The sequence below is a fragment of the Amblyomma americanum genome, chromosome 8 (assembly GCF_052857255.1).
Source record: "Amblyomma americanum isolate KBUSLIRL-KWMA chromosome 8, ASM5285725v1, whole genome shotgun sequence".
NCBI classification, from domain to species: domain Eukaryota; kingdom Metazoa; phylum Arthropoda; class Arachnida; order Ixodida; family Ixodidae; genus Amblyomma; species Amblyomma americanum.
In genome coordinates this window covers 2,995,389-3,138,159 of record NC_135504.1, presented here as the reverse complement: position 1 = coordinate 3,138,159, position 142,771 = coordinate 2,995,389, and the positions used below count along the sequence as shown (strand labels likewise).

General features: G+C 45.6%; 5 protein-coding genes and 1 long non-coding RNA gene across 12 annotated transcripts in view; 3 read left to right on the top strand and 3 right to left on the bottom strand.

Annotated features, from left to right (window-relative positions):
* Positions 1-16,341, top strand: part of LOC144100802 (uncharacterized) — a 222,720-nt gene extending 206,379 nt beyond the window's left edge. For 2 of the 4 annotated variants that reach the window (XM_077633663.1, XM_077633665.1), the window contains exons 3-4: positions 10,075-10,309; positions 15,766-16,341. In XM_077633663.1, the coding sequence (XP_077489789.1) occupies positions 10,075-10,309; positions 15,766-15,931 (401 nt within the window). In that variant the 3' untranslated portion in view covers positions 15,932-16,341. Of the gene's footprint in view, positions 1-10,074; positions 10,352-15,765 lie in introns of all 4 variants that reach the window. The other 2 variants (XM_077633662.1, XM_077633664.1) reach the window with 1 other exon arrangement.
* An 11,692-nt stretch (positions 16,342-28,033) lies between these two features.
* Tmep (Transmembrane endosomal protein) lies at positions 28,034-64,593 on the top strand. 4 transcript variants are annotated; one of them, XR_013307852.1, is made up of 12 exons: positions 28,034-28,258; positions 30,146-30,214; positions 32,727-32,950; positions 33,595-33,757; positions 34,880-34,970; positions 39,749-39,824; positions 40,349-40,440; positions 45,930-46,099; positions 48,311-48,561; positions 53,820-54,127; positions 63,704-63,867; positions 64,368-64,593. XR_013307852.1 is itself a non-coding variant. In XM_077633661.1 (10 exons), the coding sequence occupies exons 2-10, from the start codon at positions 32,735-32,737 to the stop codon at positions 60,412-60,414; spliced, it is 1,404 nt and encodes a 467-aa protein (XP_077489787.1). In that variant the 5' UTR covers positions 28,035-28,258; positions 32,727-32,734; the 3' UTR covers positions 60,415-62,819. The 4 variants fall into 4 exon arrangements, 1 of the variants encoding a protein (XP_077489787.1); XR_013307851.1 differs by lacking the exon at positions 30,146-30,214 and having other exon boundaries at positions 64,368-64,590; XR_013307853.1 differs by lacking the exons at positions 28,034-28,258; positions 30,146-30,214 and adding an exon at positions 28,578-28,764.
* A 2,704-nt stretch (positions 64,594-67,297) lies between these two features.
* On the bottom strand, positions 67,298-87,554 carry Rint1 (RAD50 interactor 1). The gene is made up of 14 exons (XM_077633660.1): positions 87,317-87,554; positions 86,940-87,184; positions 85,010-85,183; positions 84,123-84,257; positions 83,175-83,310; positions 81,882-81,995; positions 81,027-81,249; positions 80,176-80,313; positions 79,702-79,901; positions 78,353-78,434; positions 77,168-77,393; positions 75,706-75,886; positions 75,031-75,149; positions 67,298-74,186 (listed from the first exon to the last, which is right to left on the bottom strand). The coding sequence occupies exons 1-14, from the start codon at positions 87,434-87,436 to the stop codon at positions 73,994-73,996; spliced, it is 2,286 nt and encodes a 761-aa protein (XP_077489786.1). The 5' UTR covers positions 87,437-87,554; the 3' UTR covers positions 67,298-73,993.
* Positions 87,555-87,753: 199 nt separating this feature from the next.
* On the top strand, positions 87,754-123,312 carry GTPBP1 (GTP-binding protein 1). Its single transcript, XM_077633658.1, has 12 exons — positions 87,754-87,888; positions 88,517-88,783; positions 93,852-93,960; positions 97,247-97,427; positions 99,053-99,305; positions 102,059-102,154; positions 103,457-103,695; positions 107,742-107,886; positions 110,765-110,947; positions 111,714-111,852; positions 114,238-114,567; positions 119,456-123,312. The coding sequence occupies exons 2-12, from the start codon at positions 88,664-88,666 to the stop codon at positions 119,572-119,574; spliced, it is 1,914 nt and encodes a 637-aa protein (XP_077489784.1). The 5' UTR covers positions 87,754-87,888; positions 88,517-88,663; the 3' UTR covers positions 119,575-123,312.
* Positions 123,313-123,436: 124 nt separating this feature from the next.
* LOC144100798 (uncharacterized) lies at positions 123,437-128,708 on the bottom strand. Its single transcript, XM_077633659.1, has 2 exons — positions 127,528-128,708; positions 123,437-124,051 (listed from the first exon to the last, which is right to left on the bottom strand). The coding sequence occupies exons 1-2, from the start codon at positions 128,537-128,539 to the stop codon at positions 123,855-123,857; spliced, it is 1,209 nt and encodes a 402-aa protein (XP_077489785.1). The 5' UTR covers positions 128,540-128,708; the 3' UTR covers positions 123,437-123,854.
* Positions 128,709-135,119: 6,411 nt separating this feature from the next.
* LOC144099974 (uncharacterized) lies at positions 135,120-137,961 on the bottom strand. Its single transcript, XR_013307477.1, has 3 exons — positions 137,908-137,961; positions 136,176-136,244; positions 135,120-135,360 (listed from the first exon to the last, which is right to left on the bottom strand). It is a non-coding gene; the product is annotated as an uncharacterized LOC144099974 (long non-coding RNA).
* Positions 137,962-142,771: the final 4,810 nt, after the last annotated feature.

Sequence of the window (142,771 nt, the reverse complement as noted above, 5' to 3'; positions counted from 1 at the left end):
TGCGTCGCTTTTATTTAATTTGTGCAGCGACTGCTCTGGCCTTTGTTTCGCGAGAGTTTGGAACGCCTTTCGGCTAGGGAGAACATTACTTATCTTTCACCTCTTCTGCCTTTAACGCGCTTATCTCAGTAGCGCCCCTACGATGTGCATAGTCCAAAGTCAATTTGAGGGCCGCTGACGGAATGGGATATCAGCTTCGAGACAAAGAATGCGTGGTAGAGGCAAGCGGCCCATGACAAGAAATTTGTATTTTTTTAACTTTCTTCTTCTTTGTCCTTCATTATTGTGTTCTTCACTTGCCTTTCTTTTTCCTTTGTTTATTTCTTTCCGTTCTTTTTACTTCTTTTTCTTCTTTTGTTACTTGGTGTTGTTTCTTTTTATACATCTTTATGAAACTTACAACAGCGCGTATTAGCCACGACCGGTCGTAGCGATAAATAATTCTTCCATGAAAAAACTGGCACTGGTCTTCGTTTTCGGCCAAAGAGTACTCAGGAAATGAATTGTGCAAATAGAGTTGGCCATAAATCCACTCCTGTTGGGAGCACGCTTGATCCTGGCCGGTGCGGTCGTATTTCGGTGGAGGCGAATCGCCGCGCCTGAGTAACTGAGATTTCGTTTGACGTCGAATAATCCCATTCCTGAGTCTTTTAAATACAATTGATGAATTAATTTAAGCATAACATGAATTCAACTGTACTAGCGTTTTGTGTCCCTGCCACTGCCGGAAGCGCCCTCGTGGCCGCAGCTACGCCGTCACAAAAGCGGCGTGTCGCATGGGAACAAAGAGTTGGGCAGAAAACGCCATTGCCCGCACCTCCGCACAAACACACGAGTCAGACAGTCAGAACTTTGATTGGCCCCGACGCTACGAGCGAACCAACACCCTCTCAATGCTAAGGCCTCTCCACCGGCCGCGTGACGTCACGCCAAGGGACCGTGCAGGCCCCGCGCTCCGCGATTTCAGCGCGCCGCGCCCGTCTGCACTATTCGGGTACTGCCGTACGTAGCTGCCTTATAAGTGATTCCTTCATTTTCATTTTTGTCGTTGCTGCAGAAAAGAAATTCGCTAGTTTGTGCGCGCCTTAGGCTATCATTTTATCTGCTTTATATATTTTTTTTATTGCAGAACACCTTATTGTCAAGAAAGTTCGAGCTGCTAATACAGTTTTTTATAATAAACAATTTAGCATACGGCCGCCAATTTCGCATTATTGGTCATTATAATAAAAAATTGATTAGTTAATTTCAATTAATCATCTAATTATTAGGTTCTATCACGTACATGATGTCTGCCGTGCGGTAAAATCCATCCGCACAGACCGCACATGCGTATATCTAGTTGTTAAAGTAGAAGTTCGTGAACATTGAAAAAAAAAACACCGTCTACTGCGCATTGTGTTAGTTTTATTCTGTATTGTGTTTTGCTTAAAGCTTTCACACACAGCAATAATGACACTCACAATAATGTTGCGCTGTTGAGTATTTGTACAGCTAATCTGACCCTTACAATAAAAAACGACGAGACACCAGCAATGAAGTGTGCGCAAAGCATTTTTATTGCTTGGGAATAAAACTTACTTCTTCTTAAGCGTTGCTGCTTTCCGGGCTGCGGCCTTCTGCTGCGCATTGTCTTGTATGGCATCATTTCTTAGTTTGCAAAAGTTGTTTAGAACAACGTTGGTTGCAACGCGTACTACCAAGCGCAGGAGAGTTTGTGCAGTGTGGCCATTTTCACATGTCTCAATGTCGTGTTCGTCCAGGAGGGAAATCGTCTGTGAAATCACGACACCACGTTGATTTCTACAGGAGAGAAAATCTTCCGCGGTTGCTCCAAAAGACAACTTCTCTGCAACTAGTTTAGTCATCAGTACCATGTGAACTGTGCATGGCTGGGGAAACTTCAGCCCTCCTCTCGACAGGTTAGCTATCATGGCAGTATTTTCCGCTTCGATCTCTCGATTTTCAATCACCAATGTGCTGAAGCAAGCAGAACATGAAAGCTTCTTTAAAGCAGCATGAGCAGCGTATCCTGCAATGTAGACAATAGCATCCATGTCAGAGTGGGCGTGTGTAATATCGTCGTCGCTGACAGCCACAGAAAAGTTGCATGGGACAAGATCCTCACTTACGTCTTCAAACTCTGTTTCCTCGCGTGGAAATGTCAAAAGTTTTTGAAGACGAAGCTTCTTCTCACATTCGTAGAGCTGACGCACGGAAATGTGGTACTGTGATCCTGCCAGCTGGCGGTAACGGCCGAACCGGTCTTCTAGCGCATCCGTCTGAAATTTGCCCAGCAGTACGTACTTGAAGTGAAGTTCTTCTAAGCAGTAGCGCGAGAGTTCTACCAGAGAATAGCATGTCAGTCGCAAAGCACTGTGAGTCTCTTTCGTCAGCGAGCCACTGGTGATGTTTATTCTTGCCCAAGCGTCCAACCAGTCCACAACGCCGCTCAGGAAAGCTAACTGTGTGTCATCAACAGACCTTACAGGGTCTTGCATGCTGTCCCTTAGCCTCTGGCCTTTGCAAGGGGTCTTAACATTGACTATTTGCCACCATGTGAGGATAACGTCAATGAAAAGAGCAGTCGACTCAGCTTGAGGAATCTTGAACGCGGAACCATGTGTCCTGAGGGCATTTGAAACAAACTGATTAATGACGTCGAGAGCGAGCTTTACATTTTGCCGCTCCATTGAGGTTGGATTCACGGCTTTTGCGTTCAGTCTGTAAGCAGCCTTCACAAGCGACGTCTTCTCTGAAGAATAAAGCTGCCGCACAGCTGCGAAAGAAGCAGCTTTCATACGAGGAGGCCCTTCGGGCATTGCTCCACTCAAGTCCATTTCAGGGAAATAGAGGCATGTTCCAGGGTTTTTCTGGTTAATCCAATTGTTCCTAATGCACTTCAAGAGATGCACAGGATCGACCACGTAGAAAAGAGGGCGAGCGTTATCGGCTGGATGGGGATAGACAATGCTCACCTGAGGACTTGTAGCAAATAACGACATCATCTTGCGGTTCAGAGCATTGTTGTCCGTTATCACAGCGATAATTTTGAGCCCCATTTTCTCAACATTAATGATTATGTTCTTAGCATGCTCGTGCAAAATTTCTGCGCTCAGTTTGCTCACAGGTAATATGTGAATGACGTCCTTGTTTGCAGAAAGGAGTGATTGTACCATGAACACATGGGCTGTTGTTGCTGGTTCCGTTGAATGAACCGACGATCCTACTATTGTGCCCCCTTTGTAGTCGAAGTATGGTTTTATGTGGATCTCATCGATCATCAGGGTCACTGTCTTCTCGTGGTCTTTCATTGATTTGACTCGTTCTCGGATGTAGGAGAGACAGTGCGGTTGATTTTGCTCCACAAGAGGGTCAGCTTTGTAATTTGAGCAAACACGGCGCAGTGTGGAAGGATGGGGCAGAATGATTCTTGATGCAGCTCTTGTGAAGTGATATGCGTGAGGAGAAATTGAATTCAAAATACTGGCGAATACCAGCAGCTCTGCGCTATACACATGCTGTTTCGCGAGGAGAAGCTCTATCTGCTCAACCAGAAATTTCAGCAAAGAAGACTGTTCTTTCGTCGTATCACTGTCCTCAATGAGGTCTGCAAGCAGTGAACCGACAAACTGCAATACTTTAGTATGTTTCGACTCTTTCGTCACCTCAGGTATATTATGCAAGCCTATCTCGAGTTCTTCTAGCAGCAAGGACAGGCTGGAGGTGTCGCATACTTGAGCTGGCAGAATCCTGCCTGAAGGAAGCGACAGAAGCTTCACTCCATTCAAGAAAACAGAAAGTGACAGATCAGGGAGAACTACCAAGGCGCATTTCACATTAGGTGAAGGATCATTCTCGATGAGAAGGAACCTAACGCACTGCTCATCGACAGAAACGGTCCAGAATTTCGTGTTGCAGATTCCAGGCAACTTAGATTTGAACTCCTCGTAAGATGAAACTTTGTTTCTTTTCTGTTCAAGCTCATTAGACTGAAGTGACTTCCTCATAGCCTCCTGCAAAGCAGCGTTTTCCCTTCTTGCTTTTTTCGTCTCTGGCGATTCACTCCGTCCAGGCGTTGAGGACAAGTATTTTGGGCAGTTTGGAAAAACAGAAGGCGCAGCATCAATCTTCAACTGTAGCCTGTCACGCTTTACCTCTATTATTTTCCCTGTCAGTTCATCTTGGTGTGACAACGTCGTAATGAAGTCGCCTGCGTGGAAGTGCAGTTCACACACCTGCACGAGAAAATGAAGCAAGGCCATTCGCCATGACTCTCCATTGCCTAAAACACTAAGTAAAAAGAGTCTGAATAGTGAACAGCTTTTACATATTTACACAGCTTTTACACAAGCCTTATGCACATCCACAGAACTAAATGCTTCCTGGACAATTCATACATAAGTGTAAGAAGTGATATCATTGCCTACAAAGACAGCATGCCTTTCCGGGAGCGACAGCTCACAACTAAGATAATTACCAGCGCCTATTAAGCAATATTTCAGAGTCTTACCCTCGAATGCTCTGTAGGTGTGAAATCCTTCCGTGGAATGGCTCGCAACCAGGCTTTTCTTCGTACTTCGTCTCTTGGGAAGCAATAAACACGTACTTTGGGACCATTCTGGTAGTTCCCGCGGCACCCGGGAACACAGCACCGGCCCATGTTTCACGAAGTTGCACTCGCTACACGGCAGGCAATCAGTTTCCCATTCGTGCGCTAGCACAGGTACGCACGCCACACAAGAAACGGCCACACGAAACAGACACAGCCGTGCGAGGAGCGAACGGAAATGCACCCAACGCCAGGCTGAAAGACTCAAGCAGCAGCTAGACGCTCACTGCAAGACTGCGTTCGTGTCTGTGCTTGCCCGGGCAAGCGCGAGCACATCGAGGGAGACAACCGAGCGGAGCGGAGCCGCGCTTGGTGAGCAGCCTGACCGGACACTTGGCGTGACGTAGCGCGTGTGGAAAGGAGGGCCTGGAGAGGCCTGAAGAAAGTATTTAGAGGGTGTTGAGCGAACCCGCGTCAACAAAAGTTCCCCGTATTTTCGCGCTTGGCAGGGAAAGGCCTTCTGTGCTTTGCGGGGGCAACGGCGGAAGGCAACAGCCCCCATTGTTTGCGCGGTCGCAGCATTCGCTCGGGGCGGTGTCCCTACACCGAGATGGGGAAGTAGGGAAGAGTGGGCGAGCGCTGTTAGATGGGGAGAAGGGTTGCCGCAGTTTTGTTCTTCAGCCCGTAATGTTTCCTCGCTGCAGGAGGGTGACCGAGTCGCTCTCCCTTTTCCTGCCGGGAACGTCATCCCTGTTCTTTCCCTCGAAGCTGGTGGAGAGAGTGGTCGGACTAGCAAAAGGGTGCCCTCGTGGCCGCAGTTTCCCTGTTCTGGTGATTTTTTGGCGTTGCGAGAGAGAGAGGACTTTATTGCATCTTTCCCTCTCCATCAAGCGTCGCCCCTGTTCTTCCCCTCGAAGCTGACGAGGAGGGGAGAGAAGACAGGGAGTGAAGTAGTTAGGCTAGAAACAACGGTGCACTCGTTGCCACAGTTTTTTTTTTCTTGTGCATAATGTATTTCGGGGTTTCAGGAGTGGAGGGACACACCCCCTTCCCTCACATCTCTTTCCGCTGAACATCATCCCTCCGCTTCTCCTTTCTGCTGCCTCATGTCTCGAAATGCTGCCCTGGTTGTTTACTCGTTCGGTCCTGTTTGCCCTGCGCCAGCGGGCTTAGCTCGCCGAACTCCGAAACTTCGTGTTTCCTCTGATAATTTTCGGCTTCCCTTCATTACGCTTGATGCCTCACGAGATGGCTACGTCGGTGCCAGCAACGAGTGATTTTAGTCTGAACTACTGCCTCAGATTCCCTACCGCAGAATGCGTTGCTCTTACGTTTCCAAAATTACGGTCTCATCACCTGATCTCAACCGTCATTTTGCTGAATTTTTTTCTCAACTTTGAGATAAGCTGTTGGACTGCTTGGTTGATATTGTCACGCAAAGGAAAGACGATGACAAGAGGACGACATGACAGGTAGTGATTGGTTTAATGACGGAGGGCGTGGGGTCTGCTGCCCGCACCACTGCTCGTTTCTTATTCTTCTTCCAGTTCGTGACAGCGTGCTTGATTGTGATCGATTTAAATAAATAAATAAATAAATAAATAAATACAATTTATTTATTACAGAATGTACAAGCCCATTTCGAACCAGATTAACTGCGCTAATGATCAATCATGCCAAAGAGGTTGTGTAGCTTACAAACTTAGCCAGAGGCCTGCCGAGCACTTGTACAAGTCAGACACCCACTGGAGTCAATGGAAATGTTTTCCAGTTAATATAACTCGCTCGTATATGGCATTAACAAGGCGGATAATTGACGAAAAGTGGCAAGCGGATAGCATACACCAGAGCAGCATATTTTATGCAGATTCAGTGGGCGCTAGTACCTTCCTTGCTTCCATTAATATCTGACAGCTTCGGGGCATAACACAGCTTGGGTGCTTTGTGATCTAACGACTGCAATCACGAAGCTTTCAGTTCATCTGAATTCGGTCACTGGTTACATGGTAGGCCGGATAGCCGCAGAAGCTGGGGACACGACAGACAATGCCACCCCGAGCAGTCACAGACCGCACCGTCTAGGGACGTTGCAACTGCTCTGCGAATTCGTAATTGGATGACGTCAGCTGTACCTTCCGCAACAGAGTGCGGCCCAACTGCGTAAATCCTAAATCTCGAGCCTGCCCAAGCAAGCGGGCATTCGCAAGAGTGCCGTTTCCTACAAACGCTGCAGTGCTGAATGTGGCGAGATGCGCCGTAACGAGCGGTAAGGTAGTTCGTGGTACCTGCTGCAGCATCTGGTGCGGGAAGTCACAACGTGCTGTTGCTGTAACGAGGGAGCCGTGCTGAACTTGGGAAAGCAGTTGCTTAGCGAGAGGTTGATCGTATAATTATACGCTTCAGAGGCTATCTGTCGGGGAAATTTAGCGGTCTGAGGAGCAGTGAAACAGCTGCCCTGCCTTTGCTTCCGGCAGTGCTGTTTGAAGGGAGTCTAAAGTGAGTGTCGTCGACGAAACCCCGCAGATCCCCATTAACTCTTTCAGCGAACCCCCGGAGCTCTTTGCTATTGATGAAACGCCAGAGGAAGAGGAAACACGATGACGCTGGTGGTTCAAGCGGGGCATTACCCGATATATCGTTAATGCCTGTTCTTTTTTTAACGCGATAGTGTTATGGAGCCCATGTCGCAGAAAAGCCGGCTTTGTCGTCGGCGTCGGCGTCGTTGACCGTGAGCAAAAAATCCGCGCATAAATTGGAGGGGACACTCAAACTCCGCCTCAATGGTACGACGCGATCGCGTAATGGGGTAGTTTCTATATATGCAGAAGGTCATTCTCTACTTTATATTCATAGAATGAGGCCGCCGCGGGGGCTCAGTGCTTTTGCCGCTCGGCTGCTGGCCCGAAAGACGTGGGTTTGATCCCGGCCGCGGTTGTCGAATTTCGATGCAGGCGAAATTCTAGAGGCCCGTGTACTGTGCGATGTCAGTGCACGTTAAAGAATCCCAGGTGGTCGAAATTTCCGGAGCCATTCACTACGGCGTCCCTCAGCCTGAGTCGCTTTGGGACATTAAACCCTCATAAACCATAAACATTCATAGATTGCTTGGAGTCCTCATATCCTTCCTGGCGCAGTGGTGCAGCGGTTAAGCGGTTAAGCGCCACTGCCCTGCGACGGCAGGGGCTCCCAGCGGTGGGCCTTGTGCGCCCCAGGTTGATCTTCCCAATTGACCAATCATTAACTTCACCTTCCACGGTGGGCAGGTTGTGATGACGACGCATTGTCACGTCACTTAGATGGCCCACCTGCCTCCCAGGTTGTTCTCTGGGGACCACTTGCCTGTGATTTTTCGCTCACAACGCCGACGCCGACACCGGATTTTCTGGTGAGCGGGGCCTTAACCCTGTCGCGTTTAAAATCCAAAGAGAAGCAATCTACGTAGGTGGGCAACCTAGGTCCCATGATCTTGTGGCATCATCATAACTTGCCCACCAGATTATGAGAAACTGCCCACCGTGGCAGGTGGCTGTTATTTTAATGACTGGTTGCGAGAGTTTGCTCGGGAAGAGCAACCTGAGTCTCCTCCACAGGTGATTGTGTTCCAAACAGCCACTTGTCGGGGCAGCGGCGCATCGCTGAACCGCTGCACCACTGCGCCAGGAGTGCTATGGCCACTCCCGGCGATCTATGAATGTAAAGTAGAGAATGGCCAACTCCGCATATATAGGCATTAATTCATTAAGCTATCGCGCCATACCCTTAAGGCGGTGCTTAAGTGTCCCCTCCAATCCTTTTCACTGTCTTTAAAATGTTTTCTCCTTTTCTTGCTTTGTTTTGTATGTTTTGTGTATTTGTCATTATACTTTGTTCATGTTGTGTACGTCTCCTGCTTGAGCCGTACTAAGCAGCGCAATGATATAAAAATATGCAAAAATAAAAACGCGTGAAATGGTGCCATGAAGACGTAAGTGTAAAATCTCGCGCGCCATTGGTCGGTTCCCTTGTGTGTTTTTTTCGGTAAAAGGTAAACGGACAGGGAGGAGGAGAGAAAGAGGAGGCCCAGCTGTGCTCTCGCCCACATGATCATTTACTGTTTGCCGTTAGCGATAACACAACCTTTGCTGCAACTTTTTTACAGCGATATCTGTTGGGCACCCATCCCTGGCATTCTCGTCGCCGTCGGCGTAACCGGTGGGTGCGTTACCATGGCTACCATTCATGGTTGCCAACGCGACCCGGGTTTGGTTATCATCCGGCATGACACCACATAGGATGTGTTAAGGCATTTATTAATGCTGTGCGTCTGTTGTTGTCTTGTCGTTTGTCACCTTATGTCGCGGCCAACCTGGGTCGCACAGGTGGCTGAGCGAAACAGCCGCCTGCCATAGCTAAATGCCCACACAGCTATCGCTAAATCTCGTGTTACATAGTCGTAACCGTCCTGCGAATTTTTGTAGCGAGAGCTACACTACGCTAGCACTTCGAGCCTTCAGCGTGGCACCCCTTGAGCTCTGTGGCACCAACAGTGTAGTGGCACTTCTTGAGCTCCGTGGCGGCGCCATGGCCGGTCACATGGTTGGTCACGTGGTGCGGAGCAGCAGCTGCTGCCGGCGGCCGAAACCGAGTTGGGGGAGTGGATAGGGGAGAGAGTGAATCCACTTCCAGGAACGAAGATGAAGAAGGAATGCCCAGCGAAACGGAGCGGCGAAAGACTGACTTTGCAAATCGACTGAGCGAGTTCCACTCGACCAGATGTAGCTATCGTGTCACTCCAGGTTTAACCAGAGCTAAACGTTGTATTTTAATGCCGTGCTATTTTTCTATTTTACTTCATATAACTGCAACTGAGCGCCACACAGCCGGGCTAAGCCAATGGGTTCTGCGGATTCCGGTAACTATTCTATAATAAGCACCTATTTAACCTTGCTGATCACTGGCGACACTGTCTCGTAACCTATTACGTCGTCTCCCTCTATAACACGGGGAAGTACAAAGAGCGCAATGGAGAAAGGCCTTTGAGAATAACATCAGCCAAAACGCGTGCCAAATGCACATAACATGACCTGATAACACGGATCTTCAGGTCTAAAGGCACAGCGATAACTGCAATACAATCGCTGTTTCTTCACTTGTGATTTCGCCTCATGAGACAAGCTGGCTTTAGCTGTGTTGCGATTTGAAAAGACGACTTGGCGACTATATCGCAATTTTTCATGCCTCACGTGGCCCATGCTGGCCTTTGACGTTAAAGCCAATGCTCGGCTGCTGAAACAAAAACAGGGAAGAGAAGGAATTCAATTATAAATAATTTAACGATCGGAGGCGAATACCATGTCCATGTACGCTAACGGCTTAAGCTTCGTTGCAGAGAAGAAAACATGCAACTAAATAGTGGTCTCTATATTCCTTTAAAAGGAAGTGCATGATACGTAAGATCGCGTTTAAATTCTCTTTAAGCAGAGCTGGAAGGTAGTGACTTGTCACGACGTTCTGACCCTCCGCTCTTTCCCTTTCCGTCGCAGAGTACGACGACGAGGACGAGTACGAGGAGGAGGAGGACGAGGAGAGCCTGACGTGCAACGTGTGCGACCGGTCGTTCGCGTCTGGCCGCCGCCTGTCGCGGCACCAGCAGCGCAAGCGCCACTTCGGCTGCCCCGTGTGCGACGCCCTGTTCCCGTCCCTGCTGGCGCTCGAGCAGCACCGCGAGTCGCTCGACCACTGGTCCGACGACGAGGAGCGCCACCTGCAGCGCCCCAGGTGTGAAACAACACTGTCGTTGCGAACGACGGAAACCAGAAGGTGCTGTCATCAATGTTTGTCTTTCAGGTTTTAAGGGTAGTGCATCTGCAGCGGCAAAAGAAGCCATGTTCGTTGGGATGAAGTGCCTTCAAAAAATAAGGGCGAACCCTGTCTCCTACTTGCGCGTTGCGCTTGACTTCAGTGAGAAGATGACGTCAGTCAGGCCATACAAATGAAATTAACGTCTGCAAGCGCCGTCTGGCACCCTTGAAGGCAATAAATTTCACGCAACTGTCGAGGCAGTAAAAAAACAAGGCTAAAACAGATACAAACAAGTGAAGGGAGCGAGTTTGTGGGAAACAACAAGCACTGCCTTACAGCAGCTCCATCTATCATCACCCTTCTCAACCAACGAACCCACTTGCGTATGCATGCGCGTTCCACCAACTCCGCTCTTCATGTCTCGAAAAAAAAAAAACGAAAAGCAAGCTAAACCTTTTCCGAACTGTTTTCCTCTTCGTGCAAGAGAAAATATTTGCTGGCCTTATCCGCCTTGACTAGTGGTTGCGTGTTTTCGCGGTAGTCAGGGATAGGGACAGTCAGTTGTAAGCGTTAGAGTGCTTGCGGTGATTGATGACAATCTGCAGTTGGGTGAATCGAGCGGCCAGCGCCTCTTTTCTTCAACTAGATTCATTCATTCTTCGTTTCCTCTCTCATTCTTCGCTTGCTCTTCTGCATACTTTGAGGCCCTCCGTGACGCGCTTATGCACCCCACGCGGTCGCGGAAAATTCCCAGCGCACACTGGACGTGGACGAGCGGAGCAAGATAGGGCCTCAATAATCACTGCACTTTTTGTTTCTGTTCTTTGTTTCTTTTTATGCTGTTGTTTTCAGACACGGAACAAAAAAACTGAACAAGCCAATGGTATCCTTGGAATAAACTCGTTCAGTGCGGGGCACCTGAAGGAAGGTAACTAGCAAGATAGGGCAGATAGGGAATACTCAGAAGCGAGAAATCACGCTGACATGGAACGAGAGCACGTGAAGGCAACGGGGCTTTGTCTTGATGCAGGCATGCAGTTGTGTGGCCGCTGTTGCGATGATTGACGGCGATAATGACGACAATATATCCTGGGAAGAGAGCTGGTGACAACCGAAAACAGCAGAGATAAACCGTATCGTGCACACTACGGCCTATATCAGGCGGAGCTCATTCTTCGCCAAGCGGTTCTCTCAACCCAAACACCAGCTGGGAAGACGCAGTCGCAAAATTAGCGACAGCCGTGCTTTTCTTTTTTTTTGTTGTTGTCAGTAAGCCAAGCAGAAAGAAACTTCCGCACGAATGGTGTATGGTTGTATACGCTGCCGTCCTTTCGTCAGATCGAAATTTGCGAGCCGGAGCCTTTCCCTAGAGTACCGCAGTGAGAGTTAGCAAACTTCGTCCTAGTGCCGGTGTCAACTAGGTCATGTTTTTTCTTCTTTCCTGGTGCACGCCTGCCCGTCGCTAGTTAGACTTGGTCGTACAAGAGCCAAAAGACCTGAGGGCACGCAACTGTGCCGGCTCTCCTGCACGCGAAAAAGTAATCCTGCACTTCGATGGATTTTTTTCTACGCAGAGACAAAAAAAATTGCGTCCCAGGTTCTAGTTGCTGATTCGACTCGTTCGCTTAAAATTCTATAACTTTTACTGTCTACTGTCACTGTCTCTGGTAGGAAGATTAACTCAACGTCCCATCTTAGAGGCTGTGGCTCGGCGGAATAATTTAGCAGATATTCTCTTTTGGTTTTTATTATTGTTTTTGTTGCTGTTGCAGTGGAGGTTCAAAGTGTGGCTCGCGACCTGCCCGTGCGTATGGCAAGCCCTGTTTTCATCGCGTTGAAATGGTGTTTACAACGCTTCTATAAATAAATAATTTTGTGTCAGGGCGCTTAGTTTCAATACAGACACAAGCTACTTAAGAGGACACATGTACTTTGCTTTCATTGTAAACTGTGAGCGATGCAATTGTCGTGTTTTTAGCGAATCGTGAAGGACTCACGAAAACTTGATCCCAAGATTAATACAAGCCTAATGTAGACGTAATTCCACAAAAATAAAATTCTCTCAGATCGGCACGTTGTTTTTATATGCAACTAGAAGCATACTAAATGCGGCGGCAACTCCGCGTGTTTGGTTTCTCGTCCCGAAGGGAATGTGTCGTCGTTTCTGTAAACGTCTGCTTTCGCTGATCATGGCTAAATCATTCAGTAGGTGGCGCAGTAGAAGCATTCTAATGGTACTCTTCCTGACATGCCACCCGAGCTTCGGTTCTTTTTCTCTGATTTGTGCCGAGCCCCTCTCGTCACTATGAAATGTCTGGATAGATGCCAGAGCTTTTGACGGATTTAAAAAACTCTATTTGGGTTTTAGTTAGTGGCTGATCGAGGCTTTGAATTTAAGAAGTGTTCCAATACTTCCGAAAATACCTTATTTGAAGAACATCAGATACTACTTTGTTTTATTTATGTTTACTTATGATTTCCTGCTAATGTCGGTGCTGTGAAATGAGCACTAACGCGTTCGGACTAATCTGTGAGCCGTATTTTGTTTCCGATTTTTTTTTCATGGCTATAAATGACGGATTGTCCTCGTACATGAAGACAAATCGCTCTAGTGCACTCTTCCAGTGGAGGGGATATTTTCCTAGCTTTTGTTCGCAACCCTGACGTGGTGTGTCAAACGTGTTTTCGCGGCTTTGTTAACCTGTCACACCCAGGCCCACTCACTCCAACAAAATCTAGCTTTTTTGTTCTACGGCTGCATATTTTGTTGGTACCTCTTGGCTTTACCTTCTCCTAAGCGGTCAGTTCTGCGGCACAAACAGCGGCAAACAAAACTGCTTCATAAAGTCGGCTACTCGGGTCTGCAGAAGTGTTGCTTCTTCTCTATAACACTCTTAGTGAGGCAGAGCACGCTTTACAAGGTTCAGCAGTTCGATGTTGCGTTTGCGGGTTGAGCGCGTTTATTAATGCATGAATGCATTTAACGATGGATTGATTTAAAAAATTCCTCCTTTAGTGGTTTTTGGTATCCGTGGCTTTCTAGAAAAACACAACGACCGTAGACCTACGTTCGTTTCCAATACAGAGCACCTATCTCTTTTTAGGCGTGCACGTCATATATGACCACGTAAGCTTGGAAGAAGATGAATAAAAGGACGATGTAGTAACTGAATATGCACAAGAGGATCGCCTCTGTACAATACATCGCCTTCGGTGGGACTGCTGTAAAAATAAAAGTAGAGGAAAGGCCCACTGTCACACCAAGCGCAAACTGCGCACTCTGCAGTTTCCCTCGGCCTAATGCAACGTCCAATGCTGTCCTCATGAACAGAGTTTATAGACAAGCCACCGCAAAAAATAAAAAGAGAGCTTCCGCTCCATTCTGTTGCTCAGAACGCACGTAACTTTCATGCGCCTTGGGAACCTAAAACAACCCTGCGGCTTTTTCCAGAACTTAATTCTTGACGTTTGATTGGCTACCAAAGCCCGTCGGCTTGAAGTTAAACCTTTCGCTACGTTCTCTGATGTGACATGTGTTTTTGTACGAAAGTGCATTTTCTTTAGGCCCACCCTGAGGGAAAAACGTATTTCCTCCAAAATGTTCTGGGGAGTTGCCGCGGCATCTGGTCAAGTCACATAAAAGAGGGAAAAATGCAATTACCGGACCGTCCACGACGGTTGTTCAACGCACGCCTCCTCTAGTTTTAACTTTTCCCTTCGATACACGAAACTCATTGGGCGAGTCTGAAGCCTGAATCCCCAAAGAATCTTCGGATGAGGGCCGCAAGTCGTTCGCGAGCCACTGGAAAGACAAATACTCTCTGAGGCACTGTATCCCTTCAACCTCTGCTCGAGATAACGGACAAGTTGTCGAATTGAAACCATTCTGTTTGTGCACTGCAAAAGCAGAGGGAGGAGAGGAAGGCTCTGCCCCGGCCATGTCGTTGCTGTTCTCTCGTTCTTCTATTTTTACTCTAGAAAAAGAATAATGCATCTATATTCAATCTTTTTTTCTCTGAGTACCTTCTCTACTTCTGCAATGCGCTGATTATACTACGTTATCGTGCCCCATCAAGGAACACCGCCAACATTATCATGCACATCGTTTCCTTTTTATCTAATGATACGATGGACGACTCCATTGTAGTACTCATATATCAGGGATGGATAAATAAACAGACGGGTGGATGAGTCGCGGTGCAGATCTTAACAGAAACAAAGGCAGTACCACTAAAATTCATTTTTGTGCTGCATCATTGCCACAGTGTCTCAGTTATGGAATCTACCTGTTTCCAAAAACAATATGTAAGCAGTCATCTACTTCGTGTATTTTAGAGCGTGACGGAACTGTCCACAAGACAAGGAAACTAGTAACGCGTGAGAGCGATGTTCCGCATTTCGGTCTTCCTGCCTTGTGGACCGCCGCATTGCGCCCTTATAAACGAATCATTCCCGACTCACTCAGCTTTTACAATTCTGAAGTCCTTCTGTACCCTGCAGTAGGCTACAAGGGGCTGATGTCTGTCCGCCACTTTACTTGCATGGCGTATTCTTGCTTGGTTTATTGATAAACAGAAACTCGATGTACGCTGATAGCGTTCTTTTATATATATATCCACTTCATGGCCTTTCTGAAATCTGATCGAATGCAAGTAATTGCCCACTTCTCTTGGGGAAAATTTATCTTCCGTCTCATATATTCATCGTACGTGCACAATTTCATGCTTCCACGAAAGGCTAAATGTTGAAAAGAAAATGATAGAGAACGATCTGACTTCCTAGAAGACAGCAAACAGTGGTCAGGCTTCCAGTGAGAGGGCTGGTGACGCGGATTGCGCCGCATACAGCGAACGTGCGTGTCCGATAAGATGCTTATATATCAGACTTCGTTTCGTAACCATATATGTATTTCCTAGAGCCGCCTCTCCCCGTTCTCCAGCGCAAGTATTTTGTTATTCTTCTTTATGATATTCACAGCAGCATCTTGAACAACAGATCACACTCACTTCTTAATTTTTATATGCTTGCTTCTTTCTCTTTTTTTTCAGTATACTCTCAACATCAACTTGGTTTTGTACAGGAATGGTGCAGCTAAATACCGCAAATAGTAGTTATTCAAAAAAATACGAACAGTAATGCCATCAACGGGCATTTCGACGGGTTAGTTTTGATGTGGACATAGACCTGTTTAGAAAATAAAATGTGGATATAGTTTATTTCGTCCTTGAACCGTTTGAGGACGGAAGGAAAAATAAAAAGTGTCGTTGCTGTAAAAGAAACAATCCTTAAGAGCTTCTGACTGGTCGTTATGGAATTGTCCTAGTGATAGCGAGGACACGTCGAAATTGGCGTCCTTTACCAACCTAATGTTTTGCAACTGTGACGTAAGTACGATGACCCTGTCTCAATACCTCCCGCTGGCCACTTCCCAGGGCCTCCACAAAGCGGCAGCACCGCGGCGGGCGGGCCTGCGACGATGACTTCGATGACGAGGACCTGGACGACGAGGAGGACGAGTCCTCGGAGGAAGAGACCGAGTCCGACTCGGATGGCCTCGAGCCGGGCCCAAAGTCGCAAGAGCTCGAGCGGCTCTTGTGACTGCTGCGGCAGGGCGCCGCGCCCGTCGCCACCAGGGGCGGGGACGGCGCCAGGCGGCGCTGCTGCGGCCATGACGTCACCCGCTACTGAGACTCATGGACAAACAGACGATGGAGAGGGGGAGCCAGGCAGCATCCCTAACCGGATGCCGACCGCCCACGGCTTCCTCAGCCTCTGCGGTGGCAGGAAGAGACGCAGATTCGTGTTAACACGGATCCTCCATTTCGAATGCGAACGGCAAATTTGACAGGTCGATTCGTCAGAGTTGTATGCTGCTCGCGTGTTTTGTTTTAGAGCAGCCAGTAGGGAGCTAGGTTTTGTAGAACTTAGTTCAAAATTTGGCTAGACACAGTTTGGTAAGAAGTGAACTTTGATAACAAATAGAAAAAATAAAACACACTCATCGTCAACCGGTGAAAGGGAGATATATTGACTTTGCAGCGCCCTGTGCGGGTGCCTTGTTCTTAGTAAACCAAGTACGCGGTTTTCCACGCGCATGGAAACAAAACTCCTGATGAGCGTTCTGTGTTTCTGCAGGTGAGGGTTGAGATTTATGACGGGAGTTCATTACCTAGGCTGTCTCACTTAATGGTCTCCTTCTCATGACCGACAACCTGTTTCCTTTAGTCTTGCGTGTTTGCTTTGACCGTGAGTGGTTTCGCCGAGCAGCATTCTGAATAGACTGGTCGAATTTACCTGTAACCTGCCGCTCGGTCATGAACAGTACAGCCTGGAGTGCCTATTGCAAACCGAGATGCCGACTTTGTTGATATCTACATGATATGACATAGTCTGCTGGAGGCGTTGTTCCTGCTGCGGAATGACGCCTGTTCCAGCAGCTCACGTGGCTGCATTCAAGAGAGCAGTTTTTTTTTCCTCACTCGAGGTCTGTCACGAGCGTTTTCAGGAAAAACTGATTATGCGCTTATTACCTGCACTTGAGGTAACCTTGCTCGTAAGTCTCCTTCCGAACCATTGCCGTTAGAGAGGATGCAAGTTTCATGAATTTTTCTGTGGCTTCGACAACACCGAACTCCTACACACTATTGCCACATTGAACGTCATGTCAGGAATAAAGCGCTACCCGCAGGCACCGCAGTGCTATCGGTGATATTACGACAAAAGGAAGGGCACCTGCGTGACGCTGTGGCACTACAATAAAAAAAAAGCGAGCAATCTTTTATAGGAATCCTAATGTTTATGGTTCGCCAAAATTACTGTGAAATGTTTACCAGCTAGGTCACTTTATGTAATCGACATCACTGAAACGCTTGGTTTAGGATCTCAGGGAAAGAAAGCCTTTTTGTAACACTACCACTAAGGTAGGAGCCACTAGCGGTGGTGGAAGTCGTTCTACCAAAGAGAAAGCTTAGCTCAATTTTTTATGACAGAATTGCGACACTATAGTCTCCATCGTCCGATGCCCGCCTCGAGCGACTGACACTAGATGCAGCAAAAGTTATGCACCGGAATAGGCGCACAGTTTGCGGACAAACGATCGACTCTCATGGTTACCGCGTAGGCTGGCCTCCTTTGAACTGCGCGACATTCTAGTCGGTAAAGCTGCGTGTTCTGCTCGGTCTAGTAGTGAAGAGAACGCTTTAGGTGGACGTCATAAATGATTACTCTCTAACTATGACTGAAGAAATTTTTGATGTTTCCAGGCTGTTTAATTTTCTGAATGAACGGACCCAATAGCACTCTTTCAAGTTCGACGAAGTAAAACATTGCATTCTCCAGTGCTGTCAAAACGTTCTGTGTAATACTGCAAGCGATTGTGCGTTGTCTGACTGAAAGAAACATAACCGTTTTATTGAGGGCAGCTGCAGCCAAGGGTGATGACAATTAATGCTACCGGAGGAAAGCCTTCGTCCCAATCCGATGCATAATTTTTGTATAAAGTAACTCGACGAGCAGCACTAATAACGAAGCTGTTCATTGGAGAGGCATCGTTTGTTTAAACCTATGGCTGACGAGGCGGCTTGAGCAGCCGTAGTGGCTGCGTATGGTGCGCAAAGGATACACCCGCTTTGTGAATGTTCTACGGTGTCTTACTCTAGAAAGGGAGAACGTGTAAATATTACTGTACGGCCAGGAACTCCATTTCAAACGTGATTTACTGCTTTACTAGAGTAGTATGCGCTACATGTCCAAAAAGCTCGATATTTCGCGTCAGATAATGTCTGCAGTGACTCCCACTGTTGGAAATCTCAATTCGAAAAAAGGGGTGCTTTTGGAGTCTCTCAACACCGGAGCCAAAGTGTAGCAGAGGGGGCGGTACTTGTGCACTTAAGGTACTCCGTACACTGAGGGTTACTTTTTTTTTTCGGAAGAGAATCAGTTTGGAGTACCTCATGACAGCGCAGTTGCTTTTTATTCCGTACCGAACGGGACTTGCTGTTACTCTTGCAGGAGACGCAGGAGACAGACCGGATTGCTTTCCTTCCTTGGTAGCGGACCACATTTTACTCCTAAGGATTCCACACAAAAAGGGTGTATTTTGGCCCCATCACTGCAACAGGAGTCATTCTGCCGTATTATCCTATCAGTAATGCCATCCGTGAGGTACGTATTTTTTATCCGTGACAACATCGCGTGGTAGCTGCGCTATAGCGAAGGAATGTCCCCTCGCGGCCTTACTAACCCGAACGCTGCACAAAAGATCAATAGCTGTTGGCGTTGGCAGCTAAAAACACCTGTTGTGCCAAACATTGAAAAATGCACGTTACCCATTTACCATTTACCAAGTTATCTGGGCTCCAGGTGTCAGTACAGCTGAATGCTCTGGAATCAAACTGCCGATGCCGAATAAAGAAATGGTGGCACGATGGTCTGTGAGTAGTGGTGGAATTGTACAAGTGACGCTGAGTGCGTCAAGTTGGTGGTGCAGTTTAATCATAGGCCGATGCCTTTTCAACGTTTTGATCTGCACACACTAAGCATGAGCTAGCCTGTATAGGAGTGAAGAGGCGCACTCCCTCTCAAGGGCAGGGTATGCTGCCGAAGCCCTGAAGTAGATTTCCACAACTAGAAATACGGAATACTTACAGTTGGCATCGGAAGCATATTCCCTCTTAAAAACATGCACACTTCTAGCAGTTACGAAGATTAAACAGAAGTGGGAATATGCCTCCGTAGCCAAGAGCAAGCATTCGGCATATTTAGTGATCAAAAACTGTTCCTGAACTTGGGCAGCATATGCTGCCCCTTGCTTCTTTTCTACTCCCACAGCGCAGGCGCTTCGGTGACGCGCTTTCCCGATCGTCGAATTCCCTTGTTTCCTCTTGCGCACTTTCTTCCGTCGGTGCTAAATCCGCACTTCCGCATTCTTTTCTCAGGGGTAATTTTTGTGCCGTCGTCGAAATGAGGACCCCGTTTTAGACGCACGGAAAAAATAATGAGCACAGCCCGTTATTCCCAGCATTGAGTTTTTCAACGGGCTTCTTTGTCCGTGTGTATCGTATAATAAATAACATCTATGCGGGCGCAGGTACACAAAGGAAGTACTGGAAGCGCGCTTTCTTAATTCTTGTCAATTGTTTTGAAACTATCAGCATAAATAATTATCAAACAGATATAATTAACATCGACGTACTGCACTGTTAGCTTAGAAGAGATGGCATGGTCCTCTGAGCCAAGTGCTTCCACTTTGTGTTGCGATGTGATTTGAAGGGGATCACTTGAGGCTTAGCCAAATCAGATTGAACTGCTGTAATATGGTTCACATCTACGCAAAAGAAGGCTGAAAGAAATATATGAACTTAGCTAAGCGAAGGGTTCTTCTATTTGAACCGTCATTTTTATTGCAGACTAAGCGACCGTCGCGAGAAGAAAAATGTATTGGTCTTATTTTGGCCGAAACGAACGCAATGTCCTTCAATTCGTGCCAGTCTCTACATGCCTGTCTGACGCGAAGTTGTATGCATAAATGCGGAGAATTCCCGAAATTAATTTCCCGAGTAATGCAATGCGCCTTGGGGCGTAGCAGTGCACCGTACTAGCGAGAATGACTTTGGGCAAGGGCCTTCCCAATGCCTGCGTCCAACGACTATGCCCAGTTCCAAAGTTCGAAGGCCCTTTAAAATACTCTTGGAGCGTTTGGAGTGCCCCGCACCAAGTTTGAGGCCATCGCGTTCGGGATAACGACGGTTGGGATGATAAGTGTACTTCGTTTTGACGATGAACGAAGGTGACCCTGTTCTTAGACGTCTTGAAATTTTGCGGGCCTCGATGCAACGGCGTCTGAACTCGCTCAGGGTGCGGTGCTGTATGATCCAGTGAAATAACGGCGATTCTGTTGTACGAAAATACTTATGATGTTGTGTTATTGTGCTAGATGATTGCATAGGCAGCATGTTAATACGACGTTTCCTAATGATTTCGAGAATTTTTAGCAAGCAAGAAGTCTCATACAGTCGACGGAATATGCGCCCGGTGTTAACATCATTGTTAACTTTTGATTCAGGCAACTAGGCTTCCGAGCTCTGCTTAAACGGTGTTGCGCCGATTCCCGAACCCCGTTTTGAACCACGTTTTAAACCTCGCGTTCGGTCGGCTATGACAGCCTGAATTAAAGCGAGCTGTGGTCTCAGGCTTATTATTTCGTGCATGAGAAAATAAAGAGGCAACTTAAAATGTTTTTATATCTCCATTTTGATTATATCCGAAGCCTAGGCGTAACATTTCTCTTGTCTGTGCATTTTTTCCTTACAAAAATAATTTCATAGGTCTTGGAAACAGTGTGCTGTTCTCTTGCATTGTCTCTGAAAGGACGCTTTTTGACACACAGATAAAAAGAAATGTCAACGCGGGTATAGGTTAGTTACAGGTATAATACACATGCCAATTATTTATTGTTCGTGACCTGCATTTCTGCGGGTGGTTTTGTTCGGACAAGGTTAACATGCAGGCTTGCGTACTTGGACAGCCGTTATCGCAAGCTACAAAAGAAGAACCTTTCGCTACGTATTTCACCGAAACTCGGACCTTTTTGTTCTAACGAAACAGAAAAAACTTACAGTTCGCGTTTTAACTGAAAGGTCCAGTACTTCGTTGCGTTCAATTTTCACTTTGAAAACAAAATTCAGCGCACACCGGGACGAACGAAAGAGGAAGAGAAGGCACCACAAGGCGCTGTATGGCAACCCTTCCTTCGTCCGTGTTCGCTGAATTTTGTTTTCAAGGTGAACTTCATCCGATTAGCCCAACTAACTCGCCATTCTTCTGCATTCAATTTTTGACTGTGCACATAGACATAAAAACAATTTCATTGCTGTACTGGGCCTAACGTAACTGCTGGTGTTGTACTAAACGCGAAGATGCAAAAAAGAATATTGCCTGAAATGCTGAATATTTAATAATTTACAAGCTAGCGGGCGTTGCATTCCCAGTCGAAAAGCACAACAGAAAATTTTTCCATGTCACAAAATACTCTTTGTAGTGTTTTTTACCATTAACTTGTAGTAACAACGGAAATTTTTGTAACAACAACAAAATTTCTGCAGTATTGAGTTGTTTTTTTGTGATACGACAGAAGTTCGGAGAAATACTACAGAAAATACTTGAGTAATTCCGAGGAATACTACAGTGCTACAGAAAAATTTTTTGTTACGACAAGACGACGAGACATCCTGTCGTTAGTTCGGCGTGATTCTGTCGTTATTTTCGACTGGGCTTGGCTAAAGTTTTTGCTTAATCTTCCACCCGAAGACAGCAAATCACATCTTCGTCCCCTGTAAATGAATGCATGTCACTCTTGGTGCGAAAGCTCTTCAGCGACTGGCAAAAATGCGCAGTACAAGATACGTGTTTCCATTTATTGCTGACCAGGAAATTTCTCAGAGCTATTGTGCCCTATTACACGATGATCGCCAGACTTTATATTTAAAATAAAATTCACTATGAAACGCAATCTATGCGTGATTATAGCGCTAAGGAGCAAGCAACGCTTCCAGAAAACCGCGCAGAGTTGACTCCAAAATTACGCCAAACCCGGTGTAAATTAAATCTCAAGCCTGAACATTCGACATGAAGCGCTGGACTACCGCCGAAGTTCACATTAATACCTGTTACTTTCACTTTTCTCCCGTAATTGCGGACAAAAATGACTAAACGTGTTGCGTGCTCTTCTCAGTAGTTTCAAACCATTCGAACGGTGTGCAACGTTGTTTGAGATCATTTTCGACGATCCTTATTTTGATGCCCATCCTGGCGATAGCGCCACCATATCTGACACGCAGGTGCATTTACGGCTCAATGTTCGTCGCGGAGAGCAACCTTTGTTGATACGTGAGTTCTGCTGCGACGACGCCTGCGACAGTAAGCACAGAATTAATAAAAACGTAAACAATAAACATAAGTCTTTCTCAGCTTGCTAACATGTGCATGTACATTATCCGTATTCGGTGATACCAATACGCTGAGAAACGCTTATGCCTGTTAACTACTACTACGGTTTTGGGTGTGAGTGGAGTTTTCGCAAATCGCTGTATGCTACATGTGTTGAACGAATAAAAGTCGTCAGCATGCACTCGCCTAATCGTAAATTCGTAAATGATTGTTGTGTATGAGTCTGCACGCACACGAGGTGTACCGCACAGGGCACCCCCGTTCACTTGTCCTGGTATCGGGAAGTGCGACGCATGGGGTGCACAGAGGTGAGACTTTTACGTCGCCTATGCTTTGTTATGTACGAGCGCTTAAAAACGAATGTTGGAAGAAAGTTGTTATTGTGAACAAGATATGTACGGTGATGTTCAATAAAATTCGTCAAACTCGCTTCCTTCTCTTTATTCTCCTCCGAGTGAACGTTACTTTCAATCCGCTGGAACCCACTTACACGGAAGTTTAAAATGGTTGACGTATAGAGGAGCACGGGCATCGAATGGAAAAAAAAAACTCTTCGCTTCATTTAAATACGATGGAAGCGCACTTGTGGCAGCCTACTTTGACGCGAGTACCTTCTCAGCAACCAACGAAGGTAATCCACCACAAACTTATTCCACCCGGAACGGTGGCTCATTAGTTACGGCGCTCGGCTGGTGACTCGAAAGACGCGGGTTCGATCCCGGCTGTCGGTCGAATTTCGATGGAGGCGAAATTCTAGAGACCCGTGTACTGTGCGATGTCAGTGCACGTTAAAGAACCCCAGGTGGTCGAAATTTCCAGAGCCCTTCACTAAAGCGTTCCTTATAGCCTGAGTCGCTTCGGGACGTTAAACCCCAATAGACCAAACCAAACCAACAAACTTATTCCCATCTTGACTAAAGGAAGGCTGGCAGCTAACTGCGGTAAAAAAAGCTGCCAATTACAAAAACTAAGCGAATATATCCTAGCTTGAACAGTCCCGACGTGGACAGGTTGTTGCGTCATTTGAGAGAATTGACGGAACAAAAAAAAAGCGTTTTCGTTTATATTGTTGGCACTCCTTGCTTCTTCACTAACTCTATCCAGAGATACAATGAACATTCAGTGAATGTTCTAACATTCGGCAGCTGTGAGCTGTTTCTTTAAAGATCGTACACCACAGAATGTTACTGGAGAATGCGGCAGTGCGCCTAAATGCAAGTGTCGCGCTACAATGAAAGAGCGCTCAAGAAAATAAGAAATAGCTACAGTGTTCTTCACTACAGCGAGAACTTTCCAAAAACGGGACTTTGGCGAATATTTTACCTTGTCACTAAATTAATTGTTATACCGGGTGTTCCAGGGAAGACTTAAGTATTTTTCAATAATAATAATAATAATTGGTTATGGGGGAATGAAATGGCGCAGTACCTGTCTCATATATATCGTTGGACACCTGAACCGCGCCGTAAGGGAAGGGATAAACGAGGGGGTGAAAGAAGAAAGAGGTGCCGTAATGGAGGGCTCCGGAATAATTTCGACCACTTGAGGATCTTTAACGTGCACTGACATCGCACAGCACACGGGCGCCTTAGCGTTTTGCCTCCATAAAAACGCAGCCGCCGCGGTCGGGTTCGAAACCGGGAACTCCGGATCAGTAGCCGAACGCTCTAACCACTGAGACAGCGCGGCGGGTAAGTAATTTTCAAAAATAGGCTTTTTGGGGTAAAAATATGGCGGTTGCGGTATAATATTACCAGTCTTGGCGGACATCGGAAATCCGATGAATTGTCTTAGGTAGTAAGCTGGTTAACTAATTTCTGATAATTAACTTGTCAACTATCACAACTAGGAAATTCACTGCAATTAGAGATTTGTAGCCAGTTGTTGGTAACAGCCATATCAGTTGTTAAAATTTTGAAAGCGCGATTATCCTCGGCCCTGTGGCTCGTCAAAATTTGGCGACATCGTGCCAAAATGCATGCGCTTTCGAAAATCAAGCACACAAGGCAACTTTTCCACTGCACATATGTAGTCAAAAAAGCCAAATTTTGTCGCATTTTCTAAATGTTTAACGCATCATTTAAAAAAAGAAAGCGCGCAATTAAAATTAGATGTCTATTGTCCTTTAACTAACAGGCTGGTTAACTAATATTTACTAGTTAATAATATTTATTAATAGACACATTAATTTTTACATTTTTCGAGAATGCCATTCTTGTCGCTTGTGCAGCGCAAGAAATTTCGGGCCCGCGAGCCGGTGAAACGGGCTAGCCACGCCCAGGGTGCCTCGATGCCAGCGCCCCAGCCACACAGCGGCGCGCCTGTCGCGTGCTCCATCTGGAAAGAGCACGTGACACCCACGCGCTGGTAAGCAGCGCTCTCTCCGGCCGCGCGGTTTCACCCACCTTTCACCGGCGACGAGAACGGCATTTTCGAACATTTGAAAGCTCATATGGCTATTACCAATTACGGTGGCCTACATGCCTCACAAAAATAAGGAGCCTAAGTGCAACGGCTAAAAAGTTAACTATTGAATATCAGTTAACCACCGCTGGCAACGCTATGGCGAAGAGAACGCTCTTCTAACTCGGGAAGCCTATTTTTAAAAACTGCAGGGCGCTCGGTTACTGATCCGGAGTTCCCGGGTTCGAACCCGACCGCGGCGGCTGCGTTTTTATGGAGGTAAAACGCTAAGGAGCCCGTGTGCTGTGCGATATCAGTGCACGTTAAAAGATCCCCAGGTGGTCGAAATTATTCCGGAGCCCTCCACTACGGCGCCTTTTTTCTTCCTTTCTCTCACTCCGTCCTTTATCCCTTGCCTTACGGTGCGGTTCAGGTGTCCGCCGATATGTCAGACAGATACTGCGCCATTTCCTTTCCCCAAAAACTAATTTTCATTTTTTTTTTCATTCTCAGGTGAAACTTCCCATGTAAGCGCAAGGCAATGCTATCCGTGCACTGCATGGAAGGCGAATGTGTGATTAACACTCGTTGCTTCATGCTCCTTGGCGGGTCTCGCCTTATAGGGTTACTTCACTATATTAGAGAAAGTTGTATCTATGTTCTTTAAATGCATAATTAAGGTCAGGAAAATATCTCCCACAAGTTTACGTGTGACGTATGACAAAGACTACATGAAAAAAGATCGTTAAGAGTAATTCATTAACGTTTGATCAAAACAATAAATATCGTTGCTGTATGCTTTCGGTGCTACCTCGGAAGTGGCGAGAGTGTGCATATAGGAACGCGGCCAGCCCTCTCTCTCTCTAAAGTTGATTAACTATGTTTCTCAAAGCAAAGTGTCTTATGAACCTCTAGAGTGTCCGTGGCCATTTTATTCTCCCCCAATCTAATTAATGCGACTGATATTCTAATCCAGAGTTTTTTCGCTGTCGTACGGTAACTGCGGTAACTACATACGACCGTACAAAATCGGGCTGAGTAAGCAAGACAACTTTAGCAACGGCAGAGCGCTACCGTACTGGCCGTACAAGTCTGGCTGTGCTAAAACTCTCTTTTTACTGAAAAAGCAGCTAGTACAGCCTACAAAAGACTAAAAGACTGGATACTGGTGCCGTCTTCCCGAGGCGCTTTCGCAAGAAAACTATGGCCGTCAGTCCGTCGCGGAACTCGGGGGTAGGCTACATCGCCATTTACTTTTAATTATGATCACAAGGTCCTTTTCGGTCTTGATGCGACGAGCTTGAATTGACTTGGGGGAAGACTCCAGTTTCGCCGGTAAATGTGCAAATGCGGAAAGTAAATGCCTCTTTTCCCGCCGAACAAACACCGAGAGCCAGAAAGAGCCAAAGAATCGACTTTTTCTGAGAACAAAATTGGATGGAGCACTCTTCTCAATCATCTAATCTCCTCTTTATTGACTATCAACTTGGCTGCTCTCATACTCCAGGATATTTTTATCCCTGTGACGTTATCGTGCGCAGGAGGCTGGGAGATCCTTTCGATCCTTTCATGAGGCAACTGCAAATACCTCCTGTGCATCAAACTTTTTGTCAGTAACGATCGTGCTGAAGAACCAAGCTCTAAGTAAACATCCCCGTTGAATTGTTAGTGGGTTCTTATCGCTAAAGCAAGCGTTAATCCGTTAAGCCATCCAAGGCTTGCTAAACCTAAACTATATGCCGCGCTACCTACCGTTTGAAATGCAGAACGTTCACGATTTCTCCAACTTTTTTTCGGTTGACGTTTTGTCCTCTTCAAGGCAGATGGCGCAGCGTGCCTCACAAACTCGATGTGAAGGGAGGGTTTCCAACGTAGTAGCTCTATGATTTCAAAGGACAAGACTACTAGAGAGACTAATAGAGTTTCTTCTATTAACTAGAGGGAAAGCTGGCGGCGCTGCACCTAAACTAGGGTGGCTAGCCACCTTACCTGAACCTCCATAGGCGCGCAAAGCATTATAGGTTTTTCAGGAACACAGAGTGGCGTTACTAAAATGGCCCATTTCGTATCCACGGCGCGCTCCGCGTGCAGAAAACTTCGGCGTAAATGTAGTGCGCAGAAGCCATAGTAGCGAAAACGCAACAGCAGCACACGACGCCAATAAAAGGTTTTTGTTTTCCGAAATGCTGTGGAAAAGCTTTTCAAAATGTTGAAGCGGCAACATTAAAAAAAACATAATTTTTTTTTAAATGCGCCTGTTAAACATGAAATATTGGATTTTGTGGTCTGCAATGCTTGGCCCCTATCGCTTATTTTGAGCAAAATTTGCATTTGCATGCTTTTCCACTCGTTTGTGGCGATTTATAGATAGGATATTGAATGATAGAACATTATGGATTATCAAACAACGTTTGGTTTTTTATTATTTTTGGCCAAAAGTTGTAGATATGCAGTTGGCAGCTCTCCGCCCCATGATGCTTAGAGCGCCCATGGTGGTACAGGTGCTCGGGTCTCGAGGATTGGATTGGAAAACATTTAATTCGTCAGAAAAGGCAGAATGCAGACGATCCGTGGTAGGTGGCTATCAGTCCACGGCTGACAGCGACCTGGGTAGCCCATTCAATGACCCGGGTTTGAACTCCCAAGTCTGAGCTGACCAACACGGCCTCCCACTGCTCGAGAGTAGGAAGCTTCATGCTAACTCCCACAGGCGGGGCGCCAGCTTTCCCTCTAGTTAACAGTAAAAGAAACTCTATGACTTTATCACCATTAGCAACAAGAGGAATATTTTCTCCCTCTCTGTCACGGTGGCACCGCCCTGTTTACATAACATTGTGAAGAAAATGGGAGCTCAGGTATAATGAGCGCAGAATCAGAAGATTGATAACTGGCGGAAATTATTATGCACATGCCTCAATTGAGCCAGCAGCTTACACCCGTCACCACCAGCAACGCAGACTTGTTTTTGAAAGTGTAAGTACTTTTCATTGGGAACACGAAGAAAATAAAAAATTAAAGAAAAGAAAACTGAAGCAAGTACCACTCGCGCTCAGATGCTCCTGTTGCGTGCTGTAAAAACAAATAACAACAAAAATGAAGAGCGCTCAAGAACGAAGAACACGCTGGGCCAGTCTAGAGATTAATTAGCAATTTTTGTGCTCTTTTGACAGTCACGTGGTGCGGCAAGATTTACAATGAATGAAGAAATCGTGTAGCGTTAAATATTTTGCCAAAGTCAAAACCAAAACCATTGCACGTTTTTTTTGTGTGTGTGGCACTGACTGTTTACGTGCTTCAGCGATGTACAGTAGCACTGCCTGCGGTACCTCCACGCGTTTTCTGGCGCATGCGCAGTTTCTAAACCGCGACGCCTGATGCTTTGGTGGTGTTGGACGACGTCGGGTCCGGAGAGATGTGTTCGCCATGGTTTTTCTGCGCTGTACCGTAATCTGGAAGCTGGTTCGTCGAAATTGCGCCGCAGCAGAGCACTTCATGAGCTTCGCATGTAAATGAAATTGACCCGACGAGGCCGTGAGGCTTGACATCATCACCAGCCGTCGACTACCAAGAGCCGAGGTGAGAAGCAGAACTGCTGGTCCAGTTAGGTTTAAAGCTGCGATCCGTCGTCGGTCGCATATTTCGGAGCGTAGGCTGATAAAAGTTCGTTCATTCGACGCGCTAAGGTGATTTAAATTCAGTCTGGTGTACACGGTTCTGATTTAGCGCTTGGGGCGAGCCGCAGCCGCTGTCCAACTATCGCTGGCACGGGAAACAAGCAATCGGTGGTCTGCTGTTGACACTTGCGCCGATACAGCGTGTGTCATCGCATGCCCGACGACTCTGTGCCGCTCCCTGAATGAGATAACGCGTCTAAATAAGGCGACATTGCCGCGCGCAGCCTTCTTTGTCAGCCTTACGCCTCAACCCTAGCGCGGTGCCGCAGTGATCACGACGCTAATTGAATATTTTAGTCCCGACGTCGATTGAGCGGCGGGGCTCCGACCTTGAGTGCGACGGGGACCGTGAGCCCGCTCGGCGCGTTTTCCGCCTGCCCCTAGCGACGGCTGTCATCGTCGCCGCAGGTGAGCGGAGGCTGTGTGTGTTTTGTTTTGCGCTGACTAATAACCTTGCGGCTACCAGCCAAGTTTGTGCTACCGCCGAGTGTTTTTGTGGCGCGAGTTGTCGACCCTTCGGATGTGTGCCGGTACCGCCCCCTCCCCAAAACGTCAACTTGAGCCGCTCACTCGACGCCGGCGTCGGGAGAAGAATGGATGGCATAACGAAGTCGTGCCCACATATTTAGACCGTGTCCGCACGACGTGTGTCCGCGCTTGGATGTCCTCGCGTGGCCTCCAATTCTTTTTGTCTTTCTACTTCCCCCTCTCGTCGAGACGAGTTCCTTGCATGATTTCACTCGCTTCGTCCGCAATCACCCCGGAAAGGAAGCCCGGCGCGTATTTCTGCGTAGCTGGATTTGAAACAACGTTCCGTGCTGCTTTCGTCCGCTTAATTCGAGCTCGTCGCCGCTTAAAATAGCGGCCGCGCGGCGTTGGAGCGGTTCTGTGCCGATAATAAATACCCCCCTCCATCTCCCTTCCATTCCACCTGCCTTGCCTTGAGCGACCGCGTGCGCCGAGTCCATTTCAGTGCACCTCCTCCCGTGTTAGCCGCTTACTTGGGAGCTTGCATGCGAACACAGCGGTGCAGGAGTAGCAGGCGCCTATTTATGCAACACTGCGGTCAACGTCCTGTCTGTGATAAACAAGTCCTTTCCTCTGCTAACCGTCAAGAATGTGGTTGGCTTGGCAGTGGACGTTTGCATGCTGTCTGTGGTTAGCCATTTGGTGTTTGCCTGCAGACAGGAGCTGAACATTTATGTTCATGTGTGCCAGGGGTATGACACAAGTTCATGGTAGTAGAACATTTGTTTGCTCTTTGTATTTTTTCACTGCTTACTTTAGTGTACCTTTCTTCTTTCTCAAAAACTCAAGAATTATCTGTGTGTAGCTGTCTTTGCCTTTTGTCACATCAGCAATGTACTAATACAGCAGCCTTTCATTTACCATTGCTGTTAGTTGTGGTGGTGCTTATTTGCTCATTTGATAATGGTTTTATAGAAGACCTCTGAAGGTGCTTTCATTGCCATTAATGAGGTGTCTGCCGAATGTAACCAGGAGCAGAAGCTAAACTGTCAGCTTGCCTTTTTCACTTGCACTTTGCATACCGCACTTCAACTCAAACAGATAGCAGGCTTGAGAATGTATGTGCAACTGTTCATGCTGGGTATTGTTAATGCCACTGGGCTGCTACTACAAGTACATTTGTACAGCAGAGTCACACTTCTGTTTCATTTGCAACAGCTGTCACATTGCGTCAGCAGGTTTGTCACTATTGTTTCTGCCTATGTGCATGCTAAGTTACACACGTTTGTGACACATGCACTGACGTCATTCGTTTTGGCAGGTACAGACGCCTTGACAGCCTGCAAATCTGTAGTAAATGATTAAAGCATTCTGCGCTTCCAGCCTTGAGGTGAGGTGCTCTTGTTCGAGGTTCTCTCTGCTGCTTGTAGGCCATGATGCGAACACTGCTCTATCGGGCTCTACTGTTAAGACTGTCAGTCAGTAGTCATAGCCATCTGGAGCTCTAAAGGAAGATTTTGTCACTGTGCTTCCCAATGGATAGTGTTGCAGCAAGTGTACAAGCAGAGTTGTGCAGTCTGACCAGGTTAAGTTGACACAATTGCATAGAGCGGTGAGAAGGTGTTAGTATTAATATAATATTTATAGCATGGCTTAAAGGAAGAGACTTTGTCACTGTGCTTCCCAATGGATAGTATTGCAGCAAGTGTTTAATAAAGCTAAGGCATTTTTTGCAAAGCTGTGCAGTCTGACCAGGTTAAGTTGACACATTTGAATAGACCGGTGAGAAGGTGTTAGTATTAATATAATATTTCTAGTGTGGCTCAAAAGGAAGAGATTTTGTCACTGTGCTTCCCATTGGATAGCATTGCAGCAAGTGTGCAATAAAGCTAACGCATTTGTTGCAATTGTGCAGTCTGACCAGGTTAAGTTGACACACTTGAATAGAGCAGTGAGAAGGTGTTACTATTAATATATTTCTAGCATGGCTGTGCCATTGTATCAAAATTAAAAGTTTCTGTTCTGCACAACAAGAATTTGCATTCATTGCCACATCACTTGGTAACTGAATGTGGATTTGTACCAACTTGTTTCAAGGTGCAGTTTGCAATCTGATGTTTCAATACAGCAAGCTGACCTGAGAAGAATGGTGTCTGAAACATCAATTTTTCTGCATTCCGAGTAGCATGATAGCATTGTTTTTCTTGTAAACATTGATGGAGCCCATGTGTGGAAGGAATCCATATCAGTCGTGTAAGTTACGGCTCCTTCAAGATATGAAGTGTGCTGCAGTTTTATGTGTGGACTAGTGGACGTACTGTCACCCACCCTACGGCTGGCTCTTATCCAAAACATATGTGTGCGATAGCTAGGCTAGCCCAGCCAGGCAGTTCACTGAGCAGCGTTTAAAGCTGGAAAATGCTTGAATTTTCACTGGGTATGTCAAGAAACTAAAGCATGTTTTTTATACTGATGTATTAAATAATGGTTAAAGCCAAGCCATCTTACTCAGTGTCTATTTTTATTATCAGTTTGCTGTGTGATCATACTTTGCAGTACTAAGGCATTGCATTTGAAAGACTTAATGTGTTTTCGCAGTCAAAGAAGGCAGTGCTACTTGGGGTGAATTGGAGATGACACATTGTCAAGTTGCTTGCTTCTTCTGACTTCGTTTTGTTTCAGAAAATGTGGGATGCTGTGCTTGTTGAATGTACTTGTTGTTCCCATTGCATTTAACAGCATATGTTTTTAAGTACAGTGGCATAGCAGTGTGGAGCCTGTATGCGACGACACATGAACAACCAACACTTAAGAAAGGTTAATTTTGCTGTTAGTATGCTGTGGTAGCCTTGACATCTTGCTAGAGGCAACTTTTAAAGTCTTTTGTGCTGTCTGAATACTCTATGCCATTTTGTTGAACGTTGAACTATGCAAGCACTTTCATAAAATGCGCGCTGTGTAAACGTGGCCATTCTTGCAGCATTGGCGAAATGCAATGCTCACTTGCGTACACATTGCTCACATGTTGTGCTGTCATCTCAGGTTGGGAAACTGAACCGTATCGAGGCAGAGTTTCAAAAAAAAAAAGTTTCAAACACATGGAACTGGAAAACAGAACTATGAGGGATATGTTTAAATTGCCTAGTGAGCACTCTTTTGGCTGATGGTGGATTCCTGGCTAGAAATGCTTCTGTGTGATTTTGCAGATGATCGGGGAAAAAAACGAGGTAAAGGCTGAAGCTTTATTAGATGGCCACGGTCTCAATGTTGTGAAGTTTTTGGGCACAAACTCAATGTGAGCGATGTGAACTTCTCAGTGAACCTCAAGAATCTGTCTCTCAACTAGGCCATCATATTTGGGTTGAAAGGTCCGAGCAGCTGAGTCAAACCGCTATCCTGTTGAGTGGTGCGTCAGTGCTTTAATCTGTTAGGTCACTGAGGAGCTTAGCTTTGAAAGCATTACTTGGAATAGCCATATAAATGACAGTGTAATATGGGAATTGTTTTCGAGATTTTTGTGTTCAGAGTTTGGTCGCCTGCATGTACATGGATTCGAAAAAACTTTAGCACTGTCATGGACATTGCAAAAAATGCCTGCTTTCTAGAAGAGACAATCAAACAAGGCAGCCTTGGAGGAAAGCAGAAATAATAAGACTGATTAAGTGTCGAATTAGGGGGAAATTAATGTCAGTACTAGTCTGCTGCGTATATTACCATTGAGGTCATTGTTTATTGGTTCTTGTGGTATACCAATGTTGTTGGATAGAATGCATAATTTTTCTGCTAGGTGCTGGCTGGTGCTAAACTAATCGCTGTGAGGTGTTTGTTCCCTATGCCTGCTGTCGGCATAGACACTGATTGGCATTTTTCCATCTTCTAACTCGTTTTGCTACCTGGTGCAGGTTCCAACATGAGCAGCAGCAGCACCACGTTGGCGCCGTCGAGCACGACGGCGGCCGGCATGGTGAGCTCGTCGTCGGTGCTGCCGGCGGTACTGGCCAACGTGACGGCTGAGAACGCCAGCCAGGTATTGGAGGACCTGCCGCCTACCTTCCTGCAGACGACAGGGGCCCAGGCCCTGTCAGGGGCCTTCGTCTGGACCGCCCTGATCATCACCTGCCATCAGGTTGGGGAAGCAGTTGCATTTTGTCATCATCGGCAACAGAAGCAGCTGATATTGCAGCATCCTATCACCTGTCAATTGAACAAATGGCCTTTGCTATAACATGCCATAGGTCTACTACTGTCAGTGTCAACTTAAGACCCTAAGGCATGCTTCAGCTCTTCCAATACTGCATTGTTTCATTCAATCACTCTTGGTCACTCATTTTAGACTTTGAAGAGAAGCCTGTTATTCTTCATATGGCTGAGTCACAGTACCATCTTATTCGTTAGCTGGGGAGTTAGTGGTGGCTTGCTGGAGGCAAGCATTTGACATGACATGCATATGTTCCAAATCATTGTGCCTTCCATCATTCCTGAAGCCTTAGCATTTTTGTGTCTTCATAGGGAGAAGGGGTTTTCATCCATCTGTTCGCTTTGGAAGCACGCTGAGGCGTGTCTGCACTGGCGTTCAGTATTCTTAAGAGTATTTTTGCCTTTTTATAAATTTTTGTTTCTAAATTACCACTGCATGAGTTTTGAGTTGGACAAGCAATCTTGAAAGGACACCAGAAGCGATAGTTATCTGTAGCATCTTGAGCCTTTCAGTCATGTCAGTTGTCATAACCATGCTTGATCACATTGTCATGCCCAGTGTTTCACATGCAGATCTACCAACACCTGCGGTTCTACACGTTGCCGACGGAGCAGCGCTGGATTGTACGGATACTGTTCATAGTTCCCATCTACGCATTCGACTCCTGGCTTAGTCTGCTTTTCTTCCGGGAGAACTACTACATCTACTTCAACAGTGTCCGTGACTGGTATGAAGGTGAGCTAAGACTGCATTAGTTTAGTTCCTCTGTTTTGAGCTGGCCCCGAGAGTTGCTGTCTTAGCCACATATCGTGGCTTTGGTAACCAAGGCTAAAGTGTAGCCATCATGCTTGGCTAGGAAGCCATGTATGATTTCTAGGGAAGGCTCCAGGCCTCCCTTTGCCTAGTCGCCTACAAAAGGCCAGCAAGCTTTTGGGTTAGGATGTAGAGAGTGATGCCCGTGTATTGCACTGAAGAAATGAACGCGGTAAAGAACTTGAAGAAAATGCACGGGGACACCTCATTACCTTATGTGTTAGCAAAGTGTTGATTACCAGCTGTTGATGCTTTTAAAGAAAGTGGCGTCACTTCTGGTCTGGTGATGTCACATCCCTCCAGCCAATGGGTGAATTCTGTGACCAACAACACATTTTTATATGCTATCACATTAAGAATTGAGGGGCAATCAGTATGATTGATGCGGATCAAATGAAAGAGCATTCTTCACCTTCTCTTTCTTCCTGACCGTGTACTTTGCATGTTATTGCACGTTCAAGAACCCCAGGTGGTTGAAATTATCTCGAGCCCTCCACTACGGCATTCATCATAGCCTTATTTGCTTTGGAACATTAAACCCCCATAAACCAAACCAACCATCTTCTTTTGTCCTATCAGTCTGCAGCCTGGAGAACGAACTGTATCGCTACGACCACTACCTCTACTTGTAATTTCACTAAGCCACTTTCACAAGAACCCAGTCGCCGTCACATGTCACCCAAGTGTGCTTACCAAGTTGCTATCACTGGTGTTTTATCAGAGCCGATCATTAATTATAGCCAGTGTTTCATTGTGGCTGTTTCATTCTCACGCTCTCCACCCGCCGGAAGGTGGTGGGTGGAGAGCGTGAACTCCCTTGAGATGGCACCTACCATGATTGGCAGGCATGGGCCTCACACAGATGCCAGCACAGGGCAGTCTTCACCATCATGGCCCTCCTAATGCCCTCACAAGAAAAAAAAAAAACTTTTATCAGCAAGTGTGCGCGCTATGTACATAGGCTTCGTCACCACTGATAGCCTGAGTGTTTTGCGCCTGTTTCATAGGTGGCTTTCTGAAACCCTGTATCTTCTCTTGTTTTAGCATTTGTGATCTACAACTTCTTGAGCCTCTGTTACGAGTACCTCGGAGGTGAGAGCAACATTATGTCCGAGATCCGGGGCAAGCCAATACAGTGAGTGGGGGTTTGCTTCTTGGATGGGTGCCCTGCATCTGCTTGCTTCTTTCTGCCTTGTGCTATGTTTTACACAGGACATCATTTCAGAAGTTCGATGGCTGCTGAGAATAAGTTCGGGTTATTAATTTTCTGAGTGGTGTGGATTTACTTTGATTAATGAGAAACGGAAGGTGCTATTTTTGAGCATTCAATTTGAAGCTTGTCTAAACAGCGCATTTGTATGCAGTGTTTGTCCTAAGTCCTCAAGAACAGCCATGCTCAAAACTGAATTTACTTCTTTTTCTTTAGCTCGAAGAAAATATTGCCATCAGCAACTTGAATGCAATATAATGAGGTTTCGAAAAAAATAACATAGTGTATTATTGGAGTGTGGCTCAGGAAATGGTCAGTGTGAAGAAAATCTTAGAATATCTGATTTGCATGTAATCACATTCAAATGAAGCCTCAAATATTAGATTTTCCTGGAAAATAAGAAGCCTTCTGAGCATATTTACCTGAACGAGTCTGAATGGGCAATACATGGATTGTGTGTGTTTACATTATGTGATATCTGTTGCTGAGCAATCTGGAACTAAGCTGTGTCAATAGCAGATATGCAAGCAGAAATTGGTGCACTATCAAGTTTCGTCAATGCTTTTGTCTCAGTTATTCTGTCTTGCTGTGATTGCTCTAAAGGGACCAACAACTGAATTTTAAAGACCCAGATTTTTTTGCCACGACGGAAAGTTTAATTTTCAAGGTGTCTGATTCCACAGTAATTATGTTAAAAATTCCATAGAAGATTTTTACGGAAAATGTTTCAGTTTTAGTCAGTGGACATGCTTGGTTATACGTATACCAGTGCTGGAACCCATGATAAGTGACCACTACACATAGTGTTTGCATGCTGACAAACTAGAAACTTGCATGGGCCATGTCTCCACACAGCAGTTAGGCAGTTACAGTGCAGCATAGCATCCATTTGTGCCTTTTTTTTTGCACACATATCGTACAATGCACTAAGGTTTGTCTCATTGACTACAAGTTCAGTGAACTGTGGTTACAGCTCGACCGTCAAATGCGGAACACTGTGGTGCCTCTAGTAACAACTCAGAGCACCTCAACTCTGTGGTGCGAAGGGCGTGGCACTTTTTTTCATTGAAGGAGACATTGGAAAGAATGTAAACCATATAAATTTACAAGCAGCAATTTTGAACGGAGCATACCATATTTACTCGAATGTAACGCGACCACGATTGTAACTCGAGGGTCGACTTTTCGGGTGTGAAAAGGGGAAAAAAAAAGCTATGATTGTAACGCGAGGGTAAACTTCGGGCGTGCGACAGAAAAACTGAAAGAACCCGAATGTGACGCGAGGAATCAACATCGCACAGTTCTGAGGGTCGAAGACAACTTTATTGAAATACAAGCCAAACAGGCGTTCCTATACACCCTCATCCTCACGGCAGTTGTCGCCGTCACTGTCATCATCACAGCTTGACTCTAGTTTGTCACTAGCTGCCTCCCACAGCAGGTCGTCCTCGCTTCCGTCTAGAGCATTTGAAATTGAGCATTTCTTAAATGCGCGGTAGCCCAAATCATGAGGCAGCCCGTACCAGGCTGCTGAAATTCAGTGGGCAACGGTAGACACGCTTGGGCATTTCAGCCTACCTGCAGGTGCTGTTGATCCGCTTTCAATCCACTCCCAGTATAATTGTCGCAAGCGATCCTTGAAGGGCTTGTTCATGCAAACGTCCAGAGGCTGGAGAATGGAGGTCATGCCACCTGGTATAACAACGAGATGCGTTCGGTCACGCTGTAGCTTTTGTTTGCCGCCAGGTGTCAGGTGACCTTGGAAAGAGTCCGGAACCAATATTGCTTCTGGATGCAGCAATGCGCCTGGCCTCCGGTCCCACACGCTTTGAATCCAATCTATGACAAGATTCGAGTCCATCCAACCTTTTTCGTGACAGCACACGATAACGTCTTTCGGGAAAGTTTCCTTCGGGATCGTCTTCCGGCGAAAAATGATGAATGGAGGGAGCTTGCGGCTGTCAGCCAAACATGCCAGCATATTGGTAGTCTGATTTTTTTCGTTGCCTGTGCTTCTACGGCGAACTTCATGCTCACCAGACTTGTGCACTGTTCTGAACATAGGCATGTCCAGATACACGGGGGTCTGGTCGGCATTGCCGATATGTCCAAGTGGCATGTTGGTGGAGCGATGAAAATCGATGACGTAGCGCTGGAACTCTCGAAGTTTTGATTCGAAGTCCCGGGGCAGCTTTTGGCAAATAGAAGTTGTGCGTCAAAGGGAGAACCCGGCCCTTCGCATAAACTTCTGCACCCAGCCTCGTGATGCCTTAAACTGGTTTTTGGGTCAAACCCATGTCCCGCGCAAGCTCCTGTGCTTTGCACTGAAGCATTTCAATGTTTACTCCAAGTAGTCAGGAACGTTGCTCGCTAATGAACTCTGCAAGGCGACGCTCCAACTCCGGGAAGCGGCCTTTCTTGGGCTCCCGAAAGCCTTTTCGCAGGCTGTTGCAGTTAAACAATTCCTCGCGATGCTTCCTCCATCCCCTGATCGTCGATTTGTTGACGTCCAGACGTCTTGCAGCCGCTGAACTTTCCACTTTCTCAGCAAGCAGAATAGCGTTTCGCTTGAAGCCAGCTGTATACTGAGCGCGTGAGCACGCCATTCCGCTTGAAGACAACTCGACCGTTTGATGGGCATAGGCCTAAGACTCGAAGCACGGAATGCACAACTACACGCACTGGCACCAAACACGAGAAAGAGCGAACAAAGCGCGCTGCTCCATGCCTTGCTGCCTGTTAGTCACGTGGCCACGTTTTTGCATCAGTTGCAAGGATTAACAGACAGACGGCGGTGGGATCGCTCGCTCCTTTGCTGGCGTCTTGGCGGCGATTGTGAGCGCTCGGTGCCTCCGAGATGGCTGTTTCATTTTGCGGTCACGGAGGCCACACAACCTCGCTACAGGCTGCGAGCATTCGTCAAGAGGTGGCGCCCTCGCATCGCGCCAGTGGGATGGGCGTCTTTCGAGAGCAGAGAGGCTAGCAGTAAGATAGCATTTGAGGAACGATTGAGAAAAATGGAGGAGAAGCATTGGGCTAGGAAAGTTTTCAGATACCTGTATATAAAGAATGTTGACACGAAATGGAGAAAGCGTAGACTAGAAAATTGACAAGCAAATATCTGGTCAGCAGTAAGGGGGCAAATCAGCAATTATCGGTTAAGAAAAAGGTTAAAGAAACAGAGAGAGCTCTGTGGAAAACAGGGATGCTGACGAAATCGGCACTGGGAACATACCGGACCTTTAAATAGGAAATTGTCAAAGAAAATATCTATGATAATTGTAGGGGAAGCTCTTTGTTGTTTGAGGCCAGGACTGGAGTTTTGCGGACTAAGACGTATAGAGTCAGGTACCATGAGATAGACACTTTGTGCATTGCGTGCGGAGAGGAGGAGGAAACGGCTGAACACTTGATACTTTTCTGTAAAGGGCTTCACCCTACAGTGGCTTCACCCTACAGTGGAAAGCAGCGGGGCTGGTTTATCCAAGGCATTGGGATTTAAGGACAGTGAAGGGAAAGTAGATTTTAAGCGGGTAGAAGTAACCAAGCGAAGGTTATCTTATTGGTGGCTAAAAGCAAGACAGGAGTAAAATTGCACAAGACATGGCTAGGTGGCTTGAGCCACCGCCTGATTTAAAGGGTTCAGCCGTATCCATCCATCCATCCAGTGAAAAATTTAACGAAGAAGATGACACATGTGCTGTGTATGGTAAATCTGAAGAAACAATAGAACTCCTCATCCTAAAATGCGATGGTATCCACCCCGATGTCGATGCAGGCACTGTCACTCTTCCTGAGGCCTTAGGTGTTTAGAGATAACAATAATCATATAAATAAATCTGCGGTGGAAATGAGCAAAAAGCGATTGGAGGATTGGTGGCACAAAACCAGAGAGGTGACATAAGTTTTAAAGTGTAGGAAGACGTTTTTTTTAAGGAAATGGCGAATTGTATTAACAACTTACAGCAGAGTAAACAAAAATAAAGGAAAAAAACTGAGCATAATGGCAACAACCACTGCCCCGTTTCAAAGGGGACGCTCCTACCTTCCATCCATCCATCCAGTGACTCTAGCTGGCGTCGGCTCTTGTTGGCTTGTTCTCACTGGTGTCGTTTTTTTTTTTTTGCATTTGCGATTAGGCTGCCGCTTCGTCCTAGTAGTTGTGACGTGTGGTTCGCGTACTGGTTGACCGGCGAGTTGGAGTGCGTGATTTCGAATGACCAGTACGATCAACGCACACATTTGACACATGAAATGATTTTAATAGTGTGTGTTTGGTGCTCTTCATAGCGTTTTTAAACCTAGTATTCAATTATAACGCGGGGGGTGACATTTTCTTTCTACGTTCGGTAAAAAAACTCGCGTTACATTAGAGTAAATACAGTACTCTGTGCATATAAGTCATATAATATTATTGAATAGTAGTCATGTGATGGGATACATTGATAGTAATAACACATTTTTGCTGCAGAATGTCGCTCCAGCTTATTTCATGCAATTTTCAGTTCTCAGTTAAGTTTACAAATCCTCATTGTTTTTTGCAGTATCCTGGGTCTGCCTTTATGGGACAAGTTCTCTTTTTTTTTCTTAAACTCGTGACACTTTTTGGTCAGTTGTTGGTCTCTTTAAACAGCTGGTTGCACTGCGGGCGCTCTGGTCATTTCTTCTGTGCTGTGACAGCCCTGCTTCCATTTCATTTACAGGCAAAGCTTCTGGTATGGCACTTGCTGCCTCTCTGGAAAGACATACACCATTGGTTTTCTCCGGTTCTGCAAACAGGTGCGCATCCATTTGTACTTTACTACTATGAAAGCAGTTACATCACAAAAGATTTATGGTACTGTGGGGAACAGAGAGACCATAAATGGAACATGCCTCTCGGACCTTAGTGCATAGGCGCATGGCCTCACGGCGGAGGTTCTTAGACTGGGTGCCTTGGAGTGCTTTTTGGGGTTCGCAGAGTAGCTATATCTACAACCTGCACATCTCCTTTCTTGCCTGCTTTATTTTGAGACTAATTATACCGTAACTGGTTATGTAGCAGGCTTTTTCACTCAGCATCCAGTCGTTATTACTGGAGTTTAGACATCTTTTTTATGTGCCACCATGCATCTGTACACTTTTTTTTTACATGCGTGGCACAATTGCAGATGAATTTCAGTGCATGCTTGCATTATAACTGTGGTTTGATCTATGTTGTTTGGTCTTGTTGATGTGACCCATTTTGCTCTGGCTTCACATGCATGCGAAAGACTTTCTACTTGAGGCCATCGAATTTACGTACTTTTTTTGTTTTCTTTCAGGCAACTCTGCAGTTCTGTGCAGTGAAACCTCTCATGTCTGTGATTACACTGATTCTGCAGCCTTTTGGGAAGTACTCCGATGGAGACTGGAGGTAGGGTACTGGTGTCCTGACTGGACACTGTTCACTGGAATCTCGATGGCATGAATCTCACGGGGTCGCAGAAGTCATTCGTGTCATCCAAAATGGAACAAAATCTGCCTGCTGAAATGCATTCATGCAGATTTGCTTTATGGCTGACGGGATGCACTTACGGCCTCGCAACATTGCTACTGCGCGACTGGTAATCGTGATGCTGGAGACGTGCAGGCAGCACTCTGTGCACTACAGTGCAGTTGCGGTTTGCATGGTTGCGGCTTGTGTGTTCATATAACCGATTGTGGCGTGGGAGTGTGTTCAAAAGTCCACATTATACACAATGCATTCTGCTCAGTGTGTTTACAAATTTGTATCATCACGAAATTAGTATCAACTATGTTTGTATCATCGAGGTCCTACCAGTAGTATCGTGTGCCTGTGCTTATGTGTTTTGATCTATGTGCTTTAATGTATATTAATTTGAAATTCTCAGTCTTGTTGAGTGTGTTAGTGTAGCAGGGTGCATTTTGGGGAAACTCCTCACTACGGAAAGTGAAGAGAGTCTGGAAAAGTTGCAGTAGCACTCAGTTCCTAATGTGCTCTTCAAAAATTAATGTATGGCAAGTGTATTGATCTCTGTCAATCATGTTTTACATGCTTTATTCATCATTTGTGGGACCTGCTGTGTGGAGTGAAAATATCTGCTGGATGGGGTTCCTTTACAGTGATTGACAAACCTGGTAAATAGCAAACAAAAATAGAAGGAAAGGAAAATGTATAGGCATGTGCGAATAGTGATTTGAATAGTGATTTTATGGTTCGAAGCGAATAGTAATTCTAATAATTTCGAAGTGAATATTTCGAATGCTTCTGGCACACAAAACAAAAAAGGTTGAACGGCACAATAGGCATTTTCAAAATCATGTATGTTTTAGCACACAAGGTCATTACATGAAAAAAAAGAGAGAATGCATTTAAACTTTGTCACACTCATTGAAGCTGTGCCGACTTTTTGCAAGAATGGCCATTGGAAATTGGGGGAGCCAACCTGCATGTGGTGCCGACGTATCTGTGGGGTGCAAGACCTATATGTGGGCTCTCGAACAACTACATTTAATTGCAATTGCATCGTTGTGCAGCTGTTGCTTAAGCAGTCACTCTATGACACCTGCTAGGCATGCATACCTCGTTCCCAGCGCCACCCTGCATCAGGTGTTGGAAAGAAACACCCATCTCCATGTGTCTCGCGCTGCCGCGGTGGCTGAGTGATTATGGCGCTCGGCTGCTGGCCCGAAAGACACGGGTTCGATCCCGGCCGCAGCGATAGTGGTCAAAATTTCCGGAGCCCTTCACTATGGCGTCTCTCATAGCCTGAGTTGCTCTGGGACGTTAAACCTTCATAAACCAAACCAAACCATGTATCTCGTGCTAGCTCCCCTTCATGATATCGAATACTTTAATATTCCATCAAAGAATTGAAATTATCGAATATTTGCACATGCCTACAAATGTACAGTCGCCAACTTACTTTTCGGACTTTGTGGGACTCTGAAAATGTTGTGAATAATTGAACAGTTTGAAAGAATAATTGAAAGATTAATTTTTTGAAGTTCACTCCAAAAAAATTAATCTTTCTGCAGAAAACAGGCTTTAAGAGTCATGAACTATGCTGCTCCCCACATTCCGCTTGCAAGCGATAATATTAGACCTTCTCTGAGCCACAGTCATGTTTTCGTCATGTCTGCACCACCTCGTGTCACTCTAAGTCAATGTACCAGACAGTGCGATGCAGCCTCAGGTCGTGCCGCGCAAAGCAAGAACAGCCTAAGAAAGAGACGGGTAATCGCACGGGTAAGTGCACGACCCCCCCAATCACCTCCCCAGGACCACGGCTTCGCTGCAGCTGCCCGGTTTTCAACACGATCACGCGCTTTGTAGGCCCTCTTGATGGCAACGATGAGCATGCTGTAATCTGAAGTGGCAGCCATGAGGAACAAACAGCCAAGTCTATCCAAACCAGCCCGTCCGGTTGACTGGGTTTAAATCCTAGAGGGTGCCTTTCACAGCAGAGGAGAACCGGTTGGTTGCAACAGTGATGCCCGCTCGTGCCTATATTAAGCCGAAAAAAGAAATGTTCAGTTGAAAAATGTTTCTTCACAGTATTGCTGGCGACTATTTTAGTCCGAAAAATCAAACTTTTGAACTTCAGAGAGTCTGAAATATCGGTCGTGAAAATGTACACGTTCCTATTAAGTGCTTGACTGTTCCTCAGCGAAGTCCAAAATATCGTGCAAGTCCGAATTATTGGAGTCTGAAAAATCTGTCCATTACTGTAGTCCAGTATCAGATTGTTTCTCAGAGGCTAAAGTCTTGTCTAGAGACCACCCTGGTTGAAATTGACCTTTTTTGGTAGGTAAAAGCATCACAGTGTCAGGTTTGGCTCTCAACAACAGGTCAACTAAAGCCATATCACTGTATAAGTTCCAAGAACCTACAAGATAAGGTAGATGAACTGAATCTCGGCCCTTTTTTCCACTGAAATCACTTACAATGGCCAGTAGCCCTGTCCGGCTGCTTTCTAGTGCACTCAGTGCTAGGTCAAGCCCATTTATTTCAGTTTTAGCACTCACACTTGCCACTCCGTGAGTCATTGCCTGAATTGCTAGGTTTTTTTTTTTTTAAAGGGAAAACAGAAAAATTGGCTGTGGTTTAGCTCTGGTTAAACCTGGAGTGACGGGATAGCTACGTCTTGCCGTGTGGAACTCAGTCCAATTACAAAGTCAATCTTGCGCCGCTTCGTTTCGCTGGGCGTTCCTTCTTCACCTTCGTCCCTGGACGTCATTCACTCTCCCCCTCCTCTCCCCCTCTCTATCCACCCCCACCCCTCCTCCCCCAACTCTATTTTGCCACCACGTGACCAGCCACGGCGCCGGACGCCACGGAGCTCGAGGGCAGCCACGCAGCTCAACGGGTGCCACGCTGAAGGCTTGAAGTGCTAGCGTAGTGTAGTTCTCGCTACAAAAGGTGTTGCGTGCTTTTGACACCTCGCTCCCTTGGAGATGACCTTTCGATGCATTGCTGACGTGGGAAGAACAGAGATGTAGGGATTTAATGAAGCAGTGTGCAGTCGACCCTTGATTACAGTAGCCGACGGGTAATTCGGATTCCAATAATTCGGACTTGTAGGATATTTCGGACCTTGATGAGGCACCGTCAGTCACCCCATAGAAGCGCATACATATTCGTGACGGATATTTCGGACTTAAAGGTCCGAAAGTTCGATTTTTCGGGCTAATTTCAGTCGCCTGCGGGCCAAAATCGGCCATCTTATCGGCTTTTCGCCGGCGCAAAAGGTGCCATCTTGGATTTAGGTGGATTTACGCTGCAGTTGGATTGGCTTGACATACTTTCGGTGCCTAATTGTTGCCAGTAGAGGTCCCTGCAATCTCTGACACTTCGAGGTGGCAGCCGGATTGTCATCGTCGTCAACTTGCTTTTGTCGCCGACGTTGTCGCTGGCAGTTATCGCTTGTCCCATGCGTTAAAAAATTTGTTGTTGGAAGAAGAAAATTGCGCAGTAGCTATCAGTAGCTAGCAGTAGCGGACGCCTGAACTGCGCATAAAGGAGGGACTAAGGAGGGGATAAAGGAGGGACTGAGAGAAGAAAGGAAGAAAGAGGTGCCGTAGTGGAGGGCTCCAGAATAATTTCGACCACCTGGGGATCCTTAACATGCACCGACATCGCACAGCACACAGGCGCCTTTGCGTTTCGCCTCCATCAAAATGCGGCCACTGCGGTTGGGTTCGAACCCGCGTACTCCGGGTCAGTAGTCGAGCGCCCTAACCACTGAGCCACCGCAGCCGGCCTCTTACATTCGCCGTTTCGTCACTTGTTTCTTCGACTGCGTCGATTGAGTGGCTACCCCGAGTAGCGCTCAGTCTTCACGAGGTTACATCCGTTCGCCGTTTTGTGATTGCGTCCGGTGGTTCCACTGCTTTGAACAAAAAGTGCCTTGTCTTTGCGTGTGTTTGATGAGCGGTGTGGTGCACACTGGGGTTGTGGACAACATGGCCCGGCCGGGTCCGTCAAAGAAGCGGGGGAATTATTCAACTAAACGCTGCGACCTTGCTGTCTAGCGTGTACAGTGAAAGCACAACTTTGGTGCAAATACAGGCGCAAATTGTCGCCAGCAAGAGAAATTTGCTGCAAGGTGAAATCAGTGACATTTTTAAGCCGACTTCATCTCAATAAAGTGATTTTTTTGTACCTCATGGATTTTTCGGACTGTTCGATTATTCGGACCATTTTTCGAGTTTCTTAAGGCGGAACTGCATGGCGCGATTCAGGTGCGATTGACGCGCGGATACTGGGACGCGCGCGTCATTTTGACGCGTGCCCAGCACGAAATCGCGCCGCCGCGTGCTGCTGCTCGGAGTAGAAAAAAACGCCTCGCGCGGCGCGTCCGGGGCGCGTCCGCCAATCAGATTTCAAGTAAGTCACGTGGTATTTGGTCACGTGGCATTTTTGGTTTTTGGTTTTGCCACTAGATGGCCCTACTCTCTGCGCATCTCGACGGAACCTTTTCGGCGCATTTTTTTTTTCGCTCTGCAGAACCGGCGCGCACGTGAAAAACACATGCTACTGTTTCGTGCGCGCATCGTGTTCATCGAAAATGGAGAAAGCAGTCTTCAACGAGGCCGCACCCAAATAGACCTCCTGACCCACATTTGTTCTTGCTTCAGAATCAGCATCCCTCTTAACAGTAGCAATCGCCTCTTCTGCTCTGTAGTAAGCGCCCGACACTCCATTTTCTATGTCGAGTTGTAAACAAGCAGCGGCCTCTTGGCATGCAGAAAGTACATAGTCGCAGTTTCGCACACACTCTTCCTGCTTGAAATTAAGCTTGATAAATATACTTCGGAAAAAAAATGTCGTTGTGTAATTACACTAACATTATTTCTATTGCAGTGTTGTGTAAGTTTAAGGGCATATTACATATGCGGTAGCAGGGACAATTCATGTCGTTGGGAGTTACGTTGTCTGGCAACCCGGAAAACGCGCCGTGAAGACGCCGCTCCCCTTTTTTCGTGCGGGTGCTCGCACGTTGACGGCAACGCGGGCGTCCACCGCCATGCGGTTCCGCCTTTAAAGTCCGAAAAATCGGTTGGCGGCTGTATTCAAACTACTCGAAGCAAGCTAGAATTTGTTGGAAGTCTGTAAAGTTTGAATTAACAGGAGATATTAGTTAGCAGGAGGAGGGCACCTAATGTTAATGGGATTAAAGCATTGGTAAGTAAACTGGGTTGTCAGATTAAGTGAGTTTGAATTAATGAGCTCATAGTATTTAAAACCAGTGCTCTGAAGGTGCTTGTTTTCTGAAACTTGCAGTGTCCTTATTTTTAATCCTTTGCTTCAAGGCTGACAGTTTGTGTATGCATTTGCTCTCAGTGTATTTCTTGTTGGTTCATGTTTTTGTTCACCCCTCACCATGATGCCACGTGCAGGCCAGACAGTGGCTACCTGTACATCACGATAATCTACAACATCAGTGTGTCGCTGGCGCTGTACGGCATGGTGCTGTTCTACTTTGCCACCAAGGACTTGCTGGCACCCTTCGACCCCGTCTGGAAGTTCTGCACTGTCAAGTCGGTCATCTTCCTCTCCTTCTGGCAAGGTGAGCAGTAGCGGTCCTGGCTGCCTATGCTTCCCCTGCTGGTTGGTTGGGAACCATTAACAGAGCGTCATTATCGGAGAACCGTTAACAGAGCACCTTGTTGGAGAACCATTGTCGGAGACCCCGTTGTCAAAGAACCATCGTCAGGGAGCCATTTCTGGATAACTGTTTCTGGGTTGTTACCAGAGAACTGCTATTGCTTGGTTGCCTGTGGTCCTGGGTAATACTCCAGTAGGTGTATGAGTTGTGGTGTGACGAAAATGACACCAACACAGTGCAGATGAAAGCGAACACAGCGTGACAGCTCAGCACTGTGTGGGGTCTGTTTATTTTACTTGTCTTGTCATCGGGAACAAACAGGAACCCTGCATCTATGTTCGTGAACAGTAGCTTGTTTGGTTGACATTGCACATGTCATGCTCTTTCATGGAATTTTCAACTCTGCAGCTGGCTCTTGTTTCTGTATTTTGGTGACCGTTACTTCGGAACTTTCATGTGAGACACTCACCTATTCATCCTTTTGTGCATCACTGCTTGATGGATGAGATGTCAGATTAACTGAAGGCTTGAATTGATAGTAGTCTTTAGCGGGAATGAAATGTATGACGCACTTGCATAAGTTGTGTGAGCATTCTCCATGAGGTAGCAAAACTGCCTTCCGACGATTCTTACTAGTGAATGAGAACAGCTGACAGTGGAAAATTGCAGCATGCAGTTCAAATTATGACCAACCAATGCTGCAAATGGTCCTAAGGTTGTCTGTTTCAGTTCATGGGGTCTTGGATACATTGTTTAGTTTGTGGCTTGGCTATCCTGTAGATTGAATGCATTAGTTATACAGGTAAACCTCGGCATATTGATATAAAGAAAAGTCTGCAAATCTTTGTTAGATGCAGTTTTCATGTAAAGCATTGAAAGGATAACGCCGAACATAAACCAAAACGAGAAATAAATGTAGATGAAATTGCTTAGCCAATACTCACTGTAAACACCCCTTTACTTGAAGTCATAAACACAGGAACATTTCACGATCATGTTGATAACATGAGTGTGGCAGCGGCTGCCACCATCTCCACCACAGCTCGCATAGTGCGGCTGCACGGGAGGTGGGGGAGAAGGGGAAGTCGGAAGTACTCACCTCTTCCCATGTGTTCCCTCTCCCGCCATTGCCTTAGAGGGGCTGACTGTTGTCTTTGCCTCGCATTGCCAGCACACTCCACCGTTCCCGCTGCTGCCGTGCGTGTGTCATGGCACCGGAATTGTGCGCCAGCACACACTGTGTGTCCTGATACGTCCAGTTTTTTTTGCACTGCAATTCAGCATAAACTGTTGTACTTTCACTTTGTGTGACACTACAAAAGTGAAAGGTGCTGCATTTGTCTTGGAGAGATGCCACTCATGCTGGAGCACTGCATATTATGTCAACTGTGTTAGCTCATTATGATCGTAGATGTTCCTAGCATAATGGTTCGTGTTTTATCGTTGTCAAACTTTTGCATGGTTCAGTCAACTTTCAAGTAACACAGCACAGGCTAATAGATAGTCAACAATAGTAAGTTTGTTATATCAAGGTCAACCGCTGCAACACTTTTGTAATGTGGAGTTCATATATGCACATGCTTTAATGAGGGCGGTGTTGGGGAATCTGGAAACTTTATAATATATGAAGATACTCATTACATGGAGGTTCGCTACATCCAGGTTTAGCTATGTATGTTTCTCAAAGATGAGGAACATTTATGTTACTATTGCGCAAATGTGACACAGTGTAGTAACTTCTTTTGTTGTGCTAGCTGCGGTTGTCTAGGGAATGTGTGGGGGACCAAGGACTCCTCATGCAGTGTCAGCAGAGCGCCTCCTGGGCTTCTCTGTCACTGTAAAGCAAAAAGAAAACAGCAAAAAAATGCATCATTGTTTCACAGGGTACCTGCATGGAGGCTCAGTGGTTAGGGAGCTCCCATACTAATCTGGAGTACCTGGCTTCGATGGAGGTGAAAAGGTGCCTGTGTTCGGCGTGATGTCAAAGGTGGTGGAAATTATTCCGGAGCCAACCACTACAGCACCTATGTCTTCTTTCTTCCTTTCTTCTTTTAGTCCCTCCTTCATCCCTTCCCTTAGGGTGGGCTGCACTGCTGTTCAGGTGTGGTGGGGATAAGTGAGACAGATAATGCGCCATCTCCTTTCCCTGAAAACCAATTTTTTGTTTCACAGGGGTTCTGCTGGCAGTCCTCGAGAAAGCGGGCCTCATCTCTGCCATCAACGCTAGTGGCGCAACCAACACAGCAGCAGCCAGCGCCGGCACTGTGTCGGCCGCCTACCAGAACTTCCTCATCTGCGTCGAGATGTTCTTTGCCTCGTTGGCACTTAAGTACGCCTTCCCCTACCGTGTCTACGTGCAGGGGTGCCGCGCCGATGCCCAGGGACGCTCGGTCACTATGCAGAGCATCTCTTCGAGTCTCAAGGTGCGCATTACTGTTTATTTATTTTATTTATTTATTATTTCTTTCAGCCGCAGTCAGAGGCATCCGGATGCTTCAGCTCTGAACTACAGTAAAGAAAGCAGCTTTTTAAAGGTTTTATTGAACACTTCATTTACTTGCAGCACTTGCCTGTTTTAATGTGACTTCACATCATGCAATTCTGTGTCCTGCTTAAGTCACAAAAGTCACTTAAGGGGGGAAGCTGGTCTTAGAGAAAAAATTTTTATTAATGAAGTCACAATTATGAAATCTTCGGCGAACATGTATTTTTGCGTGCTGATTCCAAATATGGAATTTAATTTAATGTACAACAAGTCCTTGTGGACTTGATGCAATATGTTATGTAACATTTTGTGGAGAGCTTTAACGAAATTTTGCTGCAGGGAACTTGCTAGAATGTATGTCGTCCACTTGTCTTGACAACAAGCTATGCGATAAGGGTAAAATTATTATTCTGCCTATCACAGAAGTTGAGTTACTGGGTTTTGAATTTTGTACTTCACAAACGGGAAGAAAAATTTGTCTTCCTGTTTCTGAAGTGAGAACGTCAAAATTCTATAACTCAACTTCTATGGCAGGCAGGATGATAATTTTAGCTTTATTGCATAGCTTAATGTCAAGGGAAACCAGTGGCATGCATTTAAGCAAGTTCCCTGCAGCAGGATTTATTGAAAGCTCTCCACAAAATGTTACATAACATATTGCATAAGTGCTCAAAAAATTGTTGCACATGAAATTAAATTCCATATTTGGAATCAGCACGCAAATATACATGTTCCCCGAAGATTTCATAATTGTGACTTCATTAATAAAAAATTTTTTCTAAGACCCTCTTCCCCCCTTAATGGCCAAGAGGGATGACATCACAAGGTCACATAACTGTGGGATGAAAATTAAAAGCTGAAAAACAAGTGGGGAGCAGGCAACTGGGAAAGGGTGAGACAAGCAGGCTGGAACAAGTGGTCGGTGTGAGAGGAGAAAGTGCAGGCAACTGGGTGTAAAGAAAAAAAGTAAGAACTGAAGATCCACAGGGAGAGCACGCAACTGCGAAAGGGCAAGGCGAGCACATTGGAACATGGTGAGTGCAGACTCACTATAGCAGCTCTGCTTGTAAGGTGACTTAACTGTCCCAATAATTTTGTCCAGAATAAGTTGGATGAGGTCACAGTCGGCAAAAGTGCCGAATAAAACAAAAAGGTATCTGTTAAATATATAATTTCTAGGTTCTCAAGTTTTTTTCTCCCCACAGTCTCTGGAAAAAACGTTGCAGTAGGGTACCCTTGCACAATAAATGGCAATGTGAAACTGACCACTTTCGTGCCGGCCAATCAAAAGCAATAAATTTTTTCTTGTGCGATGATCCTTCATTTTCCAAAAGAAGTGGCCGTGAAGGATACAGCGACAAAGGAGCCAGCTATTCTAATGTATTTTGTTCTATCTTTCTGCAAACATATGAACTGCAAGCAAGCAAGGGCGGCAGAAAGTTAGGTGGGTGGATGAGATTAGGACGTTTGCGGGGATACGGTGGGCACAGATGGCAAAGCACAGGGTTAATTGGAGAGACATGGGAGAGGCCTTTGCCCTTGAGTGGGCGTAGTCAGGCATGATGATGATGAGCACTGTATTCAAGCAGGCGAGCCCTAAAGTGATCACCTTTCTATCGAATCCGATTGCAGTAGGATCTTGATGGCACGATCGCAGCTGATACGAATTTCGGTGTGATATGAATTCATAAAATTGCCTGGCCAAGGTGTATAAATGGACAGTGTACAGAATTTCGAGTGTTCCGAGCATTCTCATGTGCCTATGGATACGAACCTGGGAACCATGACCAAACTGGCGAGTATTAAATGCTATGCTTGCATCACCGATACTGCAATCACCAGCCACATAGTACAGTAAAATCTCGTTAATTTGGATTTTGAAGGGACCGGAATAAAAGTTCTACCAGAAAACTTTCAGAAACCACTTGCAACATTGTAAATTTGTTTGGTGACAAACTGGACAATGGCTACTGCATTTGCACGATTGTAAGTCGACCTATTTTTCAAAATTTGAAAATCCGAAGGGGGGGGGGGGGAGTTCAACTTAAAATTGAAACCAAAGCATTGCACCGTAAATAAAGGTGAGACAAACGAGATATCAAGCATGCTACAGCGTGGTTGCATTTTTGCTGCTCGCATTACTCTTGGTGCTGGCCTTGAGCAGCTGCTATGTCAACGTGCAGGACCAGCATCCCCACCCCATGCGCGGCGGCCACTCCCCACACGTGGCCGCAGATTGTCTGCTGATAAACGGCGGCGGCCCGATAACGTATTTGCATTCTACACTTAAGAGGCGTCGTCCAGTTTTTTTTGTTTACTTTCAACCGCGCACTTGGCGCTGAAGGCAGCGTCGATAGTTGATGGAAGGGCCGCTGTTCCAATTGCGGCGGCATCGCCACTCGGAACCACAGCGGCGCCGGGGAGTGTTAGTAGCCGACGGAAGAGCCGACGCTGCTCACATATAGTTTCTCTCTGACGCTCTGACGCATTTGACTACTGCCGGGCGCGTTTCACAAGTATTTAATGTAGCGCTCCGTCATTCGTCATGTGTGCTCTGGGTCCGGTAAGCGACCAGCGCGCGTTTACGGCCACATTCAAGATGCCTGTCATTCTTTATGCCGAAGAAACGAACTGCGCGCCGGGCCTCAAGTTTGACGTTCGCAAGGGGGGATGCAGGTGTCGCAGCTGCAGCGAGGCAAAATTTTCAACTGTTCCATGCGATGTCGTGATATTGCTGCTTGTGAAGTGCGAGATTTTGCTGCACGACATTGTTAGAACGACGAGCTGTGGGACCGCAGCAGTGATCACAACAGCAGCGCTAGTGAGGACGATGGCACAAGTGTGGACGAGTAGTCCAGTGACTAATACATTTTCGTTGGAATGTGCCCATGGGCGCACCCGCGCGCGGCTGGCGATAGCGGAGGCCGCAAGATAGTGCTATCGCATCCTATTATTAAATCTTTCGCTACCACGGAAAAATGGCCGATTTGGAGTGTACTGAAAAAAAAATAAAAAATTTTTTCACAAGAAGTAACAAACCCAGCGCATATTGCAATACATGAAATTGTAGCTTATTAGTTACACTTCTGAATGAAACAAACAGCAGAGTCATGTGTGCAAAAGTACTTGAACGTTTATTAGCCAAATGTGGTAAAAACACGGAAAAAGTATACGGAAAAAACTAATTACCGGCTGCACTAAGGAAGAACTTCATTAGAGAAAAACTGGAATATACAAACTGTATCACATGTTTATAGCAGCCATTCCTCCAAGTTTCATCGCAGAGGAAAAATTATTGCACTTTCTATGGCCGGTCAAGTCAGCGGTCATGACTGTGGTGCTACTGTGAAAAGCAATCACGTGAAGATGTGAATCAGGTGTAGTCTTGACAGGTGCTGCAAATAACATTTGATCTTTGTTAATGTTTTGTTCTCTAGTAGCAGAGCTTGCAGTTCCTTCATTATTCCATTTTTTTTTTTCGTTTGGCGACGAATGGATTCTATGGGAGGATTGGGGGTGTGGACTTCTACCTCATCCATACTCTAAGATGTGTTGGATGAGCTGCTTCTTGAAATTTGGCATTTTGGGCAAGCTGTGGAACATCAGGATCGATGAACATTCATTGATGTGCTTCAAAAGCCAGGACACTTTCCAAGTCTTGCCAATAGATGCAGTCGCCACTGAATCCTCTGGGTCCGCTGCGTGCAAAAAAACAAGCAAAGTGAAAAAACGATTTCGGCAAATGTTATTTGATGGCTGAAGGCCAGGGTAGATGATTCCTGTATTCCAATAGAGATGTAGCCGCGGCAGGTCAACAATTCCCGTGTGTATGATGATTCCGATGAACTTCAGCATCTCCAACGGATTCACCTCTTCCCATGAGCCGTCTCGCCGAGCGTATGTTTGCCTGTCCAAAATCTTCATCCAAGCATACTTAGAAGTCGAGCGGTCGAGTGAATCTCCGAGCGCCGCTCTGCAGCGATGCGCCGACAAGGACGTCTAGCTGTCGTCTCGGTTGAAAAATGTGATGCGACCTTGAGCATTTGGCAAACTATCTTGGCCATATGTTTTGAAGGCCCTGAAGAACAAAAATGAACCACTCTCATCAATTACAAACTGCATGCACTGCAGAAAACAGAGCGAACGGAAACAAAACTCACGTGCGAATGCACGGTTACGTTCCAGGCCCCTGAGACGAAGTCTCGCTGCCGGAACCGAAATCCGACGTTTGTACATTGTTTTCTGACTTATCACTGCTGCTTTCATCGCAAAAACTGGAACCGAAACCGGCCGAAGCGCTCGGTGTCGGATTTTGATTTCAAGGAGCGCGCGGCGGTGCGGACGCCATGTTCACCGGCTGACGCTGCTGCGGCCATTCGAAGTTTTATTTTTCACGGCGCTCCCTCACGTTCTAAACTGGAAACAGAAGTACTGCAATTATGAACTTGGTTCCATAGAAACAATCTAGGTGACACAGCGTGTCCGCAAGCACGGAATGAATTTTCGGCGGCTTTTTTAAAACATCGGTCACATGCGCCCGGTCGCCTATGGGGTGGTAGCGAAAGAGTTAAAGGCCAAGTGTAAGCGACCTCCAATTTTTTTTTTTCCAGAAATCTGATTGGGGGGGGGGGTTGACTTATGATCGTGTAATTACGGTACCTGCTTTCGAGATGGGAAATGTGCAACAGAAACTATTCCGCAGTTCCGTCAATGCTTTATTGCGTGCGCACCTTCGAGGACGTTAAAGCACAACTGCTCTAAATAATAAGGGTTTCAGCGGCGTTCTTCTTGAGCAGCACGGTAGCAGTGGAACTCCCTCACCCTCAGTAACTTTGCTCGTGAGGAGGCTTCACTGCACAAATTGCGAACAAAACATTTAGAGAACGCTTTGGCACCGGAGTGATAAGAAAAAAAGGGAGGAATGAAAGACCAGCGATAGACCATTTGACGTCCAAAACTGTGCACAGCTGGGCTCGGTTGGTTGGCTGATGCATGGCAGATGACAACCATTGCCACGGACTGGCAGCGTGAAGCTCAAGAAAGCAAAACTGAAACTGTGCAGTTAGACTGTTTTCCGCCCTCTGATCGCTTTCTCGCATGCCCTACGAGATTCGTATCATCGAGATGCTACTGTACACACTGACAAGTGAGGTTTTGACGCTTCTGCTGTGTTCTTGTTTCTGTCCGCTGTCGCAGGAGACGATGAACCCCAAGGACATCATGAACGACGCCATCCACAACTTCCACCCGCAGTATCAGCAGTACACGCAGTACGCGGCCCCGCCCAGCCGCCACCACCACTTCGCCCGAGGCAGCAGCGGCGGTGGCAACAATGACGACTCGCTCCAGGGCGGAGGAGGGGGCGCAGGCAGCGGCGGAGCGAGGACCGCGCACTCGGCCAGCGCTGCTCCGTCGGCCAACGGACGGCCGCCCACCCGCGGCCACCACCGGAACCCGGCCTACAACGAGAAGACCACCCTCCTTAGCTCCGATGACGAGTTCCAGTGAGTGACTACAACAACGGTGGCATCACTCTTGCCGCCAACCCACAGTCTGATCTCTCTATCTCTCACCTTTACCCTACTTTCGATTTTTCTTGTCACTCTCGCTTCTTGTGTCCCGCTGTCTGTGCGTCATTGTTTGCGCTTCTTCTTGATCAGGTCGGGGAGGTTGGGTGAAAAGAAAACTGGAAAACAAATGCCCTCAGCTTGCCATTCATCAACTCTATTGGTGGCAAAAATGGGCAAGTTTGTTGAGGAATTTGTTCAAATTATATAGAGCAAATGTAACCTTACTTTACAGAGCAAACAGTTGTTACTAAATCTACATTAAGAAAACGTATGAGCAGCACTACTGCTGTGAAAATGAGGAAATTTTTGTTATTACTGTGACACCACTCGGGGTTTAAAACTCTTGGATGCTTCTGTCAAATTTTTTGAATGCGCAAAATGTTGTTAGCCTGACGTTAAGTTGGCTAGTATAGGAAATTGTGAAAAACACTAGAAATGCAAGAAAAAAAAATTTCTTTGTCAATATTGCTGGTCATTTGGGATCTTGATACTCTTTTTTTGGGGCCACAGTGCTCGTGTGGTGTGAAAAAAGGCCTTTTTTTTTTTCAGAGCCCTGGTGTTTCATTATGCTTTATGTCTAATAATACTCATATTACTATCACTGTATGCCCCAATTTTAAGAAGCGACTAGAAAAATAGTGCTTGTTGTAACATTGTTTGTGATTGTTTGTTGAAACCAGTAGCCTGTGATCTCTTGGTTCTTTCCACTTACTGGAAATGGGCGTACCTTGGCACTGTTCCATTCTTTCGGTCCCCAGCATAGCTTCTTGTACAAAGGTCGGAAAGCTTACACTAAGGTTCAGAAAAAGAAAAAAACCTGGAAACCTGGGTGTCAAACGTCGCCGACATTTTTCGACCTTGTTTTCAGAATTAACAGGGCACCATACAAACTGCTTATTGAACATTTGCTATTGAAACACTTGGAGCAGCTTGAGTATTGCCACCAAACAGTTGCGGTGCTTTAGATCATTTGAAAGCACTTCAGAAGAAACTGCAAGTAATGGCAGGGTCGGAAACTACTGTGGTCGTGTTTATGCTGCACAGGCAGCATAAAGCACGAAGATAATGCGGTTCACATTCTTTTGGGGTGGAACCTCATGCTCTATGGAATCCGGTCACATATTTCTGCAATATCTCCGTGACAGACACTTCAGCAAGGTAGCTGACGTACCTTATTGTTTGGTGTTGAGTCGGCATGAATCACTTACCTGCTGAATGTTCCTGTTCTAAGCGCTGTTGCATATTTAGTCTGGTTGAGTGGTGCATTGTTTGTGGTTTATCCCACCCAGCCACTTTTCTGGACTGAATGCGCAGCAAAGCAATGCCTTTCAACTGTGTTTCTGGCAGTTTCTTCTTTATAGGTTCCTCTTGTAGGTTGGCCTGATCGGTTTACAGGCTTTCTCATCTGTCTGTGCGGTCAATTTTTTTTCTCTTTGGCTGGCCTCACACCCCTTCACTTTCCATCATACTTTACTAAGTCTCTTGTAGTAAGCTTTTTTTATTTGCTTTGTTTTTGTGCATCAATTCAATGTTGTGCTCAGTGGCAGACTTACTTTAGAGCACTTCTTCTCTTTGACATAAAAACAAAGGACAGATAAAAGTCGCTACGCAGAGCAGGTACAAGCACATGATGCTTTGAGGCAGTCACTAGCTTAGCACCACCTGGAAATGCACAATGAAACATTGCGGCATTGCGTTTGAAATCATTGATGAGCCGTATTTGAATACAGATCAGTCACAAATTAATGTAGGTCAACCTCTTAATTTTTGGACCACGAAGCGTTAAAAAATGCGATTATTCATGTTCAGGTAAACCTTATATAAGGCGACAGAAGTGAATTTCAAGTCGGTGGCTTGTCGCCTTGTCCTGCATTGAGCAGAACATCAGTTAGCTATGTACGCCATCGGAGGCATAATTGACACTCTTGCAGTGAAAGCATTTCTTTTTTTTTTCTTTCATTTTTTTACAGCCCTCTGTTAAGAAAGTGATCAGAAACAAGTTTTCTTTTAGTGGGCATGTTTGTCGCAGTGCAGCATTCTTTTGTTGCTACCTCAAGTCCTGCAAAAATGACTCCACCAGGGGCATTAAGCTGACACCTGCGCCCTTATGGGAGTACCCTCACACTACATCCGTGCGCTCAGAGTTCAGAGTTTTGTTCAGAAACTAGTGTCACAGTGGCACGATGCTTAATCTTTTTCTTTTTTGTATGAGTCACAATTTCAGATTTCCTTGATTTACCTCACTGGCCGGGATGACGTGCCAGTTCTTCGCTTTGTAACTGGTTGCATCTTAGTAGTCTTATTGTTCCCTGCAAGTGAGAACAAATTAGTTTTTTATTATTATTATTATTTTAGTTAGCGTCCTGGCTTTAAAACTCCTTTGTCTACTGAAGCAGTTTTGTCTGACATTTTTTAGTGCATCTTCACACATACTGGGAAAGGTTGGTGCATTATGCGTATTCAAGCTTTTTTTTTTATCTCCTTCAAGAAGACAATCCCGACACCTTCTATGGTACAGATGATGAGATTAACACACACACACACCTTTCCTGTTTTGGCCCGCGCAAAGCACGAAGTCGCGACGCACACTGTTGCACTGTTCAGCGCGATCAACACGTGCAGTTTTGCTTTTCCGTTGATTTGGCGTTATGCCGGGAGTCGTCGGCACATCGTAGTTGACGGTCGCGGCTATGCGCAAAAGGAGATTAGTGGTGGGCGCTCCTGGAACTGTTCAGAGCCAAAGAAGGTTGCTCGCGTGCCTATTTTTTAAACTGCCTTGCTCTATCGAAGGCATTGGCTCTTGACATGGCTACCAAAGCTGGCTTGGCTTGGAACTGTGCTGGAACTAGCCAGTAGCGAGGCACCAGCCGCTGAGAGCTAGCCGACAGCTGCTCATGAACTCCTAACTTTAGCTTTCGAGCTAGCTTTCAAGTCACTTTTCGAGCTGATTGAATGAGGTGGCTTGGGGTGGCTTGCAGGCCGGCTTCTAAGCTGGCTTCTTTTCTGGTCACTCGGAAGCTTTCTGGAAACCATTCTAAAAGCCGGTCACAGCCTGAAACCCTGATGTAACTCTGGCTTGAGGTGTTGCACAGGCAGAGACATGCACTTGCCTCTTTCGCTGAAGAGGGCCTTCTCGGTCCTGTTGTTGTCTGTTGTTGCTGTTGTCTTTGTCTTGTTCATTTTTTTTCTCCACTTCAGGTGTCCTTCCTCATGTCTCTAACTCGTTGGAGACAGTGCATCTTAAAACTGGGTGGGGCTGGAGCAGTTTGTCTTATGTTGGGTCTGACATGTTGCAGCATGGGCTTTTCTAGTCTTCGCACGTACACGCTTTTGTTTTTTCTGTCTTGAGGGCAGTCTCGACAAAAACTCCGATCCACCAGTATACATATATATATATATACTATTCTGTCTGTAGAGTGAGTGATTCAAGTCTGTTTCGCTCACTTTACCTGTGTCTGCAGTGTTGAAGCCTGACGCATGGTGCAGGGCCAATTCCATTGCGCTTTGTTTGAAGACGCCCCAGTGATTTAGTACTACTATTAGGATTGCATGAATGCAGGTCTTCTCTGTACAGAAAACTGCCACGAGTCGAAACGATTGGGACTGTCTTAATGCGATTGGAATATGGCATGGCCCATCTGTCTTGTGAACGTGGATTATATTTTGAAGCACTAGCTGTTTTGTGGAACCATTCTCTATAAATGTGAGCACAGTGGGCTCAGCGCTGTGTTAATGGGGGGGAGGGGGGTATTTTGCTTCTCTGTCCTGCAGTCAGTTCAGTTGAGCGTCCTGCGTCATTTCAACGCTGCAGTCGCCTGATGCAAATGCTGCCACTGACTTTTTGTCATTGCCAAGCTTTTACTTTTTTTTCTTTTCCGCATGTACCTGTCTGCTTTGTTTGTCACCTCGCTCTTGTCATTGCCTTCTGGCAAAGTGTAGCTGCCTGTTGTCCCTACAGGGAAGAGCACTAAGAAAAGTATGGAATCTCCAGTTCCAAGTATTGGAATGCAACAAAAGTCTGAAGTCCCATTTGATGTTTCTGTTCTCCTCGCTCACTGAAATTGCAGTTCTTTCAAATGCACCACATTTTGGTCGTTTCTCTAAGCTGTGCCTTCCGTTCACAGCCTGCCAATGCTGCATGAATCATTAGATCTACATATTAGATAATATGGCGGCAGACAGTATCTTTGCACAATTTTTACCTTATGCTCTTGTCTCATTACTGTACCCTTCCTGGCTTTTTTTTTAAAAGTCTTTTCGTGTACTCCTCGCACCCTGGGACAGTGCAGTCATGACCCTTGCTTGCGTTGTTGGCGCCTGTATATTTATTGACCTTGACCTGTTCCAGTCTGACCTGTTCACCTCAGCCTATTCTTCCCCGCTTTGAATGCCATCGTCTGAGTGTTACTTTGACATTGCAGGCTCTGCGTGAACCTATTAGTAAACTTGTAGACTTTTGTGTTCTTTGCACACGCATATTCAGACTGCTTGCGGAAATGCCGATCATTGGCGTGTTTTGGTTTGCGAGTAGTCGGCTGTTATGTGTACCACCACTGCCATCTATCTGCATGTCATTATGTCTTTTAAGAAAGTCTCAGTGATTTAGCACTTACTTAAAACAGCAGCTTTCTTTGTGGTTTCTGACTCTCTAATTTCTTCAGAGTCAGGTTATTCTTTCTGTTTGCGTTTTAAAAGCAGAGGGAAAAGTTGCGGGGCCAATTATACCCTGTTGCATGGTGCCAGCTATCAACATCATTTTATTTTAATCTCTTAATTATCATAATCGAATGCTACTGGAAAATGAGTGACTAGAAAGCTCAACCTATGAGAATCTCTGTTTGCTGCTTTGATGCTTGTCTGCCACAGAGCTCGTTTGCCTGGTGTGACTCTTTTTGTGTTGGCTGGGACTTAGCCGTAAGACAGGTAGATGAAGGAGTTTGGTAAATGTACTTAACCATGGTAAAGTGGCTGAGTTTGAGCTTGCTGAGGCCATTGTGACATGCTGCTTCTTAAATTTCATGGACGAGATTGTATTTAATGCCCTAATCCATTTGGCCAAGCTTAGAGGAGAGCCGTTCACACCCCCCACCCCCCATTATGGAGGAAGTATGGATTCATTTGGACTGAATGTGTCTGTAGCTGCCGAGTGGATAGCCAAGTTCTATCAGCCTCCAGATTTAGGGAAATGTGAGCCCCTGCTAATGCTGACAAAACCTTCCTTTTTATCATCTGAATGGTTGCCGGGTTCTCAATATCTTTTGGTACAAGTTTTGTACATTTAGTGTCGCACATTTGTTGTGTATTTTTCGCAGGGTCGTAAAGTGTACCTGCATGTCTGTTTAATGCATGCTCCTTGTTGCTAATTTTCTTGGGTATCGGTTGTTTAGATCAAATGAAATTATTTTCTAAGTATGAATTTAACACACGTAATACAAAGCAAATTTGCTTTTATGCGTAGGCACTAAATGCAGGTGTTTGCTTGAATTGCACCGAAATAGCAGCTAGAGTTGCCTGGTTTTTAGTTTTTGTCCTGCCATGTTGGATAGTTGCAAATGTAGTGCATGGGATCTTTCTTTTTTTCCTGATGGTGAGTGAACTGTGGGTTGAGCTCAACTGTGGGGTTAGAGCCTTCTAGTATTTACATGTGGTTTATTTGAATATAACCTTGTTGCTAAAATCTCGCATTGCCCTGCATACCGCAGACATAAAAGGTTTGCATTTGTAGGACTGGGATCGTCGGGTAGTATGCATCAGTTTTATCAGATGATGTGGTCAGGGCTGCAGTACGCTTGCATTTGTTTCCACAAGGTGGCATAAGGTTACATTGTCAATTTTAGCACAGAAACATGAACCATATGTTGCAAAAGTTCATGGTCCACTGGGCTATTTGGATGAACAGTGCGGTGGACTGTGAACTTTTGCAGCAGACAGTGCCGCAGATGGAGACTGAAGACAATGAGATTGGTGCTGTTACGTCTTCTTCTCTTGTAGTTATTATTACTTTTTTTTTGCACTAAAATCAGGGGTGCACTTTTACCTAAATTAGCACAGTCTGCTCTTTGCATTGGGCTGTTTAGAATCGGCAGTGCTTGTTTGTTCGTTTTTTTTTTTGCTTTTGCATTTGCATGTCGCTGTAGCGTTACCCGATGGGGCCTCTAGGCAGTGTTGGCTAACATCTTTTCAGAATGGTCCAGCGAGGCAACGACACATGCCGCTTCTAAACAAACAAACAAACAAAAAAAGCTAAGCAACTGGGACGGACTGTGCCACGGTACCGACTGACGGTTCATGCTATCTACCTGCCTGGCTGTTTGGTGCATGTGCCCTGCCTGCTTGTTGGTCGGCTGGTGATGTTTGCTCTCTCACATGGCACTGGCGGTACTCCAAGAGCATGAACATTGTGGACTGCTGCGCAAATTCGAATACACTTAAGCAATCCATGTGCGTCATCGCTCCTGACTGTTTCGCCGTTGGTCACCGGGCTCTCTGCACCACATCGTTGCTTGTGGTCACCGTCTGGTGTTGCTGTCTGCATGTGCATGCCGAGTTTTTTCTTTTCTTGTTGCCAGTGCTGAAGTGTGGGCTAGCGGCCACAGTCTGCTGTTAGCAGGCCTGGAAGAGGAGGTGCAAAGCATTCTGTTTTGGCATTTGTTCCATAAGCCATTAATTTTTTCTGGTTGTGCAATAAACTCTGGGGATGTGGCATAGATTGCGTAGAAAACAAGGCTGCCATGGAATCAGCAAGAGATTTGTTTCTGAGGAGAGAGGGCTTGCCATTGAGAAATGCTTGGGAAGTGTGGAATGCCATGGAATGCTTGGAAAGTGCATAAGCCCATTAAGGTGGAAAGCTTCGGTGTGGCATGCATGTTTCGAGTTGTGGGTAGTGATCAGAAAGATGCTTTTGTTTTGGGGGGGTGCCTTGTCTGCTGTGAGCAGCTTACATATGGTGGTTTTGGCTCCTGCTCTATGCCACATCTTCTGTAAGGTTTTATTATGTCTGTCTGCTGTGGGCAAAAGAAGAAAAGTTTATAAATTTGTTTTGCTTTTGCTGTCTGTGTGAACCCTGTTGGCGCAGCGCACAAGTATGACATTGCTGCTGTTTCGAGCTAGCAGTGGCTTTCTTAGCTCCGTTCATATGACTGGGGCTAACGAAATTCATCATGAATTCCACATTGTGTTCTACACTTGTGAACGGTACTGGGCAGGTTAGTTACCAGTCCTCTTAAGATAGCTCGTAAACTGTGAAACTGCCATTAACTGTTTTAACAGATAACCGTATGTTATAGCATTGTTGGAATGAGAGGCAGCTCATAAAACTAAGCTCTTTTTTGGCTTTGTTTCTTGAAAACCTGCCCCATCTTGACATTTGCAGCTGCAGAAAAAGGAAACCTTATCGTTACAATGGCCTTGCCTTTTTTCAAGATTAAAGTACATCACTTAGCTAGCTTTGTTAAGTTTCATTACTTAGTACCTTTATCTGCATGTGTGCATTCTCTATTTTTTTTGGTGCTGGCCCAAAGAAGAAAGTGGGTACGTTTGCTGCTGTTTTGTTCATTGTTCCTGCTATGTAATTTCTTTTTATTTTACATGCCCTTTTGGCTTTTTACCCTCTGTGCAGCAGTTTCGAGTGGCAGCTTGGAAAGGCGAGTACAATTTTTTTTAACACCTGAGGAAGAAAGCAGTTGGGATAGTTATCAAACAGCTGTCTGAAGGTCGGAAGTGTTGAGGAGTAGGTGACGTGACTTGAAAACCCAAGGCTGAGAGAGAGTGAAGATGCAGAGAGCTTTGAGTGTTTGTAAATAGGAAACAACAAAAATGTGGCCATCTTTTCCTGTCTTGTGGCTGAAGCGCTTCTTCCCGAAGGAGCCGTTTTATGTACTTGTGTAATGCATTGTATAAATGGAATTTCGTTTGACCTTGTGTGTGTGTATGTATGTGTGCGCAGTGTCTTGTACTTTGAAATGTGTCTGCGGCATGATGCTGATACCCTTTTGCACAATGTTCGCTCAGGTTTCGGTGTTTATGGCAGCTTCGAGAACACGAAACTTGGTTAGCACACATCTGTTTTGTTTTGTTTGGTGGTTCCTTCCACACAGCATATGAATCGGTGGTGTTCTCTGTAAGTGTTTAAATGCAGGCAGCGTCTGTCGGGATGACGCTTGCCAAACGGTTGGCTTGTGCTTAATGTGCTATAGCTTTATTTTGGGCTTAGATTGCTGGCTGTTAGACTGCTGCTGTGTGCAACTTAGAACAAAGCTATACATACTTATATATATAAATATATACATATAAAACCTGGGAGAGTAAAAGGATGCTGTTTCAATTGCTCGAGAAAGAATGTGAAGCTGTAAGGAGGCGGTGTATGTGAAATTTTGTCTGCACAGTGTGTTTCTTGTGCTTTATGGGCTATGTACATAGCGCATGCATATACTAAATGGAGGTTACAAAGGTGATGTTGCACACTCATGTTGTCGCCAACTGGTGTTTTTTTTTCTGCTTCCCAACACTTGCGTATGTGCAAAACGCTTGAAGTGTATATCTGAACAAAAGAATGTTCTGTATAGAGAGATGTTATGCTGGTTATGCTTGTATAAAGTATATAACCTGAATAAAAACAGTGTACTGACATACTTTCTTTTGATGACCAGCTCTGCTGCTTGCGCTGTCAAAGCTAAGCCTCATTGGCTTTCTCTTCCTCCTCAAGTCACGTTTTCATTGTTTGCACCATGTTGAAGACACTGATGATTAGCCCATGGTCTTCGGTTTGCCCCAGACCAAAAAACTACCAAATTTTCTTTATATACTCTGCAGGGTGCAATTTTCGTGAAAAATTTTTTTACACAAACACGGATAAAAATGTATGAGCATGCACAGCAGAGGTATATTGCAAAAACGCATGATAGAATACATATTGGGAATTTTGTGCCATGTTCGGTGATATTGAAAAAAAAAATGCCGTATAGTCATACCTATAGATAGTCCTCAAAGCACTTAATTTCAGCTTTTAAACATGGATGTCCTGTGAACTGTGTACCAGGAAATTGCTGTATGTGTTGCCGATTGACTTGGTGGTTTTGTATTTGCGAAAATAGGCCCGTAGCGGATGCCTTAATAGAGTCGCATGAAATGCTCAGTGCACTCGATGTTCAAACTCACTCAGTTTTCACTATACATTCTCCACTCTGTGCTACGATTCTTCACATGTCGGCACATACCCTGAACAGAATCCATGCCCCATACTTTTTTTCCCCATGACAAGCAGTGGTGTGCCAGTTTATACAAGTGCTATCTATAGTCCACAACTTTTTCTGGCAATGGAGCGGAAGCTATGGATCCGAAACCTGCCCCCTCTTTTCCTACGCAGCGCCTGCTTGCAGTTAATTAGTTTTCGCTTAAAATATATATACTATACTGTGAATAGCATTCAGTATTTAAGGCACATTTCTAACAACTGCCAACTTTCAACATTGAAAGAAAAAAATGTTTCTTTATTACATTGAATTCGCTCAGCACGTCTAGTTTCAACAATCGTCCATGGATGGCCATGCCAGCTGCCCCAGCAACGGTGTGAAGGTACCATGGAGCGAGCAACGCGCCAGGTGGCCAGGTGCACCGCTGTGGTGCTTGTATGGCCAAACCATTGGGCAGAATGACGCAGTGGACGCTCTGCCCCTGTAAGTCTTCCCTTGATTTCCAAGGAAAGCTGTAAGAGCACAGGTGTGGCTTTTGAAAGTTGTGAATGACGTGGACAGAAAAGCGGGACATATGCCATTGGTTGCACAAGTCTAAGTAGCAGCACTGAAGCACTGCAAAGGCTTAGTTTAAGAGAGCAGATTTGATGCTGAAGAACATCAGTCGTGCCCCGTTAATATGAGCACCGTTAATATGGACAGATCGAATTATAGACAGTTTTTCTGGGGACCAAAGTTCAAATTTATGTAGTTACGCCTTGTTAATATGGGAACTTGCTGTCATGGACAATGGACAGGGTGAAAATACACTGAGCTTATTAAGGGCTGTCGATTTGTCGCTCTAATATGGACAGCGATGAGAACAAAATCTCGACTGCCCCAACCATGTGTTTCAATTGTTGCATTCTGAGTGCAAAAGACAAGTCAAACACAGTAGGAAAGTGCAAATGCTTAAGTGATGGCTTTTTTTCTGGTGGTTTCAGGCTTTACAGTTTCAAGATGCCTGTTCACATGCCTTCCCATTTGGGGTATCGCATGAATAGTTGCAAAGAAGACTCTCTGCAGCTTGTGCTACATCGAAAGCCGCATTCAGCAGCTGTCTGCCGACTGAGTACATATACGTACTACCAGGTCGCGGGATGTGAACAGTCAAAGGAGATAAATCATCACGCCATTGGACGTCGTCACACATCTCATAGAATACTAGGCACTCAAAACTGCACCTCATTGTTTTAAAGATAATGGTGAGTTGAATAATACACTTGAGGCTTCCTTAATTTTGTCTTAATTTCCACTGCAGTGCCGACCACCATGCAAATATAAGCAGACGTAGCGGGACCATAAATTTTTTCTGAGCTTATTTTCTTCGCGATCACATTTTGGACAGTTATGTGCAGGAACTAAAGTGTCCTTCCCTTTTTTTGTGCTAGCACTAGGTGGGTCACTAGCGAAGAAGCCGTTATGTGTCCTGGTGAAGGAGAAAAACTGGTTTCACGACAGCTGTAGCCAAGTGGAAAGGTAGAAACCATGTCGCGCTAGCTGCCGCTTACGCCATCTGTGAAACCGTCTTGAGCAACTTATACATAGCGCATACATACCTATACATGCATATTGTGCTAGCTACATTGCATTTAGTTTAACAGATTAAATCGGGGGCTAATTTTTTTTTTACCTGCTTGTTCTACGCATGTGCGCCTATCTCGACCCACTGAAAACAAACCACTAGACGTACCACGCATATGCAATTGGCACAGTGGCACTCACGTTTGTTTAAATGCCTTCCAGAGGGTGTGGCATCTTATGAAATATTCAGTGGAACTCCAGTGACTAAAAAGGTGGATTAGCCCTGTATAGCTAATTTCTTAATCTTTTTAATCTAGTCTCCCACTGACAGACTAGCTCTCTCACCCAGCCCCATTTTCCTTTCGTTGCAGCCTGTTCTGTTCCAGAATAAAGCATATTTTTCAATTAATTTCAATTAATTTTTAATTTTTTCAGAATATGAATTTGATTCAATAATTTTTACAGTGACAGCTGTTAGTGGATCATTCCCATTTCAAACAGCCTAGTCGTCATCGGTGCTATATAAGCCTAGCTATAACGTGGCCAGCACTGGTCACGTGGCTGTGCACAGTGACGTCACCGTTAGTATGGAGCTACCCAGTTTCACATCTCGTGCCTACTCGATGCTTCTGATTGGTTGAAATTGTGAGGTTTGATGTCTCCAAGTGACACAAAGGCTTTGAGGGAAGCAGTAGTGGAGGGCGCCAGATTAATCTAGACCACCTGGTGGTTCAGCTTATACCAACATCGCACAGCACACGCCCGGGTGCCTTCTGCGTTCCGCCTCTATAAAAACGCGGCTGCCACAGCCGGGATCGCACTCTAGTTTTCTGGCTCTAAGAGCCACCGCGACAGGAAATTAAAGGAAATAGTGGACTTGGGTGTGAAATTGCTGGTGAAAAAAAGTGCATATTTCGAGCCGGAATGACATCTCTTTCCAGCTAGATTAATGAACCGGAAATCGTGTCCAGCTGGAACTGTTCTTGGTTCCGGTTGGAGGAGTTAGATGGGCATCCCCGACGGAAGCTAGTCTGCCGAGTCTTCATTTTCATCTGGGATGCAGTGCACATATCATATAGAGCAGTATAGTGAAATGAAGGAACAGAGAAGGCTAAGAAATTTGCAGAGAGAGCAGGCGTGGTTGTACTGGGGGCAATTGTAGGCCTGGTAACTCTGGACCACTGGCGGCGTCTTGTATGACTCCACTAGCCAATCACAACAGGAAGCAAAAATTGGCGGTGGTTTAGCTCTGGTTAAACCTGGAGTGACGCGATAGCTACAGCTGGCTGAGTGGAACTTGGTCACGTGACCAACCACGTGATCAGCCACGGAGCCACACCGCCGGCAGATGCTCCGCACCACGTGACAGCGTGGCGGTGCCACCACGCTGAAGGCTCGAAATGCTAGCGTAATGTAGCTATCGCTACAAAATCAGTTTTTTAATGTTTGACTTTATTAACAAGCTGCAGGTGTCGAAATTCTAAGGCTTATAGTTTTATTATTAGCTTCTTGTTTAGGTAACAAGAAAAGTTTAAATAAGGGACTTTTTTTTTCGTGGAGGAATTCTGTGCGGCGGCTCTGAATGTGGGCAAAGATGCAATGCTCATTGGATTGTGACCTCTAAAGTGAACCTTTCCTGGCTGTGATGCGTCAGTGTTTCCCATAAACATGGCCTTTTTTCCCCATAAATTGGCTGGCACGAAACTGTAGCTAGAAGACATGTAGCTGTGGAGTAGAGAAGACAGTATACACTCCTTTAGCCACAGTTTCCTACTTTGTACTCCGTAGTAACTATTCACAATATATTGCATCTGAACAATCCCCTCTCCAAATTCAGCAGTCATGGCCACTCACTTCAATGCGGCTGACACCATTTTGAGACCTGCCAAACTGAATTCACACTTGTTGCTGCAGTGTTTAGTTACCAAAGAATCAGCTCCAAAACTTATTGCCCTTACCCAGGGCAGGGAGGTAACAGAGCTGAACAATGCCCCTCCCCCTTGCCCACATTAAACTGCCCTCTCCCATGCCCAGATGGCCGATGCCACTATGAATTGCATTGCAACAGATGGCTCATCCTCAGAAGCTAGTGTTTGCACAGGACAGATTCTGATAAGATTCTTTTCCTTCCTTGGCACTGGTCAGCCCCTCCATCAACACAGGAGCCGGCGAATGACATTGCTTGCCTGGCTGTTAATCTTAGCATCACAGGCCACGGCGACCAGTGGTAGAAGGGCAAAAGAATGAAGCAGAAAATGAAATGTCACTACAAAATACAGCCCTGGAAACACTGCTAAGTGTCCCTTATTCAGCTAGTCATGTGTAAAGGAACTATTCTGCCAAGTTTTTTCAACATTTTTATTGTCACTGAATATGTACACAAGCTGGGATAGTGCCAGTCAACAAAGCCCATCAAAATGGTTTGGTCATTTCAAAGAGTCAAACACGCTCTCTCAACAATGCACACGATTGAAAACTTTCGTGGGGAAGAGAAATCGGTTTGTACGAGGTGATATGACAAAAATGTGGCAGAACATTGTGTTGGCTGGGCAGGGGAGATATCACAAGTTCTTTTTTCTTTCGCTTATAGCACCCAAGGATTCACAAACGTAGGTTTAAAGCGCTGCTCGTGTTGGTAGGCGGCATACACACCATGGCTGGTGTTGGTGGCAAGACACACTGAGAAGCTGGGTACGGTGCCAGTTCTCATGTCTCTAGCGTTTGTCAGCAGCTAGACGTGTATTGCTTGACACAGTAAACACCAGCCCTGTTAGTGCGCCCTTGTTCAAAAAGGGATGTCAGTTTGTCACAGTTGGGAAAGGCCGGTGTTATCACTGCATTATCATGCATGGCTGTGAAAGATAGCCGGAGATAGCACACAAGGGAGAGAGATGCCTGAAAGCAAAGCTCTGAAAGCTGGAACTGGATGGCATGCTTGGTTTTCTTGTGGTGGTACATGTCATGTGATAACGTCATCACTGCAGCTGTGCACAAGATTAGGCTTGAAACAAAAGAGCAAAAAGAATCGCATTTTGTGAAATAGTTTACACAAAAATTAAGCCTAGCATCAACAATTCACAGCATCACTGCTGCTGCATTTAAAAAAAAAATGAAATCTGAAGCTCCATGAGCTTAAGCATATGTAAGCAGGCATTGGACACAAGTGATCCCGAGACTGCTGCAGTCAAAACTGAATTGAGCAAGCTATAGCCTTAATTTTCATATCTGACAAGCATATCAAAAGTTTCTTTACCGTGCAGACAAATGCTTTGTTGAGAAAGAAAAGATGAGTTGCTCTTGAAGTCTGCTGGGTCTTTCTGGCACCATTACTAGTTCAAATAAGAACTTGACTACTGCAAAGATCTGGCTCATGGCTAAGCAGTTTAAACAATTTGCAAGGAAACTAGTGTTCCAGTGCTTTGGCAGTTTCCAGACAGACACACACACACATCCCTGGGTGTAGAAAATGAAGGGAGGATTTCAAGTTTGCCCTTTGGGAGCGAATTTCTATACAGAGGAAGCGGAGACAGCAGGCCAATAACAAGAAGCCACAAAGCAACAGTTGCTACATCAACAAACCTATCAACATGGCAAAAAACAATCCTCAACAACATCCTTCTTTCAGTTTCCCTACAGCCAGCAACTACGCTTAGCGGTGCAACAAGATGCATCAGAACAACAAACACTCATCCACGAGGAGGACCAAGTGGCAGCGAGCATTACACAACTCTCTCGCAACCGTGGTCTTGGCAATAATGGTGGGGCCGGGGAAAAATGCAACAGGCAGATGCGGCAGCAACAACTTAGAGTTGCACAATCGCTGGAAAATGCTACCTCTCATTCCCTCTCTCATGCTGATAAATGCACCTCCAGTAGGTAAGCAGGACAAAGTGATGAAACTCAGCGTCTGCCACAGATTCACTTTGATATGTGAGGGGTGGAAATCAGCGAAGTTTCCTGTTTCCAGCATCTGCACACTTTAACCAGAACTGGCTCGCCTGGCAGAAGTGGCTCACCAGCCTCAGGCTAGTGTGTCCCAGCAACACCTGCATTTGAGCCAACATGACGGCCTTTTTGGAAAAAAAAATATTGACGAACACTTGCACTACACTGCATAATGAGAGAGAATCAAGCTATAGCTGTTACTTCGTGCTCAAAACACCCCTTTTAAGTTTCCACACCATGCCTCTAGTGCCGCAGTGCCTCATCATTTCCTACCACGCTGTGTTGCATATGCGAATCCTCACCTTTCGCATTACACCTCAGTATTTCCTGTCACTCCAATGCTTCTCTCTCCACTCCCTGCTGTGTCACACCTGCTACTTCCTTTCCCATGCCATAGCTTTCGCACTGCTTTGCACTCTCCTACCACCCCCACACTCATTCCTTGTGTGGACGCCAACGTCGCAGTTCCGGGGGTTAGTGCCACTAAGAGCTCTCGCTGTAAAAGACTATGGTGCATGAGCATAACACAAGATTGAAAGGCTCAAACCCAATGCCACTTCAAGCCTCATGCTAGTCGCTGCCTCAATGCATTTGCACTGGGACATAAAAATAACAAAAACAAAGCCAGTACTACTGCACTGAAATGTACACAAAACCTGAAGCACTGCAGAATGCACACAATTGCACATTAAATAATATGTGACTGCATGCATGCTTCAGTCTCTTTTGATGTCACCTAGAAAAAACAAAAGAATCCACGAGTGCACCAGTGTTGGAAACACGAGACTTCTATGGAAATGACAGGTAAATGTCGTAGCATGATACACAAGGTTGTCGCACGGCCAGAATAGTCATAAATACATCATATCAAACCCAATAACTGTACTCTTTTTACAGGATGGACTAGAGAACTTTCCTTTACGAAGAACTGCTCTGGAGCTTCTACTGACTCTGAACAGAAGCCTAGTGGGAGCCTACTGACTTCCAGTGAAGCTTTTCGCAAAGGGGAGAGAAGGGGGAGTTGTTACTAGCTACATCACCTTGTCTAAACATGCACACGTGTGTCACACCACAACCAAATGTGATACCCAAAGAGAGAGTTAAAGAAAGACAATGGTCTAAACGCACATAGCAGTGAGATATGCCAACGAGACTGACTAGATGAGGTATGCATTCTCATGACGAAGAAAAATGGGACGAAAAAAAAAAAGTACTTTACATCCAACAGTGGTCTATAAAAGTCTGATACAAATCCAAGAACGAGAAGAAAAATGCCTCTCAAAGGATACCATCCAATGAGTGGCATCAACTTGCTGCCAAGGCATTGCAGTCAACCCTTACAGTTTCTCAATATTACCTAGAGAGAAAAGTGGCACGACCGTCTATGCGTGTTTCTTGGAGAGTGCTTCATGTGAGGTTTCATATTCGGCTTGCCTAGTGTTAGGCCGAAAACATGGACCTGCCGTGTAATCATCTGCACTGCAATACAGTGGCTGCTATATCTAGCCACTGCAACAGTTTCGCTCTCCACCCTGTGCTCATTAAATTCCTTTGATACAGTGTTTGATACTTTGTGAATTTACAATAAATTATGTTCGGTATTCGGCTTGTATGAAAATTTCTATGCATTCCTTTGAGGTATGCCTTGGGAGAACAGCTGTATCGTTAAGAATGAATCCACGTTTTTCGGCCAGACACTAGCCAAGCCAAATACGAAACCTCATCTTCCCCGCATGCCCTTGCTCGGTGAACTGCAGTGCTGCCAGCTTTCCCTCTACGTATGTATGAGAAACTCTAAGCAGTTAACTGCCCTGCATCCCTGATGGCTGATAGCAGGTGCCCACCAGCAGGTGAAAATTAACAGGTGCAAGGCGACTGACCATGATGTTATGATCCGCCGACTGCGACGTATTACTAGCGTTATGATGACCGCGACTCGAGGCCATTGATTAGATGCTTTCCTTTGACAGGCATTTGCTGTTTCATGATAGACTTGCATCCAAGTATAGTTGTGGAATGGAACGAGTAAAGGCATCATATAGCCGAGACTTTCACACATTGTAAAGTGAGGGACAACAAAGGCTTCTCGAGAGAGCCTGTGGATAGTAGTCACTTATAAATGGGAAATGAAAACCAGTCATTCATGCATTTTGTTAAATATCATATGACATGCTGTGGTCACACAGCTAAATAATTTAAAATCAAATTTAACATTACAAATGGTTTTAATACACTCTTTTCTTAAAAGGGCTTTTTCAAGACACCATGCAAATATTTGTCTTGAATTAGTCTGCAATGATAGCTGTCTGGGTCAATTGACTCATTCCATACAAGCTGCTTTGGGGCATACTGTCACACAAAGAAGGTAACCTTCACTACAAAGGACATTACTGCAAAATTCAGAATGTAGGCCAAAGCTGGAATGTAAAGTCTGTTTACCTCGAAACAAAGCAAAGATGGCAACACACAGCTGAACCCACCGAGTAAAAGAAAGGTCTACTTTGGTGGATATTTCTAAGATAAAAAAGCCTAAGCCTTTATGCTGAACCATGCCTTATTACCATACAAACAAATTAATGGTGTATTCATTACTTTACTCAGTAGTCTGCTGAACCCTTTCAGAGGTACACAATTGTCGCTATGTGTTAAATTGTGTACAAAGCAAACGCACCTTTTCCTAGGTGTGTGCTGTGTCTGTGATTTTTTTTGTTTCAGATAAATAATGAACAACTCGCTTATTACAGAATTTTCTTTTACGTTATCTAGTCGATACAGTAAATATTTCTCAAGACCATGGACTGGCAGCACACTTGTTCACATAGCTATTGAAAAAACTGATCTTATAATTTTGTATTTTTTTGCATAATTTTTTTCTTGCCGTGAAAAGAATAAGTGATTGCATGGTCCCTCGAGAGCCTACTTTATTTTCAGAAGTTTGCAACAATATTTCAACAATGGAGAAGGTTTTTACACAACTGTGTACACACCTGCAAGAACTTAAGTGATTCTCGTCTTAAACAAAATAAATAGATAAATAATTGTTTTTCTTTACTTGGCAGAAAAAAAAAACTTCCTGGACAGAAATAGCCAATGGCATCTGAAAGGGTTGGCAGCGTTTTCTGTAGCATCCAAAAAACATCAACTTCATGCATTAGATTTTGTAAGCTTTGCATGGTTACGGTTCTCCTTTGCGACAGCTATCAATGCGGCTCTTTGATAAACCTGTACAGTGGCTGAAATGGCTGAGGATGGAGCTCTCGTGCATCTGCCGCGATATGATAAACGCCAGCGCCTCAAAGCTTTCTGTGCAGCTTCGAGCCAAAAGCACTTTAAAGTGATGATTAGCAGCGCACGACAACGAGATTGCATGTCCGAGTCCGTTCTTTTTTTTTCTGATGTGTGGTCATTCTCTCTTTGCCTTGGTAACCCTTTGGGACCAAACAAATATAAGTATTACCTCGCTGAAACTTTGAAAAACTACACTGGCAGAACTCAAAACATTTTGACACCATTTATTTCTAAGCTTGTGTGAACATTCCATAATTTCGAACGTTCAAGCGAACAGCAAAACATTCAAGATTCAGTTTGGAGTGAACGTTTGATATTTAAAATCTCTAGCTATTTGTCATAAGCGTACAGCCTTTTTGGAATGCTTACAATTCGTGGTTTCAGTTTCAATGATTGCATGGCAGTCCCATTGATGCGACACAACTGAAATTTCTGAAATGGTGTCTTAAAACTGGACTTGCCTTGCATAAAAGAAAAATAAATGGGCTTGAAAATGTCAAGTGTGCCATCTACATTTTCTTCTGCATCAAAAATGTTCTAATATTCGCTACGAAATTATTCGATGCAAATTACTATATTTCCTTCAATTCACTAGAAATCAAAAAACCACTATTCACACAAGCCCTGTTCATCACTTCCTGAAATGTTGTGAAGTTGATGCTTAGTCAACATCTAATGCAATTCTCCAGGGGAATTTGCAAGTGGATAAATGAGACAGACAAGTCATCTTTAGACAGACAAGGCTGTTTGTAGCTGCCACTCTACCATCACCAATAACGACAATTATGCTAAACGACCTAGCAAAATGAAAAGCTCAGCTCAGCAAATCTTTATTCTCAGCTGCAGCTTTTCTGACTCAATCCCAATGGAATGCTCAGCTACAGTACTTGTCTACCACTAAACGTGGTCCACAAAGTAATTTCCTTCATGGAATTCTAAGCTGGTGTTTCGAAAGACTAAACTTTTGTGTTGCCTGTCTCTCGCCAGATGGCGTTTCATTCAATTTAACATGATCGTCATCAACAGCACCTCTTCTTCTCGATCTTTCACCTTCAGCTCTTTGATGCTTATGCACTGACTTTCAAACTTTCCTTCCTAGTTTTGCCCAGACAGCATAGATTGGCACGTTTGAGACCAACAGGGTCAGAATGCACCATGCAGCACATCAACCAACAGCGCTTCAAAAATATCAACCTCCCGACCTTCAAAATCAATGCCACTGACTGGCCTGCAAGCCTGTTCTGTTAGACCAAAGCAACAAGCATGCTAGACACGTGACACGAAATGTAACTGCACCTCCAAAGAACCGCATGAGTACAGCAGTTAGGTTATACCGAGCAGCATGTTGTTCAAAAGTACTCCACCGATACTGACCACAAGCTCTCCATCACCTTCGACCTATTGACCTTCACATCACTGCTGAATGGTTTGAGATGACCTTCTTTTGCGAAGTCCACATCATGAGGATTAGTTTGCACCAAACACGTGACATAAGACAACATCACGCCTCAAAAGCATCGCATGAAGGTAGAGGCCAGCATGCGCCATACAGTGCGTTGTATGAACACTCCCTGCCTCTTGACCTTTGACCTTAATGCCATCGACCGGTCCGCGTCCCTCTTTAGCCAAGCCCACACTGCAACAATTAGCAAGTGCTCAACATGCGGCATGCAACATCACCACAACCCTGAAAGCACTGCATGAGGGCAGGTAAAGGAACTAAGACCCAACGAGTGCGGAAGAAACAGGGTGGTTGACGGCGACAGGCAAGGCATGTACCCTGCCGGCTTGACGTGACCCAGCCGTACGACCCTCAGGTGTGCACAAGGTCATTGCGCTTGGACAAAACATGCATGGCCTGAGACGGGGTCAGGAATGAGACGCCCTGCTCTTCGAGTGCTGTGCCACCCGTAACGACGTCGGTGGCGCGGGCCGCACGCAGGGTCTCCTGCAGAATCCACGCCACGGGGTGGGGCATGGTCAGCAGAATGCAGGCCTCCTTTACCCTGCATCAGAGTGAGCAGGAAAGGGCCATTTCTAAGAAGTGCTTTGCAAATTCTGCAGACAGGTACTGCATGTGCCACCTCTATGCACACCACACATGCTCAGGACTTGGCCAGTTCTCATCACACCCGACCACAGTCAATCAATCAGTGCTTTATTTCTGACAAAGAGTTAAGGGGTCATCAGGCGAAAAAGCTGTCACTGACAGCTTGAGGGTGCCTGATGTCTGTACTGGGCAGCAGCACTTAAGCAATGTGCAAAACATTGAACACACATGTAGACATTTTCGTACATGGCAATGTGCTTTCACCTAAGTGCAGTTTACTGCATTGACATGCGGCCTTGTGGAATGGATCTTGGGTCACTGACCAAGTGAAGAACGTTAGTTGACGTTTCAAATGCTGTGGAATTCCATTAGGCTCATTTTAGAATGACTTTGCAAATACATTTTATCAAGAGAGCATATGGTACAAAAACACTCAACAACAATGAAAATTCAGTTACGAATAACATTATATGGGCAAAAACTGGCATCAGTTGCAAAAAATTCACGCACCTGTTTTCTGTTCAAAGTGCTTAATTCAAGATTTTCATGCAGTAATTTATTCAATAAAAATGGCAAGAGTGACTGCAACATGTAATTCGTATGCCGACATGTTATCAGCCAATCAGAATCATTTTCCTGTCTCTTTAACTACGACATAATTTTTAGGAAGCTGTCACTGTCTACATGTCATCACATTTTTTTTTTGGCCACTTACAACAATGCACCTTCCAAAGATTTGCCATGCTCTCTAAGACCACACTGGCCAATGTATTTGTTGCTGCATGAAGCGTTGCACTCACTCCTTGAAGTGGTTCTCTGGCTTCTGGGTGTAGGTGCTGAACAGTGGGAAGAGGTTTCTATTCATGTCGAAGCTCAGCTGCATGGCACCGCCCTCGCTGAAGAAGTTCTCCAGAATGAGCTGAAAGAGAGCAGCCCAGGGGAATCGGCAACTTCAAGCCCCAAAGAGATGCACGGTTTTGACATTAGACAGCACGGTAATGAGTCAAGACTCTTCTAATTATCATAAAGATTAAAGATGTGAAGCACCTCATTCAGAATATTGGCACTTTCGATTTTCGCCAATACATTTCTGGGCCTGTGTTAAGTGTGATGAGATGAACTCCAGTGCCTTCCAATCGCTGAGGCTCATGGAAAATGTTTTGCTACCAGCTGCCATACTAAGCAACGGGTAAAAAAGCAATAGAGACAATGACTTCGGAGAAAAAACAAGCGCTGACTACTAAGTCCTTGTTTCTAGTACAATGTTACCTGTTGTTATCGGTGATCCATATCCTTCTGTATTTAACGAATGAAACTTCAATACCCAACAGACCAGGTGGGGTGTGACTAACATATCAATCACCTCTTCTAATTCATGTGTGGTTTGGTGCAATACACTCAGCTATTTGTGTTGCTGCATTTCATAACTTGCAAAATGGCTTGCAAGGTACGTAACAATGCAGAGCCATACCTACCTCCTCGTAGAGGAACACACTGATGCCCCGAGCAGCTTCTTGCCAAAGCGTGTTGAACAGTGGTGCCGCCAGGGCCTCCTGTAGATGCTGAAGATTGGACTGCAGCCAGCTGAGCATGGGGAAGGCAGTGGGCGTCAGCCCAGCGTCTTCCCTGTCGTTCAGCGACGGCATGCAGAACCACCTGCGAGGGCAAGGTCACCATGGCACACTTGCTCTTCCCTGACTCTAATGACCAGCAAACCACCACTGTGCTGTTGTGCACGTGGCAGAGAGACTGCAATGTTGTGGACTGAGGGTTGAAAAAGTTAGTAGGACACAGTGGTTGCTACAGTCAATGCAAGAGCTGACACAAGGGCAAAAAGACACAGTGCTGGGCTTTGGACAAACTGAGTTCTATATGTCAGTTTTCTCTTTTCCCATGTAAGTGGCCCACCTAGTTTCATATTATCTAATTGTTTTTTTCTAAGGGCCACACAGACATTACAGTGAGGAGTGCAAAGGATAACATAAAACAATTACAATGCAACACATAAAAAAGGGGTGATCTGCAAAGATACAAAAATCTAGAAAGGAGATCTACAAAGAATTGCAAAAAGTTAGTGTGTGACAAACTGAGTTCCATACCTTTTTCCCCTTGTTTATATAGTATTGTCATTCGCACTGTGCATACTTCAAATACACTGCCTGCAAGTTCAGTGCTCTATCATTCTTCCAAGCCTTGTGCTGAGAACAACACTCAGTGGTGATGCTGGATCTTGCAGCATCACTGAATACAAATGCTATGGTCCAAAAACCATGCTATAGGCCACTTGATTGATCTATGAGCCCAGGCTTTTTACAAGCCTCTCACAATATGTCTTGCATCTTTGAAAAAAAAAGCTGTAGAGAGAGGGTGTAGGCAAGATGTGCAAAAACCAATGTGAGCAGATGATGAAAGTCAGTGAAGGTAATTGTCACCTTTTGGTTAATGCAGGGCTTCTCAAGCTGGGTGCTGCAGAACCCTTGGGTTCCTTGGAGAAATTTTTGTGTTCTCCAAGCACCTGAATACATGTATACCTCAACCCCCACCTTCCTTTTTCTCGCTTTATTTTTGGAATGACTGCGCTTAAAGCGCACTGTTTCATTATACAGCCACTCACTATTTATTGAATTTGGAATTTTCTCGAGGGGCTACGCATCTGTTTTTTTTCTTTCAGGCATGTTAGGAAGTATGGGATGCAGCCAGGAAAAGTGCAGTTCCCCAGCACCTTCGGAAATGTGTTGGGGCTCCCCTGATACTAAGAAGGCTGAGAACTCCTGGGTTAAGGCATTCTCAAATTGCTGCATGCAACGCCTTTACTTCTATTCCGAATGTTCTCCATGGGATAAAAAAAACAGTTTGATCATTGATCATAAGTTTCTCTACAGCAAGCAAAGCATCACTGAACGTTAGTGCTTTGGTGAAGACTGAACAAGGTCTCACTTCTCGCGTCGGTAGGCCTTGCTCTTCGCTTTGAAGTCAAGCACCAGTTCATCAACAATGGCAAGCACGGTGTCTGTGTACAGCCGCTCCAGCAGTTGGGACACCTCCTCAAACACCGATTCCTGCAGCGTGCCGTACTCTGCCAATGGAGGGAGCTGGCTGCTCTCGTCTGAGGGCGTCTCCGAGGCTGCTAGAAACAATGCTTCCTCGGGGTCAACTGCCTCCGCTGAGTGAAACATGACAGAAAAAGAAAAGACCCAATGAAGTGAGTCTCTCGCATGTAGATCTTTGTGCACACGATGCACTACAGATTCAACTTACAGTAACAACTTAAGTAACTTGGTTTCAACGTAAAACATCAAAAACGTTTTGCTGGGAAATTCATGTACGGAATGCAGAACCAACAGTAACAAAATACTTTATTTTTTTATTCCTGTGTCCTGTGTTCCAGCACATATGCACGTCAGATTAAGCTGAAAAAAAAAAATATGAAGAGCTTTACATTGGTCTATCCAGCCAGACATCTATATATTGTAATGCAAAAACTTGGGGAATGCAAGGACATATGTAAAAAGTGCAAAAAAGAAAACTGGTCATCGGGAAAGAAAAGGTACACTAACTGCCTCATGTTGGATGGGATACCTGAACTGTGCCATGAGAGAAGGGATGGAGAATAGAGTGAAAGAGATGCTATAGTGGAAGGCTCAGGTTTAGTTTTGAACATTTAGAGTTCTTTGACATGCATTGATATCACACAACATGCAAGTGCCTTTTGCAGTTACGCATAATTTATGTCAGGTGCAATTGTGCCTTTCTTATATCTGTCCTTGAATTTTCCTAACCGTTTCAGTCCCACAATTTTCTCCTGAACATTAAACATGAGATAAAAGAAGGAGTACCGCCTCCTCACTGATCCATTTCTTCCTAAGACCTGCTTACTTAAAAAAATTCCACAACATATTATAGGATGCTTTAGAAAGATAGTGTTCTATATTTCCCGAGAGGCAATACCAAAGAAAATGCTGTGCGCCATCAATATCAAGAACAGAAGTGGAGTTGCAATGCAAAGTAGTTTGTTGGCAAAGGTGACAAGACCATGCTTACAACAGGTTTGTTGCACTGGCAATTGTAACACTTTGTAATGATGCGACATGGTGCAGCACAGAAGGGAGAGCATCAACTCACAATTGGCTTGCTTTATGCTCTGCCTCCTCTGTTTCTCTTTCCTCTGCATCTCGTTGCAGGCTTCCAGAAGCTCAATGAAGAACTGAGAGAGGAGAGCAAACATGCACCACAAAAGTGAAAACACGGCAGACAGTGATTTGTTGACAACACGACTCCCGTCTGAAACCACCTTGATTGCACCCTCTAGACACCCACATGCTCGAGCATTGGGGTCAAGTCAGCACCAGGATAAGCAAAGTTGTGCAGACGCAACATCTATATGTTTACATGAACATGGTGCCAGTGAGTCATGCCAACTGCGGTGCTCTTGGAAGCATGACGGTGCAAATGGTGAACTGACTCCTCCTCTCACCTCCAAAAATTCCAATCCCCTGGGCATGAGTGGGATTAAATGCTGCAGAGTTAATCTACCCTTTGCAGAGAATTAACCAAGTGCGCCCAACCAGTCAATGTTTACAAAAGCATGGAAACTGGTTCTCTATGCAACAAACAAGGTTAACTTGCCTCTGCTGAGGTCATGCAAGCGCTACGTGTGCCTGGCCTAGTCTATGATGAATGAAAAAAGTAAAAAATAAATGGGCTTTCAATACTCCCACAGATGGGTATAAAAAGAGTTTAATACAAAACGAGTTTAAAAAGCACTAAGTGGAGCACCCTTCATCAACTATAAAACTGCATGGACATTAAAGAGCCACTATGGCGAGAGGCTATGCATTGCGTCACCCTTTGCTTTAACCTTCGAGCACTGTTGCTTCACAGAGCTGTCTTTACTCAGCCTGCTCTTCAAAGTGACGCAGGTCACAGGCCAAATATGGCTTCTTCAGCACGACTGACTGAGAAGGTCAAGAAGCAGCCTAGAAATCCTCAACAGTTCCCTTGGTCATCAGTGTGTCTCTTTCCCTAAACCCAGGCTGCTCATTCCGTAATAAACTTCAAGCGAGTTTCGTTATCACTCAATGACATCAGTGACCAAGATACTACTGCTACTGAAGAGTTGCTACGAAATCACTAGGCACGCAGATCTGTCATGCATGCTTGATAAATATGGGAACATGTCGCTATTGCCACCAAGAAAAGAAAAACTGACATAAGTTTACGCTATGCTGTGCAATGTGAGAACCCAGCAACAGCTGTTATGACTCGCTAAATGTGCAATGAAATCAATGTCAGTAATAGGAAGCAATAATGCACGTGCAGCAAAGCGCAACAGCTATCATACCTGCCCGCCTCCTCTCCCATCCCCTTACACTCCTTCCCTTGCAGACATCTATGCCACCGCTGTGAAGTAGTTCTGTCGTTGTTGAAAAAAAAAAAATACGACGAATGACGATGCGAGAGCAATTACTGACCGGCTGCATGCTCCACTGAGCCAGCACCTGTACCACGTAGTGGGCAGCATTCACAATGGGGCAGATGGCAACCAAGTTGAGCTCTTCGAGACGTGCCGTCAGGATCTGCTGGAGACACAGCCGCCAGTCTTCCAGCAGGATCTGCTGCAGGCTCACAAACTTCAGCCGGTGGCACGGCTGCTCCAGATGACGGTAGCGCTCTGGGGCAAGAAGGTCACAGAAAGCACACCAAGAAGAGCTGCATTGTTTGCCAAGCTCTGCAGCCCAGCTGTGCCCTGAAATACCTTTCCAGACATAAGCACTTAAAACTGTGCTTGCAAGCTGCCAAAATTTTTTGAGCTGCAAGAGCGTGAAACCAAAGCTGCACAGGTTTTGTCTGTCCAGTGGCATCAGCACAAAAGTGAAACAAGACCACGAATATACAAATAAAGAGCAAGAGAGTAAATGATAACAACGGCTTCATTACTCACTGACCTGTCATTGCAGACAAGATCATCATGAATGCCTCGGCGCATTCGGGCACTTTTAGCTCATCAATGTCGCCATCGAGTGGGTACTGGGGCTTCCAGGCTGTTGGCGAAGACAGCAAAACATCTCGCTTCTCGTCAGCATCTGCACAGCAAATCATGTGTACTTCAAGTCAAGCAAGGACAGGATGAGAATCAAAGCTGTGAGGGCTGGTTTTTCACATCTACAGTGCCATGACATGACTGCAGTTTACCAAGAACAATGTTTCCCAGACATGAAAGCCTGAAATGCAACACTTAACCCAGCTTCGGAACAACTTCTGTTAAAGCTGTTGCTCTGCCTGTGAGGCGTTCACTCCCTCCACCTGGTGGTGCTGCCATTTTGAAAGGTACAGCAAAAAAAAAAAAACTCCACTGCAATATGTGCACTTGTCACAGTGTGTCATCTTCCACCTTCCTTTAACGATCAGTTGTAAGCAAGTCTATTCCTCTTGTACGAGTAATCTGCCTATTAGTGCTGTTCTACAGTAGGCTCTTGTTAATTCACACTCACTAAATTTCAACTTCTGGTTTATTCAAATTAGCATGCACAGATCTCACTAACATCTAGTGAACTAGTATTATAAAGGCCCCTGTTTATCTGAACAGCGTTAATCAGTCTCCTTGAGTTCGATTTACCAACAGTCAAATTTACTTTCAGTGATACAAAAAGAAAGCAAAGCTATTGCAACAGAGCCCACAAAGGACATCGACACATAGAAGCAAGCATAAAAAATAAAATCGGAAGGCCTCCTGAATGCAGACAGAGCAATGAGCAGGGCAGCACTGCACTTGTGCTGCACCTGTTGTGCCACTCACACTTCTTCTCCAGGGCGATCCACCGGATGAAACAGTGGTCTGCAGTGAGGACATTGAGGATGCATGGGTAGAAAGGCGGGTATCCCTGGTTGCGCAGTTCGCGGTCGAAGAGCAACACCTCCTCGATGGCGTGCGTCAGCAGGTGGTCGTCAGCGAGCAGTGACGGCAAATCCATCTGAAGCTTGTGGATGCCTATCTGTACCAGGCCTCGCATCAGCTCCAACTAGATTTAAAAAAAGTAAAAAATCAAAACTTCAGAGGAAGGCACAAGCTTCAACACAAGACACAATATGTTAGTTCTTCTGGCTAGAAGGTATCAAGGTTCTTTGAATCTTGCTGCATTCACGCCACATGCGGAATTATCAACAGATGACTGGAAGCACTGCCGACCACGTACATCTGTGGCTTACTCCCCAGTGACGACTAACACAATACACCTCCAGACAATTAAGTGGTCACTGCCAACCATTCAGTTCACACCTCAAGAAGGGACAAAACAGGTCCCGAAACACTGGGACCCTTTTTCTTGAAGAGTTTGGGCAGAGTCACCCTCATCCATGTAAGATGAACTTTTCACACCCATTCTTGCTAGCCTTGTATTGCATAACTTTCTGGGTTGCTTACACATGATAACTAACAAGTTGTTAGTGCTTTAAAAAATAAGCCACGGATAAAGTGAGGTACACATACACACAGGTCACCTCTTTGTTCCACACTTTGGTCAATGTTAGTTCCGAATGCACTCACAAGACATTTGAGTGCTCTAGTGACTAATCCAGCTCAATTTCCTGCCTTAACGACTTATTCGCACTAACCTGTAATAAAGGGAAACAGAAAAGAAAGGAGGCTACCCACCCTTGCTTGCATGCCTTCAATGCCTGCCTTGATGAGAATGGCCTGGACAAACCGGTCGCAGAACTCTCCGTGGTCAGCAGCCCACGTCAGTATTTGGCTTAGGTACCACTCTGGCTGCAAAGGCGACAGGAGAAGGTGAGGATGGGATAAAATCTGTTTCCTGCGAAGAACTGCTCATGATCAGGTTACATGCAAGGCCCAGGTGAAAACCACGGGCAGACAGTGCCCAGAAGTATCTGTGTCTAGAGGCCTGCACTGGACAGCGAAAAGCCAACCAGCGAGCAAACAATGTTATCTCCAGCAAAATGTAACAGGCTGATAACACGTACATAACATTTTGTGCACTGAGAATGAGAAGGCACAACCACAAAAGTGCAGTTGCAATATAAGCAGTAAGAGGCTGGCGTTAAAACTACCTCTTCACTACAAGTTTCTCCCAACCATAAACAATCAAATTCTGTGCAGGGAATATGGATGTGGAAAGAAAAACCAGTGTACCCATGTTATGCAGGTATGTATTCAACAACCCCTTCAGTCAAGGCCCCATGACACTTGGGAACAGCAGTAAACTCAAAGCAATTGTAATGCTGCTTTATGGAGATGTAAACTGCGATCAACAAATTTGGTAATATTACATCAAGTACTCGTGGTGCTACCAATAATTTTAGGTGCGAGAAAATAATCATAAAGCAAACAAAAACACTATTTCAGATGCACTGCAGCCACATTCATGCACCTTCGAGCAGGCAGAATGACCAATTCTGAATATCTGGGCATTGTCCCATTAAAGCTATCACGTCATACCCTTAAGGCTGAGCTTAAGTGGTTAACATTTGTCTGGTAGAAAAAGACACATTTGTGGCCAAGAAAATTGGATCTCTCCAATTTTAAATCCAATTTTCATGGCCATAAATGTGTCTTTTTGCTATCAGACGAATGTTAACATAGCCAGCAGGAGCCACAGAATTGATTTTTACTAAAAGCGAAAAATGGGTGAAGTTGTCCCCAGTGTCCCTTTAAACAATTTTGTTGGGTCCAGCACATTTTCACATAAACACTTGTTTCTGACAATGAGGACAGTAACCGGCTTGGGTTAAAACACCTCCTTCACTACAAATCGCTCCCATCATCTTTTTGTACCGTCTGTGCATGCTAGTACCTTTCAAATGAATCCATACGAACTAGCCCAGATAGACATTCTAGTACAATAAAGACAACTAAGATAAAGGCCCCCTTCTCTGCAGCGACAGCCCACCCCAATCTCCTTTCCCCTGTGAAGGGGAGGCATCCAACCTTGTCGAGCCTGTTGGTCTGACGCTTCCCGGTAAAGTGGAAAAGGAACCGTTTTTTCAGAGGCCGCAGCATCAGCTCTAGAGGCAGCACTGACGTGGTAGACCCAACATCCAGTTGGGAACCTTCGAGCCCTTCCCTGCAGTGTCACACACTATGGGTCAAGGGCAATGCCATCACTTGCGAGTGAGTGCAGCAGGGCACCTGAAACATAGCTGCCAAAGAGAACCTAAACCCCCCCACACGCAGTCTGAAGATTTCAATGAATGGGCACGAACATAAGTTCAATTGCAGCACTTTCATGGTTTGATTCGCATCATTTAAAGCTTGGAACAACGTAAATCTCTTATCATTAAATCTAGTTCACCTCCGCATCTATTCACCAGCTCAAACCGATCTTATATTTTTCAGTCATCTAACTTACCACCTTCGGAATTATTCCATAATCACTCTTTAAAGAGTACTGCTTCACAGTTCGGTACAGAGTGCTTTTAAACTTTGTTCATGTATTGCTTTTACACTCGGCTGTTTATTACATTTTTGTACTGTTTCTACTTGCGTTCCCTTCAATCAAGTTTATCTTGGGTTGGGTTATCCTATTCTGATGTGATTTTATTTGTTTTAGTCTAATCTCCAGTGAATACAACTGATAATTTATTGCTGCTACCATCTTGCACTTCATTTTATTAGTTCAAGAGGTCGCAGTATAGCACTTCACTAAGATACCTCTTATTGTATTATTTATGAATGCGCTAACCTTATGTGATTAACAAACTTGAGCATGAAAACATTTACAGGCAAAAACAGTATGTAGACAAGCCACCTACGCACAATTAAGAAAACTGGAGAACAGGAACAAGGGCTCATAGCAGATGACACCACCGAATGAACAATCAATTCATGATCTAAGGGCCAACTAGCAAAAACTGCTGGAATAAAGAGAAAGGATACGGCAGCTGGATCTTGTGAAGGTTGATAAAACACTTTTCAAATGGAAGGAGCAGCTCTGGCGTGTAGGAGACCGGGGCACTGACACCTGTGTTGAGGATGGGCCAGCCCATGGAATGCAGCACCTTGTTGAATTCCCTGCAAACAGCGAGAGTCATGTGGTGGTGATGATATTGTAGTGATGAGAATCATTGCTCTTTTAAAGTGAGCATGTGACCTGTGAAGATTTGGGAAAGCCTTTTCTCCATTAAAACTTTATATGTGTTGCCAACAATTACCTGCTATATACAGGCATTACTCATTTCTGAATTGCCTAAAAATCTGCTGTGCAAATATTATTACTGCCTTCTTTAGAGGCTGACAGATCTGAAAATTTGGACTGGTAGTGTTGTATGGTTGTCTAGATTCAAAGTTGAAAATTTAAAGTTTGGAGATTGCAATAATGCATCTCCCAATCATAGTTTCTATGATCAGGGGTACAAAGCATAAACATAGCTCAAGCAATCCCCATGAGTGCCTGATTCACTTAGCACGAAAATTATATGCTTTGCAATGCATTCTACTGGCTGCTACTATAGAACACAGCCTCTCCAAACTGGCATGCCTCAAAAGCTGCATTCATACTAGCTATGAGTAAAAAGGATATGAAGAGGACATGTTAAATGTATCATTTTACTGCCTTATCAGGGAAGCTTATTTTCAAAAAACAAGTGCAAAGTGCAGCAGACAACACTAGGTTCAAGTGTGCGCACACTACGTGAAGCCTTTCTCAAGTAAGACACAGAAATCAGCAAGCACCGACTTTTGCCACTTTGAAACGATAGTGTATATATGTGCACAGCTGAAAAAGTGATCAAATTTAGCCCTGAACAAGGCAAAGAAAAACTTACTTTTCGAACTTGTCCCTGAGAATTTGGTGCCAGTATAGGATGGTTTCTCGTAGGAAACCAACCAAGTGGATGCATGCTGAAGAGCGCACCTTCTGCCAGACTTGGAGTAGAAAGGAAAGATGCGATACTGCCTGGTCGTCCTGGCCCTGGCTCATTGCCTCCTCGATTGACTCGCTGCATGGAATTGTCTCATCAACGCTCTGAGCTTTCAGTACCTGCGTTCTTTGCAGAACAGGTTCACCTTCTGCCATCATGCACTTCAGAAAAACTGAATTAAAATTGTGCTCATATTTTTGCAACATCACTTGCTACATTTTTTAATGCAGAAAAACGGCCAGCATTGCTAGCCAGACAAGCGTTGCAATGTGGACACAAAAGCACTGCCACGAAGTGCAGATGCTAAACCGGGCCCCTTGAATATCTGGTGCATAAACCCTAGAATACATTTCTGCATTAAAGCACTACCAATCTTATAATGCAGGTTGGTAATGTTTGAATGGAGAACATTAAAGCATTCTTAATGTTTAAATGCAAAAACGAATTCTAGTGTTTGAGCACTCAATTTTCGTGGACCCAATTCAGCACTCACTCTTCACGGACCAACTTTTGCGTATGCGTTTTGTGAGAACCCTTTCACGTTAGCAGCAACATTTTAGCATCGACAATGCAGAGCTTGCCTGCATAGCAATCTGGGTCCATGCTCAACTGAATAACAATGAAAACAAACCACGTCTTTAGAGGCGTACACTGCGCGTACATACATGACCATAGCCATATAGGTATATATCGACACATATGTAAGACGATGCGTTACCCGTATCTATCCAAGGTAGCTTGAATAAAGAGGAGGAGAAAGTTTTTGACAAAGAATGCCTTGACCGAATGCATGCATTTCTATGAGAAAGTGGTGGAAATGCATTGCTGCAGACCTGCCTAGTGCTTTGTGAGAATATTTGCTTTTTTTTTTAAATGATGCAAGACGTGGTTACAGGATGGTATGTGAAATTGCCAAGCGTACTGTATTCATTGCTCTTTCTTTCTGTGCACACACAGTACCATCACTTTGATGTTAGGATCAGGACGTGCTCATATTGAAATGTTCACACACACAGTGATCTTTGTAGCATTTTCTCTAACCACTGCAATAATTACTGAATGAGCCCGAATATACAATGGTGTGTACAATGGTAACAGTAGCGAGCTGTAAACTGCAGTGATTCTGTTGTCGACAATATCTGTTCACCTGCTACACTACTAACAAATTTGTCTCTGTTTTGACGACATATGTTTGTCCAATAAACACTCTACTTTTCAAATGCTTCGTATGTATCCGTACCATCGCTGCAAAACGATGATATCAAGATCAGTAGCAGAACAAGACCTTTGCACTTGCATCAAATGTGATTTGACACCGAATCAAGACGACTTGACAGATTGATCTTCAGGAAACGTCGAAATTATTCACAGAACCCATTCTGTGACCGAGAACGCCACGACAACAAGATTCCCAGCTAAGAAAGCCATACAGACTGGTTCAACGGCGTAATTTCGACAACAGGCTGCGCTGTGAAACTCGAAAGCTTGCGCAACAGCCGGACCGCACGTGCAAACGAGCGCAAAGTAGAATACGACAGAAAATCGCCCTTTTCGCAGAAGTGCAGCTGCTTTCGGGGTCATTTATGCAGCGGCCGTAATACAAACATGACTGATAATTCTACCGGGGCAACATAACGTCAACTGACGGTGCACATCAACACAGTGCTCACCCGTCGTGTTCTCTGTCAACAAAAGAAGCTAATTTTCACAACCACGACCACAAAAGCGGTGCAGTAGCGACGGCCAGCTGAATCACACATTCGTTCTTTAGCTCCAGCCTGAAACTGCACCCGTCCGGCGAATCTGTGAGCGGATAGCATCATGCCACACTCGCCTCGTCTCTTCAATCTTGGCAATCCACTGGAGGTACTGCTTCAACCGCAGCAGCTTCTGGATGTCCGCGAGGGAGCTCTCGAACTCTTTCTTGACCAGGCTGGCGTTGTCCAGGTGGGCCGAAACGTCGTTCAAGATTTTGCCGTGGACGCCTTCCAGTATCTGCATCTTCTCCAAACTCTCCCGAGCGAAGCCCAGCAAACCTTTCAGCTGCTCCGGGTCTCCGCCGCCTTTTGACGCCTTAAGCTTCGTTTTTTGTGAGAGAGAAACGCGAAAGAACGCAACACGTCAGTTCACAAGCAGCAACAGATCGTCCAAACCAAAAGCCGCTGGCGTGGAAATAATAACAAAAAGCACACATTCCGCAGGTAGTACTACCTTTTGCTCGATCTCCTGTTTTCTGACCATCAGCGAAGCGTGATAATTCTTCGCCTTGCGGAGATTCTTTACATCGTTCCCGAATTCGCGATTCAACTCGTCCGCAACGTTTCGTTCCATTTTTGTTTCTTCCGGTCCGTTTTCTGCGGGAGGTTTCGATCGACAAATCGTACAAGCTGGCGTTTTTCCCAGCTAACGCCAGGGTGCCGCCATGTTTAAAGAGCAAGCATGCTGAGTCAGCCGCGTGGGCTTCGTCCTGAAAATTGGCAGGTTCGTAAACAAAAGGACCGCGGTTTTTCCTTACGTAGGCCGCTTAAAATTATGCGTTCTTTGCTTTTATAGCCATGAAGAGTTCTCTGAAATGCATCCTTTATTTGCACGCATTCAGTTTCTTTTCCGCTTTCTTTTATTTGTTGACGTAACGGGCTGACGGCTTTGTTGTGTTGTGGCTCCCATAGGTGCGCTTTCGGACTGCGTGGAGTGCGTGTGGTGACGTTGGAGTGTCGTCTAAGCAGGTTTTTATTTTCGAAGGGAAACCAGGCAAAGCACGTTTCGTTTTCACGGGCGGCATTGTAAGTTTTGCCAGCACAAGCTTGCTCTCGGTTTCCGCGAAATGCCACTGTTGCGGTGATCTTGGCGTTCCCGGTCGCGGCAGAAGCAGGATGCGCGCATCTGCTCTGCTGTGTTGTCACGCATATGAACGCGTTCGCGGCGCCAATATGGCTGGGATCGTAACCGGAGTTGACGATGAGCGCGTCGTCTACTGTCAAAACGGTAACGGACACTCTTCTCCGATTAATCTCTTCCCCGATCGTGACCTGGCGAAACGTGCGTGCGATCGAACCACCAGAGTTCTTACTTTTACTTCTTCCGGGCGCGAGGGAAAGTTATTGGCTAGCACATCCGTTTCTTTGGCTCGCTTGTTGTTAAGCGGCCGTGGGATGACTGACGAAATTCCCGCGCCCGTTTGCTGTTTAATTTCTCGCCTCGTACGTAATGTCATGCCAAGGTTTATTTGGCGTCGACGACCCTTTCGTACTGCGGGCAGCTGCTGAGAGGATTGCAGTGTCTTCACACCTGGCTTGTTTTTCCTGGCTTTCGTCCCTGTGGCGCGGGGCACTTAGGCGCTTCTATTAATTCTATTTATTTTTTGTTTCGTACTGACTGTGCCGCTTTGTTTTGCTTTCTGTTTTCCCGTAGGTGAACAGCGAACGTCCGAGGCCATGGCTTTATCTTTACGGGCTTTCTCTTTATAAAGCTTTGTGAGGTTTCGAGTGTGTGGTTCGAGTGGGAAAAAAAAAAAAAGAAAAGCAAGTGCGGAACTGTGCGTGGACAGTGTTTACCGAGATGTCGGCGATCGTTGATCAGACGCCCAACACAGCCAAGTCGGTGGTGGATCTCTTCGCGCCCAACCATTCCCCGACCGCCGGAGAGGACAAGATAGACTGCGATGGACTTAACGAGAAGGCAAGTGTTATTGTTTTTACGCTCAGCGTTTTTTCATTAAATGTACGATTCGACAGGAGTGACAAGCTGTAAATGGAAGGACTTAGTGAACAGCAAACTTGTACTGCTGAAACAACATCCTTGGAGAATGGCATTGTGGATTTGTGCATGCTATAGTTTCATATCAATTTTATGTTCGACACGCTCGATCATAATACACACTTCACCCTAACAGGAAATGAGATGCCCAGATGTGAATTGTGCATGCCGTGGTTTGTCAGTGTCAGTGAACAATATTCTTATTTCAGTGTGGAAAACGTCAACTGCTGAGGAGGAACTATTTGTTGCGTTTTTTTTGCTGCTGTCATTCGACATAAGATTGCATTTAGGAGAAGAAAAGTTATTAGGTCCTCTTTTGTTTTCAGTTTCTAAGGAGACACAAATGTTTTAAATACACAGTAACATTTCTTAAACTTATAAATAAGTTATAGCTCTGAAAAAGATTTAAACCTTGTGCTTGGTTCATGATTGCCAAAGTTGGTTATGTACTTGTAAACCCAGTGTAACCAACTGTATGTACGCATTGTAATTACTGTAAGGGGGATTATTACCATGGTGAATGGCCTCTGCATCCTGCAGGAGTATTAAAATAAAACATAATAGTAACGAAGTTAACAGTGCATTTTTGGTTCTAAAAATAAAAGTAGTTCTTTTTACAGAAATGGCCTTCAACAAATTATTATTACATTACTAGCAGTTGCATGCAGTTCGATCACTACTTCTGCATCAAGTTGTCAGCTCAGAAACTGCATTTTTCTTTTGTTTATCATTTTTAGTTAAAGTAATTTTGTTAAGATGGCAAATTTTCAATGACAGGACATACTGGGCCCCTATATTGCAAAGAACTGCTATGCTGGCTTGCTTGTCACCAACTTTGTGTGTTTAGAATACTTCCAAAATACATGCAGTTACAGGCAGCACCGATATGATATGGAACAGTCCGTTTGCACGCAAGGCGAATTCTGTTGTTACTTTTGCGTTGAAGTTGAAATTGACTCATTGTCATTGTCCATCCAGAGGAAAGCTATTTTTAGAATAAAGAGAAAAATGTTTTGCAGTGATACTTATGGAGTAATCATTGGTTTAATGCAGATAATATGTTCCCTTTCATGAGCTCGTGGACATAGAGAAGGGAGTGGCTGATGCTAGCAGGTTGAAGGCAGGTTATCGCTAGGCTGATGACACATGTGATGTTGTGGGTGAAACAGAGGGCAACAGTTGTGACTGATCAGCACCGATTGCTGGGGATTTCGTTATTATTCTGTTTTTGTTACTATTGTTCAGACTTATTTCCTTTCACTGACGTGTATGCACTGCATGTGCACCTGCTGAAGTGCACTGCATGTGATATTAGCAGGATAGAAAGAAATTTTATATTACGGTGGCTGAAACTGAAATAGATTAGATAAAAATTTATGAAAAGAGTTTGCAGTTTTGGCACTCTGTTTTATTAACTGGAATCGGTAGATAAAATAAATTTTCTGCTTTGGCTCAGCAGCAGGTTGAATGGTCTTGTTATTTTTATCGCCGCTGACAGTGCAGTAGGTTGACATAGGACACCAACTTTGTTCAACGGTGTTTGCTTGGGTTTTGGAGGCTGTGAGAGAACTTCTGTGATACCTAGTTATGCATGGATGGATGGATAAGGCTGAACCCTTTAAATCGGGCGGCGGCTCATGACACCTAGCCGTGGCTCGTAATATATTTTGTAGTTACACTGGAGATGGGGAACGCTTTTTTCTTCTCCTTTAGCCTGAGTCATTCCATGACTTTCTGCAGAGTATGGATGAAATTTCACTCTTTCCTTAATTTTTCCTTAATTTTCCTTAGCCATCGATCAGATAACCTTATTTCTACCCATTTAAAATCGATTTTTCCTCCGCTGTCCTTAAACTCCAAAGCTTTGAATAAATCAGCCCGCTTTGAACTGTAGTGTGAAGCCCTTTACAGAAAAGCATCAAGTGTTCAGCCATTTCCTCCCCCTCTCCACACGCATCACATAACCTGTCTATCTCATGGTACTTGATTCGGCACCTCTTAGTCCGCAATACTCCCGTCCTGGCTTCGAACATCAAAGGGCTTTCCCTAGAATTATCGTAAATATTTTTTTTTTTGGTAATTCCGTGCTTAAACATTCTTTATGTTTGCAGTGCTGATTTCGTCTGCATCCCTGTTTTCCTCAGAGCTCTCTCTATTTCTTTAACCTTTTATTAACTGACAATTCATGATTTTTCCTCTTCCTCCCCAATTGCTCACTGCTCTCCAGATATTTTGTTGACAATTTTCTAGGTTGCTCTCTCCATTTGTGTCAACATTCCTCTTGTACAAGTAGATGAAAACTTTTGCTAGTCCACTGCTCTTCCCTCATTTTTCTCAATCGCTCCTCAAATTCTGTCTTATTGCTAGCTTCTCTGCTTTCGAATGACATCCACCCCATATCACCTTGCACCCCCTGATGTGATGTATTTGCTATGTGCTCCCACAGCAAGCCTACCTACCCCACACTCTTTCATTTCTAACCTTGCTTGAGCCCCTGGTCTCAGGCACAGGACCGCATTGCTGAAAGTCAGACCATCACCCCTTTCCAGATCATTCTTACCACTTCGTACCTATTGCGATTCCATAACACCCTATTTTTCATGACAGCTGCATTCCTGCTACCTTTAGTCATTACATATTTTTTATGCTCCATCAGAGACTGAGCACCATTATTTATCCACACCCCAAGATACTTGTAATTATTCACGGCCTCTAGTCTGGTCTCCTGTATCCTATGGTCACCACCCTCATCATTAAATGTCATGGATGCAGATTTTTCCTTACTAAACTTGAAACCTATTCTCTCTCCCTGTGTACCACAGGTGTCCACCAACCTCTGAAAATATTCCTTGCTCTCAGCCATTAGCACTATATCACCCGTCTACATTACTCCTGGAAATGACTGGTCAATTCATTGCGCTTGCTTGAAAAAAGAAAGGTTGAAGCCTAGTCCACTCCTGTCTAGTTTGGTCTCTAACCCTTGCAGGTACAGCAGGAACAACAAAGGTAACAGAGGACATCCTTGCCTAAGCCCCCGTTGCATCTGAATAGGCTTTGATACGTTTTTTTCCTATTTTATAAGCACCTTGTTACTTTTATACATATCTTTTAAAAGATTAGTTACTCCGTCTTCCACATCTAAGGTGCCCCACAAATCCTCTTGAATTGCAGTGTCGCAGGCTCCTTTGGTGTCCAGAAATTCTAGCCATAGGTGCCTATGTTCCTTTTCTGCAATATCGATACACTGCGTCAATGAGAAAAGATTGTCCTCTAACCTCGTTTTTTTGGGGGGGGGGGGGGGGGGGGGGGGGGGGGGGGGGGGCGAACCCATTTTGTAACTCCTCTAGCACCCATGTATGTAGTCTGCCCTTTATAATCGGTGTCACCCCCTTGCAAACCAGAGTTGCCCCTGGTGTTGCTTGGAGCGATTTTTGAACATTTGTCTTGTACTCTTTCTGGTAGTGAGCATAAAATTCTTCCTTTGTTTTTATTGCTGTAATGGTGTGCAGAAGGAAGATATTTTTCTGCACATCCCTTTAAATGTGGGAAAATGTGCAGAAATGGGTTTGGCAGGTGCAAATTGAGAACATCGAACGTTTGCATGTACCAAACTATAAAACTGTGTATTTGAGTGAATTGCCTGCTTTAGACATTTGCCAACAAACTTTTGTTTTTGCTAATTATGGCCCCTTGGAAAATTACTGCATCCTGTAGCAGTGCACGGAGCCAAATTTAAAATTATCATTGAGACAACACCAACCTGCCTTTGAACTTGGAAGGGGTTATGAAGACCAAAGGTGTAGAAAGGAGTGTAAAAGTGTTTTGCATGGCACTGTTTTGGCCTTGAAAAATCACTACAAGTGCTGCGATCATGAACATGAACTCGGAAAGCCAGTGCACGACATGTGAATTAACAGTAGCTGGTAATTTTTTGCCCCTTGTTTTGGCTAACATCAGTGCTAGCACACAACTCTTGCGCGATACCACATTCAACTAGCTGCAGCGTCAGTTATCGCATAGGCTTAGAAATTTCTGATGCTGTGGATAGTTCACCTTCTTGCACCTCCACCATGAGGTGGCAGGCAGCCTCAATGAAGCCCCACATCATCATTTTTTTCCACACACAGAGATGTCAGCATTCTTGCTCCGTTCAGACTACACGTCACTCAATGCTGATTTCCCTGTAGTTAAGGTGCCTGCTGGCCAGTACTGAAAATCATATTAATGGCGCTCTGCTTAGTACCTTTGATTGACACCTGTCGGGGGGCACCCCTATGTGCTCAGCCAACAAATTATGTCCTTTGCTGCCTTTGAAAATTTGTTTGTGAACACTTTTGAAAATGCTTGATCAAAGTTTCTAATACTCATGCCTGAAATAGGCAATCAGGTGTCTGATTTAAACTAAGCTTTTAAAGATTTTGAGCCTCTGTGGAGGGCAGCTGTGAAAATTTAACAGAAGCATAGCAGTAGCATTGGATACATTGCTAGTTTAGACCTGGCAGGTGCAGTTACCAGTTGGTAATTCTAACTCAAAGGGGGTTGAAAATTTGTTCCAGTTATGTGAAATTCTAATTAAGGGGAGAGTTTTTAATACAGTTGATGTAGGCGGGACCAAAGCGTCAGGTAGAATGAACCAGATGATCGAATTAATGAGACCCCACTGTATGTGCCAGATATCACTAAGCAGTGTAATGCACGGTTAATCTGCCTAGTATAAGGTTGCAGTGGGCTGCGTACTGCAAACATGTCATGACAGCTGATGATGATATCTGTTGGTGCTTTTTGATTCTGTGCACTCAGTACCCTGGCAAAAACATCCGTTGGTACTCTTTTGTGGCAAGAACAGTGCATTCAAGACCATAATTTGGGTGCTGTGCCCTTCTATTTTTGTTCCTCACAATGCACTGTACGAGTGAAAGGGATGCCGCACTGTACACCTCTGTTTGTCTCTGACCGATGTGCTGAAAGCTGTGATTTATTCTTTTTGCAGACGGTTCTGGTGAGCCCATCTGAGGAACAGTATGACGCCCTACAGAGACAGCTGTCGCAACGGTTACGAAAGGGACATGGGGAAGTGATCTATGAGATAGGAGCTGGAGGTGAGGAGATTGCGAGAGCAAAGTCAATGATATTTATAATGAGGATGCTTACGTGGGTAACGATTCGCATCCTGGTGTGATATTCTGGATCATGTGTAATATTGCGGTATATCAATGTGCTAAAGACCTCTAGCATGTGTCCTGTCTCTTCTCTCCTGTCTGTGTCTGTTTGTGCTAGTTACTGTGTCTGTATTAGTAACCAACTAGCCCAATTAAGAGCCTTAGCTAAAGACCTCTTGCTTGAGCGCAGCGAGTAGTGCTCTATGCTAACAATCCTAGTGCTGTTTCTACTGTGTTTATTTTGCATTTGAATCCTTGACTAGCCTTAAAGTCTGTGGGTCCAAACAATTTTGCATTGGTTTAGCTAAATAAATAAACGAAAAATCTTTCCCGCTTACATTCTCCATCTCTTGGGCCATATTTGTTTGCCAAGCAAATAGAGTTGTTGCTATCTCTGCGTCACCCAGCAGGCTATAATGAGCATGCTGGCTGACTTGTTCTTGTCAAGATTTTTTTATGAAACTTGTGATGTAAGAAGGGCATTGCCTGAAGCCATGAACTTATTGCTTGGTTTATACAGGGGTTTAAAAACATCGCTTTACAATACCCGCCATCCTGAGTACTAGCACGTTCCTGTACCTCGAAACAACTACTCTCTGCAGTCCTTGACACATACCCTTTCATCAATGCTAAAATATTTCGAACTGAAGAAAATTGACATTACGAGTATGTCGAAGAAAAACATTAGAAATATTTTTGTTTGAATGGTGACTATGTTCAACTGCTTGTTTTCTTTTGGCTTCATGATGATTTCTTTTTTCTCTTGGCTTTATGATTGTCACTTTCCACTTTTTTCCTTGTGCTAAATATAATGAACTCTTGCTTTCTCAAATATTTTATATAAGATGTTTCCAATTTGTCTGCTTATATGTCTTTATGTACACTAAATCTCCATCTCAATTTTGTTATCCAATGCTATAAAGCCACTTATATATGTGGTATGGACATCAATTGTATGTACATATTTCTTTGAACTGCACCTCGATGTATGTACAACTGCTGCCATCACCTGTAGGGGCAGCCACCCCGTCAAGCAACCAAGAATGGTAGAATGAAAAATAAAAGTATTGAGTTGTTTTGCCTAAAACTTTACACAATTTTTAAAAGTAGGCTTTTTGACTTAGAACAGCACTTTTGTCGGCTTAGCATTGTCAGCGGTGTAGTAGATCAGGATACAGCTAAGACATAACTAAAAGGCTGGTTAATTAATATTGAATATTTATCTTCTCAACTATTACTGTTAGGCTCCTTAATTATTGAGAGGCATGTAGCCCACTGTAAGTGATATCCATACAAGTTTTTAGAATTTCGAAAACATGATTACCCTTGGCGCTGTGGTCCAACAAATTTCGGCTTTATCGCGCCAGAATACATGCGCTTTCTTTTCTTTATTCTTTATTCACATACCTGAGAGGCCCTTTTCGGGCATTACATAGGGGGAGTGTACAGTTACAAATAAACAATACACCACACATAGTTATACAAGCAACACAAATCCAAAACCACATGAAAAACAGTACAGAAAATTTGAATTTGAGCATACGCAGGAATGGAACCTTCCTAATCAGAATTTATTTGTAAAACGCACTTCAGTTTTCGCACAAAGGCGTCATGATTTAAGGTGAAGACGAATATCACCTGGTAACATGTTCGAATGATGAACGGCAAGAAACAATGGTGAATGTATTCAAAAAGGGTTTTCTGGTGGCCTAGTTGGTGCTTCTCGTTCATGATTAAACTGCGAAAGAAGCAAGGACAGAGACAAGAAACACGTGCACACACAGAGCGCAGACTTCCAACTTTTATTCGAAAACGCGTCGAACATTCCTTATATATGCACCAAACCACCACATGACACAGCCAGGATCCAACACAGCAGATAAGTTTAACAGTTGAGTAGAGTCAATCTTGAGAACCAATGTAAAGAACTGCAAGTGTGTGCATGCCTAAACACCCTTGATACCTAGATAAAAAGAGGAAGGTAAAGAACCTGACGGTGAAACTAAAAATTCAAAGGGAACGAAATACGGAAGCGGCCGAACCATATATTACAGAGGTGGGTACATGCAAACATGAGTTCGATTTTGAGAATATGAACTGAGCGCGGAAAGATGTGGTGGGCGGGTCTAATATAGTATGAAACGAATGAGTTTCGAGAACCTTGCAGGTAAAACAACCCCTCCAGTGCACATAGCTCGTCGAAATAGCCAAAATTTGTTGGGCCACAGCGTCGAGGGTAACCCCGTTTTAGAAATTCTAAAAACTAATATGGATGTTACTGACGGTGGGCTACACGCCTCTCAATAAGTAAGGAGCCTAACATTAACAGTTAAAAACATAAATTCAATAGTAGTTAACCAACCGGAAAAAGTGCTCTTCTAGCTCAAAGAGCCTATCTAAAAAAAAAAAAAAATTGCGTAAAATCTTAGGTGGAACACTTTGTATACAAGTCATCAGTTTCTGCCATGTAGGGCCATATGAAGTTCCCTAGTGCAGCAGCTTTTACACATTTCATGTCGTGCTTGTCGAAGCGCATTTGCAATGGCTTAAATCAAAGAAGTTGCCTCATGTATAGAAGTTCTAGTTGGGTGTTTTAGCTACAACTGTGTTCTGCTGGCAGAGAGGAAATGCAAGGAACCATCAATGCTTTGTGTGATGTTTTTGTTTCCTGATCTCTTTTTCCCAATGGAGGAAAGGATTTGAATTGAAGGACAAATAGCTGCATGGAATCAGTAAAAACATCCCAAGACTTCAGCAACTGAACTGTTAGTGCTGGCAGCATATTATTGTAAAATTTGTAAGCAGCTTCTTTGGACATTCTCGAATGCACCTGCCTTGTTTTCTGCAGGGCTGGCTGAAACCGAGCAACACTGTGTCATTGACAGGATTACCAGTGAAAGGGCCTATTCTGCTAATTCACACTGTGGGAAGGTTTCGGGTTGAGCATGTAGCTGCAAAAGCTGGCGCTAATCTCCAAGCTTAGATTGAGATCTGGGCTTCTTTTGTGGTGCTATGAAAATAAGGGCTCCAGTTACATTTTTCCTGTCATTCATAGATGGATCCACCAGGAAGTGCAGAGGAAGAAGCTTTCATTCATCTTAACATCACAAATAGCTTGGGGATTCTGAAAGAGGTCATTTCACAATATGCTAACCTCTCAATGAATGTGCTTGAAGAGCTTCGTACTTGAAGAGCTTGCATCTGTTTTGCATGTGCATGTGTTCAGGACAGGGTGATGCTGGGCTCTCGCCAGAAGAGATGGCCGCCTCGGTGGCGACATTACAAAGCATGGCTGCTACACTGGAGTGTGACTGTGTCCAGCTGAGGGAGAGGAAAACCAGCGATGGACTTGTTGCTGAGTACTTAGTCCGACGACGGGCCAAGGAGAACGACTTTGTGGAAGTCAGGTCAGCATGGTTGTGATTTCGAAAGATTGAATACCGCTGTTGTCCACTTTTAGCCCTGTAATATATATGGGCAGATGTGGACCTTTTTGTAGTCCTTATATACTTTGGGACCAACTGAACAAGTTGGCTACACAGAATGATTGCAAAGATGCAAATTGGGAATGATTAACCGAGCAGAGTACTATCACTTTTTTTAGCATGCCTTGTGTTCTTGAACATAATTTGGAGAGAGCACTGGACCAGTTGGTACATGGGGGTACCGTTAATAAACAAGCTTTAAGTCTAGGAGTGGTGTGCGACCCTCCTTTTCTTGTCCCGCATCTTGTTTCTGGTGGTTTCTTGAAGTGTCAAAATTTGGGGACAATTCGCATATTCATCGCTGAATTCTTGATTATCCAGAGTTTCTTGAAATCTGCGGTGCTTGTCATTATAGATGCTAAAAGAGGGTGATCTCATTAGTAAGCCCTTGGAGGATCTCTACAAAGAAAGAGACGCTTACTTCCTAGGGTTTTCACCTCTGTTGCTTGTGTAACAAGATATGCTGGTGGGGCTTTTTTTCAGTAAACAGAAGGTCCTGAAGAGCACCAGAATGTTTGCATTAAAAAAAAAAAAAACCTACTCTAGCTACAAGCTAGTTGCTTGATTTCTTAAACGCACCAGTGTCACTGGGCGAATTTTCGTGCCATTAGGCAGAGTAAGCAGCTGCCAGAAGAAACGGTCATAGCTGACATCTAAAACAACACTGACAAAGAAGGAACAGACAGGGGCGAGCACTATTTCCAACTGGAAGTTGCAGTTGGTAGTAGTGCTTGTCCCTGTCTGTTCCTTGTTTGTCCGTGTTGGTTTAACACTTTCGAAAAATGTCAAACGTGCACCAACTAGCCCGACCCGCCACTCTTCTAAAGGTCATAGCTGAGCGTACATACTCAATCCTGATTTTAATGCTAGGAAAATGACACATGTAGAAAGTATGGCACCATCAGCTATGTGTAGCTTCATGTGCTGTAGTTAGCTTGATGTCTGTGTTTCAGTGATATAATTTTTTTATGCCTTCTCTATTTTAAAATTGTCATTTAGATTATTTCCTTTTTTGTTTCTTCTTTCCACTCCTTTCTTCATTTATTTTTACATGTATTGCTTCTGGCATTACAACAGGAGGGTACATATGTGTAATGTGAAATAAGACAACAGTGACATGCATGACATCTGGCAAAATGTAACATTCGATACAATTGAAACAATACTAGGCAGTAGAACATTTCATTCACTGATCATGCGTGCAAGCAAAAAAAAACGTGAGATATAACTTCTACAAAAACGGTTATGAGCTTTGTAACTAGTCGTGCCTTTGTGTTTTTGTTTAATTTATTGTTTCTTAACGAGATCATAAGTGTTACTTAAGAGGGAAAGATTGGTAATAAATGGTGACTTACAACAGTAAGAACATGAAATTAGGAGGAAAACAAACTTAATAGATAGAACACGGACTTGTGCAGTATTTTACACCATAACAGTGTCCTTCATGTGTTTATCTTCTTCAAAGTTTTGAAGTGAGAGTTTGCAGGCATGTAAGAAATGGCCTTTATGTTGCCTTTTGCGCTTCACCAATGTGCCACCACGTGCAGGGTGGCTGTGGTGGGCAACGTGGACGCTGGCAAGAGCACCCTGCTAGGCGTGCTCACCCATGGGGAGCTGGACAACGGGAGGGGCCTGGCCCGGCAACGGCTCTTCCGGCACAAGCATGAGGCCGAATCCGGCCGCACCTCCTCTGTGGGCAACGACATCCTGGGCTTTGACTCACGCGGCAACGTCGTCAACCAGCCGGACCCGCACGGGGGACAGCTCGACTGGATGCGCATCTGCGAGCAGTCCTCCAAGGTGGGCATGCAGCTTCGACGACGTCTCTTGTGACGTCTGTGAGGCATTATGGGGAGACAGCAGAGTGGGTCAGGGAACGATCATTTGTGTCCTCCCCCCATGTGTGGATTCTCTTGTGCGGATGCGGATGCCATCACTGTACGCTGCAATGTTGGAAAAGGGGGTACTAACTGCTGTCGTTGTAAATGATATCCTAGCTGAGGTCAGGAATGAGAAATGGACATGGGCAGGGCATGTAATTCGGAGACCAGATAATTAAATGATGGTCTGTAAGGTAGCAGAGTGGATTCCAAGAGAAGGCAAATGCTGTGGAGGATGGCAGAGAGTCGGGTAGGTGGATATGATGAGGGAGTTTACAGGGATAGGGTAGCTGCAGCTTACGCAGGACAGAGTTAATTGGAGATCAGTGGGAGAGGCCTTCGTGCTGCAGTTAGGGTGACAGTGATGTTAGTGGTAAGTGGGGCACAGGAGGTGGAGCTGAGACACTGTAGATGTGAAACGTGAGAGGGCATTCATGTTGCTCCAGTGCTGCACCAACAGCACAAATAGAAAAGAAAGACTGGACCAGCTGCGCTCTTTGCAACTGCTTGGCCCTACAGTTCGTCTCTCCCCAGGTTGTTAATGTAGCACTAGAACAATATGAATGCGTACTGAGCAACTCGCTCAGGCTTTCACTCTTCTACATGTAGAAGTGTTTAGTGTCACAGCTGGTCCCGAGGCAGTTTTGAATGATGCTGCCACTTTGGTCCTTGGAGCTTCCTTTTTTTCTCTTGACATTTGCTGGTGTTTTGAACTTCATGCAGCAGGTGCAGGCCCAGTACAGCATGTATGCAGCTTTCCTTGGGTCATCACACTGCATGTATTTTTCTTTCCTTTTGGATGTCACGAAATATGCTGTCCTCTGCTGTTGAACAAGAAACTGGTCAGTAGTGGCTGTTTACCTTGAGTGGTACATAACAAAAGCATCTTGCGGCAGAGGAAGGTGCAGAGGAGAACAGGACAGCAGTAAAAGCCCACTTGACTGCTTCAGGGCTCCATTAAGGCTGACAGCTGGGCAGGCTGCCTACTGAGCCAGTTGGGTATTTTGGAACTGTCGAGATTGGAGCAGTTTGCCATCAAAAATTGTTTATACCTCCTTCAAAAGCAATTTTCCTTCAACAGCAATGCTTTAAATCATTAATTTGTCCTTGTACAGGCACTAAAATTTGTAACCACCTTTCATAAAGCTGTACGGCGCAGTGTAGGTAACTGATAAAGTATCATTGGGTTAGTAGAACAGGTTCATCAGTTTTTTGCCAATGTACAGTCGACGACTAAAAATTCGGACGCCTGATTTTTCAGACATGCTTGATTATTCGGACTTTTTCGCGGCACTGCGAGATGGCCCATAGAGCCGATGTATAAGAGCGCCTGAAATTTCGACGCACCGCAACTGTGACTGCTCGATTTTTCGGACCTCGTTCGCACTCGCCGCCATATAATGTGTACAGTGGAACCTCATTACTTCAAACTGCAGGAGATCGAAAACTTGATCAACTAAAACTAAATTCAAGCTTAAAGGGAGCCTCCTAACTTGGGATACTGAAATTCTGCGCGAGTTGGCACATTGCGCCAGCGTGGTTTCGAATTCATACGGTTCTTGAACGTCTTCCGCTGCACGAACTTTTTTAAAAGCAGTCAGAGTTCGCGGAACTCATCTATGCCGAGTCTTTCGTTTCGAATATGGAAAGAGGTAGCAGCGAAGCGCATGGGAGACATACGGCTTCACGGAGACGGCGAGTGCGGGAGGAAATGGTGGTGCATTTTAATGCGAGGTCAGCATATCTGCGGCAAAACGCACCGCAACCCTGACTTTTCTGGAGGCCCGTGTGCTGTGCGATGTCAGTGCACGTTAAAGAACCCCAGGTGGTCGAAATTTCTGGAGCCCTTCACTACGGCGTCTCTCACAGCCTGAGTCGCTTTGGGATGTTAAACCCCCTTAAACCTTAAACCTTTTCTATTGTAAAACCGTAAATAACTGGCGTTTCGTTGACAGGCGAGGCGCCCATCATTATATGCAGGCCACCGCGGTTTGCATATCGCCGAATACGATGCCGATTTTGGCTCTAGTTGCTAGGCTTAATGACGGAGGCCAACGCCGACGGAGCGCTTGCTTCGGCTGTTTCTTGGTTCTTATTGTTTCGCCATCTTCACATTCTCATTTGGGGCCCATGGTACTGCGGGCGCAATGCAGCTCCCGCAGCGGTGTGTTCGCTTTCCTGTTTAGATTTTGTCCCAACCCGTGCGTTCATCGATGACATGCTGAGGGCAGCACAGCCAGGCCGAGCTCGTGAAAGCAGTCGCCACCTGTCGTCTGTGCACGTGTCGCGCGGCAAAATTTAGTCATTAGGAGCTTTAGAATGTGTGCAATACAACTGACCTCTTCCTCCAGCATAATAGCAATAAGTTCGGGATTTTTTCGGTGAAATTTGATTTTCCAGACTGCCTGATTTTTTGGTCGTTTTCGTGGTCCCTAGAGGGTCCGAAAAATCGGTTGTCGATTGTATTTCACATTTGCGATCCATGCATGGTTTTTCTACCATCCAAGTGAATCGATAGTCTAGCTGCTTGCACTTTGCATCATTGTAAAGCAGTGAGAAGATGCTGAGCAGTCTGCTATTCATTCAGATTTGGGGAGAAGGTACTTGAATGCCGTTACGTCAAATGACTTTGCAGTGCCACTGAACTGCATGGCTTCTATCACTGCCCCACAGGTGATCACTTTCATCGACCTGGCGGGCCACGAGCGCTACCTGAAGACCACCATCTTTGGGATGACCGGGCATGCCCCCGACTTCACCATGCTTATGGTGAGCGGCCAGAGATGCTGCTCTGTGCTTTGCGTAATGAGGGCACCGCGGCTCATGCTTGCACAGATAGCGTGACCACACCTTTGCTGCGAGTGTGGAGCGAGTGGTTGAGTGTCGCACTGCAGCACGAGAACAAATGCACTGGCGTAGGTGTGTTCATTCACTTTCTTGTTTTCTTTTATCTTCTGTCCTAGTGGTTTCCCTACCGTCTTCCTTGTAGTGTGGAATGTGGTAGTGGTCAAGCTTGCTTTGAGAATCATTTGTGCTGCTTTCTTCTTTGTTTATTGTTTTAATGAGTTGGCACCAGTTCTTCCATTCCTCCACTTATCCATTGCCTGTGAGGTCCCTCTGCCCACTGGGTTGTGGGCAACATGCCCTAGGTGGCAGCTGGGCCACCTGGGTCACATGACCTTGTGATGTGATCACAACCTGTCCACTGGATTGTGAAAAAACTGTCCATCATGGCAAGTGGCAGCTAAAATTATTGATTGGGGGCGAGAGGTTGTTCTGGAAGGGCTGCCTGGGTCACACAGGCCCCACTGGTGCCGTCACAGAGCAGTGGCACACCACTGCTCCAGGAGTGGTATGAAGACTCCCAGCGATGTATGAATGTAAAGGAGAGAACGGCCAGCTCCGCATATATGTGCGTTAACCCATTAGCACTATCGCATCATTAAGGTGGAGCTTAAGTCCGATTTCACTGATCTTTGTCTGAAGTTTGCTTGACCTTGAAAACTGAGCCTCAAACTGAAACTGAAGCGAAGACTGAAGTGCTGGCATACCTAATTCGCATTTGGCCTAACGAAGCTAATCATCCGCCATTTATTTTGTGGTTTCATCTTTAGTGATTCCATGCTTGATGTCAGCTGTTAAAGTGCTCAAGTGCGAAAACGAATTTTATTAGCTTAGTAATCTCTTTCTTGGCCTTAAGGATTGCTTACCATACTGAATTAAATGAGGAGGTAATTGTAACTGGCATCATTGCTGGACTTCACTAAGGGAAATTCCTCTGAGTAAAGGCCTTACAGGAGTGTCAGCATTTTGTTCAGTGTGCACGTAAAATAAGTGAAGTGCTTTTGAATTTTATTATTTAGGGAGAAAGTTGCATTGCTATGCTTGTACAGAATTGCTGCGTTTGTTTGGAGGCAAGACTTTTCTTTGAGTGCTACCTGTAGATGTGCCATCTCTTGGCTGGAGATCTCTTAACAATTGTAAACCTGTCTGGTGCTTTATTCCTTAAACTTTGATTTCTTCATTCACGTTTTGGCGTTCTCTCCTTGTTTGCATCTTGCATGTTTCTAGGTGGGTGCCAATGCGGGCGTGGTGGGCATGACCAAGGAGCACCTGGGCCTGGCACTGGCCCTGAGTGTGCCCGTGTTTGTGGTGGTCACCAAGATGGACATGTGCCCAGCAAATGTGCTGCAGGACACCATGCGGTTGCTGGTGCGCATCCTCAAGTCGCCCGGATGCCGCAAGATCCCCGTCGTGGTGCACTCGGCCGATGATGTGGTCGTCTGTGCCACCGACTTTGTCTCAGAGAGGTGGGCATGGTGGCTCAGCTTCACTGCTTACTTTGGGGCATTCATTTGAAGGCATTCAAACTACAGATGGTATGGAAGTGTATTGCTTTATGGTGACAGCTGTAGGAGGTCCTTTCGTCCAAGGACTGTGATGTACTTGTCCATCAACAACATATTGACAGTGTGAGTCTGCTTAGCTTGGGCCGCCACATAGGCTGCATTGGGGGGGGGAGGGGACATTTAGGAAAACTTTTGCTATCGCGTGTTCATTTCAAGGAAGGAAAACAAGTCTACGAGCAGTATCTTTCTTCCTTCGGCAAACTTTTGTCTGAAGACCGGGAAAAGAAACTTGGCAGCTTAGAAACAGGTGATTGCAGATGGTGGTTCTTGCTTTTTGCATTTGCATCTGGCACTAAGCATTTTCAAAAACATGCTGTGGTTATTTTAATGGCTCAGAAAGTGCTCGAATTAAGCAAAGGGCCCCTCCCCCTCTCTTCCCTCCTCTCTCCTTCAACTGAATCAGTCTCGTGTAGCAATCAATATGCAATCAGTGTTGCATTTTTGGTAGCATTGCAGCAGTAGTGCACCCATTGAAATGAGGCATTACTAACCAGTGGTGTTCCAGGCTGCAGCCAAAAATTCTCTCAATTGTACACTCATAAATCTTTTTTTAACAAGGCTCTTTTTCATAAGGCTCTTTTTTTTTTCCTGTACCAGCTTGAAAACTGCCAGTGAACAAAAAAAAAGTGAGACAATTTCACCTCTTAAATTTGTCTAAAAGTCCATAAAAATTCCATTCCCACCATAATAAAGGACTATTCCCCAGATGGAACATCACTGACTAACCAAGCTGTGTAAGGGGAACCACGGTTATGTGTCCCCCGTTCATGCGACGACCTGCATTTTATGACGAATTGGCACGGGCCCGGCGAATCTCCCATAGGGAAAATGCATTTAAAGCCTCGATTATATGACTGAAAATCATGCACGCCCCCCCGCTTCATATGATGGCCGGCTGGTGCTGTCTGGAATGAGGGATGCTGGCAGAGCACTTTATTGGCCATGTCTGCCAAGTTGGTTTCAGATCGGAATCAAGACAGAGGCATGCGCGCAACAGTACGATCGAGCGCACGACGACCTGTAATGACTGTTCTGCTGATGGCTCGGACTCCGCATGTGCAACCCGCGGCTGTTGGTATGAGGCGGCTTGTCTGGCCAGTTTTTCCGTGCGCTTCGCTGATGAAGGCATTAGTAAAATGAATTGTGCGTTCATATGAGCATGAAGTTATTGCACAGGTGGTAGAAAGATTAAATATTTCTATGATCATTGGCGGTAGTTCGAAAGTGTTTTCTGCTGTGACTTCAGTACGGAAAACGTTAGGCCTTGCGACACCAAGCAAGTGCAAGCGGTGTGCTGCCATCTGGCGGGCCACACATCGCTGCAGAAGGTGTGTCGCCAACACATATTCGCATTGCAGGCGAACATTGTGTTATTTTTTTTTTTTTTCCTATATGATGCGAATTCCTAGTACAGACACTGCTGCCGTGGAGTGACAACGGTTCTACAGGAAGTGTGATAATAATAATAATAATAATTGGTTTTTGGGGGAAAGGAAATGGCGCAGTATCTGTCTCATATATCGTTGGACAACAGTGAAAGAAGAAAGGAACAATGAGGTCCCGTAGTGGAGGGCTCCGGAATAATTTCGACCACCTGGGGATCTTTAGCGTGCACTGACATCGCACAGCACACGGGCGCCTTAGCGTTTTTCCTCCATAAAAACGCAGCCGCCGCGGTCGGGTTCGAACCCGGGAACTCCGGATCAGTAGTCGAGCGCCCTAACCACTGAGCCACCGCGGCGGGGCAGGAAGTGTGAACAAAAAGACATGTCGCTGGCGGTGTCAAACTGCGCGCCGCAAAACATCTTTGAAGATTCGGAGCAGCCATATTTTTGGCTCGTCATCCAAATCATCGTTTTTGAGGTGCACGTGACGTGTACTGAATTTACAGTCATGGGAGCGCTCGCACGCCTCGTCTGAAACGGCCCCTTCAACGTCGAAAAGCTTGCCTACATGTGGTCTCAGAGGTAATCCTCGCAGAACAAAAACAGGTGCTCTTATAATGCATGGGGAACATAATTTTAATTAATTTCTGAAAGCCAAAGTAGTGGACGGGATTATTACACAAATGCTTCAGTTGTGCGAGATTTTTGATTTTATGATGCCCGGATTATTCAACGGTTTCATGCAGTCGTATAATCGAAAGTTGTATAATCACGGTTCTACTGTACTTACTCACCGTATTTGGTATTTGCTTTTGACTGTGTTCGTGTTAGGCCAGAGTAGTAAGCAACTGAAATTCCTTATAGTACTCCATTTCACACTTACCCAGTGTGCAATGTTGTGAAAGCTACTTACCGTTGTTACTCGATTGTAACACCCCTTTGATTGTGACGCGCACCTATATATTTTTTTTTAAGGTAAAAAAAAAGTGCAGTGACATCGATTCTAACACGTACCAGATTTTCATGCTTCAATAAAGAAATGAATCTTCTCGGCTGGCACAGCCAACCTTTATTGCAACCGCTGTAATGTCACGATGAAGCCATTGCCTCAGTCACCTTTCTGGCAAACGCTTATTTGCTTTGAACTCTGTCTGCAATAGGCTGCATCCTCCAGTCACGCACATGAGTTTCAGGAACACTAAACCCACATGAGGCCGCCCGATTGCTGCTAGCCTATGTAGGCAAGATCACTACTATTTTAATGCGTAAGCTTTTCTTAGCTTGTTCCTTTGCGCCCTCGTCGGCGTCTGCAGTGCAGACTTTGGCAGCATGCCAAGATGTTGCACTCCAGTAACATCGTTTATCCTTCGATGGGAGCTCGGGTGGTGCTGGCACGCTTTATGAACTTGGCAGAGCGCCAAGACGCCATGCGCCCTGGACAGCCCTGGACGGGATCAGCGGCGCTGGTTACGTTCTTGGCTTGGGGCACCCCGGCTGCGCCAGTGTGCGCTTAAAAATCCTCCGGACTCGAGGTTGCCTTTTTTTCACAGCCTAGTGTTGTAGTGAACTAGGTGTGTCCTCGCAACTAACATTTCTATGTTGGCTCAAGTCCAGGTCGGCCCCTTGCTGACAGGACACTTCAGATGCTCATGATGCCTATCAATATCCACGGCCGCAGTAGGTTGGGTAGGCAATATCGATAATATCAATACGATTCGCGAGAAATACTGAGCCACCATTTTGTGATGCCGATCACAGTCGGGTGTTGCTGGCATAGTTTCATTTTTGTACTCAGTTCTAATGTGCATGTCATTTTTGGGCGATTTTTCCGGAAAAAAGTGTACATTAGAATTGAGTAAATACGCTAAGTAATGCACCTACGACAGCAAAACACTTTGCCACTTATTACTCAGTCTAGCCTCGTGTTACAATCATAGTTTTTGTTTAGCCCCGCCGCGGTGGCTCAGTGGTTAGGGCGCTCGACTACTGATCCGGAGTTCCCGGGTTCGATCCCGACCGCGGCGGCTGCGTTTTTATGGAGGAAAAACGCTAAGGCGCCCGTGTGCTGTGCGATGTCAGTGCACGTTAAAGATCCCCAGGTGGTCGAAATTATTCCGGAGCCCTCCACTACGGACCTATTCATTCCTATCTTCTTTCACTCCCTCCTTTATCCCTTCCCTTACGGCGCGGTTCAGGTGTCCAACGATATATGAGACAGATACTGCGCCATTTCCATTCCACCAAAAACCAATTATTTCCCCTTTTCACACCCGAAAAGTCGACCCTCACGTTACAATCGTGGTCGCGTTACATTCGAGTAAATACGGTATTTTGACTGCTCTCGGGTGTGGATGCAGCTAGCATTGCATGATATGTATGAAATGGAATATAGACAGCCATGGTGATCTACATAAAAAGCAAGCTGGACAAGTTTTACGGCTATGGGGACTCCCTGAAAAGGGAGGTACCCTAACGCGGTTCCTCAGGACCATCAATAAATTTTTGTCTGTCTGTCTGTCTGTCTCGCAAGTGACTCTTGCATGGTGTCCGGCGCGGGCGCAGGTTATGTCCCATCTTCCAGGTGTCCAACGTGACCGGAGAGAACCTGCTGCTGCTCAAGATGTTCTTGAACCTGCTGTCCACACGCATGCCCAACCTGGACTCAGAACCTGCCGAGTTCCAAGTGGACGACACATACTCTGTCCCTGTGAGTGGGAGTTCCAATGCGGTTTGCTTAGAATGCGGCGCAAAGTTGTTTCATCACATTAAAAACAAAATTTATAGAGCTGGACTTGCCAGCTTAGCGCAAGGATCGGCAAAAGCTGTTATAGCTTTGGTTTAACCGTAAAGCCCTGCATTCTGCCGTTGCTTCAAAAGGTGTTTGCTGGTATCATGGCACGATCTGACGATTTTGCAATAGTCAGGGGAGCGGCGAGATAGAGGGAACATGCTGAACACTGGCCAGATGATCAGGTTCCCCTAGTTTGGCCCAACCATGTCTACCCTTCTTTATAGGACGGTTCTGTTGTCCACAGATATATATGCCATTTCCTTTCCTCAAAACTGGTTCTGGTGGACACCAGTCTGCACCAGTACCTTTCCTCAAAACCAATTTTAAGAACCAATCTTCAATTTTTTTCAAAAGCAAAGGAAAGGCACATAACTGGCTCCCTGGGACAGTAGACACCTCAGTCGTGCTATGTGGCAGTAGTGACAGATGTGCTGTGCACTGCATGCATTGGCATTCACAATGTTGTAGTGTTGTAGCGGAAATGCCGCACTGAAGCTATAGACCATTGGTGTTCTTTGTGTTATTGGTGTTAGCATTGACAATGCTCTAGACTCCATGATTTTGAGGAAAGGAAAGGCACATAATTGGGGCAGTGGATGCTTCAGCACAACTGGCTCCCTGGGGCAGTGGAGGCCTCAATAGTGCTTTGAGGTAAGTGGTTGTGGGGAGAGAGAGGTGTGGGGCTGCATGCATTTGCGCTTACAACGTTGTGACAGACACACAGGGCACTGCAGCAATAGGCCGCACCGTTCATTGCGTGACCAACCGCTATCAACAATTAATTTTGCCTATCCAGTGTGCGGAAGGCACTCAGGTTAGGTTAGGTTAGGTTAGGTTAGAGAGGCTTGGCCAAGCCGCTGCACAGCTTTCGCTCTCCAACCAGGTTCAGCAGTAATTGAACCGAAGCTTATTTTTTGTACACGATGCTTAAAAAAAATGTGCCAATTGACGGTGCGGTCTGGCACTTTTATTTTTCTTGCGGTACCGTATTTACTCGCATAATGCTCGCACTTTTTTTCGCGGAAAATCAGTGGGAAGTTAGGGGGTGTGCTAAAAGCAAGTTCAAATAGGCTCTGAATCTGGAATCTCAAGGCAGCTATTGTAAAGATAACCAGAACATTGCTTTCAAGCAGGACTTGCCTTCATAATAAAAGAGGCGACATTGACACGAACTGCGAAAGCTTTTTATTTGCAATGGCTATCGGTCCGCAACTTCACCATTACTACTTGCGTTTGATGGTACAGCGTCCTGGATAGATAGTTCTACTCAGAGTTGTCACTGCCGTGTCGTCACTGCCATCACTGGTTGCTGCTTTATCGGCTTCTTCCTCAGCGTCATCCTTGTCCCACACACACTAAGTGGTCTTCAGTCGTGTCCAGGGCGTTAGAAATTCCCGTTTTCTTAAAGCTTCTCACGATCACGTCTGCGGAAATCATGCACCATGCCTTCGATACCCAACTGCACAGTAGCTCCACAGATGGTCGCTTGATTTTGCTGCCTGGCATCAGAGCATGTTGTCCTTTGGCCATCCATTCTGCATACAGCCTCCGAACGTTATTCCTGAATGGCTTGTTCAAAGGTACGTCCAAAGGCTGCAGCATTAGCGTGAGCCCACCTGATACCTTGTGCTAAGTCCGTGCGTAATTCTCTCAACTTCGCGCGGATTCAGAAAGTGACTGCGAAAGCTATCAAGAACGAAAAGCGACAACAAAAGATGTGCTCCCGGTCGCCGTGCCCGCACAGCCTCGGTACAGTCGATCATAAGTCCGCAGTCATCCAACCTTTTTCTTGCACCTGCATGTGCACACTGGTGGGGAGCTTTCCTTTCAGGAGGGTATTGCGCTTAAAAATTACATAAAGCAGCAACTTCTTCCTGTCCGCTGTCACGCGTAGCATAACTATGCTTCTTTGCTTTTCGGCACCTTTCGTCCTGATATGCGCAGACCGCGCGCCGGTCTGCTGAGCATTATGCTGCATTATGCGGTCTGCTAAGTGTGAGCATTATGCGAGTAAATACGGTATGTATGTCAAAAGTGGGGGTGGGTTCATTACGCAAGTAAATATGGTATATGCAGAGTTAAAAAAATTAAGGGAAAGCTTTTTTTAACGCTCTTGTTGTTGACAGGAATAAAGCATCAGTTTGAATTAACAATACAGTCAAACCCCGTTACAACGAACGCTGCGGCAGCGAAATTCCACCACAACGAAGTATATGTCCCATTCTCAGTCAGCAAACCGTACAAGGCATTGCAGTTATTTCCTTCCACAGCGAACAATTTTCAGAGCGAGGTTCCGATTCAATGAAATTTTTCTGAGTAAGTTGCCTATTTTTTTTTTTGCACTTCCACATATGCCCATATATCTCGTTTGGTTTTACCAAAAATGGCAACTGAAGACAGTTTCCGTTTTTAATGGAGCAGCTGACATTATATGTGAAATTAGAATATGTGCAGAGATATGTGCGCATAAAGATGCTGTGCAGCACACGACTGCTTGCGACAGTTTTGCCGATGGTTCGGAGTCTGCGCTTGCTAACTGCGGTCGTTGATGCAACTGTATTAGTATATCGTACATATTTGTGTACCCTGACTTGTTCTTCTGTGCCCTATGTTTTTGTGTACTCCCGTTTTTGTATTTCTGTAGTCTTTTTGCACACTGTGATTTTCTGTGGCCCACTGCTTTCTGTACGTCCCACTTTTTGAGTACCCTGTTGTGTTTTTGTGCACGCATGTTTTAGTGTGTTCAACACTGCAAGCACCTTCCAAGCATTGCTGTGAATGTTGTGGTGTGCAGGGAGTGGGCACGGTGGTGTCGGGCACCACCCTCAAGGGTGTCATCCGGCTCAACGAGGTGCTGCTGCTGGGTCCGGATCCCCTGGGCCATTTCCAGCCCGTGGCGGTCAAGTCCATCCACCGCAAGCGTATGCCTGTCAAGGAGGTGCACAGTGGACAGACTGCCTCTTTTGCCCTCAAAAAGGTCAGCTGCTTGGCTTCACCCTTGGGAGTGCAGGAGGACACAAGCTGCATGACTCCCTTTGCTGGGTGTTCTGAAGCCAGGATATGCAAATATACTACTGTTGTTTACAAGGCTTGCTTCCCATTGACGACCTGTCGAACCCTCAGTGCTTAGCTGCCATAACGATTTCTGCTAAAGGCTGCTGTGCCAGCCTCTAAGCCTTGGTAGAATTCATTAGGGTGGAACACAAAAAGACGTGAGGAAGGCTGGACCATGAAAAATGCATTATTGCTTGTAAAAGAGTGTGGAGCATTGGAAATGTACTTGGTTGGACTTGCTCAGAATTGGAGAACTGCTGTTTTTGACGGATGAAGCTGGAAGAATTTCAAAACAGGAAATTTGTGGGCTGAATGCTAACTGAAAATTAAAAGGTAGCTGGTGGTAGGCTCTGCATTTATTTCTTTGTTTATTTAGTTATAATGTTTGCTTGCCGGTGCGTTTCTTTGCATGCGGGCTTATTTGGTCATTTTTTTTCGAATGCAATTATGTATTGATCCTTTATCTGCATCACCTTGCATGAATTAAAATGGGCCTTGAAAGCCACGCTTTCTTGTGTGCAAGGAAATTGCCTGTGGTGTCAGGTTGATTGACATGTCAGCCTTTTTCTTCCTGTGAAAGTGGCACAGTTGTGAGGCTGTTGACATTGAGACCCACACTGTGATAGCCGCTTGCTGCTGGAAGGACTGTCTGTATGAGTGACCTTGTGTCCCAACTTCGTCCACTGCAGCAAGTGAAGCGTTCAGACATCCGCAAGGGCATGGTGCTGGTGTCAGCCAAGCTGGAGCCCAAGTCGTGCTGGGAGTTTGAGGGTGAGATCCTGGTGCTGCACCACCCGACCACCATCAGTCCCCGCTACCAGGCCATGGGTGAGCACAGTGCCACCTCCTCCTGCTGCTTTGCCTTTTCTTTTAGTGCGGTCGCATCAGAGTTGTCACACAAAACCCGCTGATGTACGGTGTCATGAAAGTCACTGATTGATTGGCCGAAAGAGGTAGGTCACATGGCCTTGTGAAGTCATCAAAACTTGCCCTGATGGGCTGCCCTTATTGGTCGAGAGAGGTCATGCGCCCTTATGACGTCATACCAACCTGGCCACAGCGGTGGGTGTCAATTTAATTAACGATTGGTCTACTGACCTTGTGGCATCACAATTTGCCCACTGGGCTGCGAGCAAACTGTGCACTGTAGCAGGTGCCAGTTAAATTAATGTTTGGTCATTAGAGGTTACTCGGGAAGAGCAACCTGGGTCACACAAGCCCCGCCAATGACAGCACTTGCCATTGCAGGGCAGTGGTTCATTGCTTACTAACTGCTGCACCACTGCAGCATGTAAGCGCATGTAAGGGCCACACTTTTTTTTCCACATTTAGGGGCAAATTTTTGGGGTGCGACCGATACATGCGACTTGTGAGAAAAAAATTTTAAATAAAAGCACACCAATCGGAGAATGAGCAGCATTTATTCTACATTCAGTCGTCACTCGCCGAGTATTCCGACTCCAATCTGGTGCTGTGCTCTGGTGCACGCTCATCCCACAACAAGTGGCGCAGCATTTCCACTGTCAACGCGTAGCCGTGGTTCCGCGCTTCCATCACTTAGCAGAGCAGCTCTTCTTCCAGTTCGAGAAACTTGCACGGCTTGCCTCGGAAAGCACTCTTTTTGCAGCTTGTGTTCCTCAATGCATCCTTTTGGTTACACCATTGTCGGACGCACTTCTAGGCCATGCCGAATTTCCTGCCCGCCGCACGCCTGCCGTGTTCAAGTGCAAACTCCCAGCCATGTAGCTATTAAGGTGCTTGCTCATCGTGCTAAAACTGAAACGCTTGGCGGCAGCACGTAAAAGCCATAACTGTGGTGAACTAACACGCTACAACTCCCGTGCCTTTGGCAGCCACAAATGGCTGGAGCTTGTGATACTGATTCCGATATGCATAGCGGGAGCTGGCGGTGGAGGAAAAAGTTGAAGATGATGATGAGCCGTGGCCTCGGGCGTCATCCTTGGGCGGCACCTGGAAGCTCCTGTGCGCATGCGGAGCTGATTGCGGAGGCCACAGCGCATGCATTTCGAAGGCTATTCCCGCATGGGTCGTGGAAAGTTTGGGTGCGGCCCTTACACGGATATTATGTTTTTTAATATTCTTTCGGGAAAACTGTGCTGCCTATACATGGGTGAGGCCCTTACACGCGTTTATACTGTACTTGGCTCATGCGTGGCGCCCATGGAAAGCTTACCAGAGTTACTCGGTAGTAACTTCAGTAAGCTTGGGTAAGTTTGGAGGAGCATCACACCCACCTGCCAGTGCAGTAACGTATTGCTTAACCGCTGTGCCACTGTGCTGGCAGTGATATGAGGACTCGCCGCCAGAGGGTGACCAATTCTGCATATTTGGGCATTAACCCACGGAGCTCCGAATGGTGTGCGGTTTTGTGGTCAACGCAGACTAAATTACAAAAATGCACAAACCACGAACGCACCATTGGAAACAGCAGTAGTGCACAGTGCTTTCGTATTCATAGCACTTAAGCAGACTTAAGTGCTCCCGATAGTTTTTTTGGCGTCAACTTTTTGGCCAGCGAAGGCTACGATTTGGGGGGCAGACATTTATGCAGCATGTGGTAATTGTGAAGTTTGTCCAGCAAAGGTAGCGCTTTCTCGCAACGAAATGTTTTTCCTGGGTCCCATTTTTTGCTGTGCTCCCTTATTTCGAAAACCCGGTTAATTCGAACATTTTTCACGCTCCCAGTGACTTTGAATTTACGAGGTTTTACTGTGTGCCTGCGACCAGCGTCCAGATGTTGCATAGGCACCACGTCGTTTCCGAGGCACCACTGACCAGTTCAGTAGCTTTGCAACTCTAGATACAGGGCTAGGAAATCGAGCAAGAAGTGACTGCTCCACTAATGCCGCATTTAAACCAAACCTACCTTTTGTGAGTCTCATGTGTTGGCAAAAATGGCCATGCAGCCTCTCTGACTTGCCAGTGCAAATGCCTTATCATCACTTTATTCACTGGAAGGTATTTCATTCTTGTCATATGAACAAGTCCGTGAATGTAAATGCTTGAGAGCATGCCTGGCGAGCAGGTAGTGCTTCCAGGTGTGTCCTGTGTGTACTCACATACAAGGTTTTTAAAAAGGGAATAGTGCTGCGGGTGAAGCCACGCAAGCTCCCCTGATGAACCTCTCTGTGAAAACACTAGAACTGATGGCATTGATAACAAGAAAGTTTACACTCTCTCTCCCCCATGCAGTGCACTGTGGCAGCATTCGGCAGACAGCCTCCATCCTGTCCATGTCGACCGACTGCCTCCGCACGGGCGACAAGGCCCTGGTGCGGTTTCGGTTCATCAAAAACCCAGAGTACCTGCGGCCAGGAATGCGCTTGGTCTTCCGTGAGGGGCGCACCAAGGCCGTGGGCAATGTGCTGCGCCTCTTCCCCCCTGTTCCAGGGGGCGGCCACTACCACGGCGTCGCCAAGACGTCCAGCAAACCCCAGCAGCAGCAGCAGGCCAGGAACAACAGCACACAAGTGGGAGCATTGGAGAACAATGGCGAGGCCTTGCCCGCTGAGCAGGCAAATGGTGCGTACTCTGGCGGATGTACACTCTTCTTGGGGTGTCGACAATGCATAGTGTGTGATTTAGTGACTTTGGCAGTGTGCCAAGAGAGAGAACTGCCTTGTTGTCGAAATTGACAATGTATTGACGTCAGACACCCTTATTAGTGCTTTTCTGCAACTCATCTCTGTAAAGCATCCAGCAAAGAAAAAGGAAAGTGAATGGGACGTGCTATATAAAGTGAGGTGCCTCTTGTTGTGAGAGTAAGTGTAAATGTAAAATGATTTGCATTCAGTAGAGTGGTACCTTACCATCTTGAATTATTCAAAGAAATTGCATTGGGTGATTTAGTGGCATTAATTTTATGCCCAGTAGCTGAACCGTATTGTAGTTGTTGCTGCTATATATGTTGTCATTGGATGCCTTGATAATGATTTTTATGTTGTTCATCTAAGTATTAAGTGCTAGTGAGACGATCACAAGCTTCCCCATGATGTTCATGTTTGCTTCATTTGATTCACTGCAGAGTACTTGGCAGAAAGCTCTCTCCCAACTTTTCCGTGCTCTTAAATGTTCACTTGCTGCTGGCCTGTTTCTGCTCTTACCCATTCACTGCCACTTGTGTCAGATACCAGCGAGTCTTGATGACAGTACCTGACTTTTTTGTTCAGAGCTAAGGAAAGTTAAGCATTGCTTGCAGAGGAAACAGGCAGCATGATGATGCATTTGGGAAAAGAGAGTTTGAGGGGAAATACTCAGGTCTACTCTATGCCCCTGGTCTGTGCCCACGGGATCTGATGGTGGCAGCACTTTTCAGGAACCCAGTTGTCTGATGAGCAGGTTCCACTTCCAGATGTGCTGCTTTGTGAAATCGACATTCACAGTCCTCGTGCGATTCTAGACTTGAACTCAAAGATGATGTGCAGTATTTGGCTACCAGTATTTGGCCACCGTAGTACCAGAGCAGGATTTGGCCACCCTGGTGTAGTACTTGGCCACAACCTTCTATGATCAAAAAACCAATTAACCCTCGGCCCTCAGTCCCCAGTGGCTGCGGAGCAACTGACCACGGCAGTGGTCAGACCTGTGACGCAGCGGAGGGTGCTAAGAATCTCTGGCTCCGGACAGGCCGCCATTGGAACCTGAGCCTGGCAACGCTTAACGCTAGAACTTTATATAGTGAGGCTTGCCTAGCAGTGCTGTTCGAGGAACTAGCAGGAATTAAATGGGATGTGATAGGGCTTAGCGAAGTTAGGAGGACAGGGGAGGCATATACAGTACTACAGGACGGGCACATACTGTGCTATCGTGGATTAGAGGATAGACGAGAACTAGGTGTGGGATTCTTCATTAATAAGGATATAGCTGGCAACGTAGAGGAGTTCTATAGTATTAATGAGAGGGTAGCAGCTATAGTAATTAGGCTGAATAGGAGGTACAAGCTGAAAGTGGTGCAGGCCTACGCACCCACATCCAGCCATGATGACCAGACCGTTGAAAGTTTCTATGAGGACATAGAATCGGCAGTGAATAAAGTAAAATCACAGTACACTGTACTGATGGGCGACTTCAATGCGAAGGTGGGCAAGAAGCAGGCTGACGACCACACGGTAGGTGACTATGGGATAGGCTCTAGAAATAGCAGGGGAGAGTTATTAGTCGAATTCGCAGATATGAATAATTAACGGATCATGAATACCTTCTTCCGCAAACGAGAAAACAGGAAGTGGACCTGGAAGAACCCCAATGGTGAAACTAAAAATGAAATCGACTTCATACTATGCGCTAAACCTGGCATCATTCAGGATGTGGCCGTCCTCGGAAAGGTGCGTTGTAGCGACCACAGAATGGTAAGGTCTCGAATTAGCTTAGATTTGAAGAGGGAACGGAAGAAGCTAATGAAGAGGAAGACCATTAACGAGTTAGCCGTAAGAGGGAAAGCACAGGAGTTTAGGATAGCACTGCAAAACAGATATTCGGCTTTAACTGAGGAAGACGATCTTGATGTTCATACAATGCACGATAATCTGACATCAATAATTACGGAGTGCGCAGTAGAAGTAGGCGGTAGGACAGTTCGACAGGATACCGGAAAGCTATCTCAGGTGACGAAAGATCTGATTAAGAAGCGCCAAAGCATGTGGGCGTCTAACCCTACCGACAGAATAGAACTAACAGAGCTATCAAAGTTAATAAATAAACGCAAGGTAGCCGACATAAGGAAGTTTAATATGGACAGAATCGAGCATGCTCTAAAGAACGGAGGTAGCCTAAAAGCAGTGAAGAGGAAACTAGGCATAGGTAAAAACCAGATGTATGCATTAAGAGACAAGCAGGGCAATGTCATTAGCAATATGGACAAGATAGTTAACGTAGCCGAAGAGTTCTACACAGACTTGTACAGTAGCCAATGTAATCAGAGCATTAATGAGAAAGACAGCAGTGCACAGCAATGCATCATCTCGCCAGTAACGAAAGATGAAGTAAAGAAAGTGTTAGAAGCAATGAAAAGGGGAAAAGCAGCTGGGGAGGATCAGGTAACAGCAGATCTGTTGAAGGATGGAGGGGACATCGTGCTAGAAAAACTAGCCACCCTGTATACGCAATGCCTTCTGACCTCGACTGTACCAGAAGCTTACTATCCGTTGCCTACAAAGTATTTACTAAGGTAATCGCTAATAGAGTCAGGGCAACGTTAGACTTTAATCAACCAAATGATCAGGCAGGCTTTCGTAAAGGATATTCCACAATAGATCATATTCACACTATCAATCAGGTGATAGAGAAATGCGCAGAATATAACCAACCTCTATATATAGCTTTCATTGATTACGAGAAAGCATTCGATCAACTCAGTGGAAACCTCAGCAGTCATACAGGCATTGCGTAATCAGGGGGTAGAAGAGCCTTATGTCAAAATACTGGAAGATATATATATATATAGCAGCTGCACAGCTACTATAGTCCTCCATAAAGTCAGCAATAAAATCCCAATAAGGAAGGGCGTCAGTCAAGGAGACACAATCTCGCCAATGCTGTTCAGAGCATGTTTACAGGAGGTATTCCGAGGACTAAATTGGGAACAGTTGGGAATAAGAATAAATGGAGAATACCTAAATAATCTGCGATTTGCTGATGACATTGCCTTGCTGAGTCACTCAGGAGGTGAACTGCAAATCATGATCAATGAGTTAGACAGGCAGAGCATAACGATGGGTCTAAAAATTAACATGCAGAAAACCAAGGTAATGTTCAACAGTCTAGCAAGGGAAGAACAGTTCACAATTGGCAGCGAGAGCCTGGAAATTGTGAAGTAGTCTACTTAGGTCAGGTAGTGATCGACTGCTGATCCGGATCACGAGAGGGAGATAACTAGAAGGATAAGAATGAGGTGGAGCACATATGGCAGGTTCTCGCAGATCATGAGTGGCAGTTTACCAATTTCCCTCAAGAGGAAAGTGTACAACAGCATAATCTTACCGGTACTCACCTACGGGGCAGAAACGTGGAGGCTAACGAAAAGAGTTCAGCTTAAGTTAAGGACAACGCAGCGAGCCATGGAAAGAAAAATGATAGGTGTAACGTTAAGAGACCGGAAGCGGGCAGAGTGGGTGAGGGAACAAACGCGGGTTAATGACATCCTAGTCAAAATCAAGAGAAAGAAATGGGCTTGGGCAGGGCATGTAATGCGAAGGCAAGATAACCGCTGGTCCTTAAGGGTAACGGATTGGATTCCAAGAGAAAGTGAGAGAAGGTTAGGTGGGCGGATGAGATTAAGAAGTTTGCAGGCAAAGGGTGGATGCAGCTGGCAAAGGACAGGGTTAATTGGAGAGACATGGGAGAGGCCTTTGCCCTGCAGTGGGTGTATTCAGGTTGATGATGATGATGATCTCTATGGAGGGAACAAACAGGAGCAGGCAGAAAATTGGCGTAGGCTGTTTATTTCCAGCAGAGAATTGGGGTTTGAGAGAAGAGAGAGAACTCCTGATGATTGCAGTGCAGAGCACAGAGAAAACCGATTTGAAACTTGGTTAGGATACAACAGGGTGCTGAAAATGTTTAAAATTCTGTGCAGCTTTAATTATGGGCAGACAAACATCTGGAATTGGTGAGACCAAAGCGTCAGTTTAAACAAACTGAATATTGCACAAGAGTCAACTGTGTTTTTTTTGCTTTTGAGCACAAATAAGCCATCAGCCTTTGTGAGCTCTCAGGTTTAAATTTAACTGCCTTGGTCTCGAGAGAAGTTTATCACTTATTCAGAGAGAGAGAGAGAGAGACTGAATATTGCACAAGAGTCAACTGTGTTTTTTTGTTTTTGAGCACAAATAAGCCATCAGCCTTTGTGAGCTCTCAGGTTTAAATTTAACTGCCTTGGTCTCGAGAGAAGTTTATCACTTATTCAGAGAGAGAGAGAGAGACTGAATATTGCACAAGAGTCAACTGTGTTTTTTTGTTTTTGAGCACAAATAAGCCATCAGCCTTTGCGAGCTCATAGCGTCTTGGGAGTCTTCATAGGTAGAGTCCCTAGTCCAGGACTCCTGTGGCGGCTGTGGTAGCTTGGGCCCGTTTGACCAGTGAAAGCTGATGCTGTAGAAGCTTGGGCAAGTTGGTGTGACATGGTTTTTCAGCAGCGCAGGGGACAAAGGACGTGAGAAGTGCACAGACACGGCGCTGAGACACAGCGCCGTGTCTGTGCACTTGTCACATCCTTTGTCCCCTGCGATGCTGAAAAACCAGTGAAAGCTGATCTCCGGGTTCCCAGCTGGACAGCGCTACCTCCCACTGCTTCAGTTTTAGTGTGTTTCAATCGACATGGCATAACAGGTGCACAGGAAATGTTACATTGGTTGCACATTTAGCTTTTGCTAATGTGGTTTAATAGCCTTCTTTTTCTTCCTTCCTGCTGCAGACTCCATTTCATCTGGGAGTTTACCATCGGCAGTGCCAAGAGCTGAGAATGAGCCACAGAAGGCCAGCAAACGCAACCGTGGCCGCTTCCGAGGGCCCCGAATGGCACCCATTATCTAAGAACCTCTTGCCATAGCCCATTTCTTCGATCCAGTTGTTTCTTCCGTTTTTCTTTTTTTTTTGCGCGAGTTAACGAGGGGTGTTTTTTTTACACGTACTTAAACAAGCAAGCTTGCACCTGCTGTCCCTATTTGCCATAGCTTGACATTTCTCCTCTGTATCCTTATGGGGCATATCATTGGTGCTGTCTCGACATGCGAAACAGCCCTTGTGTGTGGTTATATGCGTTCTACACTGCTTCACCCGTCCTAACTTGTTAAAAGCAAATTCCAGCTGCAGGGTTCTTCTGCCGTGGCGCTTCCTAGCCTCTTCACTTCTGTTTTTTTAAATTATTATTGATGCATATAATGCTATGAAGTCTGTTGCCAGAATTTCTTTTTGGACCCCATGTTGGGAAGTGGGGGAGGGGGGGGGGGGGGAGCAGTGTTGTGAAATTTACTTGACTTGTGTACGATACAGACTGACCTTGCCAGCTTATGAATAGGCTTCATTGATGTGTTGAGCTTGTGTATTTCACAATACCGGTTTGTTTTTGTATTCAGTAGTAATGCTGCTTGTAAGTTCTCCTGTTTTGCTGGTTCTGTTTGCCTAATCACTTGCTTTAAGACTTTGCCTGCTGTATTTTCAGACATTGTCTGCGCTTTTGCAAGCTTTCCAAGTTCATGTGGTGCAGTTGCACGATAAAGTGAACTGCATTACTCACTAGTTAATTTCACGATAGTGAGCTGCGTCGCTAACTTGATGTTGGCTGTTGCCAGGTGTGTTATGACTGCTTTTTTTACTTTTTATTTTTTCGGTGAATTAACTTGTCAGATCAGATTGAGAAGAGAGATCGATTTTAGGAAGGGAGCACTCAAACCATTGCTATTCATAGTGCAACCACCTTCAGATGCGTTGTTGCATGAACAGCATGGCTATGGATTTTGTTCCCTCCCTCTATTCTGGAGAAAGTTAAACAAGCGTAGAGGATGGTCATATGTGCTGGTTGCCATTTTTTGAGATTAATATAGCAATACTACATAGTTGTGAAAATGGCAGCTTTTCACCATTTATTCTTTTGTTGATCGATTAACAATCCAACCTGTGTATTAATGTGATGCTCACGAGGATTTGGAAGGGTTTGTAACAGGTCTGTTATTGTAACCATTACCAGAGGAGAAGGAGCATTCACCTTATAAGGTTTCATTTCTTTATGCTACCAAATTGTGACTCTCAGAGTCATGTTTGGTCAACTGTCGACAGTGTCTTATGAGAGTTCTATTCAGTGCTGACAGTGTCAGTTGGGTAATGATGCTACCTAATAGTAATAAGAAAATTTTGAAGTGGATAACGGGGTCAGCTAGCGCAGGTAAACAGGAATGTCAGTCGTGAATGGCGATTTGGTTGTATTGTTTTTTGTTCTTTTAGCAAATACTTTTTTTTTATTAAGGAAAAACAGTTTGATGGCACCTTTTGCTGCATTATAAGGAAAGCTTACACCTTCACAGTTTCATTGGGTATAGATAGCTCGAGTGAGATCAGTGTTCTACATTAACAGAGCCTTAGGACAATTATGATTATCATATTTCTTTCATCTGTGAAAAGAAAATGGGGAAAAGCAGATATCACATATCATTGCATTTGTCATGTGTGGTGTCATCACTTAGCAGGCTCATCTTAGCAGGTTCTTAACATTTGTGCACGCACTATTTGTTCAAATTTTAACTGTTTATACCACACGTTACGCTATGTTTCAATTCCACCAGTTTAGGTACTTTTCACTGCAGTGATCATAAAGAAATACAAACACCAACATTCTTGTTGCATTATCTTATTTAAAAATCTGCATACGAATTGCTTATCATCCGTCATGATGCAAAATTCATTAGCACACAGTAGTTAATTCATAACAGCATATCTTCGTTTTTGGTTTTAATTTATTAGGCTTTGGATTTGTGCGCTATAAATTACTCTAGTATGCAGTACGTACTGCGCAAAATCTGGCTTTGGCAGCAGGGGCTAGCAAGCACCGAGAAACATTTGATCTTTTAAGCCTCATATAATCAAAGCAAGATGGTGTTGCTGCTGTTGTGATACCGAGTGCCAAGTAAGCTTGAGGCGTACTTAAGGATTCGGCCGAGTGTTCTCTTAGCAGCAGTCACACTTTAACTGTTCCAGCCACAGGAAGCAAAAGCTATAATTCCAGCATTGAACTTCTCACACAGACTGCTGTGCATCAGTGGGGGCTCAGCTTCAAAAAGTGGTGCCATTTCAACCTTTGTGCTTAAAACTATTGCTGCGAGTTGCTCCTTTCTGCTGCAGGAGACTTGTATCAGTTACAAATACTGCACAATAGTAGCAAAATAAACTTCGTGCCATTAATGGCATGTATTGAATCGCATACTTAGCAGCGATGTTTCCATATCCCTGGGTGGCCTTGGTTGACAGGCAATGGAGTGTTCTACAGTTCCTCTTTGCTTGTGGTATGCTTGCTGGCATATCTGAACATTGGCATAGTACAACTTCTGCAATGGCTACCCTCGAAGTCATCGCAGTGGATTGGAGTGTGAGGTGAATTTCTGATGTACGATGCATCAGATTTTCTGTGCATCGAATATGCACGTTAGAAAACCTTTAGGTGTAGAGAGCAAACAGATTGTGGATAATTCACATAAGGTTCCATAGCACAGAACAACGAAGGGACAAGACACAAGCACTAGTGTCTTGTCCCTTCGTTGTTTTGCGCTGTGGAACCTTGTGAATTACCCACTAGCCCGAATCATCAGCCTTCCAAGATTGTTGATGTCGACTTGTTGGAAAATTTTCGTACAGAGCCATGAATCTCATTAGACACTTGCGCTTGTCGCCTAAAGGAAAAACATCTGTTAAAATTTTTATAGACAATTTGCAGTAGCCTTGACTCATTAGAGTTTATTTGATTTTGGTGCAAGGCACTTGTAACAGACTTTGTGGAAGTTCTGTAGATTTTCTGTAGCAGCCTTGCACTATAAACAGGTCGAGGTTCTGTAGCTTCCATGGGAATGCATCAAGTTGCAGACAGTTTTAAATGGATTTCTCATTGTTGGAAAGCCATGAAATATCTGTTGCACGAAACCAAGGGAGGTAATTTAAAAGCAACATGGTCATTAAATTTTTGATAGCTTTGAGCTTTGGATATTCATTGTGTGCTTCACAGCAACAGCCCACAGCACGTGTGTGTGACGAGGCTCCCTTGTCACACATCGGAGAAGTGGTTTTTCGAAGTTTTGTACGTCTTTCAGTACTGCAGCTCGAAGCAATTACAAATTGAGCACGTTCAAGCTTTGCACCTTTAGTGTGCCAATTGCTTGTGCAGTGCTTTAGGGTTTTCGAGTTTTCTGTGATGTTCAAAAATGTTTGTGTGTATGCATTGAATGGCAGACTCGCTCATAGAAATAAATTCTTCCTAGCTGGTTTGTCAATGTACAGCTGAGAGAACTGCCCACGTACTCCCATCATCTGCTTTGCAAGCCCATCTTTCAGGGTTTCCTGGTGAAGCAGTCTCACGGCATGTTTAAATTATGGTTTAGGAGAAGCAGTCTGTAAGTCTGCGATATATAGTAGTAAGTGTTTCAATTATTTTGCGCCATTGAGAATTTGTTTTAAATATACGACGTCACCCATGGTGGCGACCATCGGAAATAGAATTGTGCTTCTCTGCATAGTGTTCATGTACAAATCAAGAAATTTAAACATGGAATAAATGCATTTTCAAGCACCTGATAATGGCATTGTATGAATGTGCTCGCACATTATGGTTCCTGTGAATACAATTGTGCTTCTCTGTGTTCAGCATTCAGTCACGAAGGAAAACGAATTATGAACTTGGGGCGAATACTTTTTTCCAGCATTTATTGATGGAATTGCATGACTGTGCTTGCGAGAAGAAAAACTGCAATGATGATGGTAGCACTTGTTAGCCGAGCTGGCCTGCTTGGTTAGGCTTGTTCGGCTACTCAGTTCACACTCCCTTAGAAGACGGATGCAACACGGAGGAGACAGACACCAGGATAGAAGAACACAGGAGCCATACAGCTAATAGCATTTTGCAACGGAATGCCGAACAAGCCAGCACTTCCGCACTGTGCCACTGTTGGAGAGAAAAGGGAACTTGGCAACACTTCTACGATCCACATAGAATAAAAATGTGCAGCACTCGTTGCATCGTCCTCTACTCTTCTGTCTTGTCTTCTCTGCGTTGTATGTCATGTCAGTTTGCCAAGGAGTGCGAAACAACGGACTTTGAATCAACAGAACGCTTGCTAGGAGCCGTTTAGCTCCGCCGAGTCGGAGCAGAGGTTCTGTTCCGGCTCTGCCGAATTGGAGCAGGAGAGCTCTGCTTGCTGACTGTATGGCTCTTCAGTTCGCTCGTGCTTCCTCTTCAGTACCTGGTTTCTGACTCGAGATTTGCGCGTGAGCAGAGTCTTCCGCAGGAGCCTACAGGGCACGCACATGGCACCTGCAAGTGTTGGAAACGGGATGGAACAACGCAACAAAATGCATGAGTGTTTTAGCCTGGCACTAACTGCGTTGTGCTACCGTGACCCACTTATGTGGGGACCCAACTACGACTGCACATGTGCAGCTGGTGCCTCAAGGAACCAATTTGCAGTAGCAGGTTACGCTAAACTCTCAAGAAGTTCTGTACTTTCTATCGAGGTGGCGAAGTTGCACCGACAGCTCTTCTGCACCTTTCCACACTGAACAAACATCAAAATAACTGTGAAATGTGTTATTCCACTGCATTGAAAAATTCATGTGCTTTGCCACTTGACAGCCTCTTAAAATTTGATGTTCGCAGCGGTTTATAGACAACTCTGGAGCATTTACATGCAGTTCACGAGTTCATTAAAGACACTAAGTGCACACTATGCAAATGTGGGTTACTTTTTTCGCCTCTAGTTCTACAAATTATGTTTGATAAAAAGATGACCTTCAGCAATAATTATGAAGAAAAATGTCAAAATTCATTATTATGCTTCCATTGATAAGCTATGTACTCTTCATTTATTTACTGATTTATAATGCGACATATAACATTCTGATGCATATATTTTCAACATCATCTGCTTCCTGTTTATATCCTATGTACCTTAACCTGTACTTGTTTTTACCAAGAACCCACGACGGAATTATTTACTATGTGCACTGAGCAGTTTATTTCTGCTTGTCGCCTAATTTACTGTATCTACCTAATGTAGCAATATTAACTTAGGGACCTCCTGCTGTATTAAAATGTGCCAGGACAGTTTAAAAGCAGTAATTGCCATCAATATACACGTGTTTTAAAAGTTTGCTCTCACCAAAACACTTAACAGGGAAGAGCATCAAATTAAATGAAGCTCATGTTTTGGAGATGACACACACAATCGTGCAGTGCATGTTAGCCACTGCGTTTCTTATTACTTCATGCACACCCATGTTTAACTAGCTAATTAATTAAACAAACTAGCTAGAATACACACCACATTCACGGGGCTGGTGACCTACCCATCTGCCGCAAGGGATGCACAGTATTGGTAAACCCTCTAAGTAGGTCTTCTGCATTATGATCTGATCAAAGCATGGAGCTTGCAATTTGGAGCTGGCAGGAAGACAGTATTAGTGAAGCTAGGTTTCGCTAGACGGAGGACACTCCTAACAAATATGGCAGTGAGGTATAATGCGCAGGAACTGAACAGCTCTTCTCAATGGCCAATTCTTCAATGTCCACAATAAACAGAGACAGCAGCAACTAATTGCTACTTGGTGCAGTGACGCTGTGAAATAAATTCGGACAGAGCAACCACGCTGACGTGTACTTATTGCTGAAAACCTTGGAACCACTAGTCTTACTTTGGCGGTCCTACAGTTGGCTGGCACACTGCATGTGTACAAACATGAACAAACTACCACAGAGATGTAAAACCATGCATTCGGAAGTATCTGAAGAAACTGTAATGCTCATTTTCTCTGAAATCCAACAGCATTTACAGGCTCACTAATCTGAGCACAGTTAGGCGAAACTGAGGTGTTAGGTCTGAAAGCTGCAGCTCATAATGAGGACATGTTACAACCCTAACTATGCAGTGAGTGGGGCACTGTTCCACAGACGGAGCATGTTTTGTCTTTGGCCTTCCTGTAAGGACAGTTTTGCTACCATAAGGTAAGAAACGTACGCTAGTTATACATGCTATGCATGAAATGCTGTTTTAACTTGCCTGTCCCTCTCCCAAACGTCACCTCCACAAATATGCAGGCTGCAGATGCCTGCCAATTCCCTCTCGATATCACCTTCTGTTCCCAAGCTCGAAATTAACAACGATCTCGTGGGACATGACATTCAGCTGCACTGGATGGGCAACAAGCAACAACAGCATGCCTTTGTTTGTTAAGCATATAAAGAACGGCAATCCACAATGGGTCACTAATAATGTAATGAAATGCATCATGTGACTGGCATCCTATTCGACACACGAATGGGGCAATTTCTATCTGAAAAAGGCTATTACTGAACTGTGAACCTGTTGCGTGCTAAAAAATCACAAGGCTGCAGTGGGCAGTTGGAGGAACAGGGTGCAGCACGTAGGCTCAGAGATGGTCAGATAACGATCATGTGATCATCATCTGACCAATGAGAATGGTGCATTGCTCTGCTCACTCGCTGGCCTGTGGCAATGCTTCCTGAATCAACGATTGAAAACGATGATGGCAACGAGCTTCCTGCGACGACGCACATAAATCTGCTACAAAGACGATGCCACAAGTCCTAGAGAAAACATTTGATACGGCTTTCACTACAACCAAATGAGTCACGTTTAGACACAGTCCTCTTCCTGGAGGTCTTTTCAGATGCAAGTTCCTCACGAAAGGAGGAAGATAAAAAGGACAAGAAAGGAGTTCAGAAACTCACTGCTGTGGCAGGCTGTGGAATAATTTCACTTTGAGCTCTTCAATGTGCTCTGACCTCTTCAATATACAGTGCCAGCACACATTAACCATTTGTTGGACAGTGGGACTCATGTTGTTCCACTTTCTTCAAGTGCTGGCAAACCGAGAACGGTGCATCTAGATACCATATTTTTGCAAGAATACTACCAAGTATTTATACAAACCATTCAGCATGTTTTCCTCGTTCACTAATAGGCTTCTTTGGTGTTGTGTGTGTTTTACAAGCACAGGTCTACATTTTAACAGGGCCCATATTGGAGGGAAAAATGAAGTGTGAGAAATTGTTGAGCTTTTGATGGTTTCGTTTTATGACGTTTAGTGCCCTAAAGTGACTCTGGCTATGAGGGACACCGTAGTGGACGGCTCCAGAAAATTTCGACCACCTGGGGTTCTTTAAAGTACACTGACATCACACAGTACACTGGCCCCTAGTATTTCGCCTCCATCGAAATGCAACCAACGTGGCCGAGATCGTACAAGTGTCTTTCAGGTCAGCAATCGAGCACCACAACCACTGACCCACCTTGGTGGCTGTGTTGAGCTTTTCAGCCTTTTCCATCAGTCAACTGTGTCATCATACTTCTTGATGCAATGCTCATTTCTATTGCAAGTTTTGTTATGCGTCAATAAGACCAAGTAAGGATACGTACTACATTTGAGGTCTTTTTTTTTCAGTCATTGGTAAAAATGTGTACCCCTTTTTTCTGCAAAACTAGCGATAAAAACGACTTGAAAGTGATGTAAATCTATTTCTAGAGTCATTATGAGTACAATTTTACCGTTTATATGCATGTGAGACATGCATATAGCTTGTGCCTTATAAAGAACCCCATGTGGTCAGAATTAATCAGTAGCCCTCCAATAGGGAACTGGTTTCTTTCCTTCACTACCTCTTCCACCCCTTGCTTCACGGCACCTCAGGTGTCTAGTGTGAGCGAGAAGGTTACCGCACTCCACCACGGCCAAAAACAAGCGCACACGCACGCACAGCCACGGGCAATTTACCTTCGGCGTCAACGTTCCTCGTGCACTCCAGGCTGAACACAGTGTCCTCGTCGTTCTTTCCGATCTTCTGCAGCAGCTTCTTCGTGACGCCGACGCAGACCTCCGCGAACTCGGTGTCCCACATCGCTCCCCGGCACATGTGCGTCGCGTGCGCGTCCTGCAAGAACGACTCCGCCTCTTCCAGCGTCGTCACGATCGCCCTGCAGCACAGGGCGCCCTGAAAGTAAGCCTCGGCAATCATCTCGCTCCCGTCGCCGTTCGAGAAGGCCACGTACTTCGGGTGCGATATTTCCAGCCCTTCTCCCGATCCCCTGATCAGCGAAGTGGCAAACACCGCGCGCATGCTTTCCAACGTGCCGATGACGCACCACTCCTGCGAAGGGAGCTTGACGCTCTTCAAGCGCTCCGCTGTGAGCGGGCCTTGGTCGAGGAGACGTGCCTGTTGCTGCGTGTGATCCCCCTCGTTAGTCTCGGCCGGGCATGTCGGCTCGCCGTTCGTCGTGCTTTCTTCACTGCGGCCAGCATCGGCGGGTTTGCGCGGCTTCGGAGGTCGGACAATGGCCGGGAGATCCGGCCTGCCTTTCGTCGGTCTCGGTCTGGGCAGCTTCTTGGACAAGTAGCCCGGCAGGTCGGGCAGCAGCGTCGGTATCGCGCCCGGCGCGAGCCGCGGTCTACCTCGCGGTATGCGCACCTCGTCGCCGTTGACGATGTGGACGAAGTCGCGCTCGATGAAGCGAGGGTCGAAGTGGCGCTCGCAGACCGACGAGTAGGCCGTCAAGGGCTTGTCCAGCCTCCTCAAGTTGTACTGCCATATCTTCCTAAGCTTTTCGTCTCTGGGCGCAGTGAACAGAGAGGCCTTGGGGGCGCCGTACTGCCCTGACCGACAGCCCGGAGCGTAACAGACGGTGTGTCCCCGCTGCCTTTTTGGTTTTTTCAAAGCTGTGCCATCGTCGCCAGAAAACTCGGTCGGCTTGGACGACTCTGTCTCAGTCGGCGTCTCGACTGCACTCATCGGCGAGCTAAAACTTCACACAGCGAAAGCATAACAAGATTTTCTCAAAGCGGCGGGTGACTTGTCTCACAACTGGCAGAGTTCACAGATTGCAAACTGCATTTGGCAGCTTCGACCCTTGGCGCCTTCACGAAGATCTTCTAGTTCACTCCAGCAAAACGCACGCAATGGCTTTGTCTTTTGATGGATTTTTGACCATCTAGTCTCGTCTCTGATGGGCTGCAAAGAAAAAGTAAAAGCGCTCATTTATTTGTTATAAAATTTGAAAGTTAAAAATTACAGACACTCTTACGGTTTTCAATTATATTACTAAAAACTAGCGCTGCAAATAAATTTTTTGTTACACCCTGATGGCGCACGCGTTCATCATCATCGTTGCCACTGTAGTGTAAATGGCGCAATGTTTCAAAAAGATATAGTCTGTTCAAAAAACGGTGTGCCCAGATTGTTTCCGTCCTGAGTATCTTGTCGAGTTGTCCTGAAAAGGGTGATGAATCGGAGGGAGTAGACAAGGCGACTTAGGATGAAGGCTTTTATGAGGCGCATGGTTTCGTGCTGTCGAAGCCGTAGATTACTGCAGGTGATCCGGTCATAGAGTCTCTTACTATTAACTAGAGGGAAAGCTGGCGCCTCGCCTATGAAAGTTTGCATGGAGCTTCCTCGAGACCACCTCAGCCACCATGGGCGCTCTAAGCATCATGGGGCGGAGAGCTACCGACTGCAGAAACACAACTTTTGGCCAAAAAATAATGAAAAAACAAACGTTGTTTGCTAACATTCAACACTAACACTCAATATCCTGTCTATCAATCGCAACAAACGAGCAGAAAATCATGTAAATGTAAAGCTTGCCCAAAATAAGCGGTGGCTTGCTCTCCTATTGGCCAAGTATTGCAGACCACAAAAGCCAATATTTCGTGCTTAACAGACGCAATTTTGAAAAGAAATATGTGCTAAAAAAATTTCGTTTCAGCACTTTAAGAGGTTTTTTTTTCATAGAATTTCGGGGAAAAAACTTTTATTGACGTCGTGTGCTGTTGTGTTTTCGGTACTATGGCTTTTGTGCACTATGTTTTCGCTAAAGTTGGCCGCGCGCGGTGCGGACGGTGCGCGCGGTGCGGAGAAAAGTTTCTTTGCTATTAACTAGAGGGAAAGCTGGCGACGCCGCACGTGAGCCACCATAGACGCTCAAAGCATCATGGGGCGATGAGCTACTTGGTGCGAGAGAGTGGTTTTTTTTTTTTTTTCAGGAACAGAGGGTGGCGTTACTCAGATGTCCCGTTCCGTCCACGGCGCACACGACTTTTGCGCAAACGTAGTGCGCAAAAGCCATAGTATCGGAAACGCAACAGCACACGACGCCAATAAAAGGTTTTTGGTTTCCGAAGTGCCATTAAAAAACCTCTTAAAGTGTTGAAGCAGCAAAATCTTTTTGAGAACATATTTCTTTTAAAAAATGCGCCTTTTAAGTAAGCACGAAATGTTGGCTTTTGTTGTCTGCAATACTTGGCCAACAGGAGAGCAAGCCATCGCTTATTTTGGGCAAAGTTTATATTTATGTGCTTTTCTGCTCGTTTGTTGCAAATTATAGACAGAATATTGAATGATAGGATATTCTTGATTATCGAACAACGTTTGTTTTTTCATTATTTTTTGACCAAAAGTTGTGGTTCTGCAGTCGGTAGCTCTCCGCCCCATGATGCTTAGAGCGCCCATGGTGGCTCAGGTGGTCTCGAGGAAGCTCCATGCAAACTCCCATAGGCGGGCGCCAGCTTTCCCTCTAGTTAATAGTAAGAAACTCTATGGCGTGCCGTGGACGGAACGGGACATCTCAGTAACGCCACTCTCTGTTCCTGAAAAAAACCGACTGTCTCGCACCAAGTAGCTCATCGCCCCATGATGCTTTGGGCGCCCATGGTGGCTGAGGTGCAGCGGCGCAAGCTTTCCATCTAGTTGACAGTAAGAAGCTCTATGGATCCGGTAGATGAGACGGATGGTCGGGTCTATGTGTTGGGATGTGTGCTGGATGAAGGTGGTGTTCTGGCGGGTTTGTTGATAGACAGCCTCATCCGCAAAGTCTGCTGATGCTGATGCGTAAACTGAGAGTGAGGCAGTTACCGGCTATTTCCTTTACTGATTGCCAGTTTTATTTTTCATAGGGGGTGGCAGAAAGGTAGGTTGGCGGATGAGATCATGAAGTCTGCGGGTTTACAGTGGCCGCAACTTGCAAAGGACAGCGTTAAATGGAGAGACATGGGAAAGGCTTTTGCGCTGCAGTGGGCGTAGTCAGGCTGATGACGATGATGAGGTTATTCGAACACCAAGCGTGGATTTTGTTTAAGTCAGTGTCAAGTTTGTGGTGAAGTGCGAGAGTGGTTTTGTCACGCATAAAATATTGGTGTCATCGTTTAAGAGCGTACGTTGTTGGGCTAGTCGGTCGGTCATGGTAAATACAGGGGGGGTACTGCGCACAAAAAGACAAGGACAAGAAGATAACACAACAGGCGCAGACTCGCGACTAACTTTATTGACAACACGACACCCCTTTAATATTTTCAAACTGTCACATCACACACATGTGGAAACCAAAAACTTGTCTTCATTATGATACAGTTTGATAAAGATCGACCTGGCGCGACGCACACTGCGATTGTGGAAGAATTTTTGTCGATTTTCAGACGACATGGGAAGGGTCTGACCTTCACTCACGAGTTACCGGAACATGACAAGCTACAGTTTTTAGATATTAACCTGACTTTAACACCAGATCACGGTTTCTGGATGTACTTACCACGTGCACGGAAAGACCTGTTGCCTTTCAGGTCAGCACATTCCAAGACTGTTAAACGGGCTATCGGAACGTATTGCTTGCAGGGCGCCTTGTCTAAGTCTTGCGCTCACCTGGTGCACGAGAGCCTCAATAATCAGGTAATTAGGATGACGAAGGCTGGTTTTCCTGCTTCACTCATTGTTGCAGTGGCAGAGAAGCTTCTGCGCAAACTGAAAGATAGGACGTGCCGGGATAGTGGCCGTTCTAAGGAAATGAGGCCAGTGGTTCTACCGTATATTCACAGAATTTCCCACAACTTGAAGAACGTGGCGAAACGCTACGGCGTGCCGGTAGTTTTTACCGCCCCATGCAAGTTGGCCTCATTGTGCCCTCAGGTCATGTCCGGAGGGAAGAGGAAAGAGGACTGCGAGAAGCGTCATGCCACTCGTTTTGTCAGGGGCCAGACGGGTGTCGTATGCCAGATTCCCCTCACCTGTGGCAGGGTATACATCTGTCAGACAGGCCGATGTCTGAATGAGCGCTTAAGGGAACACCAGCGTTCCATGAAATCAGGGACAGGGTAGAATTTACCCCTGCATTGTGGCGCATGCCCGGATGCTACGCGCAATAACCCTTGCCTGCCTTTGCTGACAGATACAAAAGTTTTGAGGAGGAGCCGTGACCAGGTGGCGCGTGAGTTGACGGAGGCGTTTTGTATCAAACAGAAGGATAAAGATTGCGTAAGTGACCCTTCTATCAAACTGTATCAGAATGAAGACAAGTTTTTGGTTTCCACATGTGTGTGATGTGACAGTTTGAAACTATTAAAGGAGTGTCGTGTTGTCAATAAAGTTAGTCGCGAGTCTGCGCCTGTCGTGTTATCTTCTTGTCCTTGTCTTTTTGTGCGCAGTACCCCCCCCCCCCCCCCCCCCCCCTTGTATTTACCATTGGTGTCATCCGCGGACAAAAAACAGTTAGAATAATAAAGCACAGTCGGTAAGTAAATAATATATAAAAAGAACAATAATGGTCTTAAAATGAATCCCTGTTGAACTTTTATGTTGGTAGAGTTTGCAGGCGAAAAGTTGTCATTTATCTGCACAGACTGGAAACGGTAATATGAAAGCTTTGAATGAACTGCAGAGCTAAACGCGTTATTTTTTTCTTTTGAGAATTCGATAATTTATGGTGTCAGATGCTTCAGTAAGGTCAATAAATACGGCTTCAACAAGTAATCAGTGATCAATTAATTGGTTATTCTTTCAGTGAAGTTAATAAGCGTGAGTTCAGTCCAAAACTTTGGTCTGAAACCAAACTGATGTCCAGAAAGTAGATTTAATTTAGTTACGTACAGTTCATCAATCGTGCATGTAGGAGCTTTTCTATAACTTTGGTAAAAAATGGGGGTTTACAAACGGGGTGATAGATAACACGATCGCTTTTCTTAAATCCAGGTACAATTTTTCCAGCTTTGAGAGAGGTCTCAAATACGCTTTATTTAAACGTTTTGTGCACAATCTATGCAACTATTGGTGACAGCTCTTGCGATACAAGTTTAATTTGTGAGGGGTTAATTCCGTCTGAACACTAAGCCTGGACCAGTCGTTTTAAGGAATTATTTTTTCTTTTTGTAGTACTTCGTCCACAGAAGTAGAGCGCAAGTAGAATGCAAGGGTTCGAAGTGACGAGATCGACAATGGGGGCGCTCCCTGCCGTCGCCGTCGGACATTCTGAGACGCCGTCGGACATTCTTAGTCATTTTTAGTCCGGATTTTCCTCCCCCTCCCTACAAGTGAAAAAGGATTGGGTGCACAGGGGCAAGTGGAGATAGGGAAATATCCCTAAACACCTAATGAGTAGTTAGTCCTAATGCTAGTGAGTAATTACTCCTTTATTACAAATCTACACCACCTTGGGGTTTAACCTAAACACCTGGCCAGCACTATTCCCCACTTCGAGTTTTTGGCCACATCACTCTAACGGCCCTAGTATACATGCTAGCGGTGTCGGTTAGCTCAAGTGAGACGGTATTCCAGAGTTCGAACCCCGGACCAGGACAAAATGTTCTACGCAGTTTCTGTGAAAGCTGTAGTGGCCTGTAGTGGCGCCATCTACTACATCAGAGGCATGGTTGCGAGTGAGCTCTTGTGTTGTCTTCTCTGCCGTCTTCGTCCTTTTTGCGCTCGTTAACCATGAATACGTATTAACTATAGCCTAACTTCTCACGTTAACGCCCCTCGTAATGTCAACGCCGTAAAGGCTTTCGGTTATCGTGAAAGAAAGGCGCTAATTTGGGCCGTGAACAAGCTATATAAATCTCGATGCCAGCGAAAAATTGCAGTCGTCCTTCGATATGTATATTCTTACTTCTGGTAAATGGATATTGTGTTCTTTCGAGCCCGATGCTATGAAGACGTACTAAATGCAATATATAGTTTGGCTCTTCCAGATCAAGCTTGCGATCTATTGCTGAGGGGCGTGCCTCGGAGTAACGAGCGCAGCGGAGGAGGAAAGGCGGCGACAGCGAAATGAGCGCGATGGGGAAGCGGAGGAGGAGGAAGCATGATGAGGAAAGCGGAGTCGGAATCGGCGGTGGCACTCGGCGCGAGCCAACAGAGCCATTGGCGTTTATCGAGCAAAGGAGCGCATCATCGGATGAAGACTGCACGGTTTTAACGCAGTTATACCAAGTAGGACGTAGGAAAGCACTTGAGGCAGCACCGCTTCAAAGGCATGCAACCGCGTGCAATATTTTATCATCAGCAGCTACCGGCAGCCACGCGCGGGAAAGGGGGCGTCTCGCACGTTAACGGAACAGCTGAGCAAGGCCGCCGCCCCTGACGCTCAAAGGTGGAGGCTTCACACATACCTCGCGCAATTTTCCGCCAGATCGACCCATAGCTGGCGGCACCGTCGCTGAAAAACACGCGCGGCGGTTCGCTTCCAAGTTTACGGAGGGTTTCCGGCCGAAGATAACATGCCCTCTGCAATGGATGAGTGATATACTTCTTAAAATGTTTTGTTAGAGCACGCACACAAAAGCGTAAAATCGGCAAACGCTACGTACAAGAACGCGGATTGCAGGAAAGCATCGGACGGGCACGCAACCACACAACCCCGTTTTTGTGATTTTCTCATGTTTTGGCGTGCGTTTTCCTTGTACCACACTCACGTGCCTGATATACTTATTGCATCACACTTCCTTAATGGCTGTTTTGCTTTTTCGTCGCCTTTTCAACAATGTGCGGGCCACTGACTGTGCCAGAAAGGACTGTACGGGTGCCAGACAGCAAATTTAGCTCGACTGACAGCGGGTGCATTTCACCTCACGAAGTGTCACTGTGGCGATACGCGGTGCTGCCCTCCGAAGATAAGCGCCATTCGAAACGTACTTCTTCCAGCAACGGACTATGCATGCGCTTTTCCTCCACTATTTTTCGAAGGCAACGTCGCTGCGCCTGTCTTCGTGCACGACAGACGCTTTTCTGGGCAGAGACACGACGAACTTCGGGGTGATACATTAGTTGCCGTGCTAGCATTTTCTGAGCCCACGCAGATGCCTAGCTAATTTCCGCCCTGACCCACCTAAAAAAGAAGAGACGTGGTCTGGTTCACTAGCGTTCTTGAGTCGAAGATTAAGCGGATTAAATGCAGCGTTGGCAGCGGACCGCCCGGTAGGTGTGTCCACAGTTGGTGAGCGCATATATCTGGTCTGGCTAGACGACATCAGAGGACACGCAGTGTGCACGCATGCAGAGTCAGTTTAATAAAAGCAACTTAAAATATAAAAAAATATAACCCAGTTAAAATATATAAAAGTTAAAATATAACCCAGAATAAAGCACTCTGGGGGGTGGCCTTCGGAGTCAAAGCAAGCCCCTCTTGGCTAGGAGGAGGTCCAGGCGTCGATTGCTCCGCACCACGCCCAGAAAGAAGCGGATCTCCTCTCGGACTATGACGATTCTGCTGGCGGGGGCCCTTTGCATGCCTTGGCTGACCGGTGGCGGTGGCCGCAGCGCAGGGCGTGGAATTCGCCGGCGGCGGCCACCTTCTGAAAAAAAACAAGCGAAAAGCAGAGTATAAAAGTACAATATGTACGGCGTAGTAGAGGTCTCCGAGGTAGCGCGGCACAGGCCGAACAACAATCTAGGGCCCACAACGCAGGAGGCATGCGACAGCTGACGCTATGGTGTAGTGACAACACCTGAGGGAAGGCATGCAGGTGGAGCTGCACAGGGAAGGGCACGGAAAGGACCGTCTGTATTAGATATCTAGTAGCTCCTTGGGCTGCCACAGGCGACGGAAGAATTTGTAGACTTGCAATTGCGAACAAGCTAGCAGGGCAAATAGGAGATCAGAAATTTGCAGCCCGACAACAGTACACGCACTGAACTCGGCTTGTGCCAGGGACAAGTGCGTGCTGAGAGTTTGCCGATGCGGCGGCGAGGGCGAATGCTACTCTATATGACCGAGAAGCTGACGGGTGAAGAACTGAAATGGCACTGAATATTGGCTATTGCTCCAAAAATAACTAGAAATAGCATTGCATGAGGTAGCACTTAGTCACATGGGAGGAACAGGAATTATCAGGCATGACTGGGATCGCTTTCTGACAGATGTGCATGCATATAAATCCTTGGCGTCAATTGGTCCGTAGGCCTCGCCGATGTTTCGTTAACAGCGACCTTAAGAGCCCCATATGGCCAATGTTCTTTACTGCGGCAACCTCGGCGTTAAAACTCCGGAGGGGCGGGGATCCCTCGTCTGCCGCGCGAGTGGTATTTTGCTACCCGAGGTCGACGCTGGACTTGCAACGCCTGTGAATGGAAGCGCAATTAAGACGGCGTTCATTAGCGGCCGCCTTACCTGACGGCCTTGGTCCGGGTCGTCGGGGCGGCCGTCGAGTGGGGCGGGGGATACGCGACGGCGGCAATCCTGAAAAAGCCAGAAAACGAAATCACGTACGGTTGCAGCTGACAGCACGCCGTCTCGCGAGTGGCCATGAAATCACTGTGGGCGAATTCATTACCAACAGCACTCCTATATCGCTTTTGTTTCCCACCCGACGGAAGTGCATCCTCGCACTGAAACTCGGGAATTTCCTTGTACGCCGGAATATGCGTCTTGCAGACTTCTAGTGAAGAGCACATCAAGCGACTGCCGTAGGAACCGATATTAGCGACTTTGCCAATGTCTCTTGCTGTTAAACTCGGAAGCGGGATTGATCGGCGACTAGCTGCTCTTGCTACCCACAAATGATAACGATGGGCTTTCAACGCCAGGCATTGATTGAACTACACTGCTTGCATAAGCGGCCGCATGGTATTTTGCGCACGCGCACCACTGACGCTGCCTGCGGTGAGCCACGGGCGCTGCTGCAGATGACTCCGCGCGTCCACAGATTGCAACTTCAGCAGGCCTACGTGCAGCGGCTTGGTTTATGGGGGTTTAACGTCCCAAAGCGACTCAGGCTATGGGGAACGCCGTAGTGAAGGGCTCCGGATAATTTCGACCACCTGGGGTTCTTCAACGTGCACTGACATCGCACAGTACACGGGCCTCTAGAATTTCACCTCCATCGAAATTAGACCGCGGCAGCCGGGATCGAACCCGCGTCTTTCGGGCCAGCAGCCGAGTGCCACAACCACTCAGCTACCGCGGCGGCTATATGTGCAGTGGCGTCCTCGGAAAAGGACCAACGTGTCGAGCCGTTCACTCAGCACCGTACCGCTTTGACAACACTTCCTGAAAAGGGCGTAACGCAGTAGACGCTGCGACGTACGGACGGGGCAGGGGGATGAACGGATGAACCGCTACAGCTTATCTGCTTCCACATTAATAGCGCAAAGACCGCACAAAAGAAAAGAAGGACACGACAGCGCTGTCGATATGGAAGTACACAGCCAACTCGTCCAGAATATTATATTATATTATATTATGGAGCTTATCTACGTTGACAGCCTTTTACACAGCGCCTTCGACTCGAGTGCAAGTACGGCGGCAAATCCACCGACTCGGCAAGCCCGCTTGGACGTGTTTCAGAGCGCTAAATCCCCCACCCTCTGACGGCTTCACCTGACATCTCAAAAACGCTTAATTGTGATGACACATCTGGCAATGCGGAAAGCAAGTCCTAGATGACAAGTGTTAATAATTAAGCACAGAAAGATGCTACACCATGCGGGATGCCTCTCCCTCCCTCCTATGGTCACCAGGGGTTGCGCGGGAGCGCTCGCATGCGCGCTTTACACTGCTATATATATATATATATATATATATATATATATATATATATATATATATATATATATATATATATATATATATATATATATATATATATATATATATGCATATAGAAACGCGTGTAACTTTTTAACCGGATGACTGGCCGAATTTCACAAGATCCATTGGTCTATTGCCGTCCCATGCCCTCACAACGTAGTCATAATATATGTAAACCACTTTGCGCAACACGTTCTAAAGGGCCATATAGCAGCTAGACATCTGTAAAGGGAAAGCGAATTCCACCACCATTTTACGCTGATGCCGGGAATAAATGCACCTCTGGGGTAAGGCGGAGAGTGAAAATACGAACCTTCTGGGTGGTAGGCAGTCATCTTCTGTCTATCTGGCCCACTACACTGAAGCGAACGCGTTTAAAGCATCCACGAAAGCTGCGTCACGTGATAAAAAAGCAGCCCCGCACTAAATCCCTTGGCAAATTGAATGAGCGGTCAAGGCAACACAAAAAGTGATTTGTTATTTGTGCAGCTATAATTTGTTAAAACCACAATATTTGCTTCGTAGATTTCAAATTTAGAAATTAAACTTTATAAAATTTACGCCACCTGGTCGCGCTAGGAGAAACCAAACGCTCGCCAAAACGCATTGCCAGCGACCTTAACTCACACTGCTGGAATGAAAGGACACCATATGTGAGCTTTCATCAAGAAATATTTTATGGTGTAAACAATGAAAGTAAAGTATAATGATGATGCCCATAATGGACGTGATTCAGTGTTTTGTTGCTTAACATTAAAGGACGGGCCAACTTTCCTTGCAGTAGTAACATTGTAACTTGCTTTTAGCGCGCTCTCTCGGTCTTGTTGACGCGTATGAATGAAGGGCCATGCTGAAACCTTTCTGCGTTCGGGCAGGCAGCGGCGGCGGCTCACCTTGGCTGCTTGTCATCTGCGTACTACGTGTGTCAAACATTTTCGCATTTCGTGGTCGTGGTAAAGTTCCTGCCGGTAGCAAGGCGAAAACTGTCAGCGGGAACGAGTGCGTGCCTTATCGGACGGGCCTGCGATGCTGCGTGAGCGAATCGATGACTCCGCGGTAAGTGGCAGCGTGGATGCTCACTTGCATGACCGATATAACGCTGCGCCGATTTGGTACTTAACCACGAAGCTGATGCGGTTTTACTTCTCCCAGGACGCGCGTCGCATTCCGAGAAGCTCTCCTCCCGTTCCCGTTGCTGGGAGATTTTCCACGTCGCATAAACGCATCAGTGTTAGCTGAATGTGCTCAAGCAACAGTAGCTCGGTGTGGGCCAGTTGGCAACAGTTTTTTGAAAACAGGGAAAAAAGACACAGATGTCCCGTCTACATCCGTGTTGTCCGTGTCGTTTTTGCGCTGCTTTTAAGAAGTGCTCAAGCAGTTGTTACTGGCGGATTGCTATGTGATGGGTAGTTTTGCATGGATATATTAAACGCTGACGGCACTCTAAATTGGTAGCGTTTAATGAGGTCGTTTTAAAAGCGCCTACTCCAGAGGTAGTTATAGTTAGCGGTCTGTACGTCATGCTTCGGTGCTCGCTGTCACCGACGCTGCAGTGAATGGGGCAATGAAACGCGCATATGCGTAAGGACGTGATGAACTTTAATATGATTTGTAGGCATTCAGTATTTTTAAACTGCTCACGTTTTCGCTTACACTGGGTTGTGTCACCGTCCAATAATACGCGTTCTTAGATGAGGAAAACTGAACAGTATAGCGCTGGTGATTTTCACCTCAGAGGCGCGTTTAAGTTGTATAGTGAGCCCGGTTTGAATGTCGTATCCAGGAGCTAAAACTGCGTATTCGCACTTGCTTTAGTTATACTGTTAGTTTCTTTTGATGTTTATGGTAAATGAATCTCCCGTAAGTGTGACCCGTTTATGGCCTGAGCACGTTTTGTTCGCAGACGCTCAGGTCAGATCGTTTTACTGTCACCTGGGTCTATGTCTGAAGACTCCATGAAAGATGAGTTCAGGGCGATCACCTTTCTACCATTCAGGATTTCATTTCATTCTTTGTTGGAAGGCATCTAACTGGGTAATTGGGAGTTATAACGCACAACTAATCACTTAGCCGCGATGTTTGAAACTTGCGCTCGAAGGCCAAAATTTGAAGGCAAGGAAGTTGCGCAAACACTTCTATTTGTGCGGGTGTCATCATGTGCTGCATGGCGCTGAACATGAGAAAAATATCGCGGGAATTTTGAACATTTGGCGAACGCCATTGATTTCCTATAGATGTCAGGACTAGTGCACGAGAGGACGCGAAGGATATGATGAAGAATAGGCCGTCACTACGAATATCTTTGCGCAGCCATCTCACCATACTGTTTAGTTTTCTGGCAATTAATGATGGAAATATTCCAATTCATTTACGCAGTGCTCCTCACTGGCAGCCGATAGATGCCGCTACTTACTGCAATACAGGAAATCTGGGCATGTGCTGAGCCACAGCGCCGAAAGTAATCGTATGTTTGAAATTATAAAATGTGGTATGGCTATCACTAATTGCCAGCTACACACGACTACTTGCAGCTATGCCTCTAAATATTATCGTTAAACAAATTCCTATCAGAAATTACTTAGCCAGCTCACTATAATTAATGTGACCCCACTGTTTGCTGATGACTACCAAAACTGGAGTTATAATGCTGTAGATGCCACCTGTATAGCTTAAAAAAGGCTATTTTCAAATAGTGTGCTTGACTCCTGCCGTTGCAGCCTTTATAACACTGGAGATGGTAAGTTTTATTCATTGAAATTTAAGTACGACGCACTACCCCACTGACAGCAGCTGTACGGACACCGCAGTATGTTCCATGCACAATTTTTGCTGTGAAAGGAAAGCTTATAAGATATGCGTTCTTAAATAATGGACACATTGCGTGGGGCTTTCATCAGCAGATGGCAATCTCTGCCTCAGAGGGAGAAAGCGATCTAAGAGGACACAGGAATTTGGAATGCAGTCTTTGCCTACATATGTATGAATCAAAGAAGGCATGAGACAAGAACCTCGCAATCTATAAGCCCGTGTCGAAAATGAGACCAATTTATCAAGTTACTCAAAGCACATTTCGAAGAATACTTCAGAGTATCTCGCCACACAATATGTAACACATTTCCTCCGCGAGGAGGCCGTCACGCACCTGAGCCGAAGCGGTCAACGTACGGTTGAGTGAGGAGTTTGTCCACTTGGTCGTTTCTGCTTATCGAACAACGTAAAACATTGCAAAAAAGAAATACTTTTGGGTTCACAAAGAAAGAGGGAATGGTTTCAAGTAGCGGATCCAGGGCAGTGGAATGGCGGACTTCGGGGCAGCAAAGGAACCTTATCGCGGTTTAACTTTTACGTCTTTCTCTGTGTGGCGAATGCCATATTGCTGTTCTGTTAGTGCCACCTTCCGCTCTTGTTTCTTCGAGTCTTCTTAGGCCGGTCCGTCCACACCACGTTTTGATCCGACCTTTCCGTCCTTGTCTTCAGCGCTAGTCACCATGCGCCTTAAGTCTTTCTCACCCACTGCCGAATTTAATCCCCCAGCCGCTATTTCAGTGCCAATAGTGTTACGCCGATGTTACTTAGCACGATTCTTAACGTAGATCTTCCTCCCACACGTGTTTTTGTACGCATTCTTTTCAGGCCCTCACTAACCTCTTCGTTCAAGGCTTACACACAGCTAAGGCGTCCTGTTACACTCGGATAGAGAGCAGCCTATTAGTGTACGCTCATTTGTTTCCCCCATTAGTCCTTGTAATGCGAGATTTAGCGCCAATGTTGTCTGTCTGAGCGAATGTCAACTCTGTTAATACCACGCAGAGAGTAGCATGCCACCGTATTTGCGAGTCTGGTTTCGCTACTGGCGGCCTTCCTTAATGCGTTTGGCAAGACGGGAAGACTGGTAAGTCGTTACGACAAGATTCTTTGCCTCATGGTGTCGGCATTACGTGGGCAGAAGCACAGGGATCCATTCCTGCCGAGGGACAAAAGCGTGCAAAGAAGCAAAAGGCCAGCATGCCTCGTGACGCAAACAATGGCCTGTGTTTGTCGTCTCTCTGCGTTTTTGCTGCCGAAGGCGCTTTCGGTATCTCAGTGTCTTCGAGATGCAAGCAATCGCCTCTTCACTGCCGTCCTTATTAGGCTGCTCTTTCCGAATCCGTCGGGTCCCCAGTTCGACGGCTGATTGAATTCCTGCCGCCGACATGATGCCGGCACGAAAGGACGCCAGACGAGAAATGGTTCGCCGCCCTCAAGATAGCTGAGTCAGCAGACCGGCGTGTGGCGTTCGGTGAGGGAGCGGAAGGGTACTGCATGAAAAGCATCTCCGACCTCCCTCACGAAAGACTATGCTCCAAGCTGTTATGGACTCGAATCCTTCCAGAGGCGAAATATTGGAAGTCTTGTAAGGGACACAGAAGGCTCTTGGGTAACTAGTTGCACAATTGATGTCTTTGAAAGCAGTTCCTAGATTAAAAAAAAATAAATATTGGATAGTTGTTACAAATAATTTTGTATGTTAAAACGTGGCGGCAATAATTCATTTATGATTCCCACTTTAAGACCCGCCGCGGTGGCTCAGTGCTTAGGGCGCTCGGCTGCTGATCCGGAGTTCCCGGGTTCGAACCCGACCGCGGCGGCTGCGTTTTTATGGAGGCAAAACGCTAAGGCGCCCGTGTGCTGTGCGATGTCAGTGCACGTTAAAGATCTCCAGGTGGTCGAAATTACTCCGGAGCCCTCCACTACGGCACCTCTTTCTTCCTTTCTTCTTTCACTCCCTCCTTTGTCCCTTCTCTTACGGCGCGGTTTAGGTGTCCGCCGATATACGAGACAGATACTGCGCCATTTCCTTTCCCCCAAAAAACCAATTATTATTATTATTCCCACTTTAATGGGGCCTATGCCCAGCGCTTCAGAAAAAGATTTTTTCCAAAAGGCATGCGTTGCCTCAGTTGTGCTCAATACTTGCAGTTTTTACAGTGTGCTCGGATGACCGTAGTGTGCTTACACCACGATAGCGATGCTGTATATGAGTCACGATATGTGCAAATCAAATGCAAGTTGCTCAAGGAACTTCCTTCAGAAGGATAGTCTCTGCATATACATGTATGAATGAAAGAAAGCATGAGATAGGATGCTTGCAATCTATTAGCCCGCATCACATCCCACTAATCTCCCGCCTTCACATA

Bases quoted from the DNA above. Each gene is read 5' to 3' on its own strand.
- GTPBP1 (XM_077633658.1), top strand. From the start codon at position 88,664: ATGTCGGCGATCGTTGATCAGACGCCCAACACAGCCAAGTCGGTGGTG. The intron at 99,306-102,058 runs GTGGGCATGCAG...ACTGCCCCACAG, and splicing joins TCTGCGAGCAGTCCTCCAAG to GTGATCACTTTCATCGACCT. The intron at 110,948-111,713 runs GTCAGCTGCTTG...CGTCCACTGCAG, and splicing joins CCTCTTTTGCCCTCAAAAAG to CAAGTGAAGCGTTCAGACAT.
- Rint1 (XM_077633660.1), bottom strand. From the start codon at position 87,436: ATGGAACGAAACGTTGCGGACGAGTTGAATCGCGAATTCGGGAACGAT. The intron at 84,258-85,009 runs GTAAGTTTTTCT...CGCTGTTTGCAG, and splicing joins CTCAGGGACAAGTTCGAAAA to GGAATTCAACAAGGTGCTGC. The intron at 81,996-83,174 runs GTTGGATGCCTC...TCGCCTTTGCAG, and splicing joins AGACCAACAGGCTCGACAAG to CCAGAGTGGTACCTAAGCCA.
- Tmep (XM_077633661.1), top strand. From the start codon at position 32,735: ATGAGCAGCAGCAGCACCACGTTGGCGCCGTCGAGCACGACGGCGGCC. The intron at 40,441-45,929 runs GTAGGGTACTGG...TGCCACGTGCAG, and splicing joins TACTCCGATGGAGACTGGAG to GCCAGACAGTGGCTACCTGT. The intron at 48,562-53,819 runs GTGCGCATTACT...CCGCTGTCGCAG, and splicing joins GCATCTCTTCGAGTCTCAAG to GAGACGATGAACCCCAAGGA.
- LOC144100798 (XM_077633659.1), bottom strand. From the start codon at position 128,539: ATGAGTGCAGTCGAGACGCCGACTGAGACAGAGTCGTCCAAGCCGACC. The intron at 124,052-127,527 runs GTAAATTGCCCG...CAACACTTGCAG, and splicing joins GAGGAACGTTGACGCCGAAG to GTGCCATGTGCGTGCCCTGT.